General features: G+C 35.4%; 9 protein-coding genes across 14 annotated transcripts; 4 read left to right on the forward strand and 5 right to left on the reverse strand.

The window, feature by feature from the left end:
* Nucleotides 1–8376: 8376 nt before the first annotated feature.
* LOC115449229 lies at nt 8377–12214 on the forward strand. Its single transcript, XM_030176975.2, has 4 exons — nt 8377–8579; nt 10858–10980; nt 11437–11590; nt 12078–12214. Exons 1-4 carry the CDS (start codon nt 8490–8492, stop codon nt 12161–12163), a joined length of 453 nt encoding a protein of 150 aa, XP_030032835.1. The 5' UTR covers nt 8377–8489; the 3' UTR covers nt 12164–12214.
* LOC115449230 lies at nt 12029–23180 on the reverse strand. Its single transcript, XM_030176976.2, has 4 exons — nt 23040–23180; nt 19285–19446; nt 15957–16101; nt 12029–12283 (listed from the first exon to the last, which is right to left on the reverse strand). The coding sequence occupies exons 1-4, from the start codon at nt 23124–23126 to the stop codon at nt 12198–12200; spliced, it is 480 nt and encodes a 159-aa protein (XP_030032836.1). The 5' UTR covers nt 23127–23180; the 3' UTR covers nt 12029–12197.
* Nucleotides 23181–33158: 9978 nt separating this feature from the next.
* LOC115449227 lies at nt 33159–41486 on the reverse strand. The gene is made up of 4 exons (XM_030176972.2): nt 41178–41486; nt 36849–37022; nt 33868–34042; nt 33159–33406 (listed from the first exon to the last, which is right to left on the reverse strand). Exons 1-4 carry the CDS (start codon nt 41262–41264, stop codon nt 33204–33206), a joined length of 639 nt encoding a protein of 212 aa, XP_030032832.2. The 5' UTR covers nt 41265–41486; the 3' UTR covers nt 33159–33203.
* Nucleotides 41487–45521: 4035 nt separating this feature from the next.
* LOC115454858 lies at nt 45522–48397 on the reverse strand. The gene is made up of 4 exons (XM_037437632.1): nt 48209–48397; nt 47201–47377; nt 46104–46275; nt 45522–45903 (listed from the first exon to the last, which is right to left on the reverse strand). Exons 1-4 carry the CDS (start codon nt 48293–48295, stop codon nt 45728–45730), a joined length of 612 nt encoding a protein of 203 aa, XP_037293529.1. The 5' UTR covers nt 48296–48397; the 3' UTR covers nt 45522–45727.
* A 2614-nt stretch (nt 48398–51011) lies between these two features.
* Nucleotides 51012–53546, reverse strand: LOC115455157. The gene is made up of 4 exons (XM_037437374.1): nt 53324–53546; nt 52649–52840; nt 51781–51925; nt 51012–51557 (listed from the first exon to the last, which is right to left on the reverse strand). Exons 1-4 carry the CDS (start codon nt 53408–53410, stop codon nt 51418–51420), a joined length of 564 nt encoding a protein of 187 aa, XP_037293271.1. The 5' UTR covers nt 53411–53546; the 3' UTR covers nt 51012–51417.
* A 3120-nt stretch (nt 53547–56666) lies between these two features.
* Nucleotides 56667–58757, forward strand: LOC115453586. Its single transcript, XM_037437673.1, has 5 exons — nt 56667–56810; nt 57263–57486; nt 57763–57971; nt 58106–58256; nt 58726–58757. The coding sequence occupies exons 1-5, from the start codon at nt 56749–56751 to the stop codon at nt 58755–58757; spliced, it is 678 nt and encodes a 225-aa protein (XP_037293570.1). The 5' UTR covers nt 56667–56748.
* Nucleotides 58758–61487: 2730 nt separating this feature from the next.
* LOC115453585 (pancreatic lipase-related protein 3) lies at nt 61488–100937 on the reverse strand. Of its 4 annotated transcripts, none has more exons than XM_037437569.1 (7): nt 100408–100937; nt 99425–99521; nt 68811–68969; nt 68222–68593; nt 64829–65067; nt 63324–63446; nt 61488–62217 (listed from the first exon to the last, which is right to left on the reverse strand). In XM_037437569.1, the coding sequence occupies exons 4-7, from the start codon at nt 68550–68552 to the stop codon at nt 62029–62031; spliced, it is 882 nt and encodes a 293-aa protein (XP_037293466.1). In that variant the 5' UTR covers nt 68553–68593; nt 68811–68969; nt 99425–99521; nt 100408–100937; the 3' UTR covers nt 61488–62028. The 4 variants fall into 4 exon arrangements, with proteins under 4 accessions (XP_037293466.1, XP_037293465.1, XP_037293469.1 ...); XM_037437568.1 differs by having other exon boundaries at nt 61488–62238; XM_037437572.1 differs by having other exon boundaries at nt 61673–62217; nt 64825–65067.
* Nucleotides 77756–94641, forward strand: LOC115453584 (xanthine dehydrogenase-like). Of its 2 annotated transcripts, none has more exons than XM_037437566.1 (16): nt 77756–77953; nt 80952–81121; nt 84009–84169; nt 84428–84819; nt 85281–85504; nt 86428–86530; nt 86884–87017; nt 87174–87464; nt 87998–88285; nt 88509–89008; nt 89298–89481; nt 89671–89866; nt 90107–90876; nt 91057–91249; nt 93687–93797; nt 94530–94641. In XM_037437566.1, exons 1-16 carry the CDS (start codon nt 77911–77913, stop codon nt 94598–94600), a joined length of 3831 nt encoding a protein of 1276 aa, XP_037293463.1. In that variant the 5' UTR covers nt 77756–77910; the 3' UTR covers nt 94601–94641. The 2 variants fall into 2 exon arrangements, with proteins under 2 accessions (XP_037293463.1, XP_037293464.1); XM_037437567.1 differs by having other exon boundaries at nt 77757–77953; nt 86890–87017.
* Nucleotides 100938–103172: 2235 nt separating the features above from the next.
* Nucleotides 103173–115066, forward strand: LOC115453587 (xanthine dehydrogenase). 2 transcript variants are annotated; one of them, XM_037437504.1, is made up of 16 exons: nt 103173–103287; nt 104893–105062; nt 106205–106365; nt 106635–107047; nt 107110–107333; nt 107588–107690; nt 107764–107837; nt 107965–108255; nt 108333–108620; nt 108708–109207; nt 109623–109806; nt 109931–110126; nt 110337–111103; nt 111267–111459; nt 112067–112177; nt 114037–114107. In XM_037437504.1, exons 1-16 carry the CDS (start codon nt 103245–103247, stop codon nt 114105–114107), a joined length of 3789 nt encoding a protein of 1262 aa, XP_037293401.1. In that variant the 5' UTR covers nt 103173–103244. The 2 variants fall into 2 exon arrangements, with proteins under 2 accessions (XP_037293401.1, XP_037293400.1); XM_037437503.1 differs by having other exon boundaries at nt 103245–103287; nt 107764–107891; nt 114037–115066.
* Nucleotides 115067–121817: the final 6751 nt, after the last annotated feature.

Genomic DNA, 121817 nt, shown 5'->3' on the forward strand with positions numbered 1-121817 from the left:
CATTCAAAGAAAATGTTAGAAGTAAGAGTATTTTTCTGTCTAAACTAGCTTGAAACTATATTGAAGTGAGATCCATAGCCTTAGGCTTTCTAGTAAAACCATAGTAGTTGAATACTCCGAAAGATATTTCCATGACCACCTAAATTAAAAGTTGATGCAATAAAATTATCTAAACTTATATAATGAAAAATAAATTGGTCTTTTATATGTTTGTCGTAGATTAACTCAAATCTAGTTGCTCGATTTTGAAAATTCTTTACTCATAACTACATTAACCCTGAGTGCTATAGGATAGTGTTTATATCCGGAAATCAGCGCCGACGCAGACGGAACCGCGAACAAAATATAGTTAATTTATAGACATATTTTTTTCTCAATAGCAGCTGTCCTTCTACCCCGCAAGCTTCATGTAAAATGTCGATTTTGCGTCGGCATTAACATTTGTTATTCTTCACTCGAAATTGTACAAATCTTATCCACCTGGGATTCCAAATGAAATTCCCCGAATCAAGTCGCGTAATTAAAGTTACCGTGTATTTCCAAAATTTCGCTGAGAATAAATTTGCTTATTCATACCAGAGCAAATACGGTGTAATGAAACACCTTGATTTCGGGTTAAGCCGGGTTTCACCGTAAATCATGTCAACACTCGACGCGGATTGTTTTAAGTTTAAGGTTAAAGGTAAGTAGTGTTCCCTTATGAAATAAATGATAAGTATTCTTAATTCTTGATTTGAGCTACTCTTTTACGTCCACGGCATAATGTTGACGAGCGATTATCAGCCCTAACTGGTCAATATAATTATGCCGGCCTATTACAAATTGCCATTATAGAGAGAAAGAAGTTTGTCGAAAATAAAAATTAAAAACACAACATCCTACATTACAGAAGGAATTATTGCACTAATGAGTCTCCCATTGAGCTATATACTGCAGTACCTACGTAGTACAGCAGCGCTGGTTTTCACTGAGTTGCCCATGTGACATACAAACATCAAATCAGTAGAAAACTTTAGTGCGGCCTTACGCTTAGAGTAGGTAATATCACGCGTTTAAAACAATTTATTTCATGTAAGTTAAAATATAAATTAAATATATCTGGATAACGTGCGCAATGTGGTCCAAGAAGTGCTTCGAATTTTAAAATTCTGGTAGACATTTTTACTAGTGTTCATAATGAAAAAAAAACTGTCTGATATGACGTGTTAATTTATATTTAACGCGATAACTAAAAAGACGGTAAGCCGGCTTCGAAAATGTCTGAATTTATATATCGTATTTTACTAAAAGCGTTATCCGATTTCCGATAGTAGTCCCAAGCTTATACTAAAATTGTAAATCAGTCTTTAGTATGCTAATACGTAGATTTGGCTTGGACGGTTCCTTGACGTCATAAGTACTCCGTTTATTATAGATATACAGTCTTCAAAAATATAAAATCAATACACACATCACGCCCTTATCCTCGAAGGGTTAAGCAGAGGTTTCGGGTTTGATCCCCGGGTTGGGTAAAGTGATATTCGGTTTTTCTACTTGTGGGAGGTCTCATATGTGAGAGTCCACCTGGGCCCTCATTCTGTATGATAGTGTAAGCGCGTAACGCGGCCGTGTCATGTTATCTTCGAGAAATGTGCGTGGAATGGTATTCAGGGCCCTTATTCTGTATGATAGTGTAAACGCGTAACGCGGCCGTGTCATGTTATCTTCGAGAAATGTGCGTGGAATGGTATTCTGTAAGCCAAATTTCTATAGTCCTAAACATGACGCGTTGTGTTGCGTGCTTGTTACGCACTGTCAAAATAACGTGCGGGATAGAGAATAAGGCCCCTGTAAGCCAAATCTCTATAGTCCTAAACATGACGCGTTGTGTTGCGTGCTTGTTACGCACTGTCAAAATAACGTGTGAGATGGAGAATAAGGGCCCTGGATAGATACCACGGCAACATCTATTTCTGCCGGCAAGCAGCAGTGTGTAGTCACTGTTATGTTCTGGTTTGAATAATATTGTAACCAGCTAACTACTGGATACAATAAAACTTAAGATCTCGTGTGTGCATAATGATTTCTTATGTTTATGCGAATGTTAGACATTCAATTTTAACTCTTTGTGACAGTCCCCCCCCCTGACCATGAAGGCTGCAAAGTCTTCGAAACTTCGCGAGAAAACTAAAATAATTAAAACCGCGATAAAATCCGAAAAATAGTTTAAATTCAAGCTCGTGTTTATTCATTAGGATGACGAGCGCAGTGAAATATCAAATAAAACTTTGTAATTCAAGGTGTTGGATGATGTTTCTATTGTTTACGAGCGGTCGTATCGCCTACCATAATGCGAACGGCAAGGTCGTCTCCTCATTCAAATAAAAAAATGCCTCCAAAGATATATACAGATACCTCAGGTGTTTTATAACAATAACAAACTCCCTAATTGGACGTCTATAGACTAATCCCGCTCCCGGTGACATTTTAATCCGTGAACTGAAACGAAAAAGCATTTCTCCATTCGTCATCCATGCCTTTGATATCGTTTTAAAAATCCAAAGTCTGTTAAAACCTGCCTCTGTTTAAGCCATTTAATCCAATTAGCATGCGCGTAGTTAACGCTTTGTTTGCATCGTCAAATTGATTCAAGGGTTTTTAAAACGAGCGACGCGACGTCGAGTTAATTGGCATTTTTGACGGTTTATAAAACTACGAATTGTGAGGTTACGCGTGTTTTGAATGATGGGTTAGAATGTATTTTTTATGTGGATTTGGATTTAGGTTGGGAAGTTATGAAAGTTAGCTTGCCTCGGTCACGTAGTTATATTGCGTGTGCGGTACGAAACTACTCTGGGGTCCCGGGTTTGAATCCCGGGTCAGATTGATATTAAGTTTTTCTGCTCAGTATCAGTCCTTGGTCTGGAATTTGTACCCGGTAGTCTCACCCATATAGTACACATAGCAGAAAGTACGTGGTTGCTCTGACTATTCCTTTGAGGATGAATGCTTGATGTGTTTGCTTTTTTTTTGTTTTATTTAGATTCAACAATGTACGTCAATGGATTCAACAAACTATTTGAGAAGTATGTTATAATTTTTTTTAACTGTAGGATGTTTGTGATTATGTTTAAAAAAAATACCGAAAACCGAGTAATATAAGTTGTGTTTTTTAAATATTTTCCTTTTCTGATTTACGAATTCAGACTTAGAATTAAGCGAAATTTTCCTTTAAAAATTTCCACAGTTGCGGATTTTGTTATCCTTGAAAAGGACATTAAAATAAAACCGTGTACCACGAAGCGTTTCCTGATAATTTGTTTTATTTTTACTCGCGTCGTTTCGAAGTGTTTTCAGTCTTCAGGGACTCCTTTGGACTATTGGGTACAGAATACTTTGGATATAACGTTAAATGTGAAACAGACACCTGTATTATATACGTGAATATAAATAAACAGGTAAGGAGACAATAAAGTGTTTTTTGATTAGAATAAAAGGAATTATATGGTAACTGACAAACAAACGGTATAATGTTATCGACTGGTAATGGTCAATGGTAAGCGGCAATAACCTAGTTGGTTGTGGAATGGACTGCCGAGACGAATGTCCGCAGGTTCAAATCCCAAGGGCACACCTCTGATTTTTCTAAAATAATTATCTGTGTATTCTTTGTAAATTATCGCTTGCTTTAACGGTGAAGGAAAACATCGTGAGGAAACCTGCATATCTGAGAAATTCTCTATAGGAATTTTGAGGGTGTGTGAAGTCTACCAATCCGCACTAGGGCAGCGTGATAGACTAAGGCCTAATCCCTCTCACTAGTTAGAGGAGGCCCGTGCCCAGCAGTGGGACAGTATATAATACAGGGCTGATATTATTATTATAATGGTCAATCATAGCTCTTCAATCAAAATTCTACAAGCACCCTCACAACAGATCCAGTAGTTACGTTGCTATGCTTGTATAAAAATGATTATTCTAGTATTTAAAATAAAACTATTATACTGAATTTATCGTGGTCAAGGTCGTGGTCCTTCCTGTGACCATGAAGGTTGCAAAGTCTTCGAAACTTCAGGAGAAATTTTTTATATAAAAACCGCGATAAAACCCGAAATATAGTTTTATTTTAATGTCTAACATTCGCGTAAACATAAAAAAATCATTATCCTAGTATTTTAGCCATTTTTGTTGTAAAATTAAAAATTGTACTCTAACAATACTAGATTTTAATGAAACAGCGTTCTGAATAAGTCGTGCAAAATTTAATTTCCCAGTCTAAGAATGCAATTGAAACTCGACATTTTCTAGCTGCAAGCAATTCTGAAACAAGAATTCATTGAAAATGTTTTTCATTTAATTTCGTTTTAAAATGAAACTGGATTAAGCTGATAAGAAAACACTGCGCTGAATTAACCAATTAAATTAAAATAAAAATATCTTGCAGATTATATCGAGATTGATACTTTTATATTATAATATTCTCCCGACGCTTCAAAATTAGATAAAACTATGAAATATTATGAAAAATTATTAAGTTACTTTATACTTCATACAGGGTGTTTGGCGAATTTAATGGTGTATCTATATTATTTATTATTTTCCGAGTTGGTGCAGATACAAGAATTATTTATTTAATATTTGAGAAAAAAACAAAAAATATCAAATCGAAATAACAAAAGAATGTGTTACAAAATCCAGTTAAGTTTCCAATAAAATAACACAGGTATGAAAAAAGTAAACAATAACATCATTTAAAATACAGTTATAGGTATGTAACGAAATTAAATAAAATCGCATTCTAAAGAAAACAAATTGTTAAGTAAAGTTATGCAGAAAAATTGATTCAGAGTTAACAAATCAATTTTCACCTAAAGATTTTATAATGGAACGTTTAAAATTATTGATAGACCTAAAAAGCATATCGATGTCGGAAATTGCATGTTATGGAAATAATAAGCTCGTCGTATGAATGAATTTTAACCATTATTAGTTGTAGATGTCGAAGATTGGAAACCTTTTTTTCACATAAATTAACACGTGGGCATCTGAACAATAACTAAATATGAAAAACTTTTTTTATAATTAAAAGTTAAACACTTCTAATCTATATTTGAAAATTTTATAATTCCACATTATTAATTTGAGCCTAAGAGATAATTTTGTGTCGCTATATTAATTAAAATAAAACTTATTAAATATTAATTAGGATTAATCTTTTAAAATTAATAATTAAAATAATACGAACACATTAATGAAAAATACCTCACAATTTTCGTTGTAAAAACACGATCCTCCAATTAATATGAAAAAGAAAGCTAATTAATGAAGGAAAATTTTGGTTATTAAAATTTTATCGGCATTTTTATAACAATGGCCGGTATTTGTTTTTGTTTTAAACCATATTGAGACCTGTGGGTAAGATATTAATTTTTTTTAGAATAATTTGTTTACTTAGGTAGGCATCTGTTCCGCCCGATTAGACTATAGTACACAAGGTCTACAACCCGCCATATTAGCTCACGTAAGTGTGTCGCGTGGATCAGCCTGTATATTCGATTTCAAACATGGCGGCATAATTGTAAGTACAGTCCGATTAGCAACCATCGCACACAAGGTCTACAACCCGCCATATTAGCTCACGTAAGTGTGTCGCGTGGATCAGCCTGTATATTCGATTTCAAACATGGCGGTATAATTGTACCGACAGGCGAAGGTTACTATGTTTCGTCAGTCCACACTACCTGGACTCCGCTTGCCATTAGGCGCAGTAGCGTCACTTTGACGTATCTTAATAAGTAAGACAAGCTAAATACTTTTTGTAAGGTCGGGGGGTCCAATTCCGTCATATTTGATTTAGGAAATATAGGATATTTCGTCGCCTTTACCTATGTGGCTATCAAAGCTGTCCTTCGATTACAACGACTGTAATTGCAAACAGACGGATGTGCCAGACAGAATAGGCCGCGCTGACCTAACATACTAAAGTAAAATATTTTGAACTAGCTTTTGCCCGCGGCTCCGCCCGCGTTATAAAGTTTTTCGGGCTAAAGTTTTCCGTTATAAAAGTCACGATATATATTTTCCCGGGAGCCTATGTTCTTCCCATGGTCTCAAACTGTCTCCATACCAAATTTTATCCTAATACGTTGGGTAGTTTTTGAGTTTAACACGTTCGGGCGGACCGATGCAGCGGGGGACTTTGTTTTATAATATATTTTTGTAGAACATTTTAAGAGGAACAATCCCGTCATACATTATTGTTGTATAACTTTAACCGTTTACGCAGCGCACGCAACAGAAGCTCTCAAAACTAATAAATTGTCCCCGTTTTTGCATCATGTTTCATTACTGCTCCGCTCCTATTGGTCATAGCGTGACGATATATAATCTATAGCACTCCAGGAACAAAGGGCTATCCAACACAAAAATATTTTTTCAGTTCGAACCGGTAGTTCCTGAGATTAGCGATTACTGCTCCGCTCCTATTGGGCATAGCGTGATGATATATATAGCCTATAGCATTCCAGGAACAAAGGGCTATCTAACACAAAAAGAATTATTCAGTTCAAACTCCTAGTTTATGAGATTAGCCATTACTGCTCTGCTCCTATTGGTCATAGCGTGATGATATATAGCTTATAGCACTTCACGAACAAAGGGCTATCCAATACAAAATGATTTTTTTAGTTCGAACCGGTAGTTCCTGAGATTAGCCATTACTGCTCTGCTCCTATTGGGTATAGCGTGATGATATATAGCCTATAGCACTCCATGAACAAAAGGCTATCCAACGCAAAAAAAAAATTTCAGTTTGAACCGGTAGTTCCTGAGATTAGCCATTACTGCTCCGCTCCTATTGGGTATAGCGTGATGATTTATAGCCTATAGCACTCCACGAACAAAGGGCTATCCAACGCAAAAAGAATTTTTCAGTTCGGACCGGTAGTTCCTGAGATTAGGCATTACTGCTCCGCTCCTATTGGGTATAGCGTGATGATATATAGCCTATAGCACTCCACGAACATAGGGCTATCCCACGCAAAAAGAATTTTTCAGTTTGGACTGGTAGTTCCTGAGATTAGCGCGTTCAAACAAACAAACAAACAAACTCTTCAGCTTTATATAATAGTATAGATTAAAAGAGTTACTACTTAATTATACAGTAGAACATTAAAAATTACGCGTTAAGTTGCCGCTAAAAGCATTTAATTATAATTCGCTCATGTTCTTTACCAGTGTTATCAAATAAGGCGAAAATCCAATGCTATATTGTATTATCATAAGACATTAAGAAATAATATTCTGTAGGTTCTTTATCAGTATATTGAGATCTTATTTTATGCAAAATAAATATTCCAACATTGAATATTATATTGCCAATTTAATTTTCAATAAAGTTTAAGAAACAAAGTTAATGAAGAAAAATAAAGTAAAGAAAGATTTTTATTATTATAAGCGACAAGTTGAAAGTTTCCTATAAGGCCAATAGTTATTACAGATGTTTAACAAATGAACTTAAAAGTAATGAATAACTCAAATACACCATTTTAGGGTACATTATTTTATACTAGTGGTCGTCAAGTGCTCGAAATTCGACCGTCAAATTTGATATATCTGTAACACATATTATACATAAATCCCAGTACTATAATTGTTTTTTCTTTGCTGTGAATGACGAGACGAACTTGCCGTTGGCCTGATGGTAAGCGATACGAACGCCCATAAACAGTAGAAACACCATTAAACTTTGAATTACAAAGTATTGTTTGGTATTCCACTACGCTCGCCATCCCATGACATGTGATGTTAAGTTTTATTATGTCCAGGAGTTACACTGGCTACAATGTGCTTTCTACCGGAACACAACCGTGGCTACATCCTGCTGCTTGGCTGCTTGACATTGCGGTGGTACCTACCCAGGCGGAATCTCACATATGAGAGACCTACCACCAATAAAAGTAACTAAGTATATGAATTTTCATTAAATGCCAAATCAGACTTCTCCGAGAGCGCAATGTAATGTAGATCCGCATAATATTATTAGCCACAACGATATGATGCTTAAAAACGATTTATTACAACAAATTGGAATTGGAATGGCGGTTAAAGGTAAAGACGACGGCTGGATACAGGCCGCTTTTAACAATACCGTCTAGAAATCTTTTGGGGCCTATGTTGAGTAGTGGATTTCATGTGAATGATGAAGATGACGTAGTGCTTAGAGGTAGAATGAAGAATGCCATGGTAGATACCTCCCTAGATGGATTTCTGTAGATGTGAGAAGCTACTAAGGCACTCGGTACCACTTATTTTAATGACCATAGATTTATTACTATTTATTGTAAGATCTCTGCAGTATTACATGACAATGAAAAAAATGAAACCTTTTTACTAAATTCCTTACATGTCAATATGTCAAAATATGCACATTATTTTGACACAAAGTTTTTGTGGTTACTTCTTGAAATTATAACTTTATTGCTTTAAGAGATAAACAAATTGAAGTGAAAATGACTGCACTGGACGATTTGCCTGACGTGGATTCCTTTTTTGGGATAGATTTAAAAACTGGATCGTTGATGATTGCTGCCATTGGCATTGTGAGTAATATGTAACGTATCTTAATTGTTATGATTAATTACCTTATTTACTTATTCAGTAATTTTAAAATCTTAAATTACTGCTTTACTCTTTGTCTTTTATTCCGTAATTTCAACTTACTGCTTATATTACTCTATTTTATGTTATGTCTTTACCTGCACTAGTATTATCGTTCTTTATACAGAATTCATTTGCTAAGGTATGATTGTTATTACTAGTTGTATCGCGTGGAATGGTAAACGCCACGAATAATCAAATGGCAGCCCTCATTTCTTTGAACTGGAAATTACAAAACTGAGTTACTTGGCCATTCTGAATCTGTTGTTCTATCTTGTGATATATGATAGTAATATTATCAATAAATTGAACCTTTTTCACAATTCAAATCGCAACTCCGACCCTCTAGCTATAAAAATGATTTCACGCGATACGCGAAGTTATGTGCGGTTCCGAATATCAGCGTATTCTGATGGCATCTTTATGTTAATTCTGGGAAGTGACATTTACTCCTGCGGACTCGTGGGTATTGGCCCCATTTTTCACGCCAGATATATTTTTCAAACATATACAAACCAGGGTCTGGTTTGAAAATGAATATAATGTATTATGTAAGGAAGGGACGCGAGCGATGACCTGAGAATTTCTTCACTTTTTCTTATACGGGCTCAGAAAAGTGACTACGCCTAAAGATAGTAGTGGAGCGATGTCCAAATACTAGGGTACTATTTGACGAGAGAGACCTGATAGAAAAATATATAATATACGAAAAAGATATAAGATACGCTAATCTTACTATGCGACACACTTCCGTGGGCCACTATGGCGGGTTTTACACCTTGTGTACGGTGGTCGCTATTCGGGCGCATACATTATATGTTCTAACGTAAGTAAAAACTGACTGCTTCGTTAGCGTGGCTGTATTGTGGTATAACTGCAATGCTTAGGTCTCGGGTTCGATCCCCGGGTCATGAAAAGTGATATCAGGTTTTTTTCGAATCAGCCAGGAGTCTGAAATTTGTGCCCGATATGGTAATAGATTCGCCCCCTACCATGGGACGGAATACACACGACGAAAGTAGGTGCACCATTTACATACACCTCTGTTCCTTCTTCATAATTTTTTTTACACTTACGAGTATTTTATTTCAAATATTATACTAATTTTCCCTGTCTAAAACTCGTGGCTCAAGCGGTCAAGTGACACAGTTTACTCATTTTAACTTCGTTTATGAATTTGATTTTACTGAAAATCTTAATGAATGTCGTTGTCGAAGTTCGTAGTGATTGGATTTGATTTAATAACGACTTCACGAGTAGAAATGAATGAATGGACTTTTGAATTCCGGCATGCTTTATTTAGGTACTTCTGTAATTTTTATTTGACCATGCCAAGCTTAAGGTGTGTTATTATTTTTTTAGCAGTCAATTTTTTTTTTTTTTTTTTATAAGTCACTTATATGTAAAAATACTGAATATTGAATAAATAACTGATATAATATCATGAACTCCAATAAACTATAAATGAGAGCGGAAAACTGAATGCCACTGTGACTGCAATGTTGATATCGTCCTCGGGCACATGCATTAGATAACACATATCCAGTATGACTTTATGCAGTGTTGTGTTGCTTGTTTACTTTGGTCTCTGTCCTAGTGATTATCGATTATTTTATTTCATTTTAAATGTCTAATGAGAAATTTGGTGAAGATATTTGTACGTTAGGACATAAAAGCAGAAATTGTTAAACGGTTTGAATGAATTTTGCCATAATGATACAACGAATCTGGAACTAATATATGGTCTAATTTTGGCAAAATACGCAATGTGAGTTTAATCCTATCACAGAGCTGCGAGCTACACCTAGTGGAATGTAAATTAAATCATTCTAAATCGAAATAATAATAGTTTTATTAAGGTGGTTTGGATATTTGGAGAAGATGGATGATATGAGACTGACAAAGGGAATTTATAAGGTGAATGTAGATGGAAGAGCCGGAAGGGCTCGGCGGCACCGAACTTTCGAATGTCAGATATCTGACATTCTTAGTAAAGGCCAAGTCAGAAGTACGCTGAACCCTGAACTGGTGGCAATGGACATGGGCATGAAAAGATTGATGAAGGTAGGGGTAGCGAGAGAAGTATGCCAGAATCGTGCAAAGTGGCAATCCATAGTCTCTGCCTACCCCTATGGTATAGAGACGTGATACTACGTATGTATGTAGTCAATTTTCGTCAAAGTTGCTGAAATTTTATCTCTACTTTTTTTCTCCTTCTAGGTCCATCCAATGGCTTATGGGTGTTCCTTTTTCGTACCAATGAGTTATCTGCTCGTCACTATATGGATCCTGGTGGCTTTGTTCTTCGCGGCAAATGTTGTTCTGTTATTTGGTTTAGTCAAGGTATTATGTTTTTCAAATAATTAGACAGAGTCTTTTGCTTGATGGTATATCACAGGTGTCCATATACTGCATCTGTACTGAAGAACCCCTCTACAAAACTTTCACGCATAACAGCAAGACCTTTTAAGGACGGAAAAATAGCTCCGCAAAAGAACTGTATCTCGTGCTGCTCGCAAAATTATATTGTTAGAAATATGTGGTTACAGATCGGATAAATGGCGACAGGTTCGCTGCCTATTACATGAGACACAACATAGCTGTCAAAATGTGAGTGAGGTACATCTCTACCTACCCCTACCTTTCATGCATCAGCCATGATTATTTCCACCCTAAGGTTGACTAGTGAATAAGGGAAACGGCACGAAGTTCACCTTCACACATTTATATATGAAGTTATAAATAGATAAATAAAATTACGAAAGGTGATGTTAAATACAAACCAGATACCAATTTCAGGACGACGCACTCCTCTGCACCATATGGATATGGTATGCGGTGATCTTCGTGGTGGTGATGCTGATGATGATGATCCTCCTCGCGTTAGTGTATACGTCCAGGAGACAGAGGAACAGGGTGTTTATCGTCATATTAGGAATGCTTTGGTATATGTGTAAGTTCTATTACGTCCCATCCATTGTTTTGTTTTTTATTAACTCGTGCACCAGTGGCAAAGCTGGTTCAGACTATACAGCACTGTGCAGCAGTGGCGAAGGGTTTATATATCCCGATTCCTGCAGGCTTCCCTTTATGTAGCATTTCTGTAGAATCTTATTATAATCAGAACTATTTTAAGACCGCAATTAGGCATATTAGTACCTGTATGTTGTGTCGGATTCTCTTTCGGAAAATTTCACCATTCTCCACTGCTGTTCAGTGTTGAAAGTAAGTTTATTTCGAGGATATTATATTGTCAATCATCGACACTGATATCCTCCTGAAGGATAATAAGAGTAGGGAAAAGAATACGGATAAGGGTAGGATAAATAGGGATTAGGGAAGAATACGGGGGGGGGGGAGGTTCTCCGGAAATCTAAGTCGTGACACAATATACAAGACTCTATGTATTTTTGCGAATTTGATGAAAATGTTTGTTCCAGTGACAATTTACTTTGTTCTGGTGGTGAACAGTCATCGGAAACAGCTTCTCAATATAAACGACAAGATGTCAGACAAAAAAACATAATACCAATATATTTCGTACGTTTACAATAAATCAATTACGAGGTAACAGATACACTGTGCTGTTCAGTTTTTAATTGTAGCCAGTAGCCGTAGCCGATTAGCAAGCCGTAGAGCGGTATACCTGAAAAAGAGTTTGAAAATAAATATCAACGTTAAGTGCAGCGTTGGACGTCAAAAGGTGGACCAATGACCTGATGAAGGGCGCAGAAATTTTCTAGATACAGGCCGGGTTCGAATTTTTTGTGGACTACGTTGAGCTGTGGTTGATGCGGAATAATACATTGGGACCACCTTGTAGGTAAACAAAATTAATCATTTCAATTAGATAAAAAAAATGACGGCAAACACAAAAAATATATGAGTCACCTCCTTTTTGAAATCGGTTATAAAGGTTGTAAAACTTGGTTTTAATAATATTTTTTTACATTTACGCGAGCGTTAGACAATAATATAAAACTATTTAACGGTTTTTATATTGTAATTTTCTTCCGACGTTTCTTGTTTCCGACTTGTATTTAAGTTTGATATTTTTCTACTTGAAAGCAATTTAAGATCATCCATCATTAACGATGATGTTCCAGAGATTTCTATCTGCATACAAACATTATAATAAGGATACGTTTGTAACTTATGCTTGTCTTAGTACAAACCGCGGCCTTCTGACAACTCAAAGTCTAAAAGGTCATTAATAATGAAACTTTTGCATGTAGGTTAGTGAGGAACTTGTGGTCTAATAACTTTAAGTTCTAATGGGAGTTGGTTCTTTTGCGTTTCAAAAATGTGAACCACATGGTAAATGTTTACTTTATTGTATATTATAATGCCAGACCCATTTAATTTTATCAATGGTGCTTTATCTGGTTTTTCCATTTGCAAATGTCTCTATAATTAGGGTTAAAAATACCTTTTGTAGTTCATAATTTTGTCTCCAGCTTTGGATGGTTTGAGTGGAAATATACTGATGACAAGGCTATTGAAATTAAAAACGACCAAATTTCAATAGAGATGAGAGACCGACTGCCAGATTTCAAGACATTGTGAGCTTATACTACGTAGAACTGGCCCTCATCACCTAAATAATAAAAATATATAATTGTAAAATGTAGGTAAATATGTAACTGACTTTACGGACAATCAACATCTCAGTCCGATCCGTGACCATGAAGTCTGCGAAGTCTTCAAAACGTCGTGAAAAAAGTTACAAAATACTGCAATAAAATCCGAAATATATCATTGATTCACTACGCTACGTGACAGTTAAAAACATATCACAAACCATTAGTAATAGAGTCCAGTAATGGCTGTCATTTATTTGAAAACGAAACCTTCATACTCATAATAGAATGTAGTGAATAACACAATATCCCCTATATATTTGGGGCCGACCGTTGTCAAAAACCTACGGGATGTGTTAGATCATCTGTACCCCAAGCACAAATAATAAAGAATTGCTACAAGTATTCGTATTGCGGCGGTTGGGAGCCTGCCCGCAGATAGTTAGAAGGGAGACAATTGAAAACTCAGGGTAATTACGTGGAACGAGCTTTATTTTTACACCTCCGCGTTACACTCGGTACTGGTTGCTGGTGTTATGCAACACGAGTCACTGGCCTGGAGAACTCCGATTCAGGCGAACGGCACGTAGATGTTGCACGTGGTTGGCTCCGGCGGCAGCTCGCCGGTCAGTTGGAAGGCCACGTGGGTGAGCAGGGTGTGCACGTGGTCGAGGTCAGCTCCCGCGACGTTGGTAGTGTGCACGTGGTCGGCTCCGGCCGCAGCTCGCCGGCAGTCGGTCGGGGTCAGCACACCCGACGATGGTGGTGCGCAGCTGGACGTGGTCGGGAGGCAGCTCTCCCGTCCGTCTGCTACGGCACCGTGATAGTGCACCGTGCAAGAAGGCACGGCGTGGAAGAAAAAAGCACGCCGTAGAGAGAAGAAGAAGGCGCGCCGTAGAAGAAGAAGAAGAAGAACCCTAGCGGGAACAACGACGTGTGTGAATATGTAGTGCCACAGCCAAAGATAATGGCTCAAAAAGGCGGCGGGTCGCGTTGCACGCCTATTTATGCAGGCGCCATTCGGACGTACGTCAGTGCAATGACAATTTAATGCAATGATGATGCTCATTGGTAGTTCTAATTGCGAGGGCGTTAATGATTCACATTATAACCACAGACTCTATAGAAGACATTAGTAACGTTAACAGAGTATATATGTGAGTATAATTGGTAACGTTACACGTTACAGTATCTAATAAGTTAACGTTCAAGTATTTCTCTATATTCGTTTGACAATACTATACGTCAAAAAGAGATTCGTAATGCCATGCCAATTCCCATACATTTTGAGATTACTATTGCCAGAGGCGGCCTTAGGGGAAGGCGAACTGGGCAACTACCCGAGGTCTCGCGCAGTGCCTTGGAAATCCTTTTTTACGATCTTACCGATAAAGCTGTTAAAACCGGGGAACAATTTTCGTGCGCCCGCGGGCCTCACGTATTTTTTTTTGTTTTCGCCTGGGGCTCCGCGTCGTTTAGGGCTGCCCCTGACTATTATCATGGTTACTCGATTTACTATTCGAAGTGTACATGGCCCAATGTTTATGCTATCGTATTTTAGTTCCAAATACGCCCACGGGGCGCTGATCAAATGTACATTATGTACAAAATTATTTAAACGAAATTATAACTTCACGTATGTACAGTAAGCCACAAAGCTAAACAAATTTAAAACTTTAAATCGCTTATACACGTTAAGTTTAATAGATTTTTTTTCTTTATTTTAAGATAAAGTTAATCTCTTATATTTTAGTGAAGAAAAAGCGTATATTGCCAAGAACACGAAAGTGTACAAGCGATACTTTTTTTTAATTTATTTAATGACGAGACGAGCTTGCCGTTCACCTGATGGTAAACGACACAACCGCCCATAAACAATAGAAACACCATGCAACATCTTGAATTACAAAGTATTGTTTGGTATTCCACTGCGCTCGCCATCCTGAGACGTGATATGTTAAGTCTCTTTATATCCACTAGTTACACTGGCTATAATGTCCTTCAAATCGGAACACAACAGTGACTACAGACTGCTACTTGGCCGCAGAAATAGACATTGCGGTGGTACCTACTCAGGCGGACTCTCACACATGACACCTACCACCAGTAAAATTTTAAATTTGGAATTTATTCAACTACTTATGTGGGTGATATTACAACGTCTATTTTGTACTTGGTATGGCAATAGGGTTGCCGCTAACACTTTTAGCAATTTATATTATAAGCTTTATTAAGGTGGGTGTATGCAGGTGTCCTTTCAAGAGATCAATTATTTATCCTTTGTGGATAAATAATTGATCTCCTGTTAAAAGAAATGGAGAGTTGAAATCAATTGTATTTAGTCTGTAGTCAGATCAAATTATATGAGAATCTAAATAGATATGAAACTTATATTGTGACTGCCGCTAGCCGCATCGACAGAATTGTTACTAAACATTGATAGTTTATAGTCAAAGTATTACATCAGCTTATTAAGATAAGAGTCAAATAAAGATAATTTTAACAAAAAATTATACCGCCTTCAAAAAACACTGAAAACCAAAAAATTATTTCACATAACAGATTAATACTGGATGCAAATTTTGGGGTCGGTACCTAATTAAAATTGCTAGTTAAGCTAGATAAATACATTACAAATATATTCTAAAAAAATAACCTGCTATGGACACTGCTTCGGAAATAAGAAGACATTGAGGTGGTACCTATACGAGAGACCTGCCTAGTAACAACAGTACTTACTCGTACAAAGCAGTGCGAGCACTGTCCAGGCAATAGGCTTGGACTGCCTAATGAAGATGCACAAGAGAACGATGATTAAACAGAACACCTGCGCCATCCACATCGCAGTGATTACCAGCCAGCTGATCACCACCGATGACTTCCTCTGGAAATAAACAATTCAACCTTGTGTAGAAATGATAAATAAACTTACTAATTAGACCTAGATGTAAGGTAGGGTGTCCAATACCGTCTTCGGGGTAAACCCGTCTATGCATTGGCAGGCGTTCTAATCAATGGGCAGCTTTGATAGCCGTGGTGGTGGAAGTGTCTTTATCTATATAGCTATTAAAACTGATCCGATTAGAACGTAATATGTTTGTAGGTTACAAAGATGGACAATCGTTATCATAGAAAAATAAAAAAACACACCACACCTTTATCCGTGAGTCCACTCTTCGCCTAGTGTGTTCCGTCCCGTGATGTGATAGGGAGCGAACCTATTACAACATCGGACACGATTTTAGACCGGGCTGATATTGAGAAGAAAAATCCGATATACCCGACCATGGATTCGAATCTAAGACCTCGGAGCGGTGGTCGTACTGCGCACGCAATACAACTACACTATAGGCAATCATTTAGTAGTTTAATATTTAATAACAGACTAATGTAAACAACAAATCTTGTGCATAATAAATGTATTGATAACATGCATTATCCTTGACCTCACATGGGAAGAACAACACCCACCGGATATTATTGACCGGCTTATCTCATCAGTAAGTGTAATAATATTGTAAATATTTTGTGCGTGCATAAAGTTCTAGGTAATTTTGATATCGCTTTAGTAAATGGAACCACATAGTTATCTTGAAAATACTGATGGTACTCTCATATGTCAGAGTCCGCCTGGGTAGGTACCACAGGTCTATTTCTGCCGCTAAGCAGCAGTGTGTAGTCGCTGTTGTGTTCCGGTTTGAAGGACATTGTAGCCAGCGTAACTACTGGATATAATAAGACTTAATATCTCGTGTCTCAGGATAGCGAGCGCAGTGGAATACCAAAAAATACTTTGTGATTAAAGATGTTAGATGGTGTTTCTATTGTTTGTGACCGGTCGCTTACCATCAGGCGAACGGCAAGCTCGTCTCATCATTGAAAGCCAAAAAAAATAACTCTTTAAAATAAATTATTCGAACCGTAGTGGTAAAAAAAGGTAAGTTTGGAACAAAATAAATATTAATCAAAAGTAATTTTCATTTTACACGACCTAATGCCATTACTACTGATCTAAGAGAATTCGTCGCAGCAACAACAGTATACTTTCAGTCAGGAATACATTCATAGAGAACCATATTCATAATTTATAAATGATAAAAAAATCTGAAATGTTTAATTAGGATTTTTGCTGGAATTGGACTCCACTTCACTTATCATCAGGTACAGTAGCTCATTTTGCTGTACACGCATAAAGAACACACACTACATCGTAGCTGTAAAACGTGACCCAGCAATAGCTGTATCGGAGTTCCGATGACGTCTATATCTACGATGTTATAATTTGTATGAAAATGAAGAATTCCCTCCACGAGGACCACATTTTGTCGCCAAATTCAATAGTGTGAGGAATACACACACTATGCCAACAAAGTACCCTTAAACTACGAACAAAATTGTTGATTCAAGAAACATTACAATTATCATAAAATAATGTTAAAAAGAATACAGAAAGTAATTCTGTGACATCAAAGGACTCCGATGCAGGGTCCCTTTGGTGCGAGTACGGCCACATTGTACAATAATATTATGTTATTTGTTTCTTTTTTTGACATCTAATGAACCATCAAATTAGCCCAATTAGGTTTAAACCACGTTCAAAGTACAAAGCGTATAAAATCTTTTATTTGAGATGTGCTATATCATGGTAAATAACTGACCACAGGAGTACTTATGAACCCAGATTAAGAGAACGAACGATTTTTGATGCCATGACATTGTCTTGAAATATATATATCTGCTAATTATACATTTGTCTCAGTTCGTAGATCCAGGCATAATTTCCGCTTTTTATCACGCTTTTCCTCTGTTGAAGGGTGAGCAGGATTATCACTCATATTTGCCGACCTGTGGATCGAACCTGAGCCGTAAGACAGTCAATGCAATAAAATAAATAGACAGTCGTTATTCAATAAATACAATTATACTGAGGTAGTTGGCTTCACAGACAGCTCAATATCCCTTGTACCTCAGAGACTATTCCTCTTAACACATTCTACATTGAATATTATGTCATCCTATTTGTCAATTAGGCCTCTTGTTTTTGTTAAATTACCACCAAACATTTTAGTCCAACCGATTTTATTTTGAATGTTAGCACGAACTATATCGGCTTAGAATTTGCTTTTGTTACCTTGTAGTGTACAATGAAATTTTAAATGATATACTTTGAAATATTAAGGTCAAACTATCAGCAACGATTCATTTGGAAATTCTAATTTCTAGACTTCTAAGCTTTATTAATGCCTAACCTGGGTGCAAGGTTGAGCTTTGTCTACTTTGTAGCCTATATATTATTATTGTACAAGTATTACTTACTTTAGACAAAGATGCTGCAATCTGTATTCGTGAATATTATGAAACATATGGTCAAGTATAAATTAAATTAATTTATGTTTTAGGTATTATAAAAATCTATTCAATGGTTTCTCGATACTAACTGATTTGCACACAACGGGTGACTAGAAACAATATTTACATATATTTACGCGGATCAATCTTTATAGTTACAACATGGGATTAACGATTTTGGATTACTATTATGAAATAAAAGATTTCGATGATACTTTACTAAATTTCGAATGATCCTATAGACTATAAAACGAAAGTTGGATTGAGGCGAAGGGGTCGTGGAAGGATATTAGTAGCGATCCGGATGGTACCTGACACCCGTAAACAACGTGTAAAACCTGCCACAGCTGTTCATGCAATTGTGTCGCGTTCCGGGATTAGTCTGCGTATATCCGTTTTTTAGGCCAGCATAATCGTGTCGACTGGCGAGTGATAATCATCTCTCATCAGTTGACACTAACTGGCCCCCTCTCTGTTTACCATCAGGTGAAGTTGGACCAGTTCACTGTGCCCGTAAAAAAGGCTTATTGTCCACTATCAATATAATGAATTATAACACAAACAAAATATTTAATTTCTTTTTATTTGGGTGGCTCACAGCTATGCACAACGAAAAAATTTATGACGCAATGAACACAATAGGTAAGGCTACGAACTACCACAAATTGTTTTTAAGGTTACTTAATCCTTAACTGCCATTCCTACACTTTATACTTACTTTGTTAACACCCCATATGAACCAGAGGTGTATGAATACCATAGTAATACTGTAGACGATTGCGGTAATGCTGAAACTTGTCACCGAAGTGGAACAGTAAGTGCATTTAGAGAGGCTGAAGGTTTCCACAATCAGGCTTATTGTGCAGGCAACCATTACGCACTGGAACAAAAGCGATGATTAGAAAAGGTTGTCGGTACTCAAGAACTAGAAGTCGGGTATTTCTTTTTTATGCTGTCACGGCTTGGTGACCCTACTGGACCTGATGGTAAGTGGAGTAGGGTCCAGTAGAATTTCGATTGACGATAGATGACTATCCCTCTTCAGTTAACATAATTATGCCGGCCTATTTGAACCAGATATATACTCGCTGATCCCAGAACGCGACACACTTAAGCGGGCCACTATTGCGGGTATTTCAACTCCTTGTGTACACTGGTCACTATCCGGGTGGTAATAAAATACATCCTACCACCAGCATGAGATATAATATAATATAATGAAACAGCGAAACCAGGTTGTATGTACATTGAAAGAATAGTAATATACGAGAAAGGGGATGACTAAAGAATTATAAAAATACGTATTTTTGTCTCTGTTTTTCTATTTTTAGCGGACTTCTCTGAAGCTACAAACCACACAGGTTTTCACAGGTGGACAGAGTATTTTTTTTTTATATCCATAAGAGCTGCACTAAAAGATTTATATTTCCAGTTCGTACTTAAGAGTGTAGCTATTTATAATGTCATGATATCATTTAAAAATCTAGATACCGTATTAATTTAGCAAAATGTCAGTACTTTGATACGTCCTATATGCATTTTTGACATTTTAAAAGTTCTTCGGAGTTTGGCGACGTTGATGAGTGACCTCATGGCATTTTTATTGCACAAGCATCTGGGTTATTTAATGGTTAGTCGGTTTGTGTAAATGGTCCGGTATTTCCAAATACAATTATTGTTCTTTTTATTGAAGTATAATTGCTTAGTTATCGATGCCTCCATTTTCCATTTTATCTAGATTAATGGAAAGAATTTCTAGATAGATAGCCGCAGGCAACAATTAGGGGATAAGGGTTAAACGTAATAGTTTACCACCGCAGGGAATAATCAGTAAAATGTAAATGTGCAGCTTCAAAACTAACCTTTATGTTGAGAAACCTAGTTCTTCGAAGATAATTACGTCAAAATCATAGCAAAACTAACCTTTTTAAAATATTAAATGTAAGATATAATTAAAATATATTTTAACGTCTTCACAATAGAATACAATATAAATTTTATACAAAGTTATCAAACACAAAGGAGGTCTAAATACTAGCTACAATAGAATTTGACCGCATCCAAAATACTTTTGTCAGACAAGCAATTAAGGCAACGGCTTCAAACAGCATCTTCAATTACAATATTAATGCCTTTAATCAGTTTCTCGACTGTCTTATAACAAGTAATGAAAATGGATAACAATTATAACTGGTACAGGTGACAGTTATTCAAAGCATTCCAGAACTATTTTCAGAATAAGTCTGCTTTCCCATTAAAGATGTTCGAGTTTCTGTTAATGAGATCGAAGCCAACTTACGAAACTGTAGACCGTATTACTAAATTAATCTTATCATTAAATAGGATCTTATCTTTCACGAAGACATTCAATCAAAAACAAAGCCTGAGTTGTTATATAACTTTGTTCTCAACTAAGTCAGCGTTGTTAAGTAAATAAAACTCATCTGCAAAGCCCATCATATGCTGTGACTTAAGATATACATAATTTGAGATGCTGCTGATATCTAATTATTAGACAGCGCACTTCTGCGTAATTAGCTGACCTCCGTTGAGATTGGCCGTAGCTGAAATTCGGTTAGGAAGCAACCAATCATCTTTAAACAGCTAAGACCTTAAGATTTTGATTTGACAGCGAAGTCACAATTATTTAACCAAACCCGGGATTCAAACCCAGGACCTTAGCGTCATAGTCGTAGACGAAACACGTACGCTTAATACGTAGACTACGATGTGACTAGACGTGCGATAAATATGTAGTGTGTCGTATACTCTGTTTTTAAATAGCTGCGCTACTAGCATTTTTAGCTTACATGTTAACCTTCCATCCTAGGCACTTCCCCATACAAAAAACATAGCTTCATTGAACCTATTTCCACTAGTGTTAAACTAAACTAGGCGATAAAAATAAAATTTCCTTATTGGATATCATCAACCATAGGTACAGAGGTTAGTACTTAATGGTGAAAATGCAACTTAATTCTATTGTATTAGTAATTTTGATGAGGTAATTGGTCTTTATAAATTTAGACGAGTATGCGATAAATGTGATAAACTAATATAAATTAAACTTAAAAAAATCCACGTAAGTTCCATAAATAGATAATGACATACTCTACATGTAATAAACCACGCGATTACGAATAAAGGTTATGTTATCAAATTGAACGGAAGGAAGGTAATAAATTGTGGTAAACAAGGTAATGATTTGGAAATTATACTGATAAATGGTATGACAACTAGAGTTCAGTATATTATGTGAAGAATTCAGAATAGTAATATTAAAATAGTGAAAGAAGCAATGCCCGTTATAGAATCAGTTGATTGACTCCATTTAATAATTTGAACTTTGAAGCGAATTGCTCATAATTTTAGTTCTAAATTTAAACATTTTCAAGCAATATTGAAAATGTCAGAAGTATTTATTGTTTATTAAGGAACTCAAATGATCTTGTGACTTCCAAAAAAGTTGAAATTGAAAACAGTAGTGTTAACCTAAAAATAAATTTAGTAAATGTATTATTAAAATAAAAGAATATATAATTTCATATTATCAAAGTCAATAATAATAACTATTTTTTTTAATATTAGTAATGAAATCGTGCACCTACAAAGTATTTATTTAGTTTTTTTTTATGATTATAAGTGATGTGAAACCACTTTGTTTGAACCAAATTGGTCTGGTGGACTTCTAATCAGATCATTTATTCGTTTCAATGTATTTAATATTTAAATAAACCAAAACACAGTTTAGATTGCAGTATTTGCTCGAGGCCTGAGTCTAATGAATAATGGGTTCTCTTCTGATGTTATTTGGATGTTGTTTAATCATGCATAAGGTGTAGATTAGATTGAATAGAATTTTGTACATGACCTAAGTTCTATTTTACTTATATAGGGTTATTTTGATATTGCGTAAATAAATGTGACTGTATACTTGTGTTTATTTATGTTAATATTGTGCAAAAATCATCCATAATAAATATTGCAACCAAAAATGCCAGTTAAACTTTTTTGGTATTTTGGTAAATTTGTAGTTCAATGCCGGCGTGTGTGTGAGTGTACGTTGCCGGTTATAAATATATTCTTACAGAAGGTGTAGTGGCATTAAATCTTGTAAAATAAAAATTACTTTTTATTAATATTTAATTTCTTACAAAACTTTTTTTTTTTTATCCATCTACCGTTCATTCAAGCTATAGGTTATAAGATTTATTTAGAAGAATATAAATATGTGAGTTGTAGTTTTATCTATTTATCATAGACATATTTATATAAATCATCTTATCTATAGTATACATATTTATATATTTTGTTTACTTTTGTACTACTTTAAATGTTTTTTTTACTTTATTTACGTGCACCCACCATGTTCTAATCTCTGACTGGTTGAGAATGCTTGTAGCATTAAGTCCACCTTTACATAATATGCGTGCCATAAATAAATAAAATAGGTAATACTTTGAAAGGACTTACCGTCATAAATACCCCATAGAACAAACATCCTATTTTCAATGTATAGTGGCAGAGAAACTTCTTCGGAGCTATGGCATTCAGCCACATTTTTATTGACGTACGACGTATTAAGCCAACTGGATTACTTGCTTTTGTAAAACTATAATACATTTTTACTTTGTTTAACGTATAGCCTCCGAGCGCGATAGTAATCCAATTTGGGTGTACTGGGTTAAATTTCCAGACTAAACAATTTTTGATCTGTTTACTTTTTACTGCATTTTTTACAACCCCTTGTAAAGAATAAAATAACAATTCAGTTCTTGAATAAGAATTTCTTAACTTAAGAATAAAACTAGTTTGTATAAGTCAGAACACACGCGGCAAATGCCATGGTATCACACTATCATACTAAAACTTACCACAGAGTAAAAAACAATCGGAATGTACACACACACACACCATCACGCATTTATCCCCGAAGGGATATGCAGAGGTGCAACCAGGGCACCCACTTTTCGCCGAGTGTGTTCCGTCCCAGGATGTGGGCAAGCCTATCACCATATTGAGCAGAAAAAACCAAATATCAATTGACCGACCCGGGATTCGAAACCAGGACCTCGGAGCGCTGCCGTTCCGCGCATGCAGTACAACTTCGCCACCGAGGCAGTCGGAATATACAGCTTCCACATTACATATCTCTGCTTACCTCTTTAGGAATTCGTAAAGCGTTACTACAAAATATAACATAGATAATTCAAAAGGTATTCTTTGGAGAGACGTGCGGACATCGGTTGGCAAGATTAATAGCTCCTCGTAGATTCATGATTTTAGGCTCTGAATAACGGTAGACAAAGGTTTGATATCTAATTCGACTAGGGTTTGTGTTGAAAGTGGAATTGTTTTTAGTGCTTAAATAAATTTTGCTATACCTACAAAATCTTATATTGTTGTTTTTTGATGTTTTGATTGTCAGAAGTAAATGCAGAAACAGCTGAACAAATGATGAAAAGTGGCTCAATATAAGGGTTAGTGACATATCTTTGGGGGCAGTCTTTGCGACACTAAGGTATAACTCGGTATAACAGAACAAGTGAAAGTTAAAAAGATCTAAGATTATATTAAGAGGACATTGAGAAGATTGTCATACAAAAATGTTGTGCTGATGTGATTGTTACTCAGTCTACAATGTAAAATACTTTATACTTTTTCCATATCGTGATTTACACGTTTTTACGGCGCCTATTAGCATATCTTTTGTAAATAATATGTTGTTTATGTATCAGTGTCTAAGGACGCTGTGACATCTTGTCACAGGGACATTTCAGTTAAGACAACGGCTTATTACCAATTGGCAATAACTTGTTACGCGCCGCTATCCTAGCCGATGACATCGGGCGTTTCCGGAAGTATTCGGCTGCGCGGGCAGGCTGGCAGAAGAGAAGATATGTCACGCGGCGACTACTCTATTATTATTCTTTCTGGCTGGACGTTGTCAAAAGAATGTCTAAAATTGTATTCTGTAATTATTTTGCTAATATAATGTTTACTGTAAAAAGAGCGTTTTACATTCAGAAGTGGGATTATACAAATGATAATTTGAAGTTACATTGAATTCGAATGTGAAGAGAACTATCGGAATAAATCTGTGATGAATCATTGAATGCCAAAATTAAAATTACCAGATTCTCAGATTTTTAGTTACCATGGCAACGTCTACGTCTGTTGAAGTAAATATGTTGGGAATGCATATGGAATTGATGTCTGCACATTAGTACGATTAACGACATTCATAACAAAAACTTCGTTATGCCTGCTGCTTGGCTCACTGGAGAGGGTGTTTTCTTAGAAACTAAATCATTGGAGACAGGAATGACTGGAGTCATGTGAAGTCAAATTAGTGGCGCAACACTTCAGGCTGACAATGCGAACGTGCGTAACTGTTTATTTTATTTAATCTGATCTGTCTGTGGCCGTGAGCCTTTTGATAATATTCTATCTGCAGCCGTGACCATTTTGATCATATTCTGTCTGTAGCAATGACCATTCTGGTCATATTCTGTCTGTAACCATGAGCATTCTGATCATATTCTGTCTGTAGTCATGAGCATTCTGATCATATTCTGTCTGTGGCCATGAGCCTTCTGATCATATTCTGTCTGTAGCCATGAGCATTCTGATTAGTGTTACTAGGTCCTATTTGTTTGAAATCGGGCAACAGGTATAACAAATCGGGATCCAGGTTGAAGGTCGAAACACAAAAAAATACTGCAAGTCATGCTAATGTTGGTTTTCATTGCAATTTCTGTTTTAACATCGAATCATAGATCACGGTACAGTCGCGTGTCTAAACAACAGAACAAAATAAAACTATACCTACAGGGCTAGTGATGTGATGTGTTGTTTATTTTTTGATAATAATGTCTTTTGATAAATTTATTGATTTTCGGGACATTTAATGTCCCAATCAGTCGCAAATCGGGACGCGTCTCCAGAACTCTGATAACCGGGATATTCCGCGCACATCGAGACACCTGGTAACACTACGTCAGAACATACTCTGTCTGATTTGACTGCTTTATTTTACTGATCTGCTTCATTAATTCTGTTTTACTTAATTTCTTTTCTGTTTTTCTAGTTCTGTTTCTGGTTTAGTGTTTATATTTAATTATAAACTATATATAATATCTGTGAATTCATTAATCTTACATGGAAAGCTTACAGTCTGACATAAAGAGATTAAGCTACAATATACGGCAGGAGTACAATATTATGTGATTTGTGGTATACGAGGTTCCAAAATCCAGTCAACTGTGTTGATGTATAAATGCAATTTAGGAAAACAGAGTAAAGAAAATAAGACAGAGCAAACGTTGTTGTTTAGAAATGTAATATAATAATATAATATAACATACATATCTTCTGTTCCAGATACCCTCACTGATCTGGTTTGGAGCATGATAACAAAACTATTCTGTCTGTACTTGGACTCTGGATAAATTGAAAAGCACTGGCTTATTAATTGAAATGTTTGGTATTTTTACATAGCACTTACGCAATGGCTCTGAACAATTGATGCTCTCTAAGTATACTAATAAGGTACAATATGTGAGCAATATTTCTGCGAATGAATAAGGGTACAATATGGTGACTCTGAAATGGTATACTGGATTGTGTTGCCGTACTAGCTGTAACACTAAGCTTGGTTGGTTAACCTTCGCTCAATTTTTGATAAACAGTGGGAATGGTAATCTGAGATTGCAAAAACATTTGTATTTGTCTTTGAGTATTCTTGCAATTTTGAAGTGTACCATGGTGGTGGTGGTGGTTTATTGTTGGTAATAACATTATGAACAAAAAAAAAAAGTAAAATATCAGATAAAACCTTACGACTGACATATATTATACTGCTTATGATAAGTTTTTTCTGTTAACCTGTTGAGTTGTAGAAATATTTTAACCGTGGTTTTATCGAGCAGACATGCACAAGGAATTCATGTCATGATGATACTTCAGAGATGGATGTCTTCTGATTTTAGTGGGTCATTAGAAGCTGATGTTTTAATCAAATAGTTAAAAAAAAAGTATATTTAAAGTTCAGTTATTGTCATTTTGTATATATGTAATTATATAGCGAGAAATTACAGGTAGTGTTATAATAATAAAAAAAAGGTTGAAACATATTCGGTAGAAGTAGCGACGGATGTGTGCTTCAGTATCGATACTATTTACGGAGCCCAATTTACGGAATGTAAAATTGACATTACCGAAAATTATGTACAAATCCTGGTTCCGATGAGTTGCCAACATTGTGTAATGCATATGAAAATTGCTGTAGTTGTTTTATTCCATGTTGGCCATGTTCTCTGTGCTGGTTGTTTATATAAGCGGAACATACACGTGTAGCTAACGCTGTACTTGAGTAGTGTAATTGTAAATCACATGTCTCCACATTGGCTTCGATCGCCAGTGACAGTTTTTTTATAAACACTGGGGTAACGGTTAAGCCTGCTGGTTCTCTTAGTTGAATCTGGTCCAGTGTCTTGGTTATGCCTGCGATATAGAACCATTTTAGCGAGGACTTTATAGATATTTGACATCAAGTTGTAGACCTATAGTTATTTATTCAAACTGTTAAGATTTATAGTCTTCTTAGTGTTTCTTATATTTTAAATAATATCCCATTTAGGAAGTGTCTTGACACGCGTGGCTTAACTGACTATTCGACTCATAGTTACGGGGTAGACTGCGCTTTCAATTGGTTTTCTGTTATAACAAACGAAAGTTTTGAAGATCCCGAGATCTCTGTCGTATTTTTAGTTGTTTCGTCCGATTTGATCTTGAATGTTGCTATGCTCTCTGGAGTCCGACATTCATCGAACATATTCAGAGATTGGTATGAGAGCCCAGAAGCAGTTTCTGTATCATTTTTCACACGTGAATAACCACTGCCACAGTTTACAAAGCTACGAATCTAGACTTGCTCAATTTAAAATCAGTTTTCTTGAATAAAGACGCGAGATGGCAGATATCATTTTTTATTTTACAAAAATGGGTTAACGTTGACATTGATAACTCTGTTTTGTTAATGAAACTTAATTTTGCTGATTCTCGTTCTGGCAACCGTCTCCATAACAGAGTGACTTTCAACTTGCCAACACGGCGAATCAATTATAGTCATCACTTGCCTTTGTGGCGAATGTATCAGTCCACAATAATATGCTTCAAGAAATTTGTATTTTAGCGGTAAAGTACCTCAGATTAAGAAACTTGGAATAATAAATTCTGTCCCTAATTTGTGACTTCAACTAATTCGTTATTACTAATTCAAACACAATGTAACTTGTTTCCTAATTTACTTTTATTGCATGTAGAGTTCACTTCTCGAAAGTCGTGCACCCAGTTCTGTTGCTAATGTATCCGTTCTTAATTTGGAGTCTGTACATCTTATGTTATCGATTAGGTTAGAAGAGCTAGTAATAAAAAAAATGTTCTTTTCAATCTTCTTGTGTAGTCGTATAATAGTAATTGTTGTCCACTGACTTGAAATTAATTTATTCTTTTGACTGAGCAATAACTATGTGAGTGTAGGTGTTAATAATGTCCCTGTTCTCGATGAGAAGTTCATTGCTGATGTTCTCTGCACCTGGAGTTTTATTTGACTACTTTTATGTTTCAGAGATTGTCTCCGGTACCGGTTCTTTAATGGTCGGATCTGTTGTTTCTGTAGTATTTCTGCTTGTGTATAATTCTTGGATGCATTAAGTAGCTTTGATAGAGACTCTCGTATTGTGGTTTCTATTATGCCGTTTTTATCCTTTATGCTGGGGATCTAATCTCTTTTCGCTGTCTGTATTTTCCCGTCTTTTTTTCTTAATGCCTCTGGTCGTTTGAATGCATTTTTCTGTGTTTATAATCTGGAAGCATGGCAATCTTCCGCATGTTAGTTTTAAATATTTTATTAATTTCAGTTATGACTTTTCTAACGCTTCTTGCCTTTATGCTGTGTTACTCGTAAACCATTTGATTAATTGATTTGATTGAGTTGGTATATGTTGCGTATGCTTATTTATATGTATGAATCGTGTGCTGATAAGTCCTTATTGTGTGTTTTATTATCTTGTGTGTTAACTTCCTTTGCGACTTCTATGGAGTTCTTTAGTTGTGCTTCTCATTCCTTTTCATTTGCTGCTGTCTGACTAATTGGAGGTTTTGCTTTGAAAGGTTTAATTGTTCTGGGTGTTATTTTAAACTTAAGTTTGGTTCTCAGCATTCTATGATTGCTACTAGTATTCAGCATTAACTGTATGTAAACTTGGATAAATAGAATGAAGGTCTTTGGTTGCTGGGAATGAAGTAAGGAAACGGGGTTTAGGTACTAATGAAAAATAAATTATATACACATATAGCGTGAAAGTTAATTGCAAAATGGATAAGTTGTTGGATATTGAGTTAATCGATCAGAAATAGTTAGTGATTTACTGGTAAAAATGTTTAAAATATAAGTATCCGATTCAGTTCTGCTTTCTCAAATTTATTTTTGTGAATACCTTTGGTATTCACTTTGCAGGATGGCCGATGTTACGCGCCGCTATCCTAGCCGATGACATCGGGCGTTTCCGGAAGTATTCGGCTGCGCGGGCAGGCTGGCAGAAGAGAAGATATGTCACGCGGCGACTACTCTATTATTATTCTTTCTGGCTGGACGTTGTCAAAAGAATGTCTAAAATTGTATTCTGTAATTATTTTGCTAATATAATGTTTACTGTAAAAAGAGCGTTTTACAAACTATTAGAGCACTTTGATCTTCATGTCTGGTCTATAACTATACTGTTTAATGTCTTATACAAATGGAATTGTCTCAAAGAAATACTTCCTTTAAATAATATAATCCGCCAGACGTCTGTCGTTTAAGATTAAGAAAGCCATCTGCAAATTTTATATTTTCCACTTCGTACTCCAGTGGCGAGTCCACACAACTCGATTCCTACCTTCCCTTTTAGGTTTATTTGCTTTTGTCTTAATTTTTGTTTTCTGTTTAATTGGCCGCTATATATTAGCCAGAGATTTTTTCTTGAATTACCTTTTGAAAAATTTTACTTTCGCCACTGTCGTACTCTAAGGCGAGCATTAAAATTGTAGTTTCTCTTACATCTAGGTGTTATTCGGGCTACTTTTTCGGTAAAAAAGTTCCAATATGCATTTTTCCGAAATTAAAAATAGTCTTTATGTTCAGCATTTCGTTTATTTGCGTGTAAAATCTCTCCTAAATTTTTGGAGCGGTTGTTGTCTTCATTTCTAACATTCAAACATATTTATAAAAATAGCCATTTATAATAGTAGTAATCAGGTTAATAGTAACAACAAACAATAGTCAACTACAAAAAATAACGTAGTTTTCGCAATCTACAGCTTACGAATATAAGTTATAAGTGTCAGTTTCCTATGAAGGGTTTCAAGATAATGTGCGCAGTCATGAAACATATCGTTGTGTGGCATTCGTTATCCCCAACTATTAGGGTGAAATGTGTTTTCGAGTATGGAGTGCGTACTTTGGCAGTCCTTATGATATGGATAAAGCCTTCAAATCCCATAGTTTTATGCAATTCCAATTTCAATTTATTGTGATATGGGTAGATAATATTTATTTATTTTTTAAAATCTTTATTTAAGGAGCTTGTTCGTTATTTCACGACTATGTCGTTCTGTACGTCCGCTTTTACCGGTGCCTACTCACTTTTCATATTATTTTTTTATTAAAGACCTAGCTCCCTCCACTATCAAATACTGTAGTTATGATTCGCGAGGATTGCAATTTTGAATCTTATCAAAATAAATGCAAAATAATGTTTACGCCAATATTAAACATTGAAACAAAGCTATTTTTCGAATCTTATCACGGTTTATAATATTATGCTTATTTATTCCGACGTTTTGAAGACTGCCAGCGGGGACTGAGGTTTTGGATGTGCGAAAAGTCAAAGTTAATATCTACCTACATTTCACAAAAGTCTCCCCAAAATAGTTTTATTTCAATAAACCAAAATAACAAGTCGCAATAATAGCATTCATAAAGTTCTGAATTTAAATTATCATTTTTTTTTGTTTATTTGATTATTGTCGCTTTGTTAAACCGAAAAGAGGTGAATTTAGAAGACCTTGTATGTATGTATTCGTACGAAATACGAATATTTATTTTATGTATTTAACTATATAAAAATCTACAAAATAACTTTATGGTTATTTAATTTGTATTAGCGCGAGTTTGCCGAACCTGCCGACCGGCGTCTGGCTGAATAGGCCGGATCACATTATGATCGCGAGAGAATTATATCGCATATTTTATAAGTAAATCAATGAAAATATGTTAGTTTTAAGAACTATAAGAAACACAGAACATACCTGAGCCGAAAATCGAATCCTAGGCCTCTAATTTCGCAGTCTATCGTTTACTGCGATTTATGGGATTTCGAAAATTATTTAATAAGTAGCTTTTGCCGGCCGCTGCGCCCGCGTGAGAAAGTTTTTCCGGGTTAAAGTTTTCTGGTTTAAAAGTCACACTATATATTCTCCCAGGATAGAAACTTAAACCATTTACTGAACGCACGCAAAAGAAGGTCTCAACAGGAATCAGTTTTCCTCGTTTTTGCAACATTTTTTATTGATGCTCCACTCCTATTGGTCATAGCGTAATCTTATACACCCTATAGCCTTCCCCAATAAATGAGCTTTCCAACATTGAAATATTTTTTAAATTTGAACCTATAATTCATGAGATTAGCTCATTCAAACAAACAAACAAACTCGTATGATTTCTATAATAGTGTAGATTTTCATTCTTAATATCCAAAATGTAGTATATCCATAGTACGCTAAATGCTCGAAAATTTCTCGAAAAGCTCTGTTCGCCTTCAACGCCCTAGTACAGAAATGCAGAGACATGCAATCCGACGTTCTACTATGCTTTATTGACTACGAAAAAGCATTCGATCGAGTTAAACATCTACAACTCATGGACCTTTTAATTGATATTGGTCTCGATGGTAAAGACGTAAGGGTTATCCGTAATCTATACGAAAAACAAGTAGCTACAATAAGGGTTGATAATGATGACACCGATGAAATTCAGATTTGTCGTGGTGTTCGGCAGGGATGTATTATGTCTCCATTGCCATTCAATATTTACTCTGAGGCTGTGATGTCTGAAGCTCTTGAAGACCTTGAAGCTGGAGTAAAAATCAACGGCACGGTCATTAACAACTTTCAGTACGCAGACAATACTGTTGTTATCGCATCTTCAGCAAGCGGTTTGCAAGGAAAGGTAGATAAGGTTAACGAGAGTAGCCTAAAAGCCGGTCTGTCAATAAACACCAGCAAGACGAAACTGATGATAATCTCCAGAAACCCAGATCTAAATTCTAACATATCAATAGCTGGGAAGCAACTAGAGCGAGTACGAAAATTCAAATATCTTGGTGCCTGGGTAAATGAAGCATGGGATTCCGACCAAGAAATCAAGACCCGGATAGAACTTGCCCGCACCTGTTTCAATAAAATGAGTAAAGTTTTGTGTTGTCGTCAATTGAAAATAACGCTTAGAGTTAGGATACTTCTGTGTTATATTATATGGCCTGTTGTCATGTACGGCTGCGAATCGTGGACTTTAAAAGACGATACTTCGAGACGCTTAGAAGCATTTGAAATGTGGTGCTATCGTCACATGTTGCGCATCAGTTGGACGCAAAAAGTCAGGAATGATACCGTGCTCCAGCGTGTCAATATGTCCCGAAAAATGGTGCAAACCATCAAACAGCGCAAGATAGGATATCTCGGTCATGTGCTTAGGCACGAAAGATATATGCTGCTACAATTAATAATGATGGGCAAGGTGGAGGGGAAGAGACGCGCTGGACGAAGGAAAAAATCGTGGCTGAGAAACATCCGGGAGTGGACCGGTATCACCTCCGTTGAAAACCTGTTCCACCTGGTCAATGATAAAGAGAAATACAAGAAGCTGACGGCTAACCTTCAACTATGAAGAGGCACTTAAAGAAGAAGAAGATGCTAAATGCAATTTTTGTACTAACGTCATTGAAATTTTGTAGCGATCTTTGCATCCCGTTATAAGCACATTGCGCGTACAGACGGGCGAGAGATTTAGTGTAATTGCAGTTCATGTAGACTACAGAGTGCAATATGATAAAATGTAAGTAAAATGTGTGCTAAAAATATATTATTAATATACATATCAGGGATGTATTATTTACTGTCCTACTGCTGGACACGGGCCTCCTCTACTACTGAGAGGGATTAGGTAGTCCACCACGCTGGTCTACTGCGGATTGGTAGACTTCACACATCCCCAAAAGTCCTATAGAGAACTTCTCAGGTTTGCAGGTTTCCTTATGATGTTTTCCTTCACCGTTAAAGCAAGTGATAATTCACAAAGAATATACACATCATTTTAGAAAAGTCAGAGATGTGTACCCTTGGGTTTTGAACCTGCGGACATTTGTCTTAGCAGTCCGTTCCACACTCAACGAAGTTATCGCCGCTGAATATATTAAATATGATATTAATATCGACGACTGGATGACTAATAATTTCATCCTTATAACATTGAATAATAAAAGGCACATATACATTACACATTTTATTGTTTATTTTATGACATGGTAACTGTGACTAGACTTTGCTCGGGGCATATTCTTCCTTGATCAGTTCTAACTTATCTTGCTTCGTTGGAGCGACGTTGTTGAATGTTTCAAAGTTCACGGTGTTCATGTGGCATTGTGCTGCCACAGCGTTGTTCTCAAATTGGAAGGTGCAGTCGTTACCCAGTTTTTGAACTACACTTCTCACCAATAGGATGAGGTAAAATTGTAGCACTGAAAAATAAGTATTAAATAATGAATTTACAATGTAAATAATAACATTAAAATAAAACCATTTTAATGAAAACTATTTTTCGGATTTTAATATTTTAGTTTTCTCCCCACGTTTCAAAGACTTTGCAGCCTTCATGGTCACAGGGTGGACTGAGGTGTTGGTCATCCGCAAAATCAAAGTTACAATATCTACCTACATTTTACAAATATACATTTTTTTTAAATTTTAGCTGTTAAAAATGTTGTGTATTTGTAAAAGTCCTCCCCGTGACCATGAAGGCTGCAAAGTCTTCGAAACATGAGGAGAATACTAAGATATTAAAACCGCGATAAAATCCGAAAAATTGTTTAATTATGTCTAACGTTCGCGTAAATATAAGAAATCATTAAACCATTGTTCAGATTTGATCACGGCTTTGGAGCTGTAGCCTCTAGACAAAGTAGTAATCATTAATTCTTACCAGCATTCATGAACCCGATCGTCAAAGATAGTACAAGCCATATTTCACCAAGGAAAATGTATGCCGTCGCCATGAGATACAACATGTAGATGAAGTATAATGAGAAGGCTAAATTAGAAACGACAAATATGAATATTTGGTAGTATAAACATGATTTCATCAATCGTTCATGTTTCTGTAACAAAAAACAGTTTAAATCTTATTGCCTCGTAGACACAATTTTATAGTATTTGGTATGCTGTAATAAGGCCTCCGGTTCAAACTCCGGCATGTCTAGTCATTTTGGGTTTATTCTTAGTGCTTGGACTGTGACCGGAAAGATAATAGGCCATCTATTTGAATGACTGCCTCGGCGGCGTAGTTGTACTGTTTGCGCAGTACGGCAGAGCTCTGAGGTCCTGGGTTCGAATGCCGGGCAAGCGAAGTGATATTTGGGTTTTTCTGCTCAGTATCAGCCCGGTGTCTGGAATTAGTGCCCATGTTGCGATAGGCTCACTCCCTATCACATCACGACGGAACACTCATGGCAAAAAGTGGGTCCCTTGGTTGCTCCTCTGCATACCCCTTCGAGGATAAATGCGTGATGCGTGTATTATTATCATTATCATCAGCCCCAAGATGTCCATTGCTGAACATGGGCCTTCTCATGATGTATGTAAATTTTAATGATGAGTGAAACCTATTATAAAACTAGTATGTTATGTTCCCCACTTGGAAATCGAAACCTCAACCTCTCAGTTCACAGCTCAACTCGCTAGACCAAGGCGACTGGAAATCAACAGCGATAAATAACAATTAATTGCGTCAAACATAAACGAACGTGTTGTGTTTCCTCGTTGCTTTTCAAGCGAAAATACATTCTAGGAATATAGTATTAAAGATAACTATGTTGTGAACGTCAATGTTATCAAACAATAACACGCCGCAACATACAGATGTATATAGAATGTACTGTGCATTGCATAAATATGGGCAGGAAATTATGAGAAATAAAATGAGTGTGTGGTTAACACACAAAGAATATCTACATGGGCGCCGATAGGGGGATACAAGTAAATGCACATGCATCCTCCTGCCCAGAAATATATTACAAAAATAAAAGACACTGAATAAATCTGCAACAATAGGAACTATCGACTACAGAGGTTTTTTTATGATATAGCATTTTGAAAAACTCGCGCGATTTGAATTTGAAAAAAAGACTTAACGAAATATCATGAAGTCTTTTCATGAAATTCAAATAATATAGTTCAAATTCAAATAATATAGTTCAAATTCAAATAATATAGTTCAAATTCAAATAATATAGTTCAAATTCAAATAATATAGTTCAAATTCAAATAATATAGTTCAAATTCAAATAATATAGTTCAAATTCAAATAATATAGTTCAAATTCAAATAATATAGTTCAAATTCAAATAATATAGTTCAAATTCAAATAATATAGTTCAAATTCAAATAATATAGTTCAAATTCAAATAATATAGTGTCTATATAATAATATAGTGTAGTGTGTAGGTGTTGATGCGACCCCCAAAAAACAATCTTGGCGGCACCCTTGAATGTCTACATTACAGATCTACAGAAAAGAAACAAATATTGGCCAGGCAGGAGCTTTGTCTCTTACTACTGAGTCGTTCATTGCTATACACATTATTTATATAATCTATGAGCAATTCAACAAATACTTCATTTTCGTAATTTTTAACGTTATATGATTCTCTATATTTTCGTTTCATTGGAAACGCTATCCTGTGACTATTTCTTCCTAAGGAGCCATCACATTCTATTTATATTTACATCTGTTTCTGTTTTAGAATCCACCTCAGACTAAAAAATTATTTAACATACCTATATACTGGTATGCAAATTTGGAGTCTGTGACTAATTGAAAAACCCAATATCACTTTGCCCGGCCCGGGGATCGAACCCGAGACTTCAGCACTGCACTAGTACCATAATACTTACGCCACCGACGACGCAGTCTAAAAGATTATATTTCGAATTTATCATATTTTAAAGTTAACACCTTCTTGATTTAGGGGCAGTGTGTATGGACTGCGGACTGGGAAGTTGTAGGTTCGACTTTCAGGCCGGCCAAGATTATTAAAAAACTTGCTGGATATTGCATCCCTACATATATCGATCGTTATAACTAAGACAGCAGCAGACACCGGCGCAATTTTTTTTATTTATTCTTTATATATAATACAATAAGAGTTAGAATACTAATGCGATGTTATACAGACAAATAAGTTGTTAATTTTTTTGTTTTGACCCCACATTGCAGTCTGTTACATACAAGGTCATTTTGACATTGCGTTACTAAATAAAACCATATTCTTATCTTCATGAAAATAACACTTCACAATACTCGACTCGTAGATTTTAAATAAATAAGTGTTTCGAACAAAATAAATATCAATAAAAAGTATTTTTTATGCGTTCTAATGTCACTACTACTACTCTAAGAGAATTTGTAGCAACGGTAACATCACACTTTCAATCAGAAATACACTCACACGCCCACCATATTTTTACTATACTTAAATGAACTGCTCTAAACAATAACAAAAAAACAATTGTATTTTTTTTTTCTCCTCTCTTTATCATGCACTGTAATCTTTACCTTAACTGATTTTAAAAAGAGCTAAACCAGAGTTTCTTGCCCGTTCTTCTTAGTGAGAACTGCTTTCCGAACTGGTGGTAGAGTTAATATTGACGGAATCTAAATAATCTATAACATTTTAAGTATCAAGTAAATCATTTCATTTCATTTCACTAGACTACAAATGATCGAAAAGTCAAAATAGTAAAATCGATATTTTTGATGAAAACTTTCGTCATTCATGGATTATTGGCACAACGTTACTAGAAGTAAAGACTAGTAAGTATGTGGTTTCATTCATTAACGCAATGTCAAAATGACCCTGTATAGGTAAACATGCACTTATATGAAAATTGTATGAAAATCCTCACCTTATGTGCGCTTACTAAAAATATAATACTAAACACGGCATCCACAATCGTAACAGTAAGTATTATCGACTGTATTACGATTGTACTGGTATAGCTGTAATAACCTCGCTTTGACCTTTCTATGCTTTCATCTAAGAGTATGCACATCAGGCCTATGAATGCAATAGCTGCCACCTGAAACAAAAAAAAAACTTATTAACTTATATGACTCTCAACCCGGGGTAAGGTATAGAGAAATAAAACTATTTTTTGTAATTTATCGCTGCTTTTTAACCGACTTCAAAAAGGGAGGAGGTTTTCAATTCGACGGTATTTTTTTGTGTATTTGTTACGCGATTACTCCGCTATTTGTGGACCGATTTTCAAAATTTGACTCCAAAATTGGTAACTAGTATATAGGTAATGTTAAATTATTTTTTTAGTTTTTGAAGGCGGTTTTTTTTTATGTTATAATTTTCTCCCGACATTTCGAAAACTTCGCAGCCTTCATGGTCACGGAGAGGAATGAAATCCGGGAAATAGTTTTATTTCAATGTCTAACATGCACGTTAACATAACAAATGATTAACTACAGTGTACAAATTACGAAGGTTACCTGGTTAACCCCAGAATATGATTCGTAAAAATAAGTATAGACAATGGATATACGAACAAATAGGGACTATTTTACTTTGCCCATATACAAAAATTACAGTGTGACGGGCTTTTACAATATGCACAGTGGTATCTAGCCATATATAAAATATAGCGTATCCGCCCACCAACAAACATTTAGTTCACTCATGTTACTACCGGGGTTCCGCCCACATATGCGGATCGGACTATGATCGTGCTATGAACGTATCAGGCACGGTAGAACACTAGAACAGCGATGGCGAGCCTTTATGAGGTTCCAGTGCCATTAATTTTTAATAAAAATGGCCTGTAACGCGCCATCCAGGATCGGTTTTATCTATCTCTTTATGACCTGACTACGGGTTTGTTTTATTTGTCTTTTGTCGCGGTTTGGCATGTGGCTTTACATCTGATGGTAAGCGAAGTGAATTATTCGCGTGCTGGGATTATTATATCACGTGTTACCACTGGCACGTGTGCTATTCGTTCGCCATCCCTGTACTAGGACATATCAACAGGGTATCATACCCGAGCATAGCGGTTTGGAAACGTTTCCTGCCATGCTCGGAGCGTACCGGCACCGGCAAAATATTCTCACCGACAATAGGGTAATTTCCTGTTTGATTTTGTATATTATTTATGTGACAGAAAAAAAATATGACAAAGAAAATCTGTGCAATCATCAAAATTGGTTGAAAAATAAAGCAGTTATTCAATTGAAATATTGTTGTGAGCAAAAGTGGGAGCGTAGTGGAAATATCTCTCTATCTCTTCCTAACGCACGCAGCGTTATAGCCGGCGATACTTAGTGACGTCATAGTTTGCTATTTGATATTTGACAACTACATTTTCCGCAAACTTTCAAAGCTTTGTAGATTATTTATTATATTATTTTACCGCAAAACTATACATAGCAATCATTTTTGATAAATAAAGTAGTCGACTACCCAATTATATTACTTGTTATCTATCATTTACTCATGAATTTCCTAACGTATATACGCAGAATCGGCCCTATATTAATATTGTATACATAACAGGAAGATGCCTCAAATTATTTGCTTTGTGATTCATAATACTCGCCTCGGTGGCGTAGTTGTATTACGGTACGACTGCAGTGCTTAGATCTTGGGTTCGATTCCTGAGTCGGGTACAGTGATATTGGATTTTTCTGTTCAGCATCAGCTCATAATCTAGAATTTGTTCCCGATATGGCGAAAGGCTCGCTTCCTATGGCATCATGGAACGGAACACACTCGGCGGGGTTAACCAGTTGCGTCTTTGTCTATCGGGGATAAAAGCCATAAGAGTGTATATTATGAATCCGAAAGTTTGTGAAAATGTTTGATACAAGTAAACGCAGAAACAACTGAACGTATTTTGATAAAATTTGGCACACGGGTAGACCATGTCTTGAATTAACACATTGGCTACTTATTATTCCACTAATTTGCTCTCATTGGAAATAATGGAATTTTTCAAATAGATGGTGCCAGCGTCGTACAGTTTTTAGTGACTTTTGTGGCGGGAATGACTTTTCACACGGGCGAAGACGCTAGCAACACTTAGTATTACATATTTTGTTTTTTTATCCACATCGATCTACATGTCCTAGATCTGGCGTTCCGCACACTCATTGGGTTCGAATCAACTGTACTGCAATCCGTATACCAGACTTTAATATGATTTCAACATTAACAGCATGTGGTTATGTACGGAGTGGCGCTCATAATATAAAAACTCGATTGTAAGTGTAAACCTGGATGCGAATAAAAAATATTAGTCAAATAAGTAAATTTATTTATTGTTCAAGTGAATACATAGGTTATAACAGTGTTTTGGTTGCCATTTTAGTTCAGATTTTGAACAAATAGTTTATATAGACGTTCGTGTCTATGGAATATACGTCAATCCGTGTATACGATACATGGGATTTACGTTGTTCGAATTTTAAATATATGCGCAAATAATTTCCTCCTTTCTTCGTGTTCGAAAGTGTCGAACATGGAATCCGCTTCGGCTTTACGTCACGGATCAAACTGGTTTCGTCCAGTGCATCGAACTTTATCACAGTTAACTTTCAATGTTATGGTGGAATCGACAATCTTAATTTGTCGCCGTCTGTACCTGCTAACCCTTGCTGTTTTGAAGGACCTGTTTTACAAGTATCAAGTAGACTTTATTTGACAGTTATCGTATTAGACTAATGTAGTATTTATATTACCATTTATTTTGGGGCATAGATTAGAGTGACTTTTGTGTTTGGCCGGCTTATACATTTGTGACATGAATAGTATTTAGTTTGAAATTGTGAGTTCATTTTACCTTGTTATTCTCTTTTAGTTTTCGCCTGTCATTATGTTTTTATGCTTACATGATTGATATAGATTTTAATTTTATTTTGTTTCTGAACATAAAGTAATAATTGATTTCTCTACTACTGGTTTATATGGAGATATCTTGATAAATATCAGATTTCAATCTGTACTAGATATAAGAGAAAACGAAATAAATCCTGGAATTAATAATTGTGATAGATTTTTGTAACTATTTAAGATAAACACTGTTAAATTTCAAGCAAAATCCCTTTTATTAGGTCCAAAAATATTTTGTCGTCTCGTGATCCATGAACTTTTAAATCCTAGCTTTGTTGAATACTAGGAATGGCCTGTTCCAGAATAATGGCTTCCATTTCAAATTCCTGCTACGAAATCAACATACCCACAATTTCCTTTTGTTAATTAGTGATCATGCGCAGTGTTGACTAATCAACAACCGACCCTTTGTTCGTTAGCTTTTTTTAGAGATAATTAGTTACTACACTTTTTGGTTTAAAAATAAAATGTGAATGATTCAGTTTTGGTACTACATATCACTGATTAATTATGACAAGGTTTTAGGTGATGTGCAAATTGAATTCAATATACTACAATTCTAAGTCTTTTTCAGTGATTTTTTTAATAACCTCGGAAGATAAATAAATAATTTTTAATAACCACGAATCAAATTTTTACCAAAATGAAAATTTTAATATCATTTTTGCAATTAAAGCAAAAATTGACATAGTACCATATCATAGTGAGTCAGTGAAATGCATTAAAATTATAAAATATTTATTAATTATAAATAAAATTAAAAACCAATTCATTTTAAAAAATATTCAATAGAAATATCTATTCTAAATTATTGTACATTAGTTTCATTATTGAACTCCGCTTTATTTCTTTGTTTTTGAACGCGCATACTAAGTCGCTCTAAATAGAGAGCAGCGTACCAAAACACTTAGCAGTAGGGCCATAAAATTAATAAACGTTGTTGTAAAAGGTATTTGAATGCCTTAACAATAACAATCAACGGAATCAATTGAGGAAATTACACCATCTAATTATAATTTTAAGTTAAAACCCTGTCCCTATGAAATAATTGTTACAGTTTCTGTATATTATACTAAGTACCAATAGTTGCATCGATAGTACACTCTTATAAGTCCTAGTATTAAACCTCTCTGGTTTGATAGATGCTATTATTGTATAACTATTGTATTTTTGTGTAAACAATTATAATAAAAAGAAACGGCATAATCAACTCCGCAAATATTGAGAGCAGTTCTGAGAATTATCGATACCCAACTCGCATTTCAATGCATCGTTTTCCTTAACCATGAACGCATTTCATATCCGTACATCAAGTCAATGATTGTATGAAAATACTCACTGTTTTTATATATCCCCACGCTATCAAGCCGGGTCTCAAGGGCAGGCAGAAGCAGCATCTCTTCAACAACGGTAACTCACAATACATTTTTGTTTATTGAACGCACAACTTGACTCGTGGAATAACTTTGATCAGTCAGTGGTGGAATCGTGGATTTAAATACATCTGATATTGTTTTGTGTGGTATATCCAACTATATCAATATTTATGTACCGCGAAACGCTTGTTTACGTCTATTTTTATGTTACGCTGATATCCCACTGAATTGAGATGCGCGAGCGCACAGCGGCACGAGACTGCTGGCTAATGCGTCAGCAGCGCAGCTTCAAATCGTTTATGTACTAAATGTGAAACTTCGTTTAAAGTGTATTCGATTGTAGTGTTGTGTTATTAAAGTGTATTTTTGTTAAGCAGCGGTGTAAGGCGAATTGAAATACGTAGTGCGTTAGCTGTATTATTGGATATATAAGTTGCACCCTTGTCAACCCCGACGGGAATAACGCGTGAGCTTACAGATATGTTACAATAACAATAAAATGCCAGTTCGTATTAAACCCAAAGGCGATCAAAGTACAGCGTTTGTTTAACCTAATTGTATTTTCCTTCTAAATTCTTACTAATATATTATCATACTTCTAAGTAATTAAAAGTTAACCAGTCTATTAACCTAATTCAAAATACCGACTACAAAATGATATCGCACATTATGGCACCACAATAACAATAGGAAAGCAATATAAATTAATTTATATAGACGTTGCTCGCGACTTCGCTCGCGTGAATAGTTACTCGCTACAAAAGTTCCCAAAACACTGCACGACGTCAGCTCCATCTATACATATAATAAAACAAAGTCCCCTTTTCTATCTGTGTGTATGTGATCGATTTTCTCATAAGCTACTGAACGGATATTTTATGAAATTTGGTATGGAGATAGTTTAAGACCCTGGGAAGGTTTTAGGCTCCTTTCTATCCCGAGAAAATATATGTTTTAGGCTATTTTCCAACCCGGAAAACTCATTCACGCGGGCAAAGCCGCGAGCAAATGCTAGTTTATTTAAGAAAGTCTGACTAAAAATTCCATTATTCCCCATGGGAGCTAATTACTGGGACATAAAGTCTTGAGTTAATCCAGGACATGGTTTAACCGTGTGCGAAATTTCGTTCAAATCCGTTTACTTCTAACATACAAACATTTTCAAACTAGCATTAATAATATTAACAAGATAAGACTGGTTCATTATTTTCGCGAAATTTGAGTTAGCGGAGATGTTACTGGTAACTGTATTTACAAAAACATTTACGATAACCAGAAATAAATTTATCTTACTTCTTATCATACTAATATTGTTAATGCAAAATTTGTGCTGGCGTCATAAAATTTGGAATTGCTACAGGGCCCTTATTCTGTATGATAGTGTAAACGCGTAATGCGGCCGTGTCATGTTATCTTCGAGAAATGTGCGTGGAATGGTATTCTGTAAGCCTAATTTCTATAGTCCTAAACATGATGCGTTATGTTACGTGCTTGTTACACACTGTCAAAATAACGTGCGGGATAGAGAATAAGGCCCCTGTACTGGGGCCTTATTCTCTATCCCGCACGTTATTTTGATAGTGTGTAACAAGCACGTAACTCAACGCGTCATGTTGAGGACTATAGACATTTGACTTACAGAATACCATTCCACGCACATTTCTCGAAGATAACATGACACGGCCGCGTTACGCGTTTACACTATCATACAGAATAAGGGCCCTGTATATCTACAAAAAAAAAAACATACACACACACATACATCACGCATTTATCCTCGAAGGGGTATGCAGAGGCACAACCAGGGCACCCAGTTTACGCTAAGTGTGTCCCGTTCCATGATGTGATAGGGGGCGAGCCTACCGCCATATCGGGCACAAATTCCAGACTCCAGGTTGATACTGAGCAGAAAGTCTAAATATCACTTTGCCCGACCCGGGATTCGAAACCACGACCTCAGAGCGCTGTCGTACCGCGCACGCAGTACATCTACGCCACCAAGACAGTCATACTACAAAAAATATAGTACGAATTATATAGTAAAATATTTTTCATGTGGACAAACCTACGAGCAACACTAGCCTAATTTACTGGTAGGTCACTTCCCTTATGTGAGAGTCCGCCTGGGAAAGTCCGCAATATCTATTTCTGCTACCTAACAGCAGTGTGTAGTCAATGTTGTTCCAGTTTGAACGACATTGTAGCCAGTATAACTACTGGACATAATAAGACTTAACATCTCATGTCTTAGGATGGCGAGCGCAGTGGAATAACAAACAATACTTTGTAATTCAAGGTATTGGTTTGTGATTCTACTAATTTTGGGCGGTAATATCACTTACTATCTGGCGGACGGCAACTTGGCGTGCCTTGGAGGACCATTTTTTACAACCTTACCGACGAATCTGATAAACTGCCGAACTGGGGAAGTTTTTTTGATCCGCCCTGGGTTTCGCGTTGTTTAGGGTCGGCAGCAACACCTATAGTCAAGACACTTTTCTCTAAACGAAAACGCTAATAAAAAGTGAAAAGAAAAAATAATGACAGATCCAAACGGTAATAATATTTATTTATTGATTAATTTACACACTTTTATACATGTACAAAGGCATACTTTATGCCTAAACATTATCAACCAGTCAACCTTTGGATGACACAGAGATGAAACAATATAGGTAAGTGTATTAATTATAATATTATGATAAAATATAAAAAGAAATAAATAGCATAAATATAAAGATACACACACAATAAACATAATAAAAGTATACAATATAAATAATATATGAAATGCATTATGCTTATAAACACATACATCAAATATGATACGTGATATCTCTCCCCTCTCCTTGGTATGGCAATGAGAATATAAATTTGTCTACATATACAATAATACACGACTAGGTTTACGATTTCAGTCTATGCAGCAATTATCGCGTGTGGTCATAATAAACATAAATATTACAGCCATTGGCGTATATTCTATAGACGTCCATATAAACTATTTGTTCAAAATTTTAACTAAAATGGCAACCTAAACGTCATTGTTATAACCTATTTATTCACTTAAACAACAAATAACTTTACTTATTTGACTAATATTTTTTATTCAAATCCAGGTGTACAAGACTCGAATTCTTATATCATGAGCGCCATTCCGTACACAACCACAAGCTGACAATATTGACCATACTAAAGCCAGTTTGAATGGATTGCAGTTCAATTCAGTTGAACACAGTGAATGTTCGGAATGCCAAATCTACCTAGTACATAATATATTTCGATGCTTACAGAGTTTTAAACTGGTATAAGATTTAGGAAAGCAAAACCCGAATGTTAATAAATACTTATTTGTTAATTTTATTTACATTAAATTTATGGTTTAACAAGCAATAACAGAAACATCATTACAAATTTCATATATTTACATTTTTAATACACAAACGGCACATCCTCCTTGCCGTTTCCACTTTCTAACTTCTAAACACGGAAAAGTGAACCTTATGGTAAAGGAAGTGAGGTCCATGCCGCGCAAATCCGCTGTAATACGTCAACGGGAGGTAATTACATTCGTGGTAATACTTTTTTAGTATTTTCTAAATTTTCGGGGTTATATTTTACACTGAAGACTATCCCCCTTATTCATAGACGATATTTATCTAAGGACGGAGCATTGCTGTGATAACAAGCCTGTTTCTCAGTGCTGACGGCATGGCAGCCTTTGCAGTGCGTAGACATAGAGCCGTTGCGATTGGCTAATATTGAGCTAGGACTTGAATCTAATTGGCTGTCAGATAAACAAAGCTGAACAAACAGCTAGCTGTCAGATAAACAAAGTTGCGAAACAGACTTGTTATCACAGCATTCCTCCGTCCTTAGATAAATAACGTCGATGAATAAGGGGGTATGGATATGGAAACGAAAAAAAATGCAATATTAACACATTAGCGATGCTGAATGCCGTACAACGATATAGTATATTAAGTACAACTAGTGAACGTAATCTGACCATAAAGAGTATTTAAAGGTAAAATATTGATACATTTAAGTACCTTAAGTATGTAAAGTCTTACTTATAAACTTGTTTTAGCGTTAAGAGGTGGTTAAGAATTGCTTAAAAAGCTGTCAAAAACCTCACCGGTTCCTAGTTTTAACCTTATTAAGAGGCAAGATGGCGGGTTTGACTCACAGCTGATCGAGTATATTTGTGTTTTAAACATAACTTTGCGATTTTTTTATAAGTAAGACTGGTAATGTGTAGCTATATCTAGACTTTTTATATAAAACCCTAAGAAGAAGAAGTTCACTTAGAGTGGACGAACATTCGAAAATTATATTTATATCCTTATCCATAGGATTTCATTTAAAATGACATCTAGATACAACGATATACGTAACACAAATGAAACAAAGTCCTTATTTTAAAGCACATCAAGTTCTGAAGACATTCACGTCATGAATGCAATAACACTGCCATTGCAGAATAAAAATCTGCCAACCCTAGCGTGTAGGGTCAGTGGGCATCGTCATGTATTGTAAGTCGTTGAAGATCTGGAGTCGTATCTGTAGGGTTGCCAAAAGACATAAAACATTTAGGGTTGCCGTCGTGGTTTCCGAACGTCACGTAACCATCATTGCTCTGTTTTCGAATTTCGCTCCTCACCAACAGTATGATGTAAAACTGTAGCACTGAAAAAGAGATTGACCTTTAGTATCATGTAAAAAAAATTAAATAATATTTAGCAATCTCTTCTTCTCAGAAGAAAAGAGGAATATCGAATTTAAATTTATGTTATCTTGGTTTAAAGTACAATATCGTATAATTGGAGTAAGTATAAGCCTGGGTTATCGTGGGATATATCTCTCTTCAATATAAAAATATAACTTACCAGCACTCAGGATTCCGACTATAAAGCATTCTAATAGCCAATCAATTGACAGATAATAAGGAGAGCCAAAAGTGACCACTAAATACACAAACAACAGGAAAAAAACTATGATAAATACTGCAAACATGAATATGTTGTAGCATAGATACGACTTCATTAGTTTGGTGTTTTTCTGAAAGAAAATAATTTATTATTTTATTACATTAATTAATTGACAACTTGATCATATAAGTCGACAGTGGCGAAGGGTGAAATTTGTCGAAAGGGAACACGACATATATAGGTACTGATATGCATTAATGCAGTCTGTAAATCGTTCTAATGACAATTATTTTTTACATAAATTCTACACAAAGGGAAGCCGACAGGAATCGGGTTATATGGACCCTTTGCCACTGTAAGTTGATGCATGGTGACTTGCCTTCCATGTACACTAACACAACTAAACATAAAACTTGAACTATGATATTATAATAAGTGACAGGTTATTCAAGCTAAATACACTCACGCGCACGTCATATTTGAGCAAAACTAAAAAATTATAAAAAAAAATTGAAAACTAAAATTAGAATCCCAATTCTATGGAAATATGGATTACTCCTGAATGATTTTTGACTGATAATAAAGTTTATTTGACATTATTAATTCTTATCATAATGCATAGTATACCATTATGCGATCTTCAGCGTCGATGCCATTACCATTCGGGCGGCTGTTTCGCTATATTCCAAACGGTGGTCGCTATACTGTTATATTTAGAATTTTAAGTGCTTTTTTTATATCTATAATTTGGGATGTGACTGCTCCTGATGGCGGATTTGTCTGTGATGGACAGGGAGTCAAATTCATTACTCAACTCTCCCTGGCCTTAGAATTATTCCGTACTCTTTGTAAATCTAAATTATAATAAGTTTTCAGTTTTGTGTTCAAAAAGCTAACTAATTGTGGAAACTTAATTAAGTCGTGGGCTATGTAATTTACTTTATTTTATGTTTCTCATTATTCCTTGTATGTTTTCTTTGAAAACCAATAAATAAATACTGTCAGGTGCAAATATCTGATTACCTCCAACTGTTTTTATTGCTATGAAGACTTACCGTATGTGCCGCTAATAGCAAAATGAATTGAAATATTGCATCCATAATAGCTACTGCGAGCAGCAAACACCACATCACCACACACGATGTGATGTATGACGTAATATAGTGACAAAGATTCCTGACACTCTCAGACAGGATTATAGATACAATGAAAATTAACACCGTAGCTGCTGCCTGAAATAAAAAAAAAAATATACACACATTCGAAATATGAATATCATTATGATTTTATCAATTTGATTATAGAATTTGGAATTAAAAGTTTGAGATTTTATGTAAATTTTAACCGAATTTTTATTATTTTCTATTGCTCACGGCTCCGCCAGTGTAAAAGATTTTCCGGAATACAAATCCCGCTGTATATTTTCCCGGAATAAAAAGCGTTTAAACTAACAAACTCTTCAGCAATCAGCTTTATAAAATATTAGTATAGATAGATTGGAAACATAATGAATTAATTTGTAAATGAATAAACTGAACTGTCCGTTTCTAAGAGTATAGAGTATACATAATATCGGTAAACATTTAAATCGTTAGAACATTGTAAATTTATAAAATATTTGTTCTGAAGAGGAAGAAGATTAATTTCAATTATTACTTGCGATATTAAGCAGGCAATTGACGATTAAGTCCAAAACCGTAAATGTCTATTTATACGTTTTTTGTAAGTCTCATTAAAACGTTTAATAGTTTATGAATTTTTTAATATCGAAAAGTGTGTTCCAATGTTACACCAGCTTTCCGCTAGATGGCGTTGTTTTCTAAGGCGGTATTATACTTGTTTACAGTGGCGGGCATAACCAGCGCGAGGCCCTCGTCGGGAGCAAAAACAAACGTCCTCGATTTTAATAACGTCGTGTGTGTTTTTTATTCGCCAATTTCCGCCTCTGCTTGTTCACCATAAGCATTATTTTCAATATAGAGTGACGATGACATACAAAAAGTCTATGTTCTAATGTAATAAATAACTATTATGAGATGATTTAAGTAGGTATTTGAACTCACCAGTCTAAGATACCCCCACACTAGTAATCCCGGCCTTAATGGTAAACAACAACAGCATCTTCTCAAAATTGGTAAATCGCAGTACATTTTTTTCTACGAAATCTTTCACACACACTGTCGTAACATGCGTGTTGAATATTTTTCCTGTATATTGATTGTACTGAAGACGCAATTTGATGGTTACTAATATTAGATTTAGGTGCGGCAACAGAATACTGATCGATTATAAGTTATAATCGATTTGAATATATCGATTTACGGTTTAATTTTTTAATTGTTTCGAATATAGAGTTTACTTAGAATCATTTTAATCATCGATTGCAATAGTTCTAAATTTAAATATCTTTGAAATTATTATGGAGAGTTTTCAGGTTCGTAAGTTTTCTTACTTTTTTTTTCTTCGTGGTCATCGCAGGCGACAATTACGAAATAAGAAACTTACAATTTGTACCTTGCAATGTTTACTTGCTTCAAAATTATTTATTACGTATTTTATAATGCTGGTTGGTCCCACAACTATTTTAGGAACCGTTTGTCCCACCGCGTTCTTCATTAAGATTTTACGATCGATTATTGTATTGCACAGTTTGTTATCAATTATATATTGGCATCTACTCTACCATAAACCTGGTTCTAACTTTAGAAATTGCTCGTAGACGCTAGTTCATATATTTGAAGCTAGATGTCGTGAATTTCATTAAAAAACTAATGTTTAATATCGATCAAATTGGTCGTGCTGAGCTAATTTTGTTATTTTGAAAGATAAATAAAGGTTTTCTTATAAATCTAATAAGCTACTGTCAATGATGATGGCGTAGTTGTATCGTGTACGTTGTATGGGTACGTGTACCGCGCGGAGGCCTCAGGTTTAATTCCGGTCAGGCCAAAAACATTATGACTGGATTTTTCCATTTCAAAATTACTCAGTTGCAGTTCAGAGTCTGGAAGCTGGCGGTGTGAAACCCTCATGCATCAAAGAGCACGTAAAGGCATTGGCCCTGAGCCTGATCTTTCTCTGGTCATGTCGGATTACGTTTTGACTGGGCTATGAGGATGAAGGAACAGAGAGTGCACCTGTGTATTCCGCACACACTTGTGCACTATATCCCCTGTGTTCCTGGTTGATATCCGTTGAGATTTCCCGCTGTGCCCGAAGTTCGGCTAGGAGAGATTTATTTATATATTTGTCACTGTTAATTATTGGTATTTCAGAATTTGTCGGTACACAGAAATCATAAAACTACTTTAACTACTGATGTTAATTCACTGAACAAATTATTTTGACAAATAGTATGGACGTATTTCGAACCACAATTTTCTGTAACATTATATTAGTCATTAGGGATATAGTATAACTTCTTAAGAAATATATAATGAAACACCAGATTAAAACATTACAGTATAAGTGATCAAGAATTTATTTTCTAAAGACAATTTTTTTCTGTCTTATTATTTTTTTTAACGTTTCGATAGCTCCTACGTAAACCATAGTATCTGAAAAATATTAAATTATAAAATATCGTATTTTCAAAAGTTTTTTTTAATGAATTTTGGTAGTAAACAATACCTATATATCAAAACGCTAGAAAGTGAAAAACGCTATTTTTTCAGATACGACAGTTTACTTAGGAGCTATTGATTTATCGGATCCTTGTTGCCTACTTACAAACGTAAACATTTATTTTACATAACGACATACGAACATTAAGGTTATTGTTGCTTGTTTCTTTCAAACCAATTATAATTAAAATCTTATCTACTTCTTATCTTACATATAATATAATGCGGAAGTTTTCGTTTATGTTTCGATGTTTTTTAGAAATAAACGCAACAATTGGTGAACGGATTTGGATAAAATTTGATATACGGATAGATCTTGTCCTGAATTAACGTTTAGGCTACTTTTATCCCGATAATTTGCTCCCATGGGATATAAGGGAATTTTTAATCATTTTTTTAAATAGATGCCACGATATCATACCGGTAGCAATTTGAATGGATATATGGTTTTTAGACACTTTTTAACGTAAAGACCTTTCACGCGAGAGAAGCCGCGAGCCTCGTGTTTACAAATGTCAATGTTTATACTGGTAATTCGGTAAGAATTTCTAGAGTAGTCTTTCCTTACCCTACAATGTTTTGTTTTTTTATGACTATAATATATTTTCTCAAAAAATATAGTTTTTATGTTTTTAACAAATGCATTGCCAGGGGCGGGAGCTTGGGGGTATGTTTCCGCGATTTGATGCGTAGCTCGCCGCCCTTACCAAGTTGTATTTGTAAAATACTAGTCTGTATCTACCTTCGAGTGGTAACTGATATAATCTGTGGTTCGGGTGCGGCGTTATTTTTGTCAGGATAAAAATAAGTGATGACAGTATGTTTGTCAATTCGAATCTCTCGTTCATACGGTTTCGTACAAAACATTTGTACATTTTTATAATATCGGATTAACTATTGAGGTAGTTTGTTCGAATAGGTATTCTAGATGTTTTATAGCCCCGAGGGTTATATTCATTTTATATCTGTAAAGTTAAATAAACTTTTATTTTCTTATGATTTTATAAAAAAACAATGTTTAATTGTAAAATGTACATAGATATTGTAATTTTAACTTTTCGGACGACCAACATCTCGGTCTTCCCGTGACCATGAAGGCTGCAAAGTCTTCAAAACATCGAAAAAAATCATAATAAAAAAACCATGACATAATCTGAAAAGTAGTTCTATTTAGATGTTTAACATTCGGATAAACATAAGAAATCCTTAATGAAAGTAAAAAAAAATATCGTCCACATTTTTCAGTACAAAAATACTTTATTTCTACACACGTTTAAATAGATACATTAATCCAGACTATTTATTTAACAGGAAATTATTCCTCTCCAGGTATAATGTTTCTAATCTTCAAAGTACAAGTCAGCACAAAAGTGTTTACAGCGTCGATTATTGCAAAACCCCTTTTGACATAAAATCCAAAATGGCGGATCGAGCAATTACAATAGGTATTATGTAACTAACTGTGCTGTTTAATGTATTTGGGTTTATGTTTCTTGGTAGGAAAAAAATTGGAATAGGTTAATAACCCATCATTTCACAACAAAAAACTCGTTGATTTTTTTTTATTATTTAACAAAAGGCATAGCACAGAACACAATTATTATAAAGAATACTTAAGCACTAAATTAAATTACACGAATAATTTTTTTTCACATTCGTTCTTCCTCTCTCCAAGGTGGCGGGTGGAAGGTTACTTCAGTGATATGGTTCACATAACTCATCCGACCTTCATTATACCTTCTCTTTGATAATTCACTTCTTATCAACAACAAGAGGTACAGATGTAGAACTGAAAAAAAAAGAGTTTACTATTAAAGCCGGGAAAATAGAGACTTGACGTTCAAAATAGGAAATTTGAGAGTGTATGAAGTCTACCAATCCGCACTAGGTCAGCGTGGTGGACTAAGGCCTAAACCCTCTCAGTAGTAGAGGTCCGTGCCCAGCAGTGGGACAGAACATAATACAAGGCAGTTATATTTATTATGAAAATCTTAGGGGGAAATTAGACTTACAGAAACCACAGAACGCTAGGCTGAACTCCAATACATCGAAATCAAGGAACTTCGATTCGTATCTAACAACGAAGAAAGTCATTATAGCCGCCACTGTTGTTGCTATTCCATAGTAATAGTAAGCACGGATAAGCTTCACACGTTTCTGGGAACAATAAAATCTATTATACCGATTTTGATGTAGTTTAGTTCGAAGCATAGTTAACCATAGGACAACTTTAACCGAGGTTACTCCGTCGTATGTATATAAAAATAACGCAAAGTGACCCTACTGAGTGGTAAGTGGAGTTGGGTCCAACCATACGACTTCCTATCCTGATCTCTATTGCTTTTATTTAGAGCCTTCTCTAGCATTCAAGTATTCAATATATTTTTGATCGTCCCTCAGGTAATTTCTTCGATTGTTGGCCAGGAAAAGCAAGAGTTGCAAGCAAGTGGGTCTTGGACATCATTTTGTAACTAGTTCAAAGTTATGTTTGACTAAAATTCAATCATTTTGGCACGCTAAAATAAATAAAAGTACCAAAAGTCGCGTATGCCAATAATACGCCATTATAGCATTCTTTGTCGCTAGTTTAATTTCAATCAAGCATATCCTTTAGTTGTACATGGCTGACATCATTTTTGATGACCTGCATCGGGAATAGTTCGTGGGAAGTGACATTCAAACGTCTCCAACCTGTTTATTAAAGTTTACTATTTTTATAAATAATATTTATGATATCCCTTTATTTAAAAGATATGTATAAGGAGTACCTTTAGTGCTGTGAAACCTGTGAATAACAATCATCTGATTGGCCTCAGGAATAGAATCAAAGAATATGAGTAATATTTAAAAGATAAAAAAATAATTTGCCCCAACACTAACCGTATGACTTCCAACCAGTAACACAATAGTAAAGACCACTTCAAGTATATAGAGTAGCGCTGGCAGCCAGACCTGGGTGTACACCGCAGCGCCCTTGTACACATACAGGCTGTTCAGCCCCATGCCTTCGATACCCTTGCCCCTTTCCACCAGATACACCACTTGGAAGAACAGCACCAGGCACGCGAACAGCTGGAAACACCAGAGTTAACTGTGACGATCTCTTGCTTGGCTTAGGTTCTTATTTCAAAAAATATTATTTAAATTTTGATCTTGACATTCCTTTCTAGATTGTTTGGCCACTTTTCTTTATTTAAAAATTATTTTAACTCAATTTTAAATTAAGAATATTTTGATTTTGTTAATATTATTTTAATTAAACTTTAAAGAAATCGTTGGCTTTTAAACAATATTACTTTCTTTCCTAACTTCCAAACTTTATTTAATTGTTTTTTAACTAATTGCAATATTATGATATTCTCTCTTTCGTCATAATCAGGACCACTTAGGATATCAATGTTAGGTCGTCTTGGCTGAATGCTGCGAAACACTCGTCACCACTACTTACAGCCTTTCTTTGAACACTATTTTATATTAAATCGATTAACGAAATAATACTTTTACACTTTATACTTTCTTTATATTGTCCTAAGTCAAATATAACGCAAAACTTACCAAATTCAAGTATCCAAATATAATGATTCCAATTCTCAACGGCACACATAGACAACACCTTCTGCATTCTGGAATTTCTATTCGCATTTCAAATGATTCCAAATTCAAATATTGTTTAAGATTATTATATCACTTTATAAATGGCATGAATGGCGTTTTGATAACAATACGGTTTAAAATTTTGTGTGACGGCCGACAACTCGCTCGCATAGGAGCAACTATCCCAAGCGGCTTCAAGCAATTATCTTATTTATCGGACACGAGGAAATGACATCGTGTCATGAACTGTATTGTGTTGATCCGAGTTTAAGGACATAGAAACGAAAAACAACAGTTATTTAGTGACCACCCGTTTTTAAATTGAGTTTAATTTGTAATTAATAGTAAAAATATTGAAATAATTATTGAGCTTACATTTTGCCGCTATAATTATGAATTTGTTATTTATTTATTATCATTTGAAACCCATGTAAAGAGCAAGTACATTAAAATGGTATTAATGGAGATCTTTGCGCCTGTTAAATTATTAAACACGGAGTAGCACGAAGAAATATTTGCTCGTAAATATTTATCAGGCGTTTATTGCATTTTCTATTTGCAGATTACCGATAGAGAATTACATAAAAAGGGGTTTTAAGACGTGGAATTCTTAAAATTCTTTCTTATTACTCTGTTTTTTTTTCTAGACTATACGCAGCGCCACTGGTTTACGCAATGCGTTCTCTTAGTCTGTACCCCGTCAGTGTCCAGTGAGTATTTAGAAATATATATGTTATATAAAGGTAATTTTTAATGTTATGCCAGGTTAGGCAAACAAGTCCGGAAAGATTAATAGATTTTTTATTTTTTATGCATATTATTATTTGCTATAATCTGCTGTCTGTATTTTTATGTACGAATTTTAAACAAAGTTACATTCATTTTAAATCTGTTGTCTAATTATCAATGTATACTACTAGTTACAAATTTGTAGTGAAAAAAGAAAAGTTGAAATAAACATATATAATAATTATGTAAATTCACTGTTTTATTTTTTTGTCAATTTTACAATGCTATAAGTAAGTACTTAGTAAGTTATAGGTATAAGTAGTAAGTATATTTTAAGAATGTCGATACATTACCGAAAATTTTCTATTTAATAATTTATGAAACGTTTTATGAAACAATAACATGTTTTGTATTAACTGTTTGTATTTAATTACACCGAACCTGTTCGGATCTTAAAATATAGGGGCTTAAACACTCCCTCGTTTGCTAAATATTTTCATATACAATGAAAATGTTAGTTCTATTTCAATTGGTTCTGTTAAAATAATAAAGTTTTAATTAACTATTGGTAAAGGACGTTAACCTTATCTTGTATTTACGGGTTTATATTTTATTTTTTTAACTCACGCCTCGGCCTGTGAATGACCTCTTTTTGCAAAGAGTTCTAACATTATGTTATAGAGCGGACTTTGGGATGATTGTCATACATAATATTGCGCTTATGATGGTTACTCGATATACCGGGACATAGATCCGACCGTCATCAGCATTTTTTTTTAATGTTGTGCAATGGTAAAATGTAGGTAGACTTTTCAGACGACTAACAACTAAGTCCACCCCGTGACCATGAAGGTTGCAAAGTCTTCGAAACGTCGAAAGAAAATTATCATATAAAAATTCTATTTACCCTACCGAAAACTATTTTTATTCTGACATCGTTTTTTTTCTATATGTGTATACCAAGAAGTTTATAGTGTATCCACCTTACTTGACGTTGGTTAAATTGTCCCAAAGGACAGTCCGTTAGATGAATAACAAAAAATAAATCCAAAAAGTATTTCAAGCGGGCTAGGCCATTAAAAAAAAGAAATAATTTCCCAAAAAGTACTTCAAGCGGGCAAACCATGATTAATAGCTAGTAAATATGTCTATGCCAACATTAATGGAAAGGATGTTTCATAAAGAATAACAACGTTGGTTTTTGTAACATACTAAAGGGTTTGTTTATTATTAAACTCAGGTAATTTGTTTACTTTTAATAACGTTTTGTTTTCATTGTTTTAGGTGGCGCCGGGTCTCTAATGATCGCCATTGCTTTTATATATGGTAAGGTTTAGTGGTCGTGTGAAAAGGTAAGTTTTGGAAGTTATTTTATAGGTTTAATAAAATGTTGGTATTGTGTAACATTTCTAATATTTAACTACTCCGCTGGTACGTTAGTACACATAGTTGAGAATTAATTGATATCATTGTAGAAGAATATAAAAGAATACTCTGATAATGAATATGAAAATCTTATTTACAAAAGTAAGTGAGAAACTATTAAGAAATACAAATAATTTTCGTGTCACAATTCTATAATGTGATCACCGAGTGTCTGTATCTTATTTTGTACTCGACATTGTGTAACAGATTAACGGTGGAATTCCATTATATAAAAGTAGGAAACCTCATAATTTACACACTCATATTCCTTTATCCCTGAAAGGGTAAGCAGAGGCGCAACATGTGCACCTACTATCCGCCGTGTGTATCCCATGATGATAGGGGGCGAGTCTATCGTAATATCGAGCACAAATTCTAGACTCTGGTAATACTGAATAGAAAAACATAACATCACTTTTCCCGACCCAAGTAACGAACTCAAAACTTTAACACGGCAGTCGTATCACCATACAACAACCAACGCATTAATAACCTCATAATTTACCAATAACAAAGAATCAATTTGACAATCATCTCCTCAGCAGAAAAAGTTCATCACCAGCGATAGTAAATACTAGACTGGACTTGTATGATGGAAAATGAAACATTCATCGTCGGAACTCTGTTCGATTGTGATAAACTTAATGAGTACCAAGAGCAACAAGGATTCGTTCCTCTTTGGTTGCAAACAATCGTGGGATGTAAGATTTTGGAGCTACTGAAGGACATGTACGGATTTAAGTAAGTATTTTTATAGCAATAATTCATCTGATATCAATTCTTTTTATTGCTTTGAATGACGAGACGAGTTTGCCGTTCGCCTAATGGTAAGCGATACTACCGTCCTTAAACAGTAGAAACATTATCCAACACCTTGAATTACAAAATATTGTTTGGTATCCCACTGCGCTCGCCATCTTGAAACATGAGATGTTAAGTCTTATTATGTCCAGTACTTATACTGGCTACAATGTCCTTCAAACACAACAATGTCTACATCCTCCTGCTTGGAGGCAGAAATAGACATTGGACATGAATTCCTATAGCTGATGAATTTCCACAATTCTAAAGGTTTTTTCTATTATGAGCAGATTTGATAAGCGTCTAATATACTACTATTTTGCAGTATATCGTATGTGGTACAAAATATTAAATCTAACTACACAATACAGACGATTGCGAAGGCCTTATATTATGATTGTGATACCAGTATTGACATTTACACCCGGCCAATGAGTCTACGACAGGATCTCTTGGAATTTGCCTATCCTATCCAACCGATTTATAAGTGGAGGTATGTGTAAGTTAATGTTTCTTTGATATTGTTACAGCGATATATAAAACTATCTAAACATGTACATACAAATAATAAATTATTGTTAAAAGCCATCTTGCGGCTCATTATAAAACCTTAAATGTAACAGCAGCCATTTTCCTTTTTTTGTCGATAATTTGGTTCCAAAAAAATGTTAATGCATGGCCGGTTCTGCGTTTTATTTTATCCCACAACAAAACAATTTTAATACGGTGGTCAATACGGACCCGAAACAGATATCAACTGAAATCAGTATACGTTTGCATTTCTTTAATTGCTTTCTTTTATTTAAAATGTAAATCGTTATTTTTTATACAGATAATGCATTCCGGATATGCTGACGAGTTCGAATAAACTGTTAAATTTAAAGTGTTGCAGGCTTTCGACAAGTCAACAGTCTGCGTGATGCCTAACAACTTTTCAATTTCCAGATTTGGCTTCCTCCTTCTTCTTCCAGAAGAAAACAACTATTTCCAGCTATTCTACAGCAAGCCTTTCACGAGACCATTATGGAATAGCCTCTACATCGCAGCTTTTATCATATGCATCATATTTTTCCTCCTGCAGCTGTGGGAGAAACGTGTGGTGGGGAAAGTACAGGAGAACGGTATAACATATGAGATGTTGGTAGTGATGGGATCTTATTGTCAGCATAGTAAGTACTCTTTTACTGGTACGTGGAAGTGATAGATTCGAGTAATGGTAGACCAGTGCAGATGAAATCTAGTGTGGACTAACGAAAGAAAGGTGGCCTTAATTATGCCAGCTTATATTATTGGACGTTGACTGGTTAACTGATTTCAGCATATCCACGGTGGTTGCTATTCAGTCAAACACAAAATAAAAACGACTCTTCTCAAACAACTAAGTGTTTCTATCAGTGTAATTATATTAATTCTAACATGTCTATACTGATCATAACTCCTTTCAGTACCCCCTCTGCATTCGGCGTTATCATCACGACGTACAGCATACTTCGTATTCTTAATTTTCTCCTACGTCATCTACTCTTTCTATACCTCGAATCTTCTCTCTCACTTGGTTAATGACAGAAAAATAGTAACGGACATTACAACTTTGTCTACAAATGACTTCGATTTCGTCATTATCGATCATGCCAAATTCATTTTGGAGTATTACGTAAGTATTATATAATTAAATACTTCTACTACTACTATGTGTCTTATAATGTAGTGTTTACATCTTTCAAAATCAAATTAAATTTATGTAACTGATCTTTTGTAATACCTAATCTTATATTAAGAATATTTTAGCATCCTCTACCCAAAGGCAGCCTAAGTGCGTTAATCAAGAAACTGATTGGATTAGAATCTGTTACGATCTTAGATGGCTTACGAAAAGTGAAGGAAGGGAATTGCGCACTACTGTCAGATTACATCACTCTTAACCCTTACATTAGGATGGGTAAGTGTGTCCAAATTGTTCGAATGTAAAATACTGCTTATGTTCTCGACTTTCAAATATACAACTGGAGCTGTTGATGTCCCATATTTTTCTAAAGAAAATAGAATAGGTTTAAAAACAAAACAATATTTAAACCGTCATTGTCAGTATTATTGATTTTTCAGCGTTTAACTCAGATGAGCTATGCGATCTCATTCAAGTGGATGTATTTACTGATATAACAAAGTATTTCTTCACATCAAAGAATTTCACCTACAAGGAACAAATTAAAATTGGGTGAGTGTGGATGCCGTCTTCAATAAATTTACATCACCAAAACCGAAGTGTCTTCTAGCTTATAGTTTTATTTAAACACTCGCGTAATATATTATTATTCTTTAAACTCTAAAAGTATGACGGGCTTTTCACAAAAACTGATCTTTGAAAATAAAAAAAGGCTATGATGGGACTGAAACACTTTTTTTTTCAGAATACAAAGGATCAATGAAGTTGGAATCTTAAGACGACTACTAAATGAGAATCTAGCGCCAGTGCCAAACTGCCATCCGACAAAGCATTTCCAAACCAAAATTATTCAAATATTTGTACCTCTTACCACATTACTATGTGCGTATGGGCTATCACTGCTGATTCTCCTTGGGGAGTGCTACTATTTTAAACGATACAGATTGTTCCCTTATACTGATTAAGGAATATATTCCTCTGCTTGAGTTTTCGAAATTAACAACCCACGCTTCGTCAGCAAACGTTTCGTTTCTCACTTTGATAATTTTAGTAGTTACCTTCGCGGACTCTTTCATGGATACATATCGTATGAGATTATGTTATCGCTTTAGTAGTAATTTGGATATTCTACCAGGAGATTGCTCCAATATCACCAATATGGATATTTCAACCCCAAATCTTGAACGACTTGCAATCAATTCTAATAACCACATTGTAATCGAGTTATATAGAAGTCTAAATAAGATTAGGAAGATAAGAATGATTGACTCACATTGAGCAATTCATTCTTCGTATACACAATTGGAATCAATCGACATATCCTGTGGAGCGAATACCTTTTGGAATTGCGATAGTCGAATCTATATAAAAGAAGTCATTTTCGGTGCGGATTGTTTCAAAGTTCTTATCCACACCAGGAACGAAGGATACGTACCTATAGTAAGATTCGTAGCAACTTATCCTGCAAGCATGGCATTTGTCAATTATATCTAATGTATTCTGTTTTACTTTAATCGGCTCGAAACATTAATGAACTAAAGTTCAAGAAATTTTAATCTGAAAAAGATAAAAGTCACTAACATGAGAATAATATGATGAAACAAGTAATATTTGAAATACAGTGGTCGCAGTGCACTTAACAAAAATGTTGTATTAATTATTGTTCAACAAGTAGGTTTTTTTATTTCAACAAATAAAACTTGATTGCTCCCGAATTTAGGCAAAGAGTTGAAATGATGGCAAATGATGTAACTTGATCCCCGAGATTTGAAATGTTAAGTAAGCTTGCATTTTTTATATTTGATGGCATTTTACTTAAAAATTTGTTCGAACTTTCGGAAGGGCAAGTACCTAAACTAGATCTGCGTGTGCTACGCGTACAGATTTGTGATCTTTTCACAAAACACAAATTTGAGTAAACGGATTTTTGAATATTTTTTATAATATGTATTATATAAGTACATACAATCGCCTAATATTAATATTACCACCTGTACTTGTTGACTGCTTATACCTACCGTCAAGTGATATAAAAGGCTCTTCAAGACGATAAGTACTCGTGATATCCCAAATCCGGCCTAAATACTTATGTACTGAGAATCATTTTAAAAGCAATGTAATCCCTCATGAAAGTGTCCCTCGCGGCTAATCTTTTATTGCTGCCTCTTTGCCAAATATTTGGTTGTATTATTGCTGCTAAAAAATTGTATGTTGGTCATTTTGCGAAATATTCTTTAATAAAAATTATAACAGCGAGAGAAGAAGATGGTTTTCGGGAGTTGATATTTATGTAAAATAGATTTTAATCCCCTAAGAGATTTAAATACGGGCATATAGAAGAGATACATAGAAGAACGAAAATCACCGACATAGCCCATCGGATTAGCAAACAGAAGAGCCAGTGGGCAGGGCACATAGCCCGCAGAACTAATAGCCGATGGAGTACGAAGGTTCTGGAGTGGAGGCCACAAACTGGCAAGCGCAATGTCGGACGTCCACTCACAAGGTGGACAGATGACCAATAAAAGTCGCAGGTGGTCTCTGGATCTGAAAAACTTTGGGGGAGGCCCGTGTTCAGCAGTGGACATCCCGCAGCTGATGATAATGATGGTGGTGGCTAGTCATATAATAAAAGAGTTGCAGGGTTATGAATATGAAACAAATCAGATTAGATAATTCTCCTAGTCATAGAATATATTTTGTATCCATCGGAATCGCGACCACTGCACACAAGGTTTTAGATCCCGCCTTAGAAACCCAAGTGTGCCGCGTTCAGGGATTAGCCTGTTTATACCCGGTTCAAACAGGCCGGCATTGTGTGTCGACTACTGTCGAGGGCTAATCATCTCTCGTCCATCCTCAGGACCTCTCTCCGCTGACCATCAGGTTCAGTAGCATGAGTTTGCCGTACCTAAACAAAAAAGATAGTTTTTTTTTTTTATTTTAAAATAATCTATCCATATCGGCAATCATCTGATTTTATACTCTGTCACAAACCAAGCTACTTTGCTTATGTCCAGTCCATTACAGGGTTATTAAATAATTTACTTATTTTCCTTTTTATTTTATCTCGCTAAAATATGCTTGAAGCGGTTAGGGTTTGGGATTTGACGTCATGAATTTAATATCTTCATTAAAAATTCCTGATCTGATAAATATAACTTTATTAGACATTTAACCTTTAGAGCATAATATATTGATTCTTGGTTTTGTGGCTACTTAATATACAATATATAAAAGAAACTAGTTGACCCGACAGACGTTGTCCTGTCGTAACTATGAATTTGCAGCGCGCATTCTGTCAATCGCTGAAATTAACTTTTCTTAAATTTTCTAACGTTCCGCTCAACTTCCTTAATTATTTCTTTCATAAAAATCTTCTCCTGACAATAACAAACACAACAAAAAAAATAATAGTGAATTCGGTCCAGCCGTCCGCGCGTGATGGCGTGACCAAGGGAAATAGGGATTCATTTTATATATATATATATATAATATAAATGATGTTCCTTCTAGAAGAGCTGCCCTTCTAGAAATGCTTGTTGGTATTTCGCAAAATGCTGTAACGGCATCACATATTTTAGAATGTGATGCCGGATAGGAATTCATGTAAATGTTTTACGTGTTTTTAATAAATGTATTAAATAATACACTGTGTTGTCCATTATGGCTATTTTATTAAATATTTTTAGAATATGTTTATCTTTGCATGTGCCTGCCGCGGATTTTATTGAGAGCTCCTTAGTTCTTCTATATCAGCCTGGAGTCTAAAATTAGTATTCTATATGATGATAGGTTCTCCTTATCAAGGACGGAATATATATGGCAAAAAATCGTGTACTCGTTTTGATATTAATACATATTATTAATCATACTTATTTATAATATTAATTTTCTTTGTTTTTTCCCTTCTTATACATCTGTACCTACGCACGTCTGCCTGTGACAAATATATTATTTTCTTTTCATTTCTTCTTTTCATTACTATTGCACCTCCGCCTAATAGGCGGGTGTCTATGGGTGTGTGGTCCTGATTTAAATTCTGGTATTAAAAAGGTAAAATAAATAATATATTTAATTCATCCACTGCCAGCAGCTCCGAGGCCATATGGTGATGAGGAACCAGTTGTAAGGAAGTACAGTCCAGGGTCTCCATCGGAGGAAAGACCCATGTAAGAAACTTTGTTTTTTGAGCACAAACCATCTTTGAACATCGTCCAGTTGTCACATCTGCGAGCTGGAAGGAGAAAGTAAAATTCTGTCAAAAAAGACATCATGCCTGTCCATTATTCTTGTAAATATTAACATTTGTAAATGTATAAATATATTTCGAAAAAACTGTAGTCCGTAAGAAAATGGCCAATTTACGCAAAAACTTCTTTTGATGCCAATCGATACTGTATAAGGATACTGTACGATAAGGATCAAAATACTCTGTGAAAATATTCGAGGTTTGAATCCGTTTAAGATCAGAAAAGCTAAAAACTTCCTGTGCTCTATATAAGGTGGGCCCGGCCGGGCGGTCGCTCGGGACGCCAGGTTCCAGGAAGGGTGCTGTAGACTGATTCATACGTCATCATTGACATAAGGCTTTTGCCAAAAATACACTTGGGACCTAAGAAAAAATCAGCGGAAAAAGGGCCAATTAAAATCTTTTACCCGGGATGGCCCGAATAGCTACGACCCTGTCTAACATTATTAATTAATACGGTAATCACAATACATCTTAACAATGACAAATATCTGACATAATTTCTGAATTAAAGCAAACGTCTTAGATCTTGTTCGACGTCCCGAATAATTCGGAGTAAATTCCATTGACAAAAACGGGAATTAATTAGATTTTAATGTATTACATTGAAAAATGTGCCCAAATGCCAATAAATTATATTTCATTATCGTTTAGAACGTCAAGAAAGGTTCTCTGATAGTGTTTAGTGATTAAGAAGTAATGGGAAAAGAAGAATGATTTATTTCGTTAATATTTATTGATATCATTGAAATCAGTTAAGATAGAGCATCGTTCCACTAACCTAACATAGAAAAAGAATATTCTTAGCTCATGAGTAGAAACAAGTGTAAAGTCCTAAACATGGCCTCCAAAACCACAGGCCGCTACTGGAGAGCTCAGTTGTGATTCAGCATAATTTTTCATCATAGTTAACAGAAATTAACGCTGGCTGTATGCATTAGCGTTACCGTGCATTTTCTTTAGTAAGACCAGCGGGTTCAAGAAAGGGGCTTTCTCTAAGGGCAAAGACGTTTCCAGAGTAGGTTCTGCCTACCCTTGACCTTTCCCCCATCTATGCATGTGACTCTATTAGCTAAAAGTTAGATTCTCACCTGGAAAGTGTTTCGGTGAACTGATAGATTCAGCGAGATACTCCCATGACCTACTATGATCACACGTAGAAAGAAGACAACCAGGTTGAGACATACCGCCATTGGGATAAAAATCCATATGACCTGTTAAAAAAATGTTTTTATGGCAATCTTATGGCAAGAGGCCTTTGCAGTTCTGTATTTAAGCCTTTTTTTAACACAGGAATATCCGTATACGGATTTCTGCCGGATTCGCCGGTATAACCCGTTCTACCACCTAAAATCCCGCCATTCGATTCTTACTCGCCAATATCAAAGATTGCAGGGTGCGTACGTGCATGCAACCGCAACCCTCGCAGGAATGGGATCTTGGGCGGAAATTCTCATCAGTCTGTATTTAAGCCTAAAAAATTCCCAGTTCATCGTAATCTTTCTGAATTTCAAGTTGTGGAGTAACATTTTTACTCCATAATCTAATGATCTTAATAACACTATCTTGCATCATTGAATCGCCAACTTTGAGTAAAGCATAATCTCGTTCCGGGGATATTTGAACGCATAAAGGCAAGAGTCCCGCGTCGAGCCAAGTTATAATGGGTTTTTAGGCTCAGTATCAACTCAAAGTCTCGAATTGTGACCGGTAAATGGCACTAGCCTCGTTCCTATTACATGGACCTTAATTGAGCCGATAGCCAAAGGGACGATTGGGTGTGGAACGGACTGCCAAGACGAATGTCCGCAGGTTCAAATCCCAAGGGCACACACCTCTAACTTTTCTAAAATCATGTGTGTATTCTTTGTGAATTTATCGTTCGTTTTAACGGTGAAGGAAAACATCGTGAGGAAACCTGCACATCTGAGAAGTTCTCTATAGGAATTTCGAAGGTGTGTGAAGTCTACCAATCCGCACTAGGCCAGCGTGGTGGACTAAGGCCTAATCCCTCTCAGTAGTAGAGGAGGCCCGTGCTCACCAGTGGGCAAGTATATAATACAGGGCTGATATTATTATTATAATTGGGCTGATAACATATAGTCTTACATTTCTGCTTACCTCTAAAAATTCAATAAGGCGCGATGCTATGTATGTGTAATCGCCACAATATTTGCAAACTAAAGAGTAACAGAAATTTAAACATAGTTGAGAAAGTAGGTCACTAAGTCATTGTAATTATTATTAGCAAAGTAAATGTTAAAGATCACACACCAGTTCCTAATCTCCAAGTAGTTTAAGAATGAAATGTGATATACAATATGCCTACGATGTAAACAACAGCTAGATTTTTTCTTACCATTATTATAAACTTTCCTAGGACCGTTTCACAGCAATTTTCTGCAATATTACAACCACCAAAAAGCTCAGTTTTAAATATTAGCCAGAAATACCCCATATGTCAATCCAAGACACGATCTATCTATATTCTGAATTAAATCAAAATCCATTGAAAAGTTTCTTTCTTTACTTGTTATCATGTAACATCTAAACAAGCAAAGTGCACAAGAAATTATAATCAAGTTAGATTACCTACAGGCTCTTTCAGTCCCAGCACACCGCCGTTAGTGTGAATGACGTTGACGTATTTTGCGTCAGTCCGCTCGATGCGACTACCAGAATCAACGCTGCTGAAACAAGGCCCCGCGGGATCCAAGGCTGTGATGCGGCTGAGGAGTTGGCCAGTCAGTTGGTGAACTCGCTTGCCTGTGACACCAGCAATGTGGGCTCCAAGACTATGACCGATTAGGGAAATCTTTGTAGGGTCTTGTCCGTCTGTAAGAATTTACTTTATATGGAGTTATACACGATTACTTTTAATCTATCTATATATATAAAAATGAATTGCTGTTCGTTAGTCTCGCTAAAACTCGAGGACGGCTGAACGGATTTATCTTATCTTGGTCTTGAATTATTCGTGGAGGTCTAGGGAAGGTTTAAAAGGTGAGAAAAATTCGAATAATTGCCGGGAAAATCCTCAAAACAGCATTTTTCTATTTCCCATACAAACGTTTTCTAACTAATACGTAGAGTCAATTTGAGCTTTATTGCTATTGTATAAAGTTCACTGTTGTCTAAGCAATGTAGGTGTGTTCCTAACATCAAAGCAGTGTGCGTTGGAGCACAGAATATAATAATGTAATGTCGCGTTCTGAAACTCAACAAAAGTGATATCGCGGACCCGACTAAATTGAACAGTCACAAAATTTAATATATCATTAGTTATTATTTGGTTGGCTTCACGATATTATTTCTTTTGTTTTACTTTAAAATGCATGTTTTCGTTATGGACAATTTTTGAGCTACTTTTGCATATACTTATAATAAATCTGTAGAGAGGTCAATCCTGTACATGAAATATATTTCCAAAATAACTGGGGGTGATTAGGGATCGATACTGATGCCAAAAATGCAATTAGTAAAATTTTTGTCTGTCTGTCTGTATAACCGTTATAAAAACAAAAACTACTCGACGGATTTTAACTTAACTTGGTACAATTATTTTCAATACTCCTGAGCTGGTTATAGTATACTTTTCATCACGCTACAATTAATAGGAGCATAGCAGTGATGGAAAATGTTGGGAAAACGGGAGAAGTTACGCCATTTTTTAAGCTTCCGTCATTTCGTGTGCAACCTTAATGGTTAAAAGTTCCTTCGATTTCACCAGGATCCCATCATCAGACCCTGACCGGACAATCGGACCACCTGCATACCACCATAAATTAAAAAAACATCCCGACAAATTGAGCACCTTCTCCATTTTTGAAACCCGAAATCCACGCGGGCGAAGCTGCGGGCGGAAGCTAGTTACTAATATAAAGGAATTGGGTGTTTAGTACAAGTAAGTCATTATAAACGAGCTGTCTGAATATTTGTTTATATTATGTAAACGAAACAAAGCAATGAAGAGTTATAATTTTCATAAATCCTGCATCAAATTATGAACACGATATGTAAGTAAGAAACAAATATTACGGCCCCTGGACCGTAGCCAAGATCGCTGTACAAACGTTAACGCTAATGTTATGTATGAGAATGACATATACTAGCGAAAGACTTATCGTTAGAACATGTAATTTCCATACATTTTTGAATTTCTATTAGCGATAACGATTGTAGAAAAATGTCTTGGATACAACCACAGATTGACGTTTACCTGTGAATTCTATGTGTGCGTAAGATTATTTCCTCAATGACCATACGACATAGAGAAACTATCAAGTTGTAAATAATGTTTAATGGACGCCAGAAAAACAATTATGAATAAAAAATTACCTGTTTAGGGATAATTTTATTATAAAGTATTGTTTGTGAAATATTATGTGTCCAATAACTGTATCAAATGAAACTATTTTTTATTCTCGGTAATTAAAAAATAGTAGTGTATATTATCACTGCGGGGTACACGTTTTCTTGATGAAAGTAAGAGTTGGGTATTATTTCGTTAAGTTGGTCCAATGCTATCATCTCACATATTTTTTGTGAGGGAGTAAAATAAGTCTAGTTAACAAATACTTTACCGGATAAATAAAAAATGATCACATAAAATATATTAAATTATATTCTTCGTTATTACAATTATGATTGAAATCATAATAAACAAGTATAATTATGTCGTAAATCACAATAATTCTATGTTCCGTAATCTTCTAATTTGACGCGTTGATCATTAGTAAATCTGAGGAAAGTACTCAACAATGAGTTTAAGAAATATAATGGCAACGCTGGTGAAAATTAAATATGAACTTCCATTTCTTCTAATGGCAAAAGGCTATGAGGCTGTGTATATCCAGTTTGGCCAGTATAATTGTGTCCACTGCCCAGGGGTAATCATTTCTCGTTAAAAACATTCTATTGGACCCCACTCTACTTACGATCAGGTGCAGCGGGGTAGGTCACCTTACCGCGCTCAAAAGTTTCTATAACCGAAAGGAGTTAAAGTTTTGTTTTAAAAGTTGTATACTTTTAAGCCGCTTTATGATAAATGATGAATTTCTGAGCATTTCTGAATCGTGATAATTAGTGAAATGTAATGACTATGGCGTGATTTAACACAAAGATATTTAAACATATTAAATAAGTTATGATAACAAAGATATCACGGAAAACATAAAAATCGGTAAAATATAATATGTAACATCAGAATTGAAAACTTCAACCCTAAATCTGATTAATACAATCAAAAACAAAGTGCCAACGATTTTACTTTACATACGTATGAAATTTTATGTATAATATAAAACCAACAGATATATACAACGATCTACCTTTGTTTACAGAATGCTTAAAATTCAGCACAGTCCGCAATTCTAAGCCTATGTTCACATGTAACGCGCGTAATCACGTTTCTACACCACGATTAAATCTAAAGAGAGTTCAGATGACTAGCGCTATCGCACGTTGCGCGAGTACTCTTTGTTTCTTATTTACTTGAAACTGACTCATTTTTAACTCTGGCAATCTCATAGTTAATAAAAATTGTATATAACACCAAATTGTTCGTCAGTCTGGTTCGGTAAAGTGTAGGTAATGGAAGTGGATGAGACTATTCTTTTAGTTTATATTACAAAAAATATATGGGAAAAGAAAATTTACACATAAGATTTTTCCAATTTTGAAAAATAGACCCAGTAGAAAACAATAATTATGAAAATTAACAAAATTGCAATACAAGGTATGAACAATCGCGATGAAGACGCGCTCAGATGAACAGCAAACGGTAATATCAAAACGTAGCGACACGCGATTGCCTGCTCTAGACTTTTTCCCAGACAAGGTTTTTGTAAGGTAAATATGAGGATGTCTAAACGCACGATTAGAAAACGCGCGTCTAAATTTTCCCATCTGAACATAACCTAACTATTCTGATTAACATTTAAATTGCGAGAAATGGGTGAAATGTACGTGCCTCCTCACGAAAACATACCTTTAATAATTTTACTCAAACTGGTCCCGAGTTGTTCACCCATAAACCTCGCGTATGTTGAAGATCGAAAATACTCCCAATTGATAATCTTACGTCCGTCCAAAGCGAATAACTTCAAGCCTGTACGATTCAGTAGCACAGGAGCTAATCCAGATACCATCCATCCGTCAGAACTCTCCAGAAATCCATGGATCAGAATGATTATCGTCTTAGCGTTCTTCATCACTCGCCCCAACCTTTTTGTTGCAGTTAAATTGAATTTCACATTTCCGTTTTTTGTTATCAAGTCGATGTTAAGTGTTTCGTGTACGGATGCATTCTTTTCTTGCATTTGCTCGTATGTTAAACCGAAGAAGCTTTTGAATGCTTCACCTGTAAAGGTTTTAATACGTTTAAATGTGACAGCTTGTATATTCTAGTTATATGGAAACAATGCTGATTAATCGGAAATATTATGGAAAAAGTGATGTAAATATAATACAAACATTCAATTCTTATCACGCTTTCCTCTATAGATTCTATCTCTTACTTATTTCACGCTTTTTCTGTAGATCTAACTTAGTTATTGACCTATAAAAAAGTGACTTACATCGATTAGATCCAGCAGCCACTATAGGATGTATGCGAGGAAGTGCCGCGTCCAGAATACTGCTGAAGCTAAATTTTGCGCTCTCTCTGTGAGGTAAAGCAGCATACACACCCACTAGTAAGAATATTCTAGAAATACAGACGAGGTATTGGTAAGGACCTGAAAATTGGAAACATGAATTGGAATTTATCTTAATAAAAGTCAAGTTGCTCCTCTCAGCAAAATAATGGGCTGGCTGTAGTTTTAGAAGCTAGCCGTAGTTTTAGGAGCAACCGCTCGCGGATTCGTCCGCGTGAAAAGCCTTTGCTTATAAAAGTCGTTAAAGATTATAAATTACATTATTTCTCAGGGGACTAAATTACCGAGATATATGGTACTCTAGGACTATCCGAAAAAAAACAGCTTTACTAGGACAAAAAATGCATTGTTAATTTTCCTAATAACATTTAAGGTCGCATTGCTATTTCTTTTCATATCATATTATATTTGTGTTATCTTTGTATTGAATAAAAATATACTTTATTTAAATAGCATGTGCATAAAATTTCAAAATTGTTGTTTCCACGATTAAGTTATGACTATACTTTATTTTAAAATGCGATTTGGAATAAAAAATAATAAAATGCAATGGGAGTAAAACAATACACTTAGAAAGGCAGTATACCTACACCGGGCTCTGAGTATAGGTTTATGATATATTATAGTTGAATAAATAAAACTAGATGTGAGCCGCTTTTAATAGGTTGATCTGGAAATCTTTGAGAGAGGCCCATGTTCAACAGTGGACATCCTGTTGATGATGATGATGGAATAAAATATTTTTCTTTTGTAAAAGGGTTACGGTTCGTACAAGAACAATTAAAATAAAATATAGCCCTTATTTGCAATTATTGCTTTCAAACTTCTCACACAGCTTCAAATAGTCAAACACCATTTAAAATTATTTTTAACCCTTTCACTACATCCTCGTTCTATTTTTAAAACACTATTAACCCTTTCACTTAAATAAGGTCAACAAAAACTCACGGCTAATCATTTCAACCCGCTTTAGCAACTATTCTGCACCAGATTTCGTTACATACAAATAATGATATATGTTTGACCACTGATTATGTTAAATACTGTTAAAGCCAACGGAAATTGTTAAACAATATAAACGTACTTTCGAAGTGTCAGAAGTGCGTGACTCGGGTTTTGAACCAGTGGATCTTCGACTCCAATCTGTTTCGTTCCTAACTAGGCGATAATGGTTATTTTGATTACACTATTAATGATTGCTTAAGTTTAATAATAAATTAAATTTATTAGTATAGTACTAGAGTCCATAGCGTTAGTGGTCTAACATTCATTATGTGACAATTTGATGCGTATCTTTACGCATGAAATGGCAAGTTTCCCGACATCCGCTTTTCGTTGTGTTTTGTCAACGATGGAAATTTTCTGTAAATATTTATATGAATATAAATATTATGATTTGAATCCAGTTAAACAAAATCTTAAGGATTATTTAATAACACAAATTACTTTTTTTGGATGAAACACCATGGATCGGCTTTGACTCGAGAGGTTGCAGGTTCGACCCCCGACGTAGTCATTTATTTTTGCCATTATTACAGGCATACAATTTTTTATTAGTATCGTCCCCGCATTCAATACTGGGAGAAACCTTTGAATGGGATGCTGGAATCCCCCAGCTTAACGATTAGCGACTCAACATTATATCCAATTTCTAGGATATAATGTTGAGAAATCGTATGGCGCAAAATATCAAATTTAATAAGAATTAATATTTACAGACGACTAAAATTAAATACAAATTACAGGAATCATTGTCGCAAGTAATGACTTGTTTATTCACAAATTACTCGATTCCAGAATTATACTGAACGTGTCAAGATAAGCACATATTATCTGTCAGTCAGTCACGTCAAGTTAAATGCCAGGTATTACACAAATCTTGATAAAAGAACTTGTCCAAGTAATTACTCTTATGCTCTTGGAACATGCGATTGTAATGATCGCGTGCTACTAATTAGTCGTATATTGTGAGATTTTAAGACGCCCGTTTCCATAATTTCCAGAATATGTTTTTTTTTTGCTTTGAATGACGAAACTGTTGAGGTTGCATACTTAGGCAAAGACAAAGCCTCTTTATAATATTATGCGAACTGGCTGCATAAGAGTATTCGAATTATTGTATTTCGAATGATTTATAATGTATTATTTTTACTAAGCGCTATGTGCTACCGTTTTACGGTTGTGTTCTGACGTGCAATTTATTAGAAATATAATTTGATATTTTACTCAAAACCAAGTTTACTTTCACTTTCTAATCACACTTATTCTGCTATGCAACTCTGCTAGGACGATTCGAAGCCCAAGAGTAACGAGCTCACCGTTGGCGTGATGGTAAATATACGACCGCCCATAAACAGAAACACCATCCAACACCTTGAATTACAAAGTATTGTTTGATATTTCACTGCATTCACCATTCTGAGATATGGGATGTTGAGTCTTATTATGTCCAGTAGTTATACTGGCTACAATATCAAACCGGAACACGACAGTGAGTACACACTGTTGCTTGGCGGCAGAAATAGACATCGCAGTGGTACCAATCCAGACGGACTCTCGGAATTTCTGGGGAGTAATTCAAAATCAGGTTTTCAACAACTACCTTTTGCCCTGACTGCGCTAACAAAAAGTTTTTCTAAGTTTGATGTTTCATTGGTATATAAAGAAGATAATAGCATTCAGGATCAATGTATCTTCCTATTAATGAAATATTTTTAGAAAATCGTAGCAGTAGTTCCATAGATGCTGGCGGTAGGATATATTCTATATCCGTCCAGATAACGACCACCGTACACAAGGTGTTAAAACCCACTATAGTGGCCCACGTAAGTGTGTCACGTTCTGGAATCAGCCTGTATATATCCGGTTCCAACAGGCCGGCATAATTGTGTCGACTGCCTAGGGGTAATTATCCTCGTCAGTTGTCATTTTATTGGACCCCGCTCCATTTACCATCAGGTGCAGATAGGTCACTTAAGCGGGCCCGTAAAAATAAAAATAGCCACTACAAACCCATAAAAACGCAACAAACAAACTTTTCCTCTTATAATATTAGTATAGTTTAATAAAACTGCTGTTTAAGTTCAATTTTGAATGCTCTGACAATAATCTTACCTACCAGGAAACCATATATTTGTTATATCTGGTCTGTATGACAATTGGTATCATTACATCAAGTAATAACAGTACTTACGGTGCAAAGTAAATTGTGCTGTAATAATGTCAATTTCAAACATTGTATACAATTTGAGGATGCTTACAAGGTCATCACTTTTTGTGAATTAGCTTTGTTCTTGGCTCTTCTCGCGGGAATGGAACACTTACTGTGATCATTTTCGACTTTTATAATGTAAAAAACTGCGGGCGAACCCACGAACAAAAGTAGTCTATATTTTCTAGAAACAACGTTTAACAGAATGAAAGTATATTTTTTTTATCTAAATTAATATTGAAATAAAACTATTTGCCGATTTTGTCGTGTTTATTTATATTATTACTTTCTCCCGACGTTTCGAAGACTGCAGTCTTCATGGTAACGTGGTAATGTCTAACATTAGCGGAAACATAAGAAATCATTATGTAAATTATAATTATTTATTTTTTTTTTTTGGAAGAGAAAGTCAACGTCTGAAAACACTGCAAGAGACAACAAGATTTTATCTATTCATCTTTAGTAAAGGTTGGTCTTTATACCAATCGTTACAAACTTCACCTCTTTGATATATTTGATGTCCAAATAAAATATTAAATTGCTACGGGACCCACATATTAAAACTAATTAACGCTCTTTGAACTAATTTTAGCGCTCGGCAACTCGAAACTGGTCAATTAAGTTTTCATTTGCCTATATTAACTGTCTACAAGTTATAATTGAGTTTATAATAATTTTAAACAACAATAATATTTGAATAAATGTCTCCACTATTTATAAGTTTATCTACTGGTCATTTTCTACCCGATCCTAATATTAATCTCCAATTAGATCCCAAGAATAAGCAATAAACTATTGCTGTTGCTGCTAATCGCAGTAGGTATTTTACAACTTATTACTTGTTTATCTATTTTTGACAATACTCTTACTTAATATGGGCAATCGTTTTCTTTTTTGCAACAGCTTGTCCTACGATAAAGGCCTCCTCTAAAGACTTCCATGAGACTTCCATCTTTGGGGCCTGCTTCTTACCTTATGTCATCTTCGCAGCGCTTCCATTGTCTCCTTTACTTCATTTTTCACCCCTAGGGTACCACTCCATTATTTTTCTTGATCTTGATTCCAAGAATAAACCAGTCCAAATATTTAAGTCATTTTTAATCATGTCAAATAACTTCGTTCTGATTAGTCCATTTTGTGATCGATTGAAAAAGCGTAGGATCGATTTACGAAAATGGCGGAAAAAAAATTGTTTGCTCTTCTAGCATTTGAGTGAATATTTTTGGGCTGAAAATACCTACCAACCTAAGTTCCTTCGAAGTACTTTACAACGATTATATTTCACTGATATTCAAGGCAAGCTTATCTTTTTTGAGAGAAGAGTTGACATGCTGCGCATGACCATACAATAAATACACACAAACATACACGACCTTACTCATAGTCAACATTGCTATATCACTTTTGTTTTACTGTTTACCTCACGTATTATTGTTATGTCATAAGTTTATAATAATTTGTCTTTGTTATGTCAGTTTTATTATCAAACTGGCGAATTTTGGCGTCATGTCAGTTTTATTATCAAACTAGCTTCCGCCCGCAGCTTCGCCCGCGTGGATTTCGGGTTTCAAAAATGGAGAAGGTGCTCAATTTGTCGGGATGTTTTTTTAATTTATGGTGGTATGCAGGTGGTCCGATTGTCCGGTCAGGGTCTGATGATGCGATCCTGGTGAAATCGAAGGAACTTTTAACCATTAACCCGGCGAGCGTGTGGCAGGGTATGTCATACCCCCCATGTTAATTACTGGTGTATATTTTTTGTGCCTGACTTTCAAACTTATAGTCTCTTTGAGTAGCTGGAGTTACAGGGTTGCGGAAGGTAATAGTGGGGTGATCACAGTGTCGCGGCAACCTGCATTCGAGTTACACGCTTGCAAACTGAGTTCGGGTACGTGATACCCCGCCTCATAGCTGGTGTGACAAAAACTAAAATTGCTTTTTCTGCTATTTTAACTTATTTTCTTTGTTTAATTGTAGATTTTAATAGAAAATGGATGTTGAAAATAGAAAAAAAACAACTTCGGTCTATGATAGAAGATGTACTTACTAGAACAGGGTTTCGCAAACTTTTATTTAGTGCGGACCACTAATGCCACCTTATGTGACCTTTTTTGCGACCAAAGTCGTAATGTTTGGGTTGATGTTGTTCAGTTGGATTCTTAAATTTGTTTTTACTAGCAGTTTACTTCTGTATTTATTTTTTGGATATACAAGAGTGCAAAAGCGTGCACTTTATAGTTTTTCTTTTAACTTTTATTTTACTTGCGGATCCCCTGAGAGGGGCCCACGGGCCCCCAGGGGTCCTATGTTTCGTGAAAATCAGGGCAAAGACACTAAATGGACCGATTTCATCCGTAACTTAGGCTTGGCTTTAGTTTACGAACACCTGAAGATGTGAAATGACAAAAATATATATTCCGATTTATATACGTCAGAGAATTTCTTCCCAGATCAACGAATCACTTTCATCGACTCAAAATGTTCCTGGTCATTTTATTAGATGTAGAGATTACCCCAACAAAAATAATCATAAGACAAAATACTCATGAACAAGCTGAGGAAAGGCTATTAGTGTGGAGCAGGCAATGTTTTTTTGCAAAAACTGCACAAATTTTATCTCCAGTTCCTAAGATGTTCCTAAATTTTTTTGTGATTTTTTTTAGTTTATAAAGAAAATTATTTCATATTCTATCATACGATTAAGTTTTTTTTATCATAAAACTGGTTTTACTTTAGTTCCTTTTAGTTTTTAAGAGACTGAAAGTGTTTGTTTGAAATTCAAAGTGACTTATTTCCATCGAGGTAAAAAAATAAAATTGTTAAAATGGCGCGATTGTTTTATTTCCAATGCGTTATGATGGTATTGTCTTATTATACCAAAAAATAAATAGTATAATACTTCTTCAGAAACAAGTTTTATAGCCAATTTTTTTAAGGGGTATGTCATACCCTGCCTCATACTTCTTGTTACATTTTTTCACCACATGCTCGCCGGGTTAAGGTTGCACACGAAATGACGGAAGCTTAAAAAATGGAGTAACTTCTCCCGTTTTCCCAACATTTTCCATCACTGCTATGCTCCTATTAATTGTAGCGTGATGAAAAGTATACTATAACCAGCTCAGGAGTATGAAAAATAATTGTACCAAGTTAAGTTAAAATCCGTCGAGTAGTTTTTGTTTCTATAACGGTTATACAGACAGACAGACAAAAATTTTACTAATTGCATTTTTGGCATCAGTATCGATCCCTAATCACCCCCAGTTATTTTGGAAATATATTTCATGTACAGAATTGACCTCTCTACAGATTTATTATAAGTATAGATATGCAAAAGTAGCTCAAAAATTGTCCGTAACGAAAACATGCATTTTAAAGTAAAACAAAAGAAATAATGTCGTGAAGCCAACCAAATAACTAATGATATATTACATTTTGTGACTGTTCAATTTAGTCAGGTCCGCGATATCACTTTTGTTGAGTTTCAGAACGCGACATTACATTATTATATTCTGTGCTCCAACGCACACTGCTTTGATGTTAGGAACACACCTACATTGCTTAGACAACAGTGAACTTTATACAATAGCAATAAAGCTCAAATTGACTCTACGTATTAGTTAGAAAACGTTTGTATGGGAAATAGAAAACTGCTGTTTTGAGGATTTTCCCGGCAATTATTTGAATTTTTCTCACCTTTTAAACCTTCCCTAGACCTCCACGAATAATTTAAGACCAAGATAAGATAAATCCGTTCAGCCGTTCTCGAGTTTTAGCGAGACTAACGAACAGCAATTCATTTTTATATATATAGATTAACAATTAAAATAGCGTTTATGATTGCCCACAAAACATAGTTTAGTCCGAGGATCACGGTAATGAGTGGTTTAATTTTGTAATTTGTAAATACATTGTATAACCTGAGATTGAACTTAGTACTTTTAAGGTATCACAGTGAAGAATTTTTATCTCGTAAAAAAGATGATACGGTGATTCAAAAACAGTTCTTACAGCCTTCCCTTAGGAAAGAGCTCCATCCATTAACCCATCCAATTACATGATATATAAATTATAATGTGTCCGATACAAAACATAAAAACATTAATAGAGGATTTAAAAGTTAATATTTTTGAATTGGGTGTGGTCAGCAAGCTAAAAAGGACATACGATGATTCCTTTTCTGTTAAATAAGTTTTAGAATACAATGAGGCTGGCATAATCTTGTGGATTAAAAGCCTCTAAGCTTTTTCATTAAATAAAGATTATAAAAAAAATCAAGTCTATACAAATATGCCTGTGGGATACTGATATACACAGGCTGATCCCGGAACGCGATACTTACGTGGGCCACTATGCCGGGTTTTAACACCTTGTGTACGGTGGTCGCTATTCGGCTGAATACATGGTGTTACTACTGAATATACGCGGTCCTATCACTTACCATCAGATGTGCGGCTTGCCTCTCGTGTGAGTCATTCAACAGCATCAAAATACCAGATAGGTCGACAGGGATGAAGTTGTTAAACCGGAATTTGTAACGAGGAATAGGTATGTATGTCGGAAGCCAGGCCATAAAGAGCATCTGTTGGCTAATAAATTAGGGCGTGTAACAAAAAGTTAGCTTTTATGTTGTGATTTGTAGCCTAACTAATCGACAATGGTGTAGGCGTGACGTAGCAAAGGATTTCCTGTCATTATTGATTTTCTATAAAACCTTACATTATATTGTCCCCAGACTCGGTACATGTAGACCTTGTACATATTTTATTTTCGAAATGTTTTTGACAGTTTTGAACATTATTCGCATGTAAATATATTCGAATAATATAAGCCAAAATATTATTTTGTAATTTGATTATTATTAAGGCTTATATATACATCTAGAAATAAATTCAGAACTAATTATAATACCTGACATGAGTAAATTATATACTTTGTATATGTACATATTTGTATTAATTTGATTTAGATTAATTTTATAATTAATTGCCTGTTTTACAGTTATAATAATAAAGTATAAAATGAGTTCACATTGTACGTTTTATAATTTTGTTTATTAAGTATGACGTCACTACTCAAATTTCACGTGACCGATTGTATTTTCTATTATATTATAGTTTTTCAGCAAAACGATAATCGTAAGGAATATTATAAAATAAAAAGTGTAAGTAATTTGTAAAATACTTTTTCGAAAACCGTCACGTGGTCAAGATAAGACACGTGGCCTACTTGGGTCTTTTAAAATTGGAATCCTTCCAGGAAAACCCGGAAACTTTACCAATTATATATTTATTAATACAAGACGCACCTTTAAAAACAAAATATGCGTAACAAAATTTTTCAAGAAAGTGTTATTGCTGCCATCTATTTTAAATTTTTTTAAGCTACAGCACGAATTCGATATTTAAAAATATATGTTTTATTTTTTTCTGTCTTTGAAGGTGCGATTTGATTGCCAGTAATTGTTAAATTCTTGGCTCTTGCCACCTATTTTTTTCAAGGATTTTGATGGTATTGTATCATTGCCGATGTTAACAATTTTAAAGTTATGGTAGTTATATGTAATGGTACTTTATACACAAGTTTTTTAACCGTACCATGGTAGAGTCACCACATACTTAGTGAATTCATATTTTACTATAACGCTCTCTGGTGTAGACACGTGCAATACAAAATGAAAATAATATTCGATATTTGAAGTGATTAATTTTGATTCTCTGATTCTACGTAATTAATTAGACTGTCATATTTTTTTAATGTCAAAGATTTTTTAATTGCTGTATTTTTGTCGTGGAATTGGTGAAGCTAAAAATGGCAACAATTGAGTTTAAAATTAACGGGAAATCGTATGCAGGTAATGTTAAAACATAACGACGCACAGTGGATCGAAAAGGCAATTTTAGTGACTTAGGAAATAATTTTGTGTTTATCAATTTTTTTTTACGCTAATCGCTAGATATTATTAACGCTTACAATATTAATTCTTAGTAATTTTTTGATAATCCTCATAGTTTCGGCTAAAAAAAATATTTCTTCTTTTTGATGTATGGAACGCACTATAAAAACCTAAATTTCTACGGAATCCTGAAAGGTCTTGCTTTGAAACCTTTTTTTATGAATTTTGGTCTATTTTACTATACTTATGCACTTCGAACGTCTGCATCGACCTGCCACTTTTCCAGTTATACGAGTTGAAAAAAATGATAAAATTGATAATATTTTATATTTTTCAAAACGTTTTTTTTTTATCTTGGGCAAATTTAACACTTACTAAATAAAATTATATAATAAATTGATGATTATTACAGCTAATAATTATATTTGGGCGAAAATTACAACAAATAATTTAATTTAAAAAAAGGATTATCCCCATCTACTCACTCATCACATCACATCAGCCCTGTATTTATACTGTCCCACTGCTGGGCACGGGCCTCCTCTATTACTGAGAGGGATTAGGCCTTAGTCCACCACGCTGGCCTAGTGCGGGTTGGTAGACTTCACACATCTTCAAAATTCCTATAGAGAACTTCTCAGGTATGCAGGTTTCCTCACGATGTTTTCGTTCACCGTTGAAGCAAGCGATAATTCACAATGAATACACACATAATTTTTAGAAAAATCAGAAGTGTGTGCTCTTGGGATCTACTCACTACCACTACTATTTTGTAAATTACTCTCTACATTAATAAATTCTAGCTCTTCTGGTTCTGTTGGCAAATGCAGAAGGTCCATTTTTTTATGTTTTATTTTAATAAAATTCTTTGGCTTTTGGAGAGAGTATCAATACATTTTGTTTTGTCATGCGGGGTCTAGCCTTGGGGCTAATCTTTGGATCAGACGACAAAAGAAGATTATGGAAGATGTCCTCATTTGTCGCTATCCTATTTATTTTCCGGGAATGGTTTTCTCTATAATGTCGGAAGTGTTTATTACGTGCTTCTGCGGCTTCTTTTGACAGCTTCCCAATGGGTATGGCCCCAAAATGTTTAATTATATCAGCCCCATGCATTAATAATGTGTGTACACTGGACGGCATATAATACCAAGGATATAATTTAACATATAGTTCTGCGGTTTCATTGCAGAATATAGAAAATTGAATATGATCAACACACTCTCCCGATGCAATGGCTTGAAGAATCTCATAAACATTTTCTATGAGTTGCTCATTAATGCCAGAGATACACGCTGTTATGGCTTTATTTTTAAAAAATCTTCGGGCAATATTACCGTCGTTAGTACTGCCTGCTCCTTGCTTTACTACATCAATTAATAAACCGCATTCTTCTTTAAATGCTCATTGTATTGCAGACTTTTTGTTCTTGATTTTATCTTTATCGTCACCCCTGCAGCTCCACTTCTTAACTTCCAAACGATAAGATATGTGGACTAGGCACTCCATGCATTTTATCCAGGCGTGCAACCATGATAATCCATAGTGGTACATTTCTTCATCATTACCTCGCAGATTGTGCGATTTCCATAGCATTTTTTTTTACCATCTTGTGTCAAATTTACGTATTTTCACATTTTTTTCAACTCGTATAACTGGAGAAGTGGCAGGTCGAAGCAGACGTTCGAACTGCAGAAGTATAGTAGAACCGATTAGGATTAAGTAAAAACTAGTTTCAAAGCAAGACCTTTCAAGATTTCGCAGAAATGTAGGTTTTTATAGTGCGTTCCATACATTAAAAACATGAAATATTTTTTTTAGCCGAAACTATAAGGTTTATCAAAAAATGACTAAGAATGAATATTGTAAGCGCTAATAATATCTAGCGATTAGCGGAAAAAAAATTGAAAAACACAAAATTATTTCCTAAGTCACTAAAATTGCCTTTTCGATCCACTGTGCGACGCTCTAAAGGCAATTATGTCTAAGCGACAATCAGTAAATTTTTGAGTAGAGTGCTTAAAGTTTTGAATTGAATATGAAAATTCATAACAATCCAAATTTTATTTTATAAAAATATAGTCTAATGATATTAAAATTGTTCTAGACCTATAAAACCTAGATCAAATGACGCAGAAAAAAATGGCGATTCAAAATATTTATATTATTCATTTTCGGGAAATTCGTCGCTTAGATATGTTTGCCTTTCAAGCATTGATAATATTTATTGCTATTTATAGATGTAAATTTAAATGGTTAAGTAGTTTGAGCTATTAATTAAATGAAGTCTCCAAATTGTCTGGGTATCAAATGGTGGTGTGTTCCCCACCATTGGTCCACAAAATTTTATCTATGTATATAATATTTTGTGGACCAATACACAAAATAGTTTATACATAGATTGTAGACTTGGCAATGTGACTTAACTGGTAAGTGAAGTAAGGCTCAAGGAAAATGTCAACCGACCTCAGACGAAAGTATCTACTGGCGGTCGGTACAATTATGGCGGCCTGCTAATTATGCAATGATTTAATTAAATCTTGCAGGGTACTGCCCCCCGGAACTGAGAGATAAGATTGATCTTTGGGCGGGTCTACAACTTCTGAATAAATGCTACTCGTCCCGTAAATGTATAAGACGACCAAATACAAAAGTTACTCTCTAATCTATGCTACCAAATAAATGGCAATAAAATGACTGCTTTCTACATTAGTTGTTTAATATAATCTCGTATTTTCCAATGTTGTAAATATTTACAAATATCTATTTATTTATTGAAAGAGCTATTGACCTGTTGTATTTGTATTGACCTGTTACAGTCCTCTGAAAATAATAGTGACCCATGCGAGCCTTTTGACGATGCATCAGTACATCTATTAATACATATTCTCGGATTAATTACTGCTTTCCTACAAAATATTTGATTTGATTGTTGACTATGATGCTTGTATTGCAGTGGACGGGATATACGGACCAGATGTGACCCTAAACGAGTACATACGTAATGTAGCCCATCTTCGAGGGACTAAAGCTATGTGCCACGAAGGAGGGTGTGGCGCCTGCATCGTTACCATCAGGGCTGCACTGCCACCCAGCCATGAGATGAAGACATTCGCCGTTAACTCAGTAAGAATAATATTGTTCATTTATTTATGCTTATTCAAAACTATATAGTGACGGACTTAACACCCAAGGCATTCTATAATTAAGGGTTTATTTAGTTAATGTTTAATTTGTTTATGGAACTGATCTATACCTACTTACTTATATATAAAGCTGAAGATTTTGTTTCTTTGAACGTGCTAATCTCAGGTTTTTTTCACTAATAGGAAGCTACATTATTGTCAAGTGCTGCTAGCTACTTTTTTATCCCAGGCAAATATATATTCCAGAATAAACTTTAAAGCAGGTAGAGCGCCGGGCAAAAAATAAATATATGATCATTGATAAGTTGTCTAAATTAGACTAAACATAATATATATACTCATACTTTAAATTTTACTTTAGTCTGGAAGTAAAAATATAGGTATCCGTAACTACGCAGGTAGGATTGTATTAACATTATTTTTTACCTTTACCTTTAACGAACATTAATAAGCCGACTTAGTGATGTACGATCAATATCAAATAGATTTTTTAATGCCACCATAGTTAAAAGGGTAGCGACATGCTTCCTCACAGTTCGTTGTTATTCGGATAAACATTATAAATTCGCAAAGCCATTACATGTTATAAATAATTCAGCTGCGACGCTGCTTTGTTTACTATCTTCGCGATGTTCATTTTGAAAATTTGTAAATAATGGTGCGACTGCGCGGTTTGACGCTGAGCAATTCACTTTGACGCCTCTACTGGCTTATCACCTCAAGAGGGGTGAAACTTCTTTGTTTCCTCTAGTAGGCTTTCCGTTTGAATAATGGCTTCTCCGCTGTCGATAGTAGGAGGAAGGTATTAAGGCCATCCTCCAAGCATACGGCCTTGAACATTCGTTTCATACATTTACGGCGTACAAGTTACGGGCGGTAATATGCAAAGATTTAGGAATAAATTCTTTAAATCAGTTTTAGGTCTTATTGAAAATTTCAAACTTCCAAATGTTCCTTATTTGATAGTGTTGATTGCAAATTAAAATAATGTGAACTTAATAAAATGCACGGAATTAACAATTAAAGTGGCATTTTATTAGAAAACCGTCCAATTTTTTTCTTTTTAGTAATTATTTATGATCGAAATGTTTTAAGTATAGTGTTTTGGGCAATAGAATAATTAAATAATATCAGCCCTTTATTATATACTGTCCCACTGCTGGGCACGGGCCTACTCTACTATTGAGAGGGATAAGGCCTTAGTCCACCACGCTGGCCAAGTGCAGTTTGGTAGACTTCACATACCTTCGAAATTCCTATAGAGAACTTTTCAGATGTGCAGGTTTCCTCACGATGTTTTCCTTCACCGTTAAAGCGACTGATAATTTACAAAGAATACACACATGATTTTAGAAAAGTCAGAGGTGTGTGCCCTTGGGATTTGAACCTGCGGACATTCGTCATGGCAGTCCGTTCCACACCCAACTAGGCTATCGCCGCTTAGCGAATAATTAAAAATGTTTATTATTTATACGTGACTAGAACATGTATTTTTTTTAACAAAATACTGATTTCGAATTAAACTAAAAAGAGAATATTTAAGAATATCCTAACCTTATAAAGGTACAGACTTGGTTTAACATATCGCGATTATCATTTTGTGGGTCAGTAGAATAAAAAAAAAGATCGTTTTGACAAAATAGTAATTTAAAATTGAATCAAAAAGAATACATTTCGGAATATCCCGGCATTAAATAAAGTACAGAGTAAGGCGGGTTTAACGTATCACGATTATCTTTGTGCGTCAGTAGAGTACAAAAAAAAAATTCGTATAATGTACGACTTAATCTGACCGAGCAAATTTCTTGCGGCAAGTTTTTAGATTCAAGTGTCGTGGGTTAACGCGAGTAAGAATTGCCTCGCCATCGTGTTTAGAAGAAGCAACTTCTTTATGTCCTTTCAAGAGTGGTAAGAAAAAATCTATACTTGAGGCCCAATGCAAAGAGTTGTTAATATTAGACTACCTCGTCATTTATAAAAAAACTTTTATAAGTGTTAAGACTGTATTATATTTTTTTGCGACTACAACAATATTTCAATCTATTAAAGCCGCTTATGGTTTTTACGTTCTTATAACTATTTATCTTGTTTAATCATTTTTTTCAAAGCTTACGCACTGATAATGATTACTTGCATTTTTTTTACTGCTGTGGTCATAAAGTACGTTGTGCGTTACATTATTTTGCTTTACAAATTGCGTGAGTTGTTAAAAAAAAAACCTAATATACCTATAAATATTGGGAAGCTTACGGCCAGAGCAGTTTTAAATTTATGATTGACTTAAAGCAGAAAAAATTAATGCAAGGAAACATATCCCTATCAAGAGCCTATGAAGTATGTCAAATATATTCGAAAGAAAGTCGGAAATAAAAATTATGTAATTAATTTCTATGTAGAAAATTGTGTCACTATAAAAAACACTGATAAATTATGTATTAAAAACTTATACCTAGAGCTTAATTGTAAGATATGGTTTTAAAACTCTTCAAAGGATGCAGATTAATTTTAAGCGAATAAAAGATATATTACTAAAATTATCTGAAGGCACTGTGCCTCCGCCAACACCAGGAAAATGTTTCTTCGTATTCTAGAATCCTCATTAACATGCTATCTTTTGCTCGAAGCTTCGCATGCATGTAAGAGTATTTAAAGTATTAAAGTGTCACTATATATTTTTCTGGCATAAAAAGTTGCCTATGTCCTTCCCAGGCTCTTTATCTACCACCAAACCAAATTTCAAGGAAATCCGTCTGATAAATTTTAAATTTATAGCTTTAGACGTGGCAGCGGACTTTGTCTCATAATATGTTCATTACTCTCATCATTATTTTAACAATTATTGTTCACTCCACATAACGTTATTCCAGTGTTTAGTTTCCGTGTTATCCTGTCATGGTTGGGAAGTTATCACGGTCGAGGGCATCGGAAACAAAATGACAGGCTACCATGACATACAGCGAAGACTGGCCAGTTTCAACGGCACCCAGTGCGGCTACTGCACTCCTGGATGGGTCATGAATATGTATAGGTAAGTTTGATTCATTTAGAAAAAAGAAAATAGGCCGATGTGACATCTAGAAGAGGTTACGCCTACAGTAGAATACAGAGTAGCGGATGGTTTATAATGTATTTTAAGAATAGCAAGCATTTCCATAAATGAGCGAAATCGATTACAATCGGAATTCGGTATTGGGGTACGATACCATTATAGAAAAATACTTAAAATTAAACCAATTTGCATTTGGAACCCTCTATTACTTTGTCTAAGTTTCAATTTTATTTGCAGTCTCACAGAAGCAAACAAGGATCTAACTACGAGTCAAATAGAGAATTCTTTCGCCGGCAACATGTGCCGGTGTACTGGATACAGACCAATCGCAGATGCCTTCAAGACCTTTGCGAAAGACGCTGATAAGGCACTTCTAGATAGACTTGGCGATCTAGAAGATATTTCTACGATCAAAAGTTGTGGAATTAAATGCGCTGCTAAATGTCCTAAGAAATGTCACAAAGACGAAGATTTAAATATAGCCGAAGGATTTACGATAGTAACTAAAAATGAGATGATTGTGGTTGATTGTGGCACTCATAAGTGGTACAAAGCCTTTAGTTTGGATGACGTTTTTAAAGCTATGAATAGTGGTGAATATAAATTGATAGCTGGTAATACTGGACAAGGTAAGTTAGGTCGAGGTAATTCAATGAACTTTCTAATTATATCTAAATGATAAACTAAAGCGGCGATTGCCTAGTTAGTTGTAGAACGGACTGCCGGAATGAATGCCCGCAGTTTCAAAACCAAAGGGCACACAACTCTGATTTTTCTAAAATCTTTTGTTTTAACGACGAAGAAAAAAATCGAGAAGAAACCTGCATACCTGATTAGTTCTCTATAGGAATTTTAAGCGTGTATGAAGTCTATCCGCACTAGGCTAACGTGGTGGACTAAGGCCTTATTCTTCTCAGTAGTAGAAGGCCCGTGTCCAGCAAAATCAGAGTCGCCTTTGGGATTTGAGCCCGCGGATATTCGTCTCGGCAGTCCATTCCACACCCAACTAGGCTATTGCCGCGTGTAAATATAAATTACAACCCAATACTCATCAATGAATAACAAAGACCAAAAATATTTAATATTACAGGAGTATACCACGTTACTGAATACCCACCTCACGTGATTGACATCTTTAACGTATCAGAATTAAAAGGATTTAATATAGACGTAAATCTTATTCTCGGAGCCGGAATGCCTTTATCCGAAATGATGGATTTGTTCCTAAAACTATCCCATGACAAGGAGGAGTTTGCCTATCTAAAACAGTTTTATGACCACATGGATCTGGTGGCTCACATTCCAGTACGAAATGTAAGGCAAATACGTCAATGTTTTAGGGATACATTATCCCGCTTATGATAGGTCTGTGTGGAAATCTTGAAGGCTTTTGTTCAGCAGTAGACTTCATGTGGCCGATAAGGACACAACAAAGTGCCCCACTGCAGCTGATGGTAAATGGAGTGGGGTCCAATGGAATGACACACAGTTATGCCGGCCTGTTGGAACCGGATATACAAAGGCTGATTCCGAAACGCGACACAGTTACGTGGGACACTGTGGCGGGTTTTAATACCTTGTGTACGGTGGTCGCTATCCGGACGGATATGAAATATATCCTACTACCAGCAAATTAATGATTATAGTTTGTGCAATCTGGTAATTACTTACTCTGGTTATAATGATGCATCACATTGTTTGTATTCTCTATTGTATCTTAAATAACACACAGACACTCACGACTTTTATCCCCGAAGATGTGGGCTAAGGCACAACTGGTGTTCCAGTGTTCCTTTCCGCCGTGTGTATTCTATCCGTGATAGAAGGGAACCTTTTGTTATACCGGCCACAAATTTCAGAGCCCTGACTAGGAAAAGCCAATATCATATTGCCTGACCCACGGGCATCGAACCTAAGGCCCCGGCGCGGCGCAGCGATCGTACTGTAATACAACTAAGCCACTAATACAGTCCTAAATAAATAAATAAAATACTGATAATTGTCTTCCATCAACCTCTTCAAACCCAAAATAATGTTTCATGTTTTCGCAGAATTTGTTAAAGGACCAATTACTACTTGTCCCACGTTGTATCTTCCTCGAATCTGACCCTATAGCTATAAACAACAAATACACGAAGTCCATCAGTTTCATTGTAACTCCCTCAGGGACGAATTCAACGAATTAATTATTTTATTACTAGTATTATTAGTAACATACGTATATTTTTCCATAACAGATCGGGACGATTGGCGGGAATTTATTCTTAAAACATTTCAACAATGAATTTCAATCGGATGTTTTTTTGTTATTCGAAATTGTTGGAGCCATGTTGACTATTGGTAAGAGTGTTTAAATAAATAAATTAATATATTTTTTTATTCCAATATCCGATATTGACTACACTAATCATAATGGCAAATATAATATTTCAAATCAAACCTTATGCAACAACAAACAGTTAGTACAAAGTCCAAGCAAACAATAAGTACAAAATTCGAAGAGAACAAATGCGAAAAAAATGCGATTTTAGCAAATAAAACAATCATATATTTTGTTTATTTTTTACCGACTTAAAAAAATGAGGTTTTCAATTTGTCGTTTATTTTTTTTTAATAATTATTACCTCAGGACGTAATCATTTATTAATTCATTTGGCTTTCTTTCCGTTTCTATTACACTTTTTATACTTTACTCACAGCTGAAGGCGTCAATAAACACATAACTGTAACACTACCAGAATATCTCAAAACAAACATGAAAGGGAAACTAATACTGAACGTTATGCTTCCGCCGTTATCAAACTGCTGTCAAATTAAAACTTACAAGGTAACATTCATATCTTATATCATATTTCCTTTCTTCTTGTAATGGAATCGCTGTTCGTCTCTTTAGATATTGTGTAAAGACAAAATAATGTTTGAAACTATCGTTGACTTTCCTACAAGTTTGACAAATATAATCAAAGATTATTTAACATTTTAGATAATGCCGCGGTCCCAAAATGCTCACGCAGTGGTCAACGCTGGCTTCCTATTCAAATTCAAAGAAAACTCCCAAATCTTAGACAAAGCTACAATAGTATATGGAAGCATATCAGATAAATTTATTCATGCTGAGAAAACCGAAGCGGTCTTGACTGGTCGGGATCTATATACTGATGAGAGTTTACAACTGGCGTTGAAGACATTGCATCAGGAAATAGTTCCTGTAGAATCGCCTCCAGAACCATCGGCAGCTTATAGGAAAATGCTCGCTTTGGCCTTGTATTATAAGGTAGGATAAATTCTAAAACAATATTTTGGTGGTCTACATGAATCTTATAAACTACAACACCGGTTGCATTAACAGTATTCAGCATAGTTACTGCAAAAACATAGGTGTCGCGCAGAATTTCAAAGTTACATAGTATTTTTATTGATAGATTTTTGTCGCCATTTTGGACCGTTAGTCTGGTCAATAGTACAAGTTCAAAACGTCCGTGTGGAAGCTAAAAAAACACACACACACAACATCACGCATTTATCCCCGAAGGGGTATGCAGAGGCGCAATCAGAGCACCCACATTTCACCAAGTGTGTTCCGTCCCATAATGTGATAGGAGCGAGCGAGTCTATGGTCATATCGGGCGTAAATTCCAGACTCCGGACTGATACTGAGCAGAAAAACCCAAATATCACTTTGCCCGACCCGTGATTCGAACGCAGGACCTCAGAGCGTTTTCGTACCGCGCATGCGGTACAACTACGACACCAAGGCAGCTAAAAAAATCGATAAAACGTAAAAACAAGAAACCTTTATATTTTCAGGCTATATTAAGTCTCTCTCCTGATGACAGGATAGATCCTAGATATCGTTCGGGAGGAGAAGCGATAAAACGAAAAACTTCGCAAGGAACGCAGTCTTTCGAGACCGATAAAAGTGTTTGGCCTCTTAACAAACCTGTACCTAAGCTGGAAGCTTTGGTTCAATGCAGTGGAGAAGCTGTATTTACTAATGACCTGCCTGCTCAGAAGAATGAGGTTTTTGGAGCGTATGTTACAGCAGATATTATTCCCGGAAGTGTTATAAGTGACTTTGATACTACCGAAGCTTTTGTAAGTGAAATTCTTAAACTAAATTAGCGTAAATCAAAAATAAAAAAACATTAAGGAAAAACTGTTTTCTATTGGCATTATTACCATATCTGTTGTTTCGTAATAAGTTTAAATCTAGTAATCAAGTCATTATTTTTTAACTTTAAATGTTTCCTGCTCCATATCGGGGTTCAAATAATAACGTAATACAATATTAATGAAAACCCATCGTAATTTATTTCAGAAACTCCCCGGTGTTGTAGCTTTCTACACAGTTAAAGATATACCAGGATTAAACTCATACATCACCGTCACTTTACCACTTTTTACTGAAAATGAAGAAATATTATGCGATAAAGTAGTCAAGTACTATGGTCAACCGGCAGCCATCATAGTAGCAGAGAGAGAAAAAACGGCAAACAAGGCGGCTAGATTAGTTAAAATAAAATACGAATCAATCAGCAAAAAGAAGCCTTTAGTTAATATTGATCAGGTCTTACGATCATCAGAAAAAAGTCAAAAAGTAAGACATGATACAACAATAACACCTGCAGAAACTGGACACGATGTTAAAACTGTGATTCAAGGAGAACTAAAAATGCCAATACAATATCACTATACTATGGAAACTCAAACTTGTGTTGCTAATCCCACCGAAGACGGCTTAGATGTCTACTCCGCCACACAATGGATGGATCTCACCAACGTTGCAATTTCACATTGTTTAAAAGTTCCTAATAATAGGTAAAAGGACAATTATAACTTTATTTTTATTTGCTTTTCTAGCTTAGTAACAAATTTTGAATAATATGTTAGCCACGATAGCCTAGTTGGAACTAAATCTGCCTCTGATACTGACGTTTACGCAATTTTGAAACCAAATGTACACATTTCTGACATTTCGAAGTTACGCGTGTATTCTTTGTATGATATATATAGAATGTTAGATCTACTATTAAAAAGAAAATATAAAACTCGCAAATCTACTACGACTACCAAACATCATATCTTTAATATCAACTTATCATTTCAGTATAAACGTCATCGTTAGAAGAATTGGTGGCGCATATGGCAGTAAAATCTCTCGGGCCACACAAATAGCATGTTCTGCGGCTCTAGTAGCCCATTTATTGGGAAGAACTTGCAGATTTGTGTTGCCTTTACAAACAAATATGGCGGCAGTAGGAAAACGTGTGCCCACTAATTGTAATTTTGAGGTAAACTGAATTTTATTAAAAATCTTGAAAATTGTTACAAAAGTGAAAATTATAGTAAAATATATGTAAGTTCCACGAGAATTTTTCATGTACTAATGTACATAATGTACAAAACTAACACTACAAACATCTAATTATTTTTAATGATAATCCATGTATCTCTTAAAATTAACTCAATTGCATTTATAGATTGGTGTAAATAAACAAGGCGAAATACAATATCTAAATAATACTTTCTATCAAGATGGTGGATGTTCGTACAACGAAATTTTGACCGTTCGTACGATACAACATTTTCACAATTGCTACGACTTTAAACGTTGGTCCATCGAGGCTAACAGTGTATTGACAGATACTGCCTCTAACACTTGGTGCAGAGCTCCCTGTGAGTAAAATAATCAGCTTAGCTGAAGTAGCTTCTATTTTTGTTTCTTGTACCTTATATTTTTCACAACTTAGTATTAATAAATGATTAACACAGTGTAATACCGTTGATCTAGTAGTCGATTTAAAAGTAAACTGAATACAGAAAAGTATTTCCTAAAAAGATAAAAATTCTTGATGTTGTCATTATCAATTATAATGTAATTTATAGAAAAAAATATATTTCTTTTTCAAATTTTAGGCTCGACTGAAGGCGTGGCGATGATAGAACACATGATGGAGATGATTGCCTACTACACCAAAAATGATCCCATTGACGTCCGACTAGCAAACATGGCTAAAGAAAACAATCCCATACCCGATATGATCGAGCAATTAAAAAAAGACGCTGATTTTGATACACGAAAGAAAGAAATACAAGAATTTAATGCTAAAAATCGATGGAGAAAACGAGCTATAAAATTAATTCCTCTAACAGTTGATATATTTCATATGGGAAACTTTAATTCAATTGTTTCTATCTATCATGGTGATGGTACAGTCATCATTATACATGGAGGCATTGAAATGGGGCAAGGAATCAATACAAAAGTTGCTCAAGTTTGCGCCTATGTCCTCGGAATACCTATTGATAAAATAAGTGTCAAACCGAGCACAAGTTTCACTTCTCCTAACGGTTCAGTGACAGGAGGTAGCATTGGTAGTGAATGCGTGGCTTTTGCAACCATGAAAGCCTGCGAAGAACTTAACAAAAGACTTGCTCCTATAAAGGAGAAAATGGACAATCCGTCTTGGGAAGAACTTGTCACCAAAGCATTTGCTTCAGGCGTTGATCTTCAAGCAACAGGATTGTTTTCAAATGCTCAAGGCCATGTTAAACCATATGACGTTTATGCCGTAGGTATTTTGGAAGTCGAAGTTGATATCTTAACAGGAAATCATGATATTAGAAGAGTTGATATTTTGGAAGACACTGGAAGGAGTTTGAGTCCAGAAATTGATATCGCACAGGTAATCAGCCTTTATATAAATATTATTTTTATTATTTACCACTAGATAAAAGTAAATCTGTATTTGTTAACAAAATATAAATTCATGGCGCCTTTGTCTCCGAAGTTGTAATCAGCACGTGCAGTAGATGCAACCAAGGCTCCTATTTTTTAACATTATAATAACTCTTGATACCCTTAGATTGAAGGTGCATTCGTCATGGGTTTAGGCTATTGGACATCAGAAAAATTACTATTCGACGACACCACAGGAAGACTCCTTACTGATCGCACCTGGACGTACAAACCTCCTGGAATAAAAGACATCCCAGCAGACATGAGAATTTACTTCTTAAGGAATGCTAGGAACGAATTTGGAGTATTGCAATCGAAAGGTAATTAGGATCGACCAACTTCCTTCTTTTTTAATGCACATGAACAACCATCTTAATATTCAAATATTTGGGTTCAGAGTATGATCTCGGAAGAAAATGTATTCCAAATAACGTTATTCGAATATTATATAAACTATCAGGTTCTGCGAATTATATAATAAAATGGGTGAGAAAATCGAGATCTATTGATATTATAAGAATTTCATTGGCTTTAATGTTTTTCAAACGAAAGATTTGGCAACTACATCTCAGCAAAAGAAATTATAGGTATCTAATAACTATGATACTTGAATGATAATAATAAAATCGACCCTGTATTGTATACTGTCCCTCTGCTGGGCACGGGCCTCCTCTACTAATGAAAGGCTTTATTCCTTAGTCCACCATGCTGACCCAATGCGGGTTGGTAGACTTCACATACCTCAATTTTTTTGGATAATTCTTAGTACTCACAATCATTCCTTCAACGTTAAAACAAAAAATTTACAAATAATATACAGTTCGAAAAGTCAGAGTTGCCTTTGGTTTAAATAAGGACCTTTATCTCCTGTTCCATCCCAACTAGGCTATCATCCTATACTTGAATAATACATTTGATAAACACTTAAAAGACATGGTTTATATACATTTTCTACATTAATTTATCCCGTTATTCCTAATAACTTTACTTGAACATTTTCATGAATTTACCTGTTCAGTGCCAATGTCAAAGGATAACATAATATCAAAATTTATTCAATTTCTTTTTTATTTACGAAATTTAATATACGTTATAAAAGGAAAACAAGAATTATGCTAGCCTTATAAGAACTTAGCTTTGAAGGAACTTTTACTATATTAGAGTATATTGCTTTCGCTTATCTTCGCATCTGATCTTTTTCATAATTTCATTTCGCTCGTGAATAATGGTTTGATTACAAAGGCTTACAAATATTACATAAACATAGTTTCATTATACGTAGAAGCATGATTATATTCTTTTATTAAGTTTAAATTGAAAGTAGATAATCTGGTTATGATATACAAACAACACTACAGGCTTTTATTATCTCTTTATTATCTCTGGTTGTTAACAAAAATGTTTCATTCCGTTAGTATGTTACTATTGATTATACTCTGTGAGGTTCGTCTATATTTTGGATTTGAAACAAAACATGGCTGTGTTGCGATAGTTACCTTAGGGTAGATCTAAACTCACAAAATAATAAATTACATCGGATCAATAAAACTGTCATAACATATGTTTAAAAAAATATTTGACGATCGAAAAAGCAAACTTTAGTCGCCTTTAAAAAGATTAAAGTTACGTAAGGCTTAAATAGATAAGTTAATTGCCTTTGTATGCTAGAACAATTTCTACGCGAATCGCTGAGCTGGAATGTCGAGCCGCGGTACCTGCGGAGTACCTACTACGTATAAATATCTGACGTTATTACTTTATGTTTAGGATATTTTAATTTGTGTCTTGTTCAAGTATATGGTTACATTTTTCATATAATAATAGCAGCCCTGTATTATATTATCCCACTGCTTGCCACTGGCCTCTTCTACTCAGAGAGATTAAGCCTTAGTCCACCACACTGACCTAGTGCGAATTGGTAGACATCACATACCCTAAAAAAATTATACAGAACTCCTCAGGTTTCGTCACAATGTTTTCCTTCGTCCTTAAAGTTAGTAAAAATGTACAAAGAACGAAAAAATTACTTTAGAAAAGTCAGAAGTGCGTGCCCATAGGTTTTGAACCTACGAACATTCATCTTGGCAGTTCCATTCCCATCTAGGCTATCGCCGCTAATTGCTGTAAATTTATTCTCAAAAGTATATTATCTACTAATACCTAACCTAAGAGAAACTATGTTATATAAAAAAACCCAAAAAGTCTGGGTCGTACTTGCACACCAAAGGTTCCGTAAAAACCTGTACCCGTTATGCAGAATTTTTTCCTTGAGTACTGTGAGACATCGCTTCTTGCTAGATTTTATGATTCTAGATCAAAGGGCAATATCCTAGGTTCAAATTCCCTTGTGACATCACAAAATATGCGAACGAATTGCTCCTATAGACTAGAGGTACCCAAATAAAAAAAAAATTGAAACGGTTTTTTTAGGTTTTGCAGAGAAAGTGCATTCAATTACCGCCCAGTCATCGCGGGGGGCTATTTTAGGGTCGTCGTGCCTCTTACAACCCCTATCAATATTATCTGCCTACATTGATAGGTGAATTCATGCCAAAATTTTAGTACTTTACTACCAAACCAGATGCATTTTCGTGGACCTTTCCTAAGTGTGGGCCTCATTTTTTCACGCCAACGTAGACCTCCGTCAAGTCTACCGTGGACCCAGGTACCGGTCCACCTGGACCACTTTGGGAATCAATGCTATAGGCTATAACGGTTCCTATTATAGCACGAAACTTTAAAATATATGTGTTTCAGCTACCGGTGAGCCCGCCCTCTGCCTAGCGACTTTAATCACTCACGGTCTAAGAGAAGCAGTAAGTTCCGCTCGGCTGGACGCAGGATATGAAGACAAATGGATTGATATTGGTAACGTATCCAGACCTTCACTAAATAGCATCTGATTCTTTACTTAATCAAATGGCAGCAACAAATTGAATTCTATGGCTAGTTCAATGTACCTCTGAATTTCTGTTACATCTTTTCACTCAGCTTCAAAGAAGATTTAAATTCGAAAAGCGATTTTTTTTTCAATTTCAATAAAAAAAAACAAAAAATAAATTTCCCTGTTGTCTTCCTGTATTGCAAATCTCAATCCTCAGTTTTAAGCCAGAATAGACTTAACATTACAAACTGGTTTGATATTATGCTAGATTCTAAAAATTATTATACGAAAGCTAATGGCCACGAATATAAAAAAAACTCACAAAGTAAATATTTTTAAAATACTTTTTACACATTCAAATGGTTTCAGTAATTTTTTACGGTTATTTCAGCTGTCGTGTTTTTTGATAAAATTTTCAATTGTCATTACCATACTTCTGCTTAATTTTATTGCTTTGCCGTTATTGAATAATAATTTTGTTTCTCTTATGAAGTCATTTGAATTTATAACAGCAGTAATAGTATGTAGTTATTCTAAAATAAAATAAGATCACGCTTTTTCTCTTCACTCAAGGGTAGGAACAGGTTTAACAATTTTTTAAGCCATAAATGTCCCATGTCGCTTCCCATTAACTTTACTGGGCACAATTCACCATTCCAATCATAATAAAAACGTCATAAAATAGTAATTTATATAAAATAATGTATATTTTTCAGAAAATCCCTGCACAGTGGAAAACATATTTATGGCTGTTGAACACAAGCTAGAACACTTTAAATTAAAATGAATAACGTAAGTAATAAATCATACCGAAATTAAAAATATTGTGAACAATTGTTTCTTATTTCTTAACAATAACACCACTGAATACCTATTAATTAAATTTAAAAAATAATTGAAAATGTAATTAGAAGTACGCCAGACCAATGAAAAAAAAGCATTCATAACCACATTTATAATTATTAAAAAAAATTAACAAATATTTTCTAGGTACATGATTTACTGTCATTTATTATATTCAAATAATACATTTACGAAATATTATTTTAGGGTTAACACGCCTACAATTTTCGCCACTTTAAAAAGCACACGACCCTTTGAATTCCTTAATAAATACATCTAAAAAAAATATTACTGACATCTTTAATAATGCTTAAAAAAATTATAACAAACTTTATAAGCAATTCGTTTGCAATCTTTAATGGTGTCCGCCAACTTTACATGAAATAAGCATAGCTCTTTCAAACTAATCTCGCACTATTAACTTTTGTTCATTCCACTTAAGCCTTCACTAATGAACAGAGTTTCATTCGAAGTATTGCATCCATTGTTATTCATGGCACTTGAGTAAGTTTTAATTTAAAATTCACTGGCAGCGATTTTTTATCTGCTTTATTCTCTTCTATATTTATAAACTTTTTTACAAGATAGGAAGATTAAACCAAATATGCACTATTCAATTGTAAGGTATATATTATATACTATATCAGCATGGTATCTATTATTCCGTCTAAAAATAAAATTAACAGCCTTACTTTATATTTTGTACCACTACCGAATAGGCAGACTTGGCTATATACCTTTGAAATTCGAAAATAGAATTCTCAGCTATGAAGATTTCCTCGCGGTGTATTCCTTCATTGTTAATGCAAACGATAATCAATAGGTAATACATACAACTTCCAAAAGAGAGAGTCCTTCTCCGAGGTGTGAGCCTTGGGTTTTGAACCTGAGAACCATCGACAGTCCGTGCCATTCCCAAAGACACTATCATATACTTGTATGTATAATAATTATACATGCCTAAACGCACTTCGACTTCCAACTTATCAACTAATTTATGTATAAATTTTCCATCCACATCCCTGATATATTCTCAAACATAAAGTAATGATGACACAAATTAATGTCCTTATTAAATTATTACCTGACCTGCCGTCCGTGCAAACGTTAGAGACTTTATTATAAATCGCAGTACACTGATTAGCAGCAATCAACATTACCTAGGGTGTAATCAAAGAACATTAGGGCGCGTCTATACGGCACCGTCACCGCGCAGTCTCTGCACAGTCGCGATAATGGAATAACAAAAAACAAACAATATTTGCGACGCGGCGGCGGCAAGGAGCGACAGGAACGGCTCCGCGACGGAATAGTCGTCCTAGGCCCTTAGAAAATTACTAGCTTTTGATAACGTTTTCATAAAATTAATCAGGTTCTGTGGAGTCACTTTCACATGTCCTAAACCGTCGAGCAAAATAAATAGTTATTAAATAATGTCGTTACAATGAATAGTCACCTCCACTCACCCTCACAAGGCCTCTCAGCAGTGGACTTCCAGACTTAAAGAAAAGAGGCTTAAAACTACTGCAGAAAATTATCGCTTTAAGCCGCAAGTAATGACTTCATTCCATATCGATTAATATTCAAGATGCTTTCATATTAGCCGTGCCGCACGATTCCAACGCGAATACGCTGTTATAAGTCCATAAGAATTGCCACAACACAAACAATGTTAATGTAAGAGACCTAAAAGCGTCTTCAACTTGCTACCAATTTTTTTTATTTATTTATTTATCATGAGAAGAATACAAATGCTTACAATATAACATACTCGCCAAACTTTTAAGTTTGAAGGCGAGACACGCTCGTTTCCAGTAGTATTCTTACTTAACAAACACATTACTTTATAAGTTACATATTAAAGTTACTACTAGTTGTTACATATTAAACGTACAAAATTAACTTTGAATCAAATTGCCTTAATGTAGAATTAGGCCTTTATATTTCATCGAGAAACCATCCTTTAGTTTTAATTAATTTTTACTAAGTTTTTGGACTTTTTCTTGATAGTTTTATTTTATTAAATATCTTAGGTACTAGATATTATTATAACGCGCGCAAATTTGAAGGCGTCACGTGTGCCGCTAGAATTAAAAACGTTTATAACTAGTAGGCCATGGTCACAAAATACTAACGCAGGGGTTTTTTATGACGTTGTAAAATGATACTTTGTAGCGAACTTCCATGGTGAATATGAGAAAACTTATTTTGTTTCGGCACACTGTTTCGCATGAGATTAGGCGTTTTATGTTATAGCTGCCGAAACTGAGGAGCATGGGGAAAGTACGTGTTCATTTCGTAATTATGGTTATTGCGTCATTACATATTCACCTAGTACAGTAAAGGCTGCAGTGGATACTTGAGGTTTACACTCCTAAATTCAGTTTACCTCTCAAAATCACATATTTCAATCCAACGTTATGATAAAAAAATTACGATAGATTTGAATAAAAAAAGACTAAGTTTCAAGTTTTTTTAACATAAATTTTACACGCCACATTGCCATTATTATTCTTAAGAATTCGTTGTAGCGGCATAATCAAAATTCCAGTTAGAAATACACCCACGAACATGCCATATCTGTACTAAACTACAAAGTGATAAAAAAAATCAGAAAGTAAAACTGCAATTTTTTATGAAAATATTCGTAACTCATGGATGATTTTTGGCACAATTTTAACAGAGATAAAGAGGCGTGTGTGGTTTTATTTATGTCAAAATGACCCTGTATAATTAAATTAAGAGGAGTTTGCTGATTTGAAATTGAGCTTCAAACCTGCCTTTACACAGTAACCACACCGTCCAGACCTTTAAATAACAAAGTATTAGAAACTTGCAAGTTCCAAAACTAAAGCGAGATTAAGATTACAAACAAAACTTGCAGAAGTCGACTTTCGCAATTATTATATAAACTATCACAAAAAGGTAACTTCTGCAAATGTTAAAACCTGGACGTGCGGCAAGTTGCATGGTAGAACTATTGAAATATTGCTGCATTGACTAGCAATATCTTGCAGGATACATTGCCGCAAGAAATCACTAGTCTAAACCTCGCTTATGACATGATACATTTCCATAACACATTCTAACTCATAAGATTCAATATTTAATTATACAACAACAGTGCTCAAAAACAAATAAACCAGTGATACTTACGCGGACTACTGCTTATAATGCATTCAAGGTTCAAATTTAGAACAACGCTGCTCAACAATAAAAACAAATAAACCAGTGATACCTACGCGGACTACTGCGTATAATGGATACAATGTTTAAATTTAGAACAACGCTGCTCAATAGCAAATTTAAATAAACCAGTGATACGCGGACTGCCGCATACGAGGGAATCGCCGCACAGTAATTACACAGGAAGAGCAATAAATAAAAGGCACAGTTAAAAATTAATGAAAAGACCGTGTTTGATTAATAAGTCCCTGAATTAATAACGTCAAATTCAGTATGATTTATTAGGCAAATACATCTAAATTATGAAGTGGTTAAACAAAATATTCATTATTAAAAAGGGTTTGTGTAATACGAGCTTGGGATCGTTTTTTTATGTTTTCGAAGCGTATACGCCTTTTTATTTATTGCTTTGAATGGCGTGACGAGCTTGCCTTTCGCCTGATGGTAAGCGATATAACCGCCAATAAACAGCAGAAACACCATCCAACACCTTGAATTACAAAGTATTGTTTGGTATTCCACTGGGCTTGTCAACCTGATACATGAGATGTTAAGTCTTATTATGTCTAGTAGTTACACTGGCTACAATGTCTCTTAAACCGGAACATGACAGTAACTACACACTGCTGCTTGGCGGTAGAAATAGACATTGCGATGGTACCTATCCAAGCGGACTCTCACATATGAAAGACCTACCGCCAGTAATTATAGCGGAAATTAGATGCAAGTATATCCAGTTGCACAATGCTCGCAGTGTCTATTCGCGATGATTATTTCAGTAAAGTCCGACAAATTATATCCGCTAGTGGCAGGAATATTTTTATATCCGCCCAGAGATCGACCAACACACACATGGTGTGAAAACCCGTCCCACGTAAGTGTGTCGCATTCCGGGATTAGCCTGAGTATATCCGGTTCCAACAGGCTGGCATAATTGTGTCGACTGCCGGGGGATAATCATCTATCGTCACCCCCATTCTATTGGACCCTCATGAAACTTAACAAGTGTTTTCATGATGAGTCAGGTGACTCACCAACACAAACCATAACAAGTTTCTCACGAAGTTAAAATCTAAAAAAAGCACAGAATATTGATCCACTTTCATTATCATAAAAACGCAAACAGTGCCAAGGGCTATTTTTCATTGCACCTGCCAATGCTGCGTCATGGAGGGAAGGCCGTAATGTTAGAGGTGGGCGACCATCAGAACAACTGGCGGTTCTCGCGGCTAAAATAAGTATTATTAATGACAGGTTATTAAGTATCCAATAAAAAATAAATAGCCTTTAACATTAAACTATTTTTCGGATTTTATCATGGTTTTTATATTTTAATTTTCCCCCGGTCCCCCCCGTGACCACGAAGGCTGCAGTCTTCGAGAAATCAGGAGAAAATTTAAATGTTAAAACCGTAATAAAATCCGAAAAATGGTTCAATTTTAATGTCTATAATTCGCGTAAACATAAGAAATCATTCATAGCCGAGTATACAAAAATAATTTAAGGTTTAGAAACAAATTTTCAATTGTAAATAAGTAACATATAACTTCTATATAACTTCGTGTATAATAGTGTCACGTACCTCACTTTGCCTTATAGCAAAGGCCTCTTCCACCACTCCCCAATAGTCCCATCTTCGCCCAATTTTCGCCACGGCCCGTCGTTCTCTGAATTTCGCCCTGTAAAAAGAGTATCCAATAATTTTGTATTATTGTCAAATGTAGGTAGATATTGACTTTGACTTGTCAGACGACCTACACTTCAGTCCGTCCCGCGACCAAGGCTGTAGTCTTCGAAACGTCGTGAGAAAATTATAATATAAAAAACCTCGGTAAAATCCGCAAAATAGTTTTATTCCGACGTCCTAAGAAATCATTAATGAGGTAGTTATTTTGACCAAGGGTAATTAGGTTCATAATCATAACGCATAAATATAGATATATGGTTAAAGAAATTGTATATTTTTTCAAAAAATAAATTTGTTGTTATGCATCTTTTCGTACAAAATATATCACAGTAACATATACTTGAAAGGAAAGCGCGTGTAGACCGCCTTTTATCCACAATTACTTAAACAAAATTTCAAATCACGTGACCACTACAAAAATGCTTTCAACTATTCCAATGTTCTTGACATCTGTCATTATAAAAAACGTAATTAAGTAGTAATTATTAGGCAATCGCTTAACGATTCACTAATTAGAGAGTTGCCCGTTCATTTCTTATTTACATTATTTTAGGCCACGAAAGCAAAGTCGTAATTTCTTTCAAAACTCTAATGACTTAATTACAGTTTAAAAATATAATTATAAATTATCTTTAATTACAGTTTTTGTCGTTTGCTTTCAAGATAAACTAATTGTAATTGTTTTAAAAGCGTAATGTTTTCTATTACTGGGAAAGGATTTTTGAGTTAGGCAAAAGTATTGAGTTTGCTAAAATATATTCGAAATTGCCCATGCTGCTCTGCGGGTACGTTCTACCACTATCAATACTTAAAAAGATCAGAAAATATAATAATTTTCGTAAAATTTTATATTTCTATAATATATTTTGAGTACTTACTGAGACTGCCTGGGTGACGTAGTTATACTGCATGCGCGTTAGCAGCACTCTGAGGTGGGTTCAAATCCCGGGTTGGGAAAAATTATACTTTGATTTTAATTATAATTTATTAGTCGGGAACTTGTGCCCGATATGGCGATAGGCTCACCCCCTATCACATCATGGGACGGAACACACTTGGCAAAAAGTCGGTGCTCTGGTTGCGCCTCTGTATACCCCTTCTGGGATAAATATTTGATGTGTGTTTGTTTTATATTTTTAGTATAATTTACTAAAATATAGATACCGTATATTATAATACACGTGGGAACCCTAACCATTACTTCATCATTATTACATGAAGTCCACTGCTAAACATAGACCTTCCCTAAAATTTTGCAGACGGAATTGTCAGGCGGCCTACATCCAGCGTATCAGACCACTTATCTCTATTAGAAAAACTTTTAGACGCAAGAAATGTGCCGTCCGACTGTCCGTTGGTCTACGAACACAACGGAAACCGACCTCATGACTTTTGGCAAATGACTTCCTTAATAGCATGATACTGCAGTTCTGTCATTTATATTGACTCCCCCAAAATTAGGCAAACGTTAAAGAGGCTGTTTATTTAAATAATGGAGTCTTTCAGAAGTAGCTATTATGTGGCAATGATCAAAAATAGAACATGACTACGTACAACGTAAGGCAGGGTTCCTTACAAAACGTTTTTTTCGTAGAGGTTTTGTCGAACAAAAGAGTTTTTCTTATTGAATATTTTAATATACTTTATTAAAATCGAAAAGTAACAAATCTAGGTCCCACCTTATTGTAATTACCACAATTAATGCATAAGGATGTTAATGAAGTCTAGATAATATCATGCAGTAGGATGTAAAGGACTTTTAGTGCTCACCTTATTAAATATTAATGTTTCCTTCACACATCATACTTTCTTTTATTGTCTAAGTAGGTAAGTGACCTGCCTGATAGTAAGTGGTGCCCGTGGTGGACTTATGCAAACCCGGGGGCACAATTAAGCCGCTGTCTACCGGAAATAATAATACTGATCACCGGGAATAATACTGTATAATAGTCGTATAAGTAAAAACTCCGTCTGGAATAATCTAAAGTTTTAAGTACTTTTATCTACTATCACAGTAACTTTAGCCTACTATCTCGAGCTACGTATTAAATAGTGGAACCCTCCTCTTCCTTTCCCACTCTACCCCCCAGGCAGCCTTACTGTAAAAACAAAAACAAAGATTTATTTTAAATATGTATATTTCTGTTAATCAATAAAGAAAAAAAAATACACATCAACAATTCCCTATCACACGATAATGTACTCAAGTTGTTTAGCGGCCATTAGGCATAAATAAACCAAAAAATCACTTAAATCAATTAATCACTTTACTTTCTTTTGAAAAGTTGAATCATTCAAAACGCTTACATGAATATTTCGAATTATTTCAAAGGAAATAAATACCAATCGACAGATATTTTAATTTACTTCAATACCTTTACAAACGGAAAGATCTACAAATTTCGAATTCTAGGTCACTGAGTACTAACTTGAATTTATAAATCAATAAAATACAATTTGATACAAATCTTTGACCTATCTTTTATTGCTTTAGGAGTATTTTTACAGAAGAAAAAAGAAAACCTCCTTGTTGACTTTAAAAACTTTTTTTATAAATCAGGTATCCGTTTTATAAAAGTGTTTTTATAGTTGAAGTTGGACAATCGAACCGGTCGTCTTTAGACGTAGAAAATTAACAAAAGATATATATCTATTAAGTTAATACTATTACAAAGGTGAGAAAGATAGAGCGAACATGCGGCCGTTGCGGTCGCCAGATCTGGTTGGTTTATGCTTTGTTATGCGCTGAGTTCAAAATGGCTGAGAATACTACAACGTGAAAAAGGCTCTGAGGCTTATTGGTAATCTAGATTTGACGAAATATATAAATATATGAATTCAAATTATGGAACCCCAAAAATGAATTGTAAATTCTGATAGGTGTGTTACAAGTAAAGTGAAGATTTGGATTTTTTGGAAAGAATCTAGAAACTCATTATGTTAATTTAATATTATAATCATGGACAAGGAGCGGCGATAGCCTAGTTGATAGTAGAACGGACTTTTGCCTCTTCAAAAAAATGATGTGTGACTATTTTGTGAATCATCGCTTTCCTTAACGGTGAAAGAAAACATCGTGAGTAAACCTGCATACCTGATAAGTTCTCTATAAGACTTTTGAGGGTGTGTGAAGTCTACCAATCCGTACTAGGCCAGCGTGGTAAACTAAGGCCAAATGCCTCTCAGTAGTAGAGGAGGCCCATGACCAGCAGCGGGATAGTATATATAATACAGAACTGATATCATTATTATTGTTAACAGATTTGAAAGGAACTTTTAATAAGTGGTTTTTACAATTATTCAAATACTTACTATTTTATATGATATCTGTCTTTATAAATGTTATGTTACACTTCGAGCTCTTCCAGCCAGCAATGAACATTAACAAAGTTTACATTATATAAGTAAGTTACATTATATAAAAGATAAAAGCAAGCACAAAAAGCATCATTAAAACAAAAAAGAAAACACAAAGTGTTCCGAAATCAAATAAATTATATCCGCTCGGATCATGCTATATTTTAAATAGCATTGCATTTCTTAGACTTTATCCAAAATGTCCAACAGTAAAGTTTGAACGTCATATAATTATTTACGCTAGAACAACAGCTAATAAATAAATATATGGCTTTCCGTAATACAATGGAATGAATCATTTACAAAGTATTATAGTCATATCAGTAATGTTTCAAAACGAAGACGTTTTTATTGTAAAATGTCTAAAATAAGTTTCAAAATTAACGGGAAAGAATATGAAGGTAAGTTTACTTTATTTTATTCATCTATTACATAGTGGAATATGCAATAATCTACCAAATCTGACCAATCTGAAGATAGAGGCAATGTTCGGCCAATACCTTACTTATTTATTTGTAATAAGAAAATAAAATACTTTATTATGAACTTCATAAGTTCACGATATACAAGTAAGTTTATATATTATGTTTCTAAAATTATCATATTTGTATTAATAGCAATTTGTTTTGTTGTCTCTACAGTGGTAATTTTTTTTTTCGTTTTCGCGTAGAAATTGCCTTATGACTACCGCCCAGCCTTCGAGGGGGCCGACTAGGCGGTTATGTTGGAGTCATCGTGCCTTACGATCCGGCGTTGATCCGCCCGGATTTCATTGATGATGATCTTCAGGCAACCGCCGGACTTAGTCCCTATACCCTATATACAACAAACCGCATACCAACTAAAACTCCGCGGTGGCCATCTTCGGCGCATTAGGGACGGCTACGGGCTTCCTCTGACGGAAATTGCCTTATGACTACCGCCCAGCCTTCGTGGGGGCCGACTAGGCGGTTATGTTGGAGTCATCGTGCCTTACGATCCGGCGTTGATCCGCCCGGATTTCATTGATGATGATCTTCAGGCGACCGCCGGACTTAGTCCCTAACCCTATATACAACGCACCGCATACCAACTAAAACTCCGCGGTGGCCATCTTCGGCGCATTAGGGACGGCTAAGGGCTTCCTCTGACGGAAGTGTCTAATTCGTCGTCCATAGCCGCCCCTACGGGGTGCCGCCAGGTGCGGCCCGTCTTCTATAGGCATGCCTTCAGAAGCCCTCGCGCGACGGAAGGACGCTCTCGACGTCAACGGCAGCATGAGACCCACACCAGACCCCCTCCCACGCTGCCGTGCATCCCTGAGGTCACCACAATGTGCGAAATTTGCACGTATACTAAAAGCGGACGGCCCCCTGCCACCCGCCAACGACCCTCCGATGGCCCATATTAGTCGCCTTTTACGACAGACAGGGGATACCGTGCTGGAATTCTCTAAACACTCTCTTATTAATATTATAAAAGCGAAAGTTTGTGAAATTGTTTGGATGTTTGTTGAACGTAAACAGCTGAAAGGATTGGGATCACGTGCGTTAAAGCAAACTTCATTTATCTCGATAATTTGCTCCCATAAAGAATGGAGAATGGAATTTTAAAATTTGTTTTTTTAATTAAATGGCGCTTACATCAAACAGGAGAATATATCACTACATGTTTTAAGGACTTTTATATAATGGGAAAGGCTTTTCACATGCGCGAAGCCACAAGGAACACCTAATTCTAATTCAAATTAATTTATTACTATAAACCAAACTGTTTGTTATAGTTTCTTGCCTACCCGCGAAATTGAATTCACGGCGCATAACAAAACTTGTAGGTGACGGTAAAATTATGTACTAAAGTAAATTGGAATTGTGAGGTCTCACGCAAGTTTCCCCATATTTCCATATTACAAAGGCTTTACATACCTCCAAACCGTAAATGCTTGAAATACCTGCCAACTATAACGAAAATTATATTACTTGTCCCCAATAACCTCAATGCTAAACAAAAATAATATTTTTTTTTAGTGGACGGCAAGTTTGGGCCTGATGTATCATTAAACGAATTCATAAGGAATGTAGCCGATCTCCGAGGCACAAAGGCTATGTGCCAGGAGGGCGGATGCGGCGTCTGTGTAGTCGCTGTACGAGCAGCGCACCCTCCTGACAACGAGATGAGACTCTTCTCTGTCAACTCTGTAATGTACCGCAGTATTTCATTTGTAACTGTACAAAAATTCAACATTTATATGTTGCTTTTTTGACGGACAAAGCAATGTGACCTCACTACACCTTTTTTTTTTTTTTTTTTTTTTTTTTTCGCGGAGAAAGTGCCTTATTACTACCGCCCAGCCTTCGTGGGGGGCGACTGAGCGGTTATGCTGGGGTAACCGTGCCTTACGGCCCGGCGTTGAGCCGCCCGGATTTGATGGTGACCTTCGGGCGACCGCCGGGCCGAGTCCCTAACCCTATATACAATTTAACCTATGCACGGCCTACCAGCTAAAACTCCGCGGTGACCCTCTTCGGCGCATTAGGGACGGCTGCGGGCTTCCTCTGACGTTGAAGTGTCTAGTCTGCGACCGCAGCCGCCCCTGCGCGGTGCCGCCTTGCGGCCCGTCTCCTATGGGGGGGCTCAGAAGCCCCCGCGCACCGAAGGACGCCCTCGGCGTCTACGGCAGCGTGAGGCCAACTACACACTGCCGTCCATCCCGGGGGTCAACCGACAAATGTGCAAATATGCACAGAAATGCACTAGGGCGGACAGCCCCTGCTGCCCGCCGACGACCCCCTTCGTGGCCCCTATTAGTCGCCTCTTACGACAGGCAGGGGATACCGTGGTGGAATTCTCCAAACGCCCCCATTCCACAGGGCGGAACCTCACTACACCTGATGGTAAGTGCAATGTTCAATGAAATATCTACTGACGAAAGGTGATAACCCCTCAACAGTCGACACAATTATGCCGGCCTGTTGGAAGAGAATAAACACAGGCTAATCCCGGAACGCGAGACACTTCCGTGAGCCACTATGGTGGATTTTAACAGTTTATGTACGTCGCTATCCAGCGGGATATAAAAAATATCCTACAACCAGCAAAAGCATTACGACAAGGACAATCGATTAACTGTTATGATCAAGTCCAACTACATAACTAGATAATTTGAAATAGAAGGTCGTAGGAAATAATTAGCTCTTATGACAAATTATACTATTCAAAAAAAAGAAGGGAATAAAATCAGTTCTTAACCTCCATAGTAACATTAACACTGGCAATCGATTTATTCCTTCTCGCTTTCTTAATATCAAACCTGATCATAATTATTATATCTACCTGCAGTGTCTGGTATCAGTATTATCATGTCATGGCTGGGAAATAACCACAGTGGAGGGTGTCGGCAGTAGAACCATGGGATATCATGAAATCCAAACAAGACTGGCCAGCTTCAACGGCACCCAGTGCGGCTACTGCACTCCGGGATGGATCATGAATATGTATTGGTAAGTTATCGTCATAAACAAAGTAATTTAATATGTAAATGCCATAAAACGCTACTGTGATTAGTTGACAGGATATTAGTAACAGTACAGATTTATTTATTTTTAAACCATTAAAATAATGTTTAGTAATACATAGCAAAAATTACATAATGAAATAAGAATAAGATAAAGGTGTTGTGTGAAGTTTCCCGATATTAAATTGATTTTCCTTCTTGAAATTCAAAACAAAATATTAGTAAGGTTAAAATATATAGAAATATTAATTTCAGTCTCTACGAATCTAAGAAGAATCCGACGTCACTAGAAATAGAAAACTCATTCGCAAGCAACATTTGCCGATGTACTGGATACAGACCAATAGCAGACGCCTTCAAATCTCTCACCATAGACGCAGATACAAAACTAATCGACAAACTTGTAGATGTAGAAGATTTAGGAATTATAAAAGCCTGCGGAGTGAATTGCATAGAACGTTGTCATCATAAAAAAGACAATATTGTTAAACTGAATGACGCTGACAAAAAACCTGACGACGATTGGTGTGTTATTGAAAAAAATAATCATAAGATGATTAAGATTGATTGCGGAAACCATAAATGGTTTAAAACATACTCATTAGATGATGTTTTTGAAGCTATCAACGCGGGTGATTATAAATTGATAGCTGGAAATACAGGACAAGGTAAGGTATTTTCACGGTGCTTAAATAAAGTTAGAAAACATATTAATATTGTGTTATTTCAGGAGTATATCATGTCACCGAGTACCCTCAAAACGTAATAGATATATTTGATGTATTCGAACTAAAAGGATACGTGTTGGATGTTAATTTAATCCTCGGGGCAGGAATGCCTTTGACGGAAATGATGGATCTTTTCCTTATATTGTGTTCGGAAAATGAGGACTTCGCTTACCTAAAGCAACTTTACGAACACATGGATTTAGTTGCTCACATACCTGTCAGGAATGTAAGTATGTAGATACGTATATCACGAGTTAAGGTATTGTGACTACATTATGGTTACGATTTTGCTTGCATGTAAGTATTTTAAGCAACAAAAGCAAACACTTAGTACATTACATGCATAACAGCAGTTCTTTTAATAAAATAATCTTAAGATAGGTGTTTTAGATAATATTTTGTTAAATTCACTGTATACACAATTACTAATAAAATTGCAAAATTGTACAAAATATTAAAAGTTAAATAATATATTTTCAGATCGGTACAATTGGCGGGAACTTATATATGAAATATGATAATAATGAATTTCAATCTGATTTATTCTTACTTTTCGAAACTGTCGGAGCTATGGTCACTATTGGTAAGTTTTGTAACAAAAGTTCTATTATTATTTACAGCTGGATATTTAAAGACTTCATGTTTTTTTTTTTCAGCGGAAGGTCCAAAGAACACTACTACAATATCATTGACAGACTTTTTGAAAATAAACATGAAAAATAAAATAATTGTAAATATTATTTTACCTCCATTGTCAAGTTCTTGTAATATTAAAACATACAAGGTACATAAAACTTTAATACAATATCGAACAAGTCTGATATTACTAATTTTTAATTAATATTATCGTATTTCAGATAATGCCCAGATCCCAAAATGCTCACGCCGTAGTCAACGCCGGATTTTTATTTAAATTTAAGCAGAACTCGAACGTGATAGAAAAAGCAGTACTAGTTTATGGCAGTATTTCACCCACATTCGTTCATGCTATTAAAACTGAAGCAATTCTTGTGGGGAAAGATCCATTTACCAACGAAACTCTGCAATTAGCAGTAAAAAGTCTCTTTGATGAAATTATTCCAGGAAAAGCTCCACCAGAACCATCTGGTGCTTATAGAAAAATGTTGGCCATAACATTATTCTACAAAGTAATTTAACAACTTATTTATTATTCTTAAGTCAATTTGTGTCGCTATTTATAATAAAATATTAACGAAAATTTTAGGCAATTTTAACCCTTTGCTCAGATGATAAAATTGACCCCAGAAACCGTTCGGGTGGGGATACTATTAAAAGAGGCACATCACAAGGAACCCAAATTTTTGATACGGACAAATCAGTCTGGCCTTTAAACCAACCTGTGCCAAAATTAGAAGCATTGGTTCAATGCAGTGGTGAGGCTACATTTGCAAATGATCTGCCTAAAGAAATTGATGAAGTTTTTGCTGCTTTTGTTACTGCTGATGCACCTCCTGGTAGTGTCGTTAAACAATGTGATCCTTCTGAGGCTCTTGTAAGTATTACACGTAATGATAATTTAATAATCAACCTCAATTTACTATTAATCAACCTCAAGTAATATGAGTTTATTTTTCCACAGAAAATACCAGGAGTTCTAGCATTTTATACAGCTAAAGACATACCAGGGGATAACTCATTTACACCACTAAATGTAGCGCTAATAGAAATGAATGAGGAAATATTGTGTTCCAAAGAATTAAAATATTACGGAGATCCTGTTGGAATAATAGTTGCTGACAGAGAAAAAATTGCACATAAAGCTGCAAAACTTGTCAAAATAGAATATACTTCTATCAATGAAAACAAGCATCTATTGACTATTGACGATGTGTTAAAATCAAAAGACAAAGATAAAAGAACGAAAACTGATAGAATAATAGAACCAACTGACGTGGGAGGTGATGTGAAATGCATTATTTATGGCGAAGTGTCGTTTGAAACACAGCACCATTTCTACATGGAGCCACAAACATGTGTCGTTAAGAAAACCGAGGATGGCTTAGAGGTTTATTCTTCTACTCAATGGCTGGATATTACGAACGTAGCTGTTGCCCAGTGTTTGAAAGTACCTGTAAATAGGTGAGCATTATTTCCATCATCATATCGAGTTCATCTTAAACATTATTTTTATTATACCTACACGGGAAATTGACCCCACTGCACCTGATGGTAAGTAGTGTGGGGTGTAATAGAAGCTCAAATGACGAGAGGTGATTACCCCTCAACAATCGACACAATTATGCCGGCCTGTTGGAACTGAACATATACAAGCTGACGCGGCCCACTATTTGGGCCACTATGACAGGTTTTAACAACTTATTTAACAAATTTATTTATTATTTTTTTAAAACGCAATATAATCAAATTGACCCAAAATTATTCAGATAGTACTTGCTGTCAAATCTGTAGTTAAACCACGATTCTAATTGTAGTATTCCACGAAGAAATTTCTAAGTCGCACTATTAGATAAATATTAACAATTACTATATTTAGTGTGAATGTGATCGTACGTCGAGTTGGAGGTGGATACGGCGGGAAGATAACTCGATCATCACAAATTGCCTGCGCAGCGGCGCTCGTAACACATTTAACTGGCAGAACTTGCAGATTTATACTGCCAATGCAGACTAATATGAAAATAATTGGAAAAAGAGTGCCGACTTACTGCAATTTTCAAGTAAGCTGTTATATTTGTGTGTAACTCGTAAATTCACGTATCATGCCCCATTTAAAATCGATCATTTAAGATAGGTCACATTTCGTAGCAAAGTTAAAAAAAAATATTTACAATAAATTTTCAGGTGGCAGTAAACAAGGATGGAGTGATACAATATATGAAAAACAATTTCTATCAAGATAATGGTTGCTCTTCTAACGAAACGATAACTCCAATTACCGCTAACCATTTTAGAAGTTGTTATTCTTCTAGCAGATGGTATGTAGAAGCCAATAGCGTGATTACCGATACACCGTCCAATACGTGGTGCAGAGCGCCTTGTAAGTAATATTAATATACACCTTTTCTACTAGCATCAAATATTTATTTCAAGTTGATGTGCGCGAAATAAAATAGGGTAATATGTTATACATGTTGTGAATGTGAACATTTGTAAAGATGTATGCTAGAAGGTTTCTAATAAATATATGCTTACAAGATAGATGGTAATAATTTTTTATTAGTAATTAAATTTAAGAACTTTGTTTTAGCGTCTACTGAAGGTGTGGCTATGATAGAATACATCATGGAAAAAATCGCATATCACACAGGAAAAGATCCATTGCAAGTCAGATTACTGAATATAGCCAAAGACAACAACCCTATTCCAGAACTAATAGAACAACTAAAAAAAGATTCAAACTTCGACGAAAGATTGGAGGACGTAAAGAAATTTAACGATGCTAATAGATGGAGAAAACGTGCTTTGAAACTTATTCCAATGACATACGAACTATTTTACATTAGCCCGTATAATTCATTAGTATCTATTTACCACGCCGATGGATCTGTAGTTATAACACATGGATGCATTGAAATGGGACAGGGAATAAATACAAAGACGGCTCAAGTATGCGCGTATATGTTGAATATTCCCTTGAACAAAATCAGTGTAAAACCAAGCTCGAGTTTCACTTCACCAAATTCAATGGCGACTGGTGCCAGCATTGGAAGCGAATGTGTGGCATATGCTACAATGCGGGCTTGTCAAACAATACTGGAAAGACTAAAACCAATAAAAGAAGCAATGGAAAATGCACCTTGGGAAGATATTGTTGAGAAAGCGTATCAAACAGGAATTGATTTGCAGGCATCTCATATGTATTCTCAAAATGATGGAGTCAAACCTTATGATATATACGGAGCTGTTGCTCTAGAAGTTGAAGTAGATATTTTGACTGGTAACCATGATGTAAGAAGAGTGGATCTTCTTGAAGATACGGGACGCAGCTTAAATCCCGAAATCGATGTAGCTCAAGTAAGTATTTGCTTTGCATTTTAAAGACATATGATTTCTGAGGTTTGAATGTCGTGGCCAATGACTACGAAATTTATTGAATTGTACCCATCCCATATTGATTTAAATAAAGTATTATTGAAATAATAATAGAATACCTTGCAAACATAAAAAAATATTTTAGATTGAAGGCGCATTCGTCATGGGTTTAGGTTACTGGACATCGGAAAAGGTCATCTACGATAAAGATACTGGAAAAATTCTTACCGACCGTACATGGAACTACAAGCCTCCTGGTATCAAAGACATTCCAGAAGACTTTAGAGTCTATTTTCGACGCAATTCCAAAAATCCATACGGTGTATTACAATCAAAAGGTAACACTCAAACCAAAGCGCTAATGATAAGGGATTAGTACTCAAAATTCAATGAATGTACAGTAATAAATCTAATTCTAATTTATTATACATTAAGTGTCATGATTTTAATTAAGGACTTCGTTTGAAATAAATTAAAGTAGTTTTATTAGTCTGCAGATGCCACGCGAAATAAATTTAATTAAAACTACTTTTGAAGTTCATGTCACTTGTTATCATATACGGACTAATATAAACAGATAAATAAATCAATTAGTAAATATTATAATGTGAAATGTAATTTAAAGTTTGCCCCGTTGGCGTAGTCGTATTACGGTGCTATTGCAGTGCTGAGGTCTCGGGTTCGATTCCTGGGTTAGGCAATGCACTCAGCATCAGACCTAGTCTCGAATTTTTACCCGATAGGTTCCCTATTATACTACGCACAGCGAAAGGTGAGCATATCAGTTGCGTCTCTGGATAGCCCTTCCAGTATATAAGGCGTTAGTATAAAAATATATATCAAAATTGGTAACCGGCATATAGGTAATGTTATAACTTTTGTGATTTTGGAAGGCGGTAAAATTTTTTGTCAAAAAGTTTTTATGATGTTATCGTTTTTCAACAGCCACTGGCGAGCCAGCGTTTTGCCTAGCGGCAGTGATAACCCATGCATTCAGAGAAACAGTGAGAGCTTCGCGGTTGGACGCAGGATATCAGGACCAATGGATTGATATTCGTAAGTGGTTAATATAATATACCTAATAGTGGCCTGAGGGTGGGTGTGGTGGCGGCGGACAGATCAACCACTCGGAGTCTCGCATTTAAACGAGGGACCTTCAACGTCAACCGTCCTCATTTTTAGGTCAACACCCACTTGGTAAAAAAAAGGCCTCGGAAACATCTGCCGGCCGCATTCTTAGGTCAGTTAGGACACCACTAATAATGCCTACCCTCTAGTATATCCTATCGCTGCTCTTCCCTCGAACTACAGAGCGGAACGGATTGCCAAAACAAATTTATTAATGCAAAACAATCAGAAATTACACTCTTATGCCCGAAGTGACAGGCAAGGGTTAAACCAGGGCGCCCACTTTTAGCCTTGTGTTCCGTCCCATGACATGATACGAGCTAGGTTGTCGCCACATCGGGCACAATTTTGAAACTCCGGGCTGATACTGAGGAGAAAATCCCAATATAACTTTTCCTAACCCAGGATTCCAACCCGGGATCTCAGAGCGGGGGCCGAACTGCGCACACAAACCACATGCATGTTTCTTACATAAATTTTAGTCAATAGTATTTTTTGAAAATTAATAGAAAAAATATGAATTCCTAAAACAAGATACAACATAATGTATGTAACTATTTTTCATCTCAAACTTTTCTTATTACTTATCAAAATTTGCATAATATTTAAGCTGCCTTTGAATGTAATTGACCCCATAAAAACTTTCTAGGAGAACGATAATTACTCCTATGCAGAAATAGAGACCTAAATATAAAGTGAAACTAATCCCTAAAGCCTTACATTAATACCCTCATTAGCATGGCAACTCAAACATATTCCACCAGATATTAATAACGTATCTCATGTTAGTTATAAAGCGGAAATTTAAGGATGGATTACGCTTTATACTATTACATAATGATTAATGATAGACAAATGATAATTAGTCGCTTTGACTGCTTAAGTAGCGTAGTTGTATTGTGTCACCACCGCTCTAAGATCCTGAGTTCGAAATGGAACACAAATGCCGACCAATGGGTGCCATAGTTCCATCTCCATCTACCCTCGCGGGCATATGATATGTTTGGGTGGAATTAGGCACTATGCAATGTTAACTTGTGGCCGTAAAACACTATATTACATACTACTGGACCATCTTTTTACATTAACCGTTGTTGAAATTGCTAAAAAAAATATTGACAGCATCTGCGCGATGCTAGTCTTCAGTTTCAACTCCACATACTGAAGATTTTATTATTCATGGCAAAATGGCCTAGCTGCACCTGATAGTAAGTAAGGTAAAGCCCAAAAACATGGCGACAGGCACAAGATAATCTTCCCTGGACGGTCGGCACAGTTATGCCAGCCTGTTTAATTGCTTCTTCATGCTCCGTTTGCAGGATCCTAAATTGTAGGAAGGAGGGAACGCGTATGCTGGTAAACTGTTCCACAGCTTGATGCAGCAGAAATTTTAGTACATCTTGTATAGCCCGTTCTTTATTTAAAAATCCTAGCCAACGCAAAGACGATGACATCATCTGGATGTATTAAAAAGAAATACTATGAAAATTCTTTTCTCGTAGCCTTCAGTTATATATTTATTATTATTGATTTCCAGTAGACGATGATTAGAAACAAAATAAACAAAAAGAAACCATACCTTATCGAAATTCTCTGCTCATCAAGTAAACACAGCTTACATGTACCATCTTATACCACTATATTTTTTACAACAAAATTAATAATCGCAACAATATAAAGCATCAATGATATTTCCCTCACTATGAAGACTTATTTCCCAAATTATTTACTAACTACAAAAACTCCGAAAGAATACTAAACACTAATTAACATTTTGACAATTTCAGCAAATCCGTGTACTGTGGAAAACATTTTTATGGCGCTGGGGCACAAGTTGGAACATTTTGTATTGAAATGAAATGAAAACATAAGATGGATTTAAACGGACCTTGATAAATGGAACAAGAACTGAATTACGAAACCATTTAATATGGAATAGACATTACCGAGTTACATTATCAGGCATTCTTTATTTTGCATTTTTTTCTTTGAGATGATCCCACTGCACCTGATGGTTTAAGTGAAGGTCGAATAGAATGTCCACTAACAAGATATGATTACCCCTCCACCATCGACACAATTATGCCGGCCTGTTTGAATTGGATATATAGAGGCTAATGAACGCGATATCCATACTTACGTAGGCCACTATGGCGAGATTTAACACCTTGTGTATCGTGAAAAAAATTGGATAAAACTATAACGTTTTTTATTCTTTCCAAGACTTTCAAAGAATCAAATGTGGGTAATGTTGTTATATATGCTTTTAGCCAAAATGATGGTCCATCTAGCTTTTTTACTTTGTTAGCTAGAGACTAATGCTACTCTGATAATCTAGCCTTCAGTTTATCAGATAACAACTTTCTTATGTTTGAATTTATTTTGATTTTGTCGTATCGCTTACCATCGGGCAAACACACACATGTCATTTAAAACAATAAAAAAAAAACATATTTGTGTCGACTGTCGAAGGGTAATTATGTATCATCAGTCAACATTCTATTGGACACTTACGATCAGATCCAGTGGGAATACTTTGATGCGCTCGAATATAAAAAAAGTATAGGAATGACATTTACTTACTAGCCGTCAGATTAGCCGGATATGTCTTTCCTATAATTTTTTTAAATTTCTATTATCGTTAACCACGTAGATATATCTTGGCTATGACCTCTATGTTCACAATCCACACGTCGCGTCGTTTTAAATAAATCACTCTACGTATTTACTTAATTCAGTAAACTCTATGCTTTATATTATTTTTTGATGTTACAATGCATATACTTTTGTTATTTTAGGCTTAATTATATGGATACTGTTTTAATTTTGTTTTATTTTGGCTTTACACAAACCACGTGAGGGATACAGGGATTTAACGCTCCACTCGGTATTAAAGTTGACTTTAATTTTAATATATTTACATATATTAGGTCTTATTATATCTGGCATTATTTTTGTATTTTATAAAAACACAAATACATTAGTTTTATTATATTTTGATGTCTAACGAGTGTTGTTAGTCAAAATAATTTTTAAAGCGTTTATTTGTTTTACTAAATTAAACAAATAGGACTTTACTACTTTCATTTATGGAAATGGCACGCATTTTTTTAGAAATATTACTATTAGAATGATTAACTAAAATAGACTTTGTGTCATGACCACCAAAGTCGCTCTCAAAGAGCTTTCTACACCCACTTATCAGTTGACAAACAATAGTTCCGACAAAATATTTTTTTTTTTCAATATTCCAAAACCAAAAATGTCGCTTATTTTCAAATTTCGAAATACTATTGCTGTCCCCTCCACTGGGATTCGACTAGCTGGCTGTGATATAGAGATGGGAACGTCATGGATGGCTGGCATAGTATGCCTTAATATAATAATATATATTTTTTAATTACATCTGTATGTATTTTACAAAATTAATTAGAACTAGACTGGGATTTTTGGTGATATATTCGTCATTAATGAAAGACACGATGTGAACAGAAGTTAAGAAGCATGTGGTTTCATTTATTAACGAAATGTCATAATAACCTTATATACATATTAAACTGATCAGAATACACGATTATCATGGAAATCTTCTCAAATAGGAAATTGCAAGATAGATTCCTTCGACATCACAATCAGTGACATCATTTACATAATTAACATTACGTATTCTGAGACAAGTTGCTGATTGTTCATGCTTCACCGGATGCCATAGTATTAAATATTAAATACACTATTGTCGAGTACTATTTGATACAGGCGCCGCGAGAGATGACGGTTTTCAGATATCCGATTTTGACAAGATAATATGTCTTCTTCCGAAGGTGAAGATGTGTTAGCACTGGTATATCTCGCTATCTACAGAAAGTTATTGCAAAACTCTGGTCTATTATAATTATAGAGAATGGGTAATTTTCAATTACACTATTAAATTGAACGTTGAATGTAGTATAATCGTCACGAATTATCACTTCCTTCTCTAAACACCTCGCAACTACTTGAGGACACAGATAGTTTTCTGTGACAGCGACGCGCGAGTGCCCACTGCCGGCATTCGAGATCCACCCCGCCCGCACCCCCGCCCCTCGGCGCTCGCGACGGTGCCCCGTCCCTTCAGTATGTTTTAGAACAGGGCGCGCGTCATGACCGTGTCATGTCCGCGCCCTGGGCCCTTATTCTGTATGATAGTGTAAACGCGTAACGCGGCCGTGTCATGTTATCTTCGAGAAATGTGCGTGGTACGATATTCTGTAAGCCAAATTTCTATAGTCCTAAACATGATGCGTTGTGTTATGTGCTTGTTACGCCCTATTAAAATAACGTGCGGGATAGAGAATAAGGCCCCTGGGCCCTTATTCTGTATGATAGTGTAAACGCGTAACGCGGCCGTGTCATGTTATCTTCGAGAAATGTGCGTGGTACGATATTCTGTAAGCCAAATTTCTATAGTCCTAAACATGATGCGTTGTGTTATGTGCTTGTTACGCCCTATTAAAATAACGTGCGGGATAGAGAATAAGGCCCCTGGGCCCTTGTTCTGTATGATAGTGTAAACGCGTAACGCGGCCTTGTCATGTTATCTTCGAGACATGTGCGTGAAATGGTATTCTTTAAGCCAAATTTCTATAGTCCTAAACATGATGCGTTGTGTTATGTGCTTGTTACGCACGGTTAAAATAACGTGCGGGATAGAGAATAAGGCCCCTTACGTTCTGTATGTTTTGCATCACGACGTTTCTATACATTTTGTATGATAAGATCGCGGAAAAGACATTTGTCCGCGCCCCGGCCGCGTCTTACTACTTTTCTGTCTGCCCAGCGCATTAGACTTAGAAATGTCGAAAGATTATTAAAATATAAGAAACCCCAATGAAATCCGAAAATAACTCGACAACATCAATTCCTTACGCCACGAAAACTACAAAGACATTTATTCTCCCACGCTGGCTTTTGGGACTTAACATGCTTCCAAAATTCTTAAAAACTCTTACATAATTTCAAGTTTAAATTCAAGTTAAGTAATTTTTTCTTCCGCAGCGCGATAGCCTCGTTGGTTGTGGAACAGACTGCCGACACGAATGTCCGCAGGTACAAAACGCAAAGGGCACACACCTCTGACTTTACACAAAAATTATATGTGTATTCTTTGTGAATTATCGCTTGCTTTAACGGTGAAGGAAAAACATTGTGAGGAAATCTGCATACCTGAGAAATTCTCTGTAGGAATTTTCGAGCGTGTATTAAGTCTACCAATCCGCACTAGGCCAGCGTAGTTGACTAAGGCCTAATCCCTCTCAATAGTAGAGGAGGCCCATGCCCAACAGTGGGACAGTATATAATACAGGGCTGATACTATAATTTTTTTCGTAGTTAATGTTGCTTGCGGCTTTGTCCACGTGCAATGCTTTCCGTCTACAACAGTTCATAGATCATAGCGCCAATATTACGATGCCAGGGCCCTTATTCTGTATGAAAGTGTAAACGCGTAACGCGGCCGTGTCATGTTATCTTCGAGAAATGTGCTTGAAATGGTATTCTGTAAGCCAAATGTCTATAGTCCTAAACATGATGCGTTGTGTTACGTGCTTGTTACACACTGTCAAAATAACGTGTGGGATAGAGAATAAGGCCCCAGCTATGTCAATTCAAGTATTTCCCACGGAAGTTGACACTATGACATTCCATAAAATATTTAAGCAAAATATAAATATCCAGTTCTCAAAACAACCCTCACAAAAACTTTCTGAGTAATAGAGTAGTCGAAGCGTGGAACGAGTTACCTGAAGGTGTAGTGTCAGCCAATACCAATATATTATTCAGGAACAAACTTGACAGATAGATTTCGAATATAAAGAACAATTAGATATGTCGCCGCAGCACTGGTGAATTTCCGGAGCGATAGTGGCACCATCTATTATTACATCGAGGAAGTATTAGAAAAGGAAGGAGGTCGACTGTTGCCAATATAAGGACCGGCCGAACGACGAGAGCTCAGTCTTGTACGAGTGTTGGTTGAGTCTGGTTGGAGTCTTGTACGACTCTAGTAGTAGTCTTCAGTAGTCTTGTTTGGACGCTCGAACCGAGCACATTGTGTATTCCGCTAGTGTTACTATGCAGTAAATTGTTATTGAAGTAAATAAGTGTTTCAATAACTGTCTGAATAAATATAGACCGGTGATACTTTACCGGTCCTGTAAAAAAATAACCAAGTAAACAGTTTCACTACGACAGATATTAACAGTATAAAAGCTTTTCAGTTTGTTACTACTTGTCTGATAATAAATACAAGTTATCGGGATAAAAGTATTCTATATAGTTTATTCGTGGTAAGTCTCTCATATGTTAGAGTCCGCCTGGGTCGCCTATTTCTGCCGTCAAACAACAGTGTGTAGTCACTTTTGTATTCCGGTTTGAAGAACATTGTAGCCAGTGTAACTACCGGACATAATGAGACTTAATGTCTCATGTATCAGGATGGCGAGCGCAGTGGAATATCAAACAATACGTTGTAATTCTAGGTGTTGGATGGTGTTACTGCTGTTTATGGGCGGTCGTATCGCTTACCATCCGACGAACGGCGGACTCGTCTCATCATTCAAAGCAATAAAAAAAAAACTCCACATAGTCGGTCCGTATTAATTTCACTCAAATCCGTTCGGTAGTTTCTGCGTTTACTTCAACCAAACATCCAAACATTTTCACAGCTATTCGGATTAATCATTTTATTTACGTGCACGGCAAAGAGACCCTGCTGACACCTGATGGTAAGACCTGATGGTAAGTATGTCGACTGACAAGAGATGATTACCCCTCGCCAGTCGGCACAATTATGCCGGCCTGTTGGAACCGGTTCCAACAGGCCGGCATAACAGTGTCGGCATAACCGTGTTACGAGATCAACCTGTGTATATCCGGATATAAACAGGCTGATCTCGTAACAAGACAAATTTACGTGGGCCATTATGACGGGTTTTAAAACCTTATGGTCGCAATCCAGGCGTATTTGTTTATTTTGTTTATTTGTTTATTAAACACAAAACAGGTTACAATCATGAATGCATCATATTATGACATGAAAAATAATTCCTGGACTATAATTATAACCCAAAACATGTGTTCTAGAAAGTAATAGTTACATATAGCAAGTATAATATATAAAACCACAGTTTGAGTACTCTTAAGTGAATGGAATAACAAGATTGGTAGATACAAGTGAACAATATGCGAGGTTAACAGTTATGAATCTTTGAGGATATAGTGGATATTATATAAAATATATCCTACCACCAGCATAATAGTAAGAATAAGATTAAATAAATCTCTGAATTCATGAGATCTTATCATTAGTAATGTGTGTTAAATAAAAATAATTACAAAAACAATAATTTTAATATTTACAAAAGAAACGACGCGCAACAATAACAGTTTAATAAAAAAGACAATTTACTTATCAGACATTGACAGCTTATAAAGTATTCAAAACTTAACCCCTTTTATTGCCTATCAACTTAAGTGTATAGTGGGAAAACCGTTTCAATATTCAGTATGATTATAAAGGAAAATAAAACCTGGTAATTTACTTTAACACCAGCTACCGGTTTGTTATGAAAAATTATATACCAGTGAAGACTTAAGTTGAAGGGCATTTTATGCATTTTTTTAATTGTGTAACTAAGTATTGGTTGCGACTCCGATTCAAATGTCCCATAGCTTTTACATGCTATAAACTAGTTTGGAATAATATGGGCTATGTATGTCGAGGTCATATCTAGTCTATTATGCCAAATTTCGTCCAAAGTTATTTAATAAATAAAACATAATAGCGGGCCGGCATAATTTTGTCGACTGTCGAGGGGTAATCATCACTCGCCAGTCGAAATTCTATTCTATACAAAAAAACACATTATTGTATATAAATACTATAAAATGAATACAATTATTAATTTATAAAAACGTGCACAAATACAGAGTTTTCTCGTTACAAAACTATCTCTTCCAGACAATTTATTATATAAAAAGACATATTTATAACGATTTAACGGTTTCAGCTGGGTGTTTTAGACATCCAGATTGTTACATTTTTTTAATTCTTATAGGAAAATTAGATATACAAAGTTTTATCAAAAAAATGACTTTACTATATTGAAATATCTTTTGCACGTGGCTCCGCACGCGAGAAGTTTTTTTCCCGGGATAAAAGTCCCGCCTTACATTTTACTAGGATACTCAGCGACCCGTATCCAGCAACCTCCTGCGAGTTTTATCAGGTCAACCAACTCGTCCACCTTGCAGGTGGACGCCATACGCTATAAACATATAAGTATAGATAAAAATAAAGGTGTGAATATAATTTATATTTATTATATTACTCTTCTCTTTCCAATTCTTTTAAGAGTAATTGTAAATTCAGTTATTGTTGTTCTCTTTCCAACTCCTTTGAGAGTAATTGTAAATTCAGTTTCAATTTCTTTTAACTATGCAATAAAAACTACGAGAACTTTCCATGAATATCTCGCGCTGTGACATCTCAGAGGTGCAAATATAATATATTACATCATAAAAATTCTTCGCAACTTGTGCAAGTCGCAATGCCTTTTGTGATACTAAACGGTATTTTAAAGTCCAAAGGAGTCTATATTTTATAACTTTTTAACGTTAAGGAGCAAGCAAGCCGACGTAGCTGTACCGACTGTCTGGTCAATATGTGTTGGGGAATCTCTGCACTAAGCTAGCGGTGCAGTGAGGAAACTTTGTCGTGCTCTCAATAAAAAATACTATTACCATTTACAAAGTAATAAACGAGGCAAATCGAAAGAAATCTTATTAAATAACAAGAACATGCATTTAGGAAAAAGATGTGAAATGGAATTGGTCACTCCACGCAGGCAATCATGATATAAATATTAAAATAAATTACTTCAAACGATATTTATATGCTGGAGTATTTTGTTGTAAGAGCACAAGAAAGTGACCCCATTGCACCTGATGGACGAGAGATGATTACCCCTCGGCAGTCGACACAATTATGCCGGTGGAACCGGATATACACAGGCTGATCCCAGAACGCGACACACTACGTGCGCCACTATTATGCCGGGTTTAAACACCTTGTGTACGGTGGTCGCTATCCGTCCGGATAAAATATATCCTAGCACCAGCAAACATGGTGCGAATATTTTCGTATCCTTGTATAAAAAAGTGTATTACTTTTTAATAATGACGTAAAGTACTAGTTAGTCTATCTGTGACGTGCTCTGTCAAAGACAGTAGGCGGTGACGCACACCAGCTGGTGAAAATGGACTTACACTTATATAAAACATTGTTTTCCTAAACGTTTTGTTCATCTTTTACGCAATTGATGTTTTAATATTTGAGTCCTTTGTTAATAACTGATTTTAATGCATCACGTCTTTAATCTCCTAAGGGGTAAGCTGAGATACAACCAGAACACCCACTTTTCAGCAAGTATGTTCAGTCCCATGATGTGATAGGGAGCGAGCCTATCGCCAGGCCAACTTGGAATTGAAACCGGGACTTCAGAGCAGTAGTCGACACGTATCCGCAATACAA

This window comes from Manduca sexta, chromosome 11 (assembly GCF_014839805.1).
Source record: "Manduca sexta isolate Smith_Timp_Sample1 chromosome 11, JHU_Msex_v1.0, whole genome shotgun sequence".
NCBI classification, from domain to species: Eukaryota; Metazoa; Arthropoda; class Insecta; order Lepidoptera; family Sphingidae; genus Manduca; species Manduca sexta.

Bases quoted from the DNA above. Each gene is read 5' to 3' on its own strand.
- LOC115453587 (XM_037437503.1), top strand. From the start codon at position 103,245: ATGTCTAAAATAAGTTTCAAAATTAACGGGAAAGAATATGAAG. The intron at 107,892-107,964 runs GTACATAAAACT...ATCGTATTTCAG, and splicing joins GTAATATTAAAACATACAAG to ATAATGCCCAGATCCCAAAA. The intron at 111,104-111,266 runs GTAAGTATTTGC...AAAATATTTTAG, and splicing joins CCGAAATCGATGTAGCTCAA to ATTGAAGGCGCATTCGTCAT.
- LOC115455157 (XM_037437374.1), bottom strand. From the start codon at position 53,410: ATGCGAATAGAAATTCCAGAATGCAGAAGGTGTTGTCTATGTGTGCCG. The intron at 51,926-52,648 runs GTTAGTGTTGGG...TATTGTTCCCAG, and splicing joins TACTGGTTGGAAGTCATACG to AAACGTGTGAAGCTTATCCG. The intron at 51,558-51,780 runs GTAAGTCTAATT...TTTTTTTTTCAG, and splicing joins CCTAGCGTTCTGTGGTTTCT to TTCTACATCTGTACCTCTTG.
- LOC115454858 (XM_037437632.1), bottom strand. From the start codon at position 48,295: ATGTACTGCGATTTACCAATTTTGAGAAGATGCTGTTGTTGTTTACCA. The intron at 47,378-48,208 runs GTGAGTTCAAAT...TTTTTATTTCAG, and splicing joins TGTGGGGGTATCTTAGACTG to GCAGCAGCTACGGTGTTAAT. The intron at 45,904-46,103 runs GTAAGTTATATT...TCTCTTTTTCAG, and splicing joins AGTCGGAATCCTGAGTGCTG to TGCTACAGTTTTACATCATA.
- LOC115449230 (XM_030176976.2), bottom strand. From the start codon at position 23,126: ATGTGGCTGAATGCCATAGCTCCGAAGAAGTTTCTCTGCCACTATACA. The intron at 19,447-23,039 runs GTAAGTCCTTTC...CTTTTGTTCCAG, and splicing joins TCTATGGGGTATTTATGACG to TGCGTAATGGTTGCCTGCAC. The intron at 12,284-15,956 runs GTAAGTACTGTT...ACTCTTTTTCAG, and splicing joins GCTCGCACTGCTTTGTACGA to GTATACCGCTCTACGGCTTG.
- LOC115453586 (XM_037437673.1), top strand. From the start codon at position 56,749: ATGAGTCTACGACAGGATCTCTTGGAATTTGCCTATCCTATCCAACCG. The intron at 56,811-57,262 runs GTATGTGTAAGT...TTCAATTTCCAG, and splicing joins CAACCGATTTATAAGTGGAG to ATTTGGCTTCCTCCTTCTTC. The intron at 58,257-58,725 runs GTAAGTGTGTCC...TTTTTTTTTCAG, and splicing joins TAACCCTTACATTAGGATGG to AATACAAAGGATCAATGAAG.
- LOC115453584 (XM_037437566.1), top strand. From the start codon at position 77,911: ATGGCAACAATTGAGTTTAAAATTAACGGGAAATCGTATGCAG. The intron at 86,531-86,883 runs GTAAGAGTGTTT...TTTATACTTTAC, and splicing joins TGGAGCCATGTTGACTATTG to TCACAGCTGAAGGCGTCAAT. The intron at 89,009-89,297 runs GTAAAAGGACAA...TTATCATTTCAG, and splicing joins TTAAAAGTTCCTAATAATAG to TATAAACGTCATCGTTAGAA.
- LOC115453585 (XM_037437568.1), bottom strand. From the start codon at position 68,552: ATGCAAGAAAAGAATGCATCCGTACACGAAACACTTAACATCGACTTG. The intron at 65,068-68,221 runs GTATGTTTTCGT...AAATTCTTACAG, and splicing joins TTTGAGTAAAATTATTAAAG to ACGGACAAGACCCTACAAAG. The intron at 62,239-63,323 runs GTGAGAATCTAA...CTTTTTTGACAG, and splicing joins TTCACCGAAACACTTTCCAG to AATTTTACTTTCTCCTTCCA.
- LOC115449227 (XM_030176972.2), bottom strand. From the start codon at position 41,264: ATGTATTGTGAGTTACCGTTGTTGAAGAGATGCTGCTTCTGCCTGCCC. The intron at 34,043-36,848 runs GTGAGGATTTTC...TTTTTGTTACAG, and splicing joins TTTTAGTAAGCGCACATAAG to AAACATGAACGATTGATGAA. The intron at 33,407-33,867 runs GTAAGAATTAAT...CTTATTTTTCAG, and splicing joins GATCGGGTTCATGAATGCTG to TGCTACAATTTTACCTCATC.
- LOC115449229 (XM_030176975.2), top strand. From the start codon at position 8,490: ATGACTGCACTGGACGATTTGCCTGACGTGGATTCCTTTTTTGGGATA. The intron at 10,981-11,436 runs GTATTATGTTTT...TACCAATTTCAG, and splicing joins TGTTATTTGGTTTAGTCAAG to GACGACGCACTCCTCTGCAC. The intron at 11,591-12,077 runs GTAAGTTCTATT...TGTTTGTTCCAG, and splicing joins AGGAATGCTTTGGTATATGT to TGACAATTTACTTTGTTCTG.